Source organism: Mercenaria mercenaria, chromosome 17 (assembly GCF_021730395.1).
Source record: "Mercenaria mercenaria strain notata chromosome 17, MADL_Memer_1, whole genome shotgun sequence".
In the NCBI taxonomy this organism is placed as follows: Eukaryota; Metazoa; Mollusca; class Bivalvia; order Venerida; family Veneridae; genus Mercenaria; species Mercenaria mercenaria.
Window position 1 is genome coordinate 32,487,136 of NC_069377.1, and position 144,179 is coordinate 32,631,314.

The 144,179-nt window shown below is 35.3% G+C and overlaps 4 protein-coding genes and 1 pseudogene across 5 annotated transcripts; 1 reads left to right on the plus strand and 4 right to left on the minus strand.

Moving 5' to 3' along the window:
• Positions 1 to 4,992: 4,992 nt before the first annotated feature.
• On the minus strand, positions 4,993 to 52,765 carry LOC123536502 (DNA helicase MCM9-like; annotated as a pseudogene).
• Positions 52,766 to 56,069: 3,304 nt separating this feature from the next.
• Positions 56,070 to 61,309, minus strand: LOC123536477 (uncharacterized). The gene is made up of 6 exons (XM_053527755.1): positions 61,145 to 61,309; positions 60,429 to 60,582; positions 59,820 to 59,951; positions 59,063 to 59,194; positions 58,017 to 58,166; positions 56,070 to 57,128 (listed from the first exon to the last, which is right to left on the minus strand). The coding sequence occupies exons 1-6, from the start codon at positions 61,307 to 61,309 to the stop codon at positions 56,968 to 56,970; spliced, it is 894 nt and encodes a 297-aa protein (XP_053383730.1). The 3' UTR covers positions 56,070 to 56,967.
• A 282-nt stretch (positions 61,310 to 61,591) lies between these two features.
• Positions 61,592 to 63,768, minus strand: LOC128550172 (uncharacterized). The gene is made up of 3 exons (XM_053528629.1): positions 63,363 to 63,768; positions 62,779 to 62,855; positions 61,592 to 62,066 (listed from the first exon to the last, which is right to left on the minus strand). Exons 1-3 carry the CDS (start codon positions 63,484 to 63,486, stop codon positions 61,617 to 61,619), a joined length of 651 nt encoding a protein of 216 aa, XP_053384604.1. The 5' UTR covers positions 63,487 to 63,768; the 3' UTR covers positions 61,592 to 61,616.
• A 7,560-nt stretch (positions 63,769 to 71,328) lies between these two features.
• LOC128549888 (COMM domain-containing protein 4-like) lies at positions 71,329 to 93,704 on the plus strand. Of its 2 annotated transcripts, none has more exons than XM_053527600.1 (9): positions 71,329 to 71,347; positions 78,719 to 78,790; positions 80,397 to 80,462; positions 81,331 to 81,370; positions 82,533 to 82,652; positions 83,959 to 84,039; positions 85,537 to 85,598; positions 88,481 to 88,595; positions 90,552 to 93,704. In XM_053527600.1, exons 1-9 carry the CDS (start codon positions 71,345 to 71,347, stop codon positions 90,596 to 90,598), a joined length of 606 nt encoding a protein of 201 aa, XP_053383575.1. In that variant the 5' UTR covers positions 71,329 to 71,344; the 3' UTR covers positions 90,599 to 93,704. The 2 variants fall into 2 exon arrangements, with proteins under 2 accessions (XP_053383575.1, XP_053383576.1); XM_053527601.1 differs by lacking the exon at positions 71,329 to 71,347 and adding an exon at positions 77,072 to 77,115.
• An 8,850-nt stretch (positions 93,705 to 102,554) lies between these two features.
• Positions 102,555 to 103,070, minus strand: LOC128549960 (E3 ubiquitin-protein ligase TRIM33-like). Its single transcript, XM_053527756.1, has one exon. The coding sequence runs from the start codon at positions 103,068 to 103,070 to the stop codon at positions 102,555 to 102,557; it is 516 nt and encodes a 171-aa protein (XP_053383731.1).
• Positions 103,071 to 144,179: the final 41,109 nt, after the last annotated feature.

The following is a 144,179-nucleotide window of genomic DNA, read 5'->3' on the forward strand; positions in this document are numbered from 1 at the left end:
GTTACTTTTCTTGGTTTGAACTTTACCGCCTGAATAGCCTAGTGGTAGTATCCGCTTGGAGTGCAGGATGTCTGGTGTTCGATCCACGGCCGCGTCATACGAAAGACGTTAATATAATGGTACTGATGTTCCCTTGCTTGGTACTCAGCACCGAAAGGGTTGTAAAATAAGCACAAAGCAAGTATCTGTTACTGGATACCTAGTTTGTCGCACAAAGAGGTTTGTGGCTCGCGTTGTATGATGGATTATATGCGACTTAAAATAAAGCTTACCTTTACCTTTGCCTTCATCAAGACCTTGCTTCCTTTGCAACTTTTGCCTTGAATATGATTCAAGACTTTATTTTCCAGTTCATCTCTCGCTCTTCTCCAGGACCAGTTCTTTTATGTCTGTGAGATCAGATTTTTAAATACATTAATTTGTTGATAAATTGTTGTGAAAGACCATTTGTCCTCGTGTTTATATGACCTTGATCTTTACTTACCGACTACATATCAAAGACTAACATCGTCTTTAGAAAATGCAAGCCAAAGCATTATCTGTTTTAAGTAATGAGGTCAGTGTAACCTTGGCCTTTAATCTATTGATCCTCAAAGCAATCTGGTCATCTTTTCACAACATTCAATTATCCTATAGAGACTCATGGACACTGACCCTCTCGTTTCACTTATTGACCTTAAAATCAATAAACACGTGCAATCATCATGTGAACTTTGCATCTCCTAATCCAACGTGTTCTCTAAAAAGGATTAATCTACAAATCAAAACCATTTTCTGTAGTTTGTGACTGTGGTCTCCAAGCAAGTTTTCATCGACTTTCACCGAGCAACTGACCATAAACAAGAGGGCCATGAAGGCCCTGTATCGCTCACTTGACCTATTGACCTGAAGATCATCAAGATTAACATTCTGACCAAGTTTCATTAAGATATGGTCATAAATGTGGGCCTCTACAGTGTTAACTAGCTACTCCTTTGATTTGACCCCGTGACCTAGTTTTTGACTCGACATGACCCAGATTTGTACTTGACCTAAAGATCATCAAGTTTAACATTCTGACTAAGTTTCATGAAGTTACAGTTATAAACGTGGCCTCTAGAGTGTAAACAAGCTTTTCCTTTGATTTGACCTAGTGACCTAGTTTTTGACCCGACCCGACCCAGATTTAAACTTGACCTAAAGATCATCAAGATTAACATTCTGACCGAGTTTCATTAAGATATGGTCATAAATGTAGCCTCTAAAGTGTTAACTAGCTTTTCCTTTGATTTGACCCGGTGACCTAATTTTTGACCCGACATGACCCAGATTCGAACTTGTCCTAAAGATCATCAACTTTAACATTCTGACTAAGTTTCATGAAGATACAGTCATAAATGTGGCCTCTAGACTGTTAACAGGCTTTTCCTTTGATTTGACCTAGTGACCTAGTTTTTGACCCCACCTGACCCAGATTTGAACTTGACCTATAGATCATCAAGATTAATATTTTGACCAAGTTTCATTAAGGTATGATCATAAATGTGGCCTCTACAGTGTAAACTAGCTTTTCCTTTGATTTGACCGGGTGACCTAGTTTTTGACCCTACATGACCCAGATTCAAACTAAACCTTAAGATCATCATCAATATTAACATTCTGACTAAGCTTCATGAAGATACAGTCATAAATGTGGCCTCTATAGTGTTAACAAGCTTTTCCTTTGATTTGATCTGGTGACCTAGTTTTTGACCCCAGATGACCCAATATCTAACTCGTTCAAGATTTTATTGAGGGTAACATTCTGACCAAGTTTCATTAAGATTGGGCCAAAATTGTGACCTCTAGAGTGTTAACAAGCTTTTCCTTTGATTTGACCTGGTGACCTAGTTTTTGAACCCAGATGACCCAATATCGAACTCATCCAAGATTTTATTGAGGGTAACATTCTGACCAAGTTTCATCAAGATTGGGCCAAAAATGTGACCTCTAGAGTGCTAACAGTCAAATTGTTGACGACGGACGACGGACAGACAGACGACGGACACAGGGTGATCACAAAAGCTCACCTTTGAGCACTTTGTGCTCAGGTGAGCTAAAAATGGTCAGTGTCATACACTGACCATATGTAGTTTGACGACTTTTAGGACAGAACTTTACAGACCTAAATCCCTTAAAGTGTACAAATATTTCTTAGAAAATAAACAAACCAGCTCACACGAGACGGTAAGCTCTTCAGGTCTTGACACATAGCCTATTAACAACAGAGGTCATCCGTCATCCTGTGAAACTATCTTACTCTCATGGGCCAATGCGCTTTCCGTTCACTGATAAACAAGAGGGTCATGATAACCCTGGATCGCTCACCTGAGTAATTGGGCATACAGCCTCAAGAGTGTTAACAGGTTTTTTCCTTCAATTTGACAAGGTGACCTAGTTCTGAAATCCTTATAACCCAGATTCGCACATGGCGTGGTAATCATCAAGATAAACATTCTGACCAAGTTTCATGAAAATATGATCATAAATGTGGCCTCTAGAGTGTTAATGAGCTTTTCATGTGATTTGAGCACGTGACCTAGTTTCTAACCCCACATGACCCAGATAAACATTTTGATCAACTTTCATGCAAGAAGACTCATAAATGTGGCCTCTAGAATGTTTACAAGCGTAAGAGAAATTTGACTATCAAAAGCTTTCACCAACGGCAATTGCGACGCCGGGGCGAGTGCATTAGCTCTACTTTCTCTTCAAAAAATTGAGCTAAAATGCTAACAGGCGCTCTTTGGTCTTACTCCGTTATCAAAAACTGATAAGTTGACATATGATCTAACTTGTGTTGGTGTGTCATAAAACACAACATAACAAACAAACAATTATTTTATGAAGTTTGACTGCTGAAGTGTTTTCAAACAACTACCGAATAACCAACAAACAGATCAACCAACATAAACCCTCTTCTCAAAAGCGGCATCAATATTATCTTTATAACTAAAACTAGTCTGACCACATAAAATTTCATTTTATTAGACACCCAGCTTATAGCAATATTAATCGTTTAGATTCTAATAGAATGCAGTACATGTATATTTTATTATTTGCAACATCCTAGTATGCTATTTTAACTCATATACATGTGATTTTGTTTTGTTTTGTTGGGTTTAACGTCACACTAATACAATCATAGGTCATAAGGTGACTTTCCAGCTTTAATGGTGAATGAAGACCTTCAGTGCATTATTTCATCAAGGGTGGGTACCGACCTTCCGTAAGCCGGCTTCTTGGCTTCCTCGCATGAAGAATTCAACACCCCGAGTGAAGCTCAAACCCACATCAGTGAGAGGCAAATACATATGTAATGAGGAGGTAGAGTAATGTCAAAATAAACAAGAACGAACAAATATTTTGAGTTTCCAAAGAGGGTAAGACAGTTGCATTGCATTAATTCCATGCAGGGTGTTTTTATTGGCATTAATTTCTGTCAAAAGATGTTGTCTTTTGTGTAAATAACCTTAGGCATATTAGATCCAAATCTCATATCTAACAACATGAACATGTTAACATAAAATTAACAAGTTTGTGTGTATTAACACTGTGAATTATGCAGTATAAATGTGTACTACCACTAAAAACTGGCTGTTTTTAATGATCATTTGTTACTGCAGGATATTTAATTATGGATGAAGCTCCAGCTCCATACGCATACATAATGTATAGTAAAAGCTAAATATAACTGATGAGGATTTGATGCATTTGAAGTAAACACCTGAAGATAAAATGTTTTAGTGAAAGATAACCACTGAATATCTTCAAAGCATTTTCAAGATAAGTCTGATTGAAGTTAGCAAGTGAATAAAGACTTACTATAGAATGGTCACTGAGATCTATAAAATAGGTTTTAAACAGCAAATGTTTTCAGCTGAAAAATAAAGAGTCAAAATTTCATTCAAAATGTTTACTTGTACCGTTATATACTAGTAGGTTTTAGAAATTGCATATAACTTTTCAAACATGAAAAGAGAGAGTTTCAAATAAGCTTTCAGCTTCCTACTCAATCCTGTATGCTTTTTTGATATATATATATACATGTTGTAAATGAATTGTGATTAATAAAATATTGTTTAAACCAAACATGAAAAGTGTGTAATCTAGTTAAAATGTCTCTGTTGTGTACTGAATTAGTATTAATCACTATGCCATCCACTAAATAGCAAAGTTTTTAGAAAAGACCATCTTCACAAGAATGATAATCCTCTAAAAGCTTTAAGCTTAGTATTCAGATAAGGTTGTGCACCTGAGCAAATTTGAATCCATTCCATCAAAATGTGTATGAGGAGCTGAACACACCAAATTTCTTCACTACGGCATAATTTGTGAAATTAAGAAATGACTATAATTCTTGAAATAAAAAATAGCCACTGAAAAAAATCCATTATTTATGGTCAACTTCACGTGACAGTCCTTCATCTGTGAAACTTTTAAGCATATCCTTTTAGTAGTGTTTTAGGAGTCGGACACACAAGATCTTTCTCTGTATTCTTTTTAGCAAAGCTATCAAAGGGCCATAACTGTGGTACAAATAACTACAGGAAAAAATCCTCCCATCATGGTCATCTGCAAATAAAGCTTGTTCATCTATAAAAGTTTGAAGCAAATCTGGCTAAGAGTGTGGAAGGAGTTTGACACACAAGATTTTCTCCGTGTTTTATTATATCACAGCAATCAAAGTGCAAAAAACTGCAGTAAAAATAGTAAAAAAAGTCCTTTAACGTTATCTGCAAATCCAGCTTCTTTATCTGTGAACATCTGGAGCAAATCGGACTAATAGTGTGGGAGAAGTCCAAAACAAGAAAGATGTCAACACTGTATCACAAGCTCACCCTTGAATAATATCATAAATGCCAAAAAGTACGCAAGAAAGTGTGACTACAAACATTTCAAACATTATATGCCTCCAAGATGCAACGTGGGGGATACAAAAACATACACATCCACATGTAATGTTTATCCACATGTAATTAAACATTTTATCAAGTATTTCCTCTTTCAAAAGTCTGTGTTGTCTGAAGTTTGTGAAGAAAACTTGTTTCCTCAAAATCAACGTCATCCAAATCGTCTTTTTTATCATTTAAACTGAAAACAGGAGAAGCAAATGAACTTTGTACTAATGTACTTATTTTTGGAGAAGCGAACTTCTTATTTAGTGCTACTAACCAGGACGGCGATTCTGTTTTACTTTGACTACTTTTGGAATTCAAACAAGCAGATGAAACCACATTTGATGCTATTTCTGAATCCTTTTCATCGTTTTTGTTAATGTTAATGTGTAATTTTTCATTTACTTTGTCCTTTATATCAATTAAAGTATTACATAATCTGTCGTCCTGGGGCTGATTTGTTTTGTTTGCTGGTTTTTCATTATCATCCGCTTTTGCCACATCTGGTTCATGTTCCTTTTCATTTATACCATTTTCATTACCATTTGTCCATAAAGAGCCTGATAATAAACTAGAAGAAAGACTGGTGTTCAATGACCTGTTAAATGCACTACTTTTAGATTCATCAAACTGAAACTTTCTCAGTTTTGACAAAGTCGAATTTGAAACAGCTTTGCTTTTTAATTCATCCGAATCAGCTTTGTTTGATATTGTCAAACTGGCAGGTGATTCCCTTATATCACTGTCATGTTTTACCAATTTCTTTTCGCTATTCTTTGGTCTTTTCTCCGACAAAACACTACCTTTACCATCGTCACTTGAATCAGACAAAATTTCTTTTTTCTTTCTTTTTCTTTTTACTTTAGCCGTGTCCTTCAATTTATCAACATCTCCAATGTTATCACTGCTCTTTACATTATCCATCTGTACATCCACTTTTCTGATTTTATGAATGTCAGACAAAACTTTTTTCACTTTTCCTGATACCTTTTTACCTTCTCCCAGGTTTTTCAATTTCTTCTCCTTCACACAGACTAATCTGGAAACTACCTGTTTATCTCCTGTTTTGTCAGTAAAATCACTTGTATATTCTTCTTCGTCAACATGTGAGTTAATTTTCTTTGGTATTTGAGTTAATCTGTTTTCGATTGTTTGCCTTATAACAGTTTTGAAGCAAGGTTTAGAATTTGTAGTAACATGTGTATTGTCATCATCAATGTGGACATCTGATTTTGCGTTTGGAGTGTCTTCCTGCTGATGAATTGGTGTCCTTGATCTTAAAGGTGTAGATGTGTTCCCTGGTAACATTTGGAAATTATGTGAATCTTCAGCGTAAGAGTGATGACTACCTTGAGAAACGATTCCCAAACTTGTTCCTATGTTAGGAAACTCTCGACAAGAACTTACAGTATCATCACTGCTGGAGTTTAACATATCGGATAAAGAAATATTTGATATATCATGATTTTGGTTACCATTGACAAGATGTTGATGAGCTTTTGCCAAGTGCTCTAAAACAGTTTCAGACATAATCTTTGAATTTACAATGGAAACTCCACTTTGTGATGTTTGGCTTCTTCCCAGAACTTTGTCAGTTCTTTTATCCTCATCACTTTTTCCACTAGCAGAATAACTGCACGTTTTCTCTTCTTTATCATTGACTGCCTGAGTTTTAGTACTTTGGTCAGCTGAAATGTTGGAATCGACTGAATGACAATTACTCTGATATCCAGGTACTTCTGTATTACAGTTTTGTCCGTCAGGAATCACTGGTGGTTTTGTAGCAACTGATGATTTACTTTTGTGATCCAGTTCCTGAATATCTTTCATCTCATCTTCAAGCAGATCTGGTAGGTTCAGTCGTTCAAGTATCATTTGAGCTGCAGAAACAATTGAAATTGCATCAAATAAATTTAATACCAACTATTTAATCATTTTAATTGTATCATCTATTAAATGTAAAGGTTAGATTATTTGGAATTCCATAAAATAATTTTATTAAATGGTTTTGACTTCCTCAGGATATTTTGAATATTTTAACCAATGTCAAATGAAAAATTTGGGGAAAAGTAAATCTTATATACCCATGTCATTCACCTTTTGGTACTGATTATAACCAGGTATGATAAAGGTTTGATTATACTTTCTGCTCCTATTAGATCACTGGGTCCATTCTGATTCCAAATCTTTAAAATAGAATTTTGCTTAAACAGGTGCTAGGGCATTAGATGTTATGCATGTTTCATTACCTCTCATTATAGGCTCAATCAAATCAAGTCTACAATTAGTTTGCCTGGCTGCTTTCTATACTTTCTAAAAGATCTCTTTATAGAGTTTATTCTTTCTTACAGAATATACTTGTGTTAAACAGAGATATAAAGTTCAGTGGTCATGAACTTACCTTGAACTTGGTACTCTTCCTCTGCATTGTCAGGGAATGCTGTATGTAAAGCATTGACACCTCCTAGTAGTGCTGCTCCCTGTTATATAAATAAATTAAAAGTGCTATTTCTTGTTATATAAATACAGATTTTTTAAGCGCTGCACCCTGTGATAGAAATATAGATTTTAAGCAGCATTGAGGAGTGAGGTGAGAGAATGGTACAATTTTACATGTTGATAAATATTCATGGAAGGTTTGAAAAAAAGAAATAAGAAAGGAATAAAAAAAAAATTGTGGGGGGGAAGTGGGTGTGACCAGGGCAAGGTTGCGACCAGGTGTGGGTACAAAACTTCACGTTTATAATAAATGTTCATGGAAAAGAATGAAAGAAGTTTAATGAAATTCTTCCAATTGGTTGGTTTGTTATGTACAAATCTGTGGATTTTTAAACAATTAAAGGGCAACAACTGTATGGAAAATTGACCAATAAAAAAAGAAAATGACGGGCATCATCAAAGTATGTTGGTTCATATTTAATTCAAGTTTCATGAAATTCTACAAACTTGTTAGTGAGAAATGGCTGCAGACGTGTATTTTTCATTAAATCAAGGGCAATAAATCTAAGGGAAATTGACCAATCCAAAAAAAAACTTGATGGGCATCACTGCAGTATGTTGGCTCATGTTTATTTCAAATTTGATGAAATTCTACCTGCTAGTTACTGAGAAATGGCTGCGGATGGACATTTTTGTGCATTTTTCATTAAACCAAGGGCAACAACTCCAAGGGAAATTGACAAATAAAAAAACCCAAAAACTTGAAGGGCATCATCGCAGTATCTTGGTTCATGTCTGTTTCAAGTTTGATGAAATTCTACCTGCTAGTTACTGAGAAATGGCTGCAGACGGACATTTTTCATTAAATCAAGGGCAATAACTCTAATGGAAATTGACTAATCAAAAAAAAAAACTTGATGGACATCATCGTAGTATGTTGGTTCATGTTTATTTCAAGTTTCATGAAATTCTACTAGGTAGTTACTGAGAAATGGCTGCGGACGGACGGACTGACAATGCCATTTCAATACCTGCTCCCGATTTCATCGGTGGGGGATAACAATCGATATAGTCAGTGTGTAAAAGTTTCAGTGACAAGTCAGTAAAACACAATATAAAGCTTTTTTCTGATTTCTTGAAAGTACTGCTTTTTACTGGTACCTCTAATTATATAGGACATTATTCATCAAAATATAAGTTACGATGCGTACTGACTTGATTTCAACGACTTCTCCATTTGAGTCAACTGGAAATATTTTGTTTGTCTGCTCTGGCTTTAGCGCCATTTTCCAACAATGTTTTATATAATGGCTAACAGTTTACCAAACCAGGGTTCCTGGATTCTGTACCAGTACTAACATGATCTCTGTAAGTAATAGCCAAGTTCTCCACATGAACTGGAGGCAGAGGTTGAACGATTCAGACACAATCTCTATTGTCAAATAGTCATGGAAAACATACTCAATACCCACGGACCAAACTCATGACCCCACGATCCATATATATCTGCACTCTCCCTATAGAGTTTAGTCAACAGGCTACAGGAAAAATGACATAAGACACACTACTTTTTGTCAAATGGTCAAGGACAACATAAGCCTTTCACAGCAATCAAACTTGCATCTCAATACATAGCTTCTTTTTTACCTAATGAACTGACTCAAGTTGATCAGTTTGGTTAAAATGTTCCCAATGAAGATGGCTGGTCAGCACATTAATACGCGCTAAACAAACTTACTTGCATAGAAGACTCCATTAGAGTAACAGCCACTACAGCATCCTGGACCAGCACCTTGTCTCGGAACATCAGACGTGCATGAGCTGACAAATGCAAAAGAATGTTTTTTTAAAGGGGCATGCATTGAGATTTATTTTAAATACATGTATTTAGAAATTTCCCGCATTGTTAATGATGAGTACATTTGTATAATGTAAATACAAGAGCACCGCCTTGCGGGTGCTGACGCTCATCTGATTTTTTTTGTGTAATAGAAATATTGTCCTACCCATGATTTTCTAAGTCTAAAAAGGGCCATCATTCTTGCAAAAAGCAGGATAGAGTTATGTTTCTTGATGTACAGTGTCCACTTATGATGGTGAAAAACTGTTGCAAGTTTTAAAGCAATAGCTTTGATAGTTTATGAGAAAAGTTGACTTAAACATAATACTCAACCAAGAAAATGATTTTCTAAGTCCAAAAGGGGCAATAATTATTGCAAAAAGCAGGATGGAGTTATGTTGCTTGCTGTACAGGGTCAGCTTATGATGGTGAACAAGTGTTGCAAGTTTCAAAGCAATAGCTTTGATAGTTTAAGAGAAAAAGTTGACCTAAACATAAAACTTAACCAAGAAATCTGATATTTTCTAAGTCCAAAAGGGGCCATAAATCTTGCAAAAAGCAGGACGGAGTTATGTTTCTTGCTATACAGGGTCAACTTATGATGGTGAACAAGTGTTGCAAGTTTTAAAGCAATAGCTTTGATAGTTTAGGATAAAAGCTGACCTAAACATAAAACTTAACCAAGAAAACTGATTTTCTAAGTCCAAAAGGAGCAATAAATCTTGCAAAAAGCAAGATGGAGTTATGTTTCTTGATGTACAGGGTCTGCTTATGATGGTGAACAAGTATTCCAAGTTTCAAAGCAATAGCTTTGATAGTTTAGGAGAAAAGTTGACCTAAACATAAAACTTAATCAAGAAATCTGATATTTTCTAAGTACAAAAGGGGCCATAAATCTTGCAAAAAGCAAGATGGAGTTATGTTTCTTGCTATAAAGGGTCAGCTTATGATGGTGAACAAGTATTCCAAGTTTCAAAGCAATAGCTTTGATAGTTTAGGAGAAAAGCTGACCTAAACATAAAACTTAACCAGGCAACGCCGACGCAGACGCCAACGCCGACGCCGACACCGACGCCGACGCCGACGCCGACAACCGCTCAAGTGATGACAATAACTCATCATTTTTTTTCAAAAAATCAGATGAGCTAATAAAATGATTTAGCGAGTTGTAGGCAGTTTGTTTATGAACATGACTACTTCATTAGTGAAACAAGAGCTCCGCCAAGCGGGGCAATATACGCCCTAAGGGTTACATCATAGGATGGGAGCAAAATTTGAAGAACTGGACTGTTGTAGCCCAAAGGACTGGAACAACAAAAGGAAAACTTCAAAAAACAAATCTAAGTCCACAAAAAAAAAATATTCAAAGTCCACAAAAAAGTCCTTATCAAGTACAGGTATGTTAAAATACACCTAAAAATTGGAGGTACCATCCATGTTGTACCCCAGAAAAATGGTCTCGGTTTTTCCCTACGGCAAATAATAAAAAAGTTTCAAAATAAGCTATTTATAGTAACATAAAAGGGAAGTAATTAAAAAAAAATTATTGTAAGTGAACAAAAAAGAGATCTGCCAAATGAAAACAAGAGCACTGCAATGCAGAGCAATATACACAAAGCAAAGTCATATAATTATGACCTTTGACCCTTAAGTGTGACCTTGACCTTGAAGCGAGTCATCCGGAACATGCGCTCTGCACGTCATCTCAGTGTGGTGAACATTTCTGCCAAGTTTCTTTGAAATCCTTCAAGCAGTTCAAGAGTTACAGAGCAGACACGAAACAAACTGATGTGACTTTTGACCCCTGAGTGTGACCTTGACCTTGAAGCGAGTCATCCAGAACATGTGCTCTGCATGTCGCCTTGGTATGGTGAACATTTGTGTCAAGTTTCTTTGAAATCCTTCAAGGGGTTCAAGAGTTACAGAGCGGACTCGAAACAAACTGATATGACCTTTGACTCCTAAGTGTGACCTTGAGGCGAGACATCCAAAACATGCACTCTGCATGTTGTCTCGGTGAGGTGAACATTTGTGTCAAGTTTCCTTGAAATCCTTCAAGGGGTTCAAGAGTTACAGAGCGGACACGAAATTGCTAACGGACAGATGGACGGACGTACAGACGGACACCAGCGTCATAACATAATACGTCCCTCCTGGCGTATAATAATAACTAAGAAAGCTCTAAAATGTTAACTATTCGATCAAAGTGTGATGAAAACTAGAATTGTGTCAACTGGATATGGATGCCACACTTTCCTTAAAATAGCAAAGCTTTTAGTACAGACAATCCACACATGTAGGATGTTCGACTAAAAGTTTAAAGCAAATTGTATTCAAGTAAGTTTGTGTATCTGAGCAACTTTGAATCCATTTCTTCAAAAAGTGTATGAGAAGTTGAACACATAAGATTTCTTCATTATTTTGTGAAATTAAGAAAGGGCCATAATTCTATAGAAATACAGCCACAGAAAAAATTCCATTATTTATGGTCATCTCCAAATGAAGGTCTTTAATCTGTGAAACTTTCAAGCACATCCTTTCAATAGTGTTTTATGAGTTGGACACCCATGATTTTTCTCTATATTCTATATAGCAAAACTACCAAAGGGCCACAATTGTTGTAAAACTAGTAACAGCAAAGGTTCCTTCCTTTATTGTCATCTGCACATCAAGCTTGTTCATATGTGAAAGTTTGAAGCAAATGAGGTTAATAGTCTGGGAGGAGTTGGACACAGACGATTTTTTTTCTATATTCTATATACCAAAACTGTCAAAGGGCCATAACTGCAGTAAAATAGTCACAGAAGAAATTCTTTTCTTTGTGGTCGTCTGCTTATCAAGCTTGTTTCCCTGTGAACGTTTGAAGCAAATGAGGCTAATGGTGTGGGAGGAGTTGAACACAAAAGATTTTGGGACGTACGGCCGGGCCGATGGATTTAAGGACAGCAGCAATGCTGTATGTCCCTCCACCCACATTTATTTTACATAAATGTGGGGGCATAAGGAGATAATTGACTGTAATCACAAAATATCAATTTCAATAACGACCTATAATTGTGTCAATGTGACGAAACAACTACCTTGTGACAATCTAATCATGCTTTGTAACAGCCTCATTGTGGTTCTTGCAGCATTCCTGTCATCTGAACCTCTCTGGGCATGGTAGTACTGCCGCAACACTCTGTAACAACAATTTTATATCATGATACAAGTGATAACCGTTTACAGTTGAACCTGAATTAGCATCCTCCTGTATTAAGCAGCTGATTTCTGAAACTGACCATGCTGACTCTTGTTCTAATTTTATCTAGTCTTAACCAGTTAGGCAGGTCCTTAACTAGCCAGACCGTCACTCCCTTGGATGGTTGCTTAATAAATGTTTGCCTGTACTCGAAACAGCTGCATTTTTTATAATTCTGTTACATGTAGCAAAATCTTATTTAATACTAGAAATTGCTTTTGTAAAAAAGCGAATGTCTCCCCCAATGCAAAGTCCAATAGGCAAGAAGTCAATAGGGGTCAGGAGCGAAAGTCAGAGACACTGATGGTTGGCTGCAATAGGGATCATCTACTTGGCATGTCCAGTCATCCCGCTAAGTTTCAACACTCTTGGCCTAGTGGTTCTCAAGTCACTGTTCAGGCTCCTGTGACCCTGACCTATGATCAAGTGACCCCAAAATAAATAGGGGTCATCTACTCTGCATGTCCAATCATCCTATTAAGTTTCAACACTCTAGGTCAAGTGGTTCTCAAGTTATTTTCCGGAAATGATTTTACATGACCAGGCCCCTGTGACCTTGACCTTTAATAGACTGACCCCAAAGTCGATAGGGGTCATCTACTCTGCATGTTCAATCATCCTATGAAGTTTCAACATTCTGGATCAAGAAGTTCTCAAGTTATTGATCGGAAATGGTTATCAATGTTCAGGCCCCTGTGACCTTGACCTTTCAGTGACCCCAAAAACAATATGGGTCATTTACTCTGCATGAACAATCATCCTATGAAGTTTCAACATTCTGGGTCGAGAGGTTATTGATCGAAAACGATTTTCGATGTTCAGGCCCATGTGACCTTGACCTTTAACAGAGTGACCCCAAAATCGATAGGGGTCATCTACTCTGCATGAACAATCATCCTGTTAAGTTTCAACATTCTGGGTCAAGTAGTTCTCAAGTTACCGACCCGGAAATGGTTTTCCATGTTCAGGCCCCTGTGACCTTGATCTTTATCAGAGTGACCCCAAAATCAATAGGGGTCATCTACTCTGCATGATCAATCATCCTATGAAGTTACAACATTCTGGGTCAAGTGGTACTCAAGTTATTGATCGGAAATGGTTTTCAATGTTCAGGCCCCTGTGACCTTGACCTTTGACGGAGTGACCCCAAAAACAATAGGGGTCGTCTACTCCAGCAGCCCTACAATCCTATGAAGTTTGAAGGTTCTAGATCAAATGGTTCTCCAGTTATTGATCAGAAATGAAGTGTGACGTACGGACGGACGGACAGGGCAAAAACAATACGTCTCCCCCAGAGGGGAGACATAATAAAGTATATAGGCTTTCCCTAAAACATTATTATGTTTTTCATTGATAGCCATTGCAGCTTTAATCAAATTTATGAGAATAAAACGATGCTGTAAACAAGAGTGGCAGACTGTCACAAAATACGCCCGTCATCGAACTTGGCCTAATTCAAGGGCCATAATCCAAGAGTGCCTTGGGCGATTTGGCTGGTTATCAAACTTGGCTGAGATATTATGCCCACAAACACTGTCACCAAGTTTGGTGAAGATCGGATTAAAACTGTTTGACTTAGAGGGCGGACAAGGCTAAATTTGAAGATTTTGAGTAATTCAAGGGCCATAACACAAGAGTGCCTGGGGCGATTTCGCTGGTTATCGAACTTGGCTGAGATATTATGCCCACAAACATTAGCACAAAGTTTGGTGAAGATCGGATAAAAACTGTTTGACTTAAAGGGTGGACGAGGCTAAATTTGAAGATTTTGAGTAATTCAAGGGCCATAACCCAAGAGTGCCTGGGGCGATTTTGCTGGTTATCGAACTTGGCAGATATATTATGCCCATAAACATTGTCACCAAGTTTTGGTGAAGATCAGATGAAAACTGTTCGACTTAGAGAGCGGACATGCTTTTGGATGCCGGCCGCCTGCCCGCCACGAGTGTTCACATAGTACGCCCCGCTCTTTCAGAGACGGGCGTAAAAAAAACTCAAGTATACGTAGGCAATAATTTTTTGTAGATTCTGAGGTTAAACTAATCCACAAATACCAATTTTATGTTCAGAATTTCGAAATCTGCAACAGCTGACAAAACCACAGAATTACAGGCCCATGAAATTAAATGATTTCACAGTAAAAATATGTAATATATTATTGCTACAAAATTTATCCAAAACAATTCTTGCTACAGATACAAAATTTAGAAAACTTCATACCAAGAAAATGTGTGAAAGTTATATATAGTCATTCTTGCATACCAAGTAAGAGTTCATATTTTTGAGAGTGCTAGCAAAACCTGGCAGATATGGAGGGAAGATTTGGCTCTCAGTCCACTGTTTTGACCTCAAAATCATTACAGTACATCTACTCTCAAGCTTGATGGAAATTCCCATCCACACAGTGAGTGAAAAATTCGTAAGTTCTGATAAAGGGCAAATGATTGTAGTGGTTCAGTGGTAACACTGACTATGAAACATGGGATGCGATTTCGAGCCCCTGCTCCTCCAACTAAAATAGCATGCAGAAAAAAGTACCATGTATGTATGCTCTGGACCTGACAACCTTGTGAACCAGGAATGCTTCTGGAATTGGAGTATCTTTTCTGACTAAAACTCCTAAGTCTTCTGGAGGGGTTGCCCATATGATTTCCTGATCATAACTATGAATAAGGTTAAATGTGAACAAACAAGACAAACCTTGTGGCTCCAGGAGTTAACTCTGGATTAATTGTCTTAATGAGTGAGATATATGCCTGCATCTTATCCATGCTCCAGATCACCAAGTGCTCGTCATCAGGATCAACTGGATGCTTGCCTTCCAAGATGTAAGAGGAGACCACTCTATCCCAGTGTTCATTCTGGGTATCCAGTAAAACCAAGACGAGGTCAAATCTACTTAACAGAGGACTGGCAAGAGCTATATTTACCGACAATGACTGAAAAATAATTACAATAAACATCAACAAGAGCACCGCCATGCAGGTGCAGACGCTCATCTGATTGTTTTTGTCTCTATATAACAGAGTCCTAACGGGGCCATAGTTCTTGCAAAAAGCAATGTAGATTTATGGACATGGTGTGTAGAGTCAGCTTTTAACGGCGTATAACTGCTCCAAGTTTTAAAGCAATAGCTTTGACTGTTAAGGAAAAAAGCTGACCTACATGTAAATGCAAAACTTAACCAAGAAATCTGATATTTTTTAAGTCCAAAAGGGGCCATAATTCTTGCAAAAAGCAGGATGGAGTTAAGTTTCTTGCTGTACAGAGTCAGCTTTTGATGGTGAACAAGTGTTGCAAGTTTTAAAGCAATATCTTTGATATAGTTTAGGAGAAAAGCTGACCTAAACATAAACTTAACAATGCAAATCAAGTGATGACAATAACTCATCTTTTTTTTTCAAAAAACCAGACGAGCTAATAAAATGTATCACCTTGTGTTTACCCCTAATTACAGAAGATTAGAGTTCTCCTTTTGTATATTTGAAACACTGATCAAGAAATGGCACAAGTTATATGACAAAATGCTTGTTTGTAGTACTGTTTTTCAAAAGTATTTCAGTTTAATATGTAACAGTGGGCAGTTAAGCAAACCAGTGTTCCTGGATTCTTTACCAGTACAAAACTGTCCCCCACAAGTAATGGCCAACTTCCCCACTTGAATCGGAAGTAGACGACAAAATTCAATTAATGGTTTCAGACACAGTGTCCTTTATCAATTGTCATTGAGAATATACAACTTGCCCAGGGATCAAATTCTTGAACCCACAATATGCGCACTCCCTACTGTTCTAAACGGGCAGACTCTGCGACAAATGTTCCCCATTAAAAGGTGACGCTGTGCCGTTGCCTGTGAAAATGGCCGAAAAGGTCAAACAGACTCTGAATGTGCAACACACCATCTCATCATGCCAAACATTCATGTTAAGTTTCATTTGCATCTATGTATTGCATAGAAAGAGCTTAACCTGCAGTATTAAGATGAAAGCACGTAAGATCCAACAAACTAACAAAATACAAATGATAGTACAATTACAATATTTCAGGGTCATAAAAACAAAGTTGACAGGAAGCGAAGACATAATATTACGTAGAGTATTTCGGTTAACTGATACAAAATGACTGAACATCGATTTTTTACTTTCATACTGATATGATATGTCAAGCAATATATACAAGAGCTCGTCGAACACGAAATGCCCCCCTTGATGCATTCAGTAATTGCACAAGGAACAGAAATTATTTGCTCACTGTAAACTAAAGTTCTACTATTCTGGTTCAATGTGACATTGACCTTTGACCTATTGACTTTAAAATCAACAAGGATCATTTGCTGGTCATGATCAACTTCCCTATTAAGTTTAATGATCCTACACCCAAACGTTCTCAAAGTATCGTCCGGAAAGAGTTTAACTGTTCCAGGTCAATGTGACCTTGACCTTTAGCCTACAGACCTCAAAATCTATAGGGGTCATCTACAGGTCATGACCAACCTCCCTATCAAGTTTCATGATCCTAGGCCCAAGCATTCTCAAGTTATTGTCTGGAAACAGTTTAAATGTTCCAGGTCATTGTACTGACCTTAAAATCAAAAGGGGTCATCTGCTGGTCATGATGAACCTCTCTATCATTTTTCATGACCCTTGGCCTAAGTGTTCTCAAGTTATCATCCAGAAACCGTTTAACTGTTCCTGGCCAATCTGACCTTGAACTTTGACCAAAGGACCTCAAAATCAACAAGGGTCATCTGCTGGTCATGATCAATCTCCCTATCAATTTTCCTGATCCTAGGCCCAAGCGTTCTTGAGTTATTGCCCGGAATCCATTTTACTGTTCCTGGTCACTGTGACCTTGACCTTTGACCTACTGACTTCAAAATCAATAGGGGTCATCTGCTGGTCATGATAAACTGCCCTATCAACTTTCACGATCCTAGGCCCAAGCAATCTTGAGTAATCATCCGGAAACTGTTTAACTGTTCCGGGTCACTGTGACCTTGAACTTTGACATACTGACCTCAAAATCGATAAGGTTCATCTGCTGGTCATGACCAACCTCCCTATCAACTTTCATGATTCTAGGCCCAAGCGTTCTTGAGTTACCATCTGGAAACCGTTTAGCTGTTCAGTGTCACTGTGACCTTGACCTTTGACATACAGATCTCAAAGTCAATAGGGGTCATATGCAGGTGATGACCAACCTTCCAATCAATTTTTATGATCCTAGGTCCAAGCATTCTTGAGTAATCATCCGGAAACGGATTGGTCTACATACAGACCGACCAACAGACATCTGCGAAACAATATACCCCTCCTTCTTCGAAGGGGGGCATAATAAACAGTATCACTACCGTATCAGTAAACATGTAACGTTTTGTTGGATTTAAAAGTAGCATATGAAAACCCCATGTACCCATTCTCATAACATTTCAGCCAGGGCAGGAACCTTTGTGAAACAACCAATATTCTGTAGCGGGTTCCTCACATTTAAGAATTAAAGATCTCTTGCTGGGTTTCAAATTTATTTCAAGATGTCAAACTCAATAACACTCATAGAGACCAAGATGGAAAGCAAGTGTTTAAAGATTCAAAGCCATATATCAAACAGTCTAGACAAATTATGGAATGGTACGCGAAACTTAACTAATTTCTATGTCGAAAAAATGACCAGTACTAAAAAAGGCTCATAACTAAGCCAAAATCCTTGTCCTAGTTATGTAGTATTGCCTGCATATGGAGACTATGAAGTGGTTGAAGTTTAAAAGCCATAAATTATGTCAAACAGTTTAGACAAAATATTTACTGGTACGAAAACAACTTAACTGATTTCAAAGTCCAAAAGGACCATAATTCAGCCAAAATACTTGACAGAGTTATGTACTCTTGCCTACAGATTGAGACTTTTATAGTTAACAAGTGATAAAAGTTTCAAAACCATATGTCAAACAGTTTACACAAAATATGAACTGGAAAAAAACTTAACAAGACTTGTAAAAGGGCAATAAATCAGTTGAAATTCTTGACAAAGTATTAATTTTGCCTAAAACTGGACATGGTGATGTACACAAGTCTTGAAAGTTCAAGCTAATGACAAAAGTTTGTCAAAATTGACTGGAACGAAACTTAACCAAGGTGACTGAGTCATGGTGAGTAGATAGCTCCCTATTCTTCGAATAGGCAGCTAAAAACATAGGTTAGTTACAATTTGCAACATACTTCATTGGTCATACTGCCTTCGGTTTGTGGCTGCTAAAATTGTTGCTTGTACTTAACTTCACACCATTGCCTGAATTAAATTTGCAAGTTGTTATTCTAATATTACAAGGTATATTCAATATTCATTGTCATATCTCCCTATATTCTTTGTCCTAATTGCATGTTTTGTATTTTTGTTCTCCTGATACTTTCTTCTTGTAATAATTGTCCAATTAAAATATAAAGCTGTCTTTTCTGAAGTAATTATGATGTAGATTATTTATCTTGTTTAAAATACTGAATTTCAGTTTCGTCTCACATTGTCAAATATACCTATTAAGATTGCAAGGAATTTGGAGTAATTTTCATTCTGCAGCTAAAGATGACTCAAAATTCAGCATATGATTTACTTACAGAAAATGAACTGATTATTCACGATTCTTAATTAAGCAACTCTTCACAAATTTAGGAGAATAAATTTTTTCTGAAAAATCCATAAAATGTGGGTACTGTGAATATGACCAATGGTACAAACTTACTGACACATGATGTTTGAAAAATATCCTAATAAATAACCAAATATATTGTGTACAAGGGAGTAAACCACTGCAATGCTTTTGAAATAATAGAGGAAATCAACATTTTTTTTCTGCTGCAGTTACAGCAGTAACTAAGTCAACACACCTTTGCAACACTGATAGTCTGTTGTTCCATAGCTTCATGTATGCTGGCCTTGTCATGTTCTCGTATACTGTTAAACTCATCTATGCAACACAGACCTCCGTCAGCAAGTACGAGGGCTCCCGCTTCCAGCTGCCACTCTCCACCATCCTAACATAGGATAGATAATTAAGCAGAAAGTCATGAAATTTCTAGAAACTTGTTTTCAGATACCTGTATAATTTTCATATATGAAATGGCAAGGAAATGTAAGTACAAGAGAGTCAAAAATCAATTTGAAGGCCCTATTTCTCACCTAACCTAGTTCTTACCAGAGATAACCCAATATTTAATCTGGCCTCGATTTCATAGAGACAAACATTGTAATCATGTTTTATGTAAATCTGGTAGATCATTATACAAGTTTTTTTCCCAAAGATTTGACCTAGAGACATAGTTTTTGACTTCTCAGGCTCTGGTACCCAACTTGAGAAATTGACCTAGATTCATATAAACAAACACTCCGACCAAGCTTTATGAGTTACCTGAGGTCTATACTTGACCTAGTGACCCAGTTTTTAACACCAGATGATCCAGTATCAAACTTATTCAATATGCTGGAAGCAAACATTCTAATCAGTTTCATTATTCATTAAGTCAACGTAAATTAAAATGCTTAAAATATGAACACAAGGTTGAAAGTATATCTGCAGCTTTCCGTCACTTGTCTAAGTACTGGATATGTGTTAGGTAAGTTGATCAATTTTTTTTTCTACAATGTTGAATTTGATTAAACCTAATTTTTCAAAACTTCAGAATATACTCTGAAAATTCAGCAACTGAAAAACATAGGGGTCATGTGAATGATTTTTTGTTAGACTTATTTGAACAATCTGAACATAACACAATTTATTATTTATAATCGAAGTCTATTGGAAAATCACAATTTTGATAATATTTTTATGAACATTTTTTTTTCTACAAAGTAGATTTTAATGAAACTTCTCCGCCGTAAATAAACATAATATTATGGTCTATATTATAGTAAAATAAATTGTATATGTCTGTGTGCTTGTTTTTCAGATTTTGCCCATGATTAAAGATATTCACACTTTTCCAGCTAACTTCAAGACATTACCTGGACTTATTTAACCTTTAGCCTGCTGGCGGCAAGTGATTCTGCCTTTGCGACCAGTGCAGACCAAGATCAGCCTGCACATCCGTGCAGTCTGATCATGATCTGCACTGTTTGCCATTAAGTCAGTACTTTTTTTGGTAATCACCCCTTTTAACAATTAATGGTACTTTCTAAATTGAAAGATGCACAAGTTCATTACAGAAATTTAGCAGGGTAAGGTTAATGTATCAAACATTTTAATGTGATATTTTATGTTTTAAGAGATAATTACATTAATAAACTTGCTCATCTATTGCCATCTATTTCATAAAATGATTTATATTTCTGTATGCTGAGCCTACTACAAAGTTCAATTTCGGTTAAAATCTCTCATAAAGATTGGATCATAATTGTGACATTTAGGGTGTTAACAGGAAGTAAGTAATACTTATTATAAATTAGGGCAACTGACCACCAGATCAGCATAAAAGTAACTATCAGCTTAAAAGTAATACTTCTTAAGAACTAGAAATACAATGTACATTCTGCTTGCCCACTGGCAGAATGTTGAGCCAGCCAGCACCTGTGACCTTGACCTTAGACCTGGTTATTGCACATGACACTCTATCTCATAATGGTGAACATTCATGCCAAGTTACATCAAAATCCCACCAAGCATGAAAAAGAAATGCTCTGGACAATCTTCAATTTGACCTCCAACTGTGACCTTGACTTTTGAGATAGGAACATGGGGTTTGCACATGACACTCCTCATTGAGGTAAACATTCATACCAAATATAAACAAGATTGGTGCATGCATGTCAAAGTTATGGTCTGGACAAAATCAGACGGGCGCACGCACATACACCGACCCGCCAAAAGTGACAACTATATCCAGCTCCCCACAAGCAGGCTTGACAATAAAATTAAACTTTTGAAGCTACATTCTATGTTAAATATTATTGCCTGTTTTGTAACCTTATCCAGGCCAACTGAAGTTGCAATGTTTGTGTTTCTGCACAGTTTTCTGAACAAATTTAAAAAGATTTAAATGTGATATATAATACTAAAGTTTACCAATAATCGCTCACCTGGGTAATATGAGCAACATGTTTCAAATGTCAAACTGATGATAAAATATTAGGAAGTCAGAAGGTCACATTCATGGTCAATGAAATTCAGTTTTATGATTGGTGTACAAAACTGTGTATGTCATCAAAATTTCAAGGCTGTATCTTAAAAAACAAGAAAGTAGATCAGTAGGTCAAGGTCACAGTCAAGTGACATCATATTACTTGGGGTCATCAGGTAATTATAATTAAACAGTCTTGGAAATAGGATAAAATGGTTTTCAAAGTATTTTTTTCCTATATAACTCACATAATAACTAAGTGACCCCAGGGTGGGGCCTCTTTTAACCCCAGGGGCATAATTTGAATAATTTTGGTAGAGGACTACTAGACAATGCATCATACCCAATATCAAAAGCCTAGGTCGTATGGTTTCAGGCAAGAAGATGTTTAAAGTTTTTTCCTATACAAGTCTATATAAAACTCAGACCGCCAGGGCAGGGCCTCTTTTCACCCCAGGGGTACAATTTGAACAAGTTTGGTTGAGAACCATAAGACAATGCTACAAACCAAATATCAAAGGTCTAAGTGTTGTGGTTTCAGACAAGAAGATTTTTAAACTTTTTTTCCTATATAAGTCTATGTAAAACTTTGGACCTCTGGGGAGAGGCCATATTTGACCCTAGGGGGATAATTTGAACAATCTTGGTAGAGGACCACTAGATAATGCTACATACCAAATATCAAAGCCCTAGGCCATGTGGTTTTTGTACAAGAAGATTTTCCAAGTTTTCTCTATATAAGTGTATATAAACCAGGCAACTCCTGGGGCAGGGCCATATTTGACCCTAGGGGGATAATTTGAACAATTTTGGTAGAGGACCACTAGATGATGCTACTCACCAGATATCAAAGCCCAAGGATCATTCCTGTGAAGTTTGGTGTATTTCTGCCCAGTGGTTTTCAAGAAGATTTTTTTAGAAATTGTTGACGGACGACGGACATCAAGCGGTCAAAATAGCTCACCTTGTCACTTCGTGACAGGTGAGCTAAAAAGAGGAAATATGATAAGTTTATCAGCATGTAGATATCTGGACTGTGTTTTTAGACAGAAAAAGAGGAAGTTTTAAAAAAAGTGTAAATATCTTGATTGTGATTTTAGTCAGACAAAGAGGAAGTTTAAAATAATTTAGCGACTTATGAGACATTCTGAATTAAATTTTTGTATTTTATGTTTCAGACTTAGGCCTCTGTTTTTGAAAAGGACATTAACATTGTGTTATCATATAACAAATCTATTTTTTGACAACAAGAAGTTTTGTTTAAAGGTGAAAACTAGGACATTATTTAACTAAAATGAAGCAAAAGACTATTTTAATTATAAAGAATATAAGAAGCTGATCACAAGATATAATATAATTGAGTATCAAAATCATGGCAGTGTCAGGTCGGAAGGTTTCTGATTTTCTAGGATCAGTATCTAAAGGTTCAGCAGAGGATTTTGACCACAGCTGTGAACCATGCCTGGCTATTGGTCAACATATAGAAGCTCATGGATTTTGTGTGGACTGTCAGGAATACATGTGCAAGAACTGCTTTGCTTATCATCAACGAATAAAAGCTACAAAACATCATAATCTTCTTTATATAGATAGCATGGACAAACACACCATTCGTAGTACAGATTTGGTAGTGTGTACCGAAAAGTGTCATATTCACAAAAATCAGATCATCAAGTTTTTCTGCACTAACCATGAATATCTTGGATGTACTGATTGTATAACTCTAAATCACAGGACATGTAAAATTGATTACATACCTGACAGTGATGAGTACAGGGAAATGCTGAGAGAACTGGATCAGAAGATGAAAGATATTGATGCTGTGATCAAAATGGCAACACTACAAGACAAGCAGATAGACTCCTCCTATGATCATGTCATCAAAGAAATTATTGAGTTCCGCAAAGAGATAAATGATCGCTTAGATCAACTGCAAAAGCAAGTTCAGACAGAGGCTGAAAAAAAGAAGTTCACAGATAAACAAACAGTCAAAAATGTGATTGAAACATGTACTGCAGCTTCTTCAGATATCATGAAATTCAAGTCAAGTCTTCAAGACAGCAAAACCTCACAACAGAATGGCCAATTTTACATCCTGATCAAACAAGCTAAATCCAAACTAAAGTTGGATGATTTGAATAATGCTCAAGACTCTTTGGATAAGACCAGCATTCAATACACATTTGAAAGAAACAAAGAATTAGAGACCCTCCTTACAAAGCAAGATATATTTGGGAAGTTGAACCTATCCACTACCCTGGTGAAGAAAGAGCAGTTGAGCCTATCCACTACTCCGGTGACTCCAAGAAAGAAGAAAGTATTTGATAAGTTAACTCATATAGGAAATATAAATGTGAAGACAAAGTCAGATAAAAATGAATGCTATATCACAGGGTGTGCAGTATTGTCCTCTCACAAAGTTATGCTGGCTGATTACATCAACGACAAACTGAAAGTTGTGGACACACAAAGTAAAACTGTAATAGAAGAGAAGAAACTTGACTTTGGACCATTGGACATTGCTGTACTGCCTCAGGACCAGATTGCTGTGACAATGCCTGAAAGGAAAGAAATCCTTATAATGACAACAGCAGGTAAACTGTCAATCAGCCGAAGTATTCCAGTGGAACAAGAATGCAGAGGTATAACTTACCATCAAGGTAAACTCTATGTGGTTTGCTGGTATCCTTGTAGTGTGCATATAGTAGATATACAAGGTAATGTCAATAACATAATCAACCTAAACAGTAAAACATTTGTCAGCCCAAACTACATACTGCTCAGTGAAGATGCCAGACATATCTACATCAGTAACTGTTACAGCAACAGTGTAGTCAGTGTCACATTATAGGGTGATATATCAGCTGTATACAAGCACCAGGATCTTAGAGAACCACGGGGAATGCTGATGTTAGATGATGGATCATTGCTGGTGTGCTGCTCCTATTACAACACCATACATCATATTTCAGGAGACTTGAAGCATGGCCAGACAATCTTAGAAGGATTACAGTGCCCAAAGTCTATATGCTACAGCCATCACAGCCAAGATGTTTATATTGGTGGAAACTGCAATCAGCTGAAGATTAAGAAATAGCATGCTATGTGTAACTAAAATCTAATCACCTAATTTCTGTAGCAGTAAAGGGCTTAAAAGGCCTGACTTATAGAATGTCCTTGTAAATAAAGCTTCATTCATTTCTGATCTCTCTGTCGTGGGGGCTTTGTCTCACTCTGTCCCTCTGGTCAGATCGCTGTGTCTGTACTAGTAGAGGATGAATTATGTGCCCTGTGTGGCTGCATTAAATTTTGAACTATGTAAAGCGCCTCTGAACGTGGAACTGATCATGAAAAGGGCGCTATATAAATCTGGTATAATAACAATAATAATAATAATACTTCACAGAATGAAATGGAAACAAATTTCTGTTTCAACATTTTTTACAACAAATGAAAACAATTAATCATCAATATTTTCTGTTCGAATTCTGTTTGAAAGTTATAATACTATGTATGTCATACTTATTACACTAAAACAATACACTAAAGAAAAGTAAAAATGCAACATCTATTGAACTTTTGTTTATTTGTTTTGGGTTTACCACCATTTTTCAACAGTATTTATAGCATATATTTTACCCTTGCAACTTATACACATACATTATATATATTTTGGTAAATATTTATCATTATTAAATCTGATCAAACATGTTGGTTTCTTTTGTGATACTTAAAGGGAATTCCTATAGTTTTTTATGCGCATCTTTCTGCGCAGCCGACACTTTCTATGAACAACTGAACTGAAGTCAACATTTGTTGAAACATGTTACAGACAATCTTAAATATGAGGAATCTTGAATGAAATAACATTTTTGATAAGTTTTATAAGTAATCAAATGTTGATGCTGGTTTATGTTGTATTGAAAAGTATCCTGCCTGACAGGTATCTTGCTATTTTTGTGGTTGTGTTTTCATATCGCATTTTAGTACAAAGACAGTGTTGTTCATATAATGTAAGATAATTGACTTAGTACTGATAAGACAATATCACCTTTCAGATTATTTAGTATGCAATTATAGAAAGAATTAAGAATTTTAAAACTTTTTTTAAACTTTTAGCAGACATACATGTAATCAATTTGGGCAGGTTCGCGCCATTTCCGTCCGAACAGGTGTTGTTTTCTAGCGGTCTTAACATAAAATTTAGCCTGGTGACCCATACATTTTTAGCTATTTTTATTCTCACAATACAATTATCTATACACAAGAAAAAAAGGAAAAAATTCTATGAAAGAGTTTTTTCATAATTTAAAAAAAATAGTCTTTAATATGGGTATTTTTCACTGAAAAAAGTTCACAAAAGTAATTATGAAACAGTTTTTTTTTTCATTTGTACCCATCATTGTAAGGATAGAGTATTGCAAATATGACTATGATATCAAATAAGTTTATAATAAAATCTGTAATAAGAAAAAAAACGTATTGTGCTGCCTGGATGTATATTTTAGTTGGTATTTATAAAAAAGCAGAAAATTATGAAAATGTTGAAAAATCGCTGGCAGTTTAAGCAACATTGGGTGTGTTCAAAAAATTTTTTCACAAAAACAAGCCTGGTGACCTATTGTTTTTATTTGTTCATTGTTTTCAGTACAAATTTTCCTATTATATATGTGAATTTAAAAAAATTCTATGAAAGGAAAAAAACTATAGGAATTCCCTTTAAAACATGATCTTTGTCACCATCTGGGTTGCCACTTAGTTGACAAAATGAAATTCCCTGACTTTTCCCTGACTAAGCCATACTTTTCACTTACCAATACCACCATATTTTGTTCTGCCTCCTGCTCCCCTACAGCTGTCTATTTTATTTCAGATATAACAAACTTTCATTAACAAATAACAAAAGTATATGGTAGTAATTATGATATTAGTCAGTGACAATAACTGACTTGACTTGACTTTACTTGTCGACACCCTTCACAATTCTTTTATAAATACTGCTTGAAGGCTGCCATAGCCACTGCAAATTTTAAACATCAACCCAGAATTTCTTTTTTCCCTGACCACTATCAAGATTTCCCTAACAATTCACTGACCTTGAAAAAGAATAATTTTTCCTGACTTTTCAAGGAAAGTGGCAACCCTGTCAACTGTGTACATGTGGAGCTTGTGTTAAAATTCAAGTAAATACAAAATCCAAAGCATGCATTTACAACAAGATAGGTGGAACTGTAGTTACAATGCCCTTGCTCTAACAGTGACCTTTACCATAGTGGCAAAAAAACAAACTCTAACCTTTCAGCTCTATCAAGCTACCTACAGACAAAGTTCCATCATGATATCTCATTCATTAATTTATACAGTATTTATTTTAGGTTGATTTTGAAAGAAGTTCTACAACTTATATTAATCACTCTTGACACTTCATTCCTGATGGAATCCATTGCCACGAGGGTACGAGAGAAGAGGCCAGTTTCCCTTTTATTTAATGTTGAGCGCCAAGCAAGGGAGCTACTGGTACCATTTTTCACGTCTTTCACGTCTTTGGTATGACGTGGCCAGGGATCTAACCCATGACCTCCCACACCCGAAGCGGATGCTCTACCACTAGGCTATCGAGGCAGTCATTGTTACTTACTGAGTGGAAATCCATTTGCTATTTTTAGTAACAGTGAACCAGTGCTTCCTATAAGCTTGCTTTACACCAAGCCCTGTAACAGTATGTCAATCCTAACAATTTATAAACTTGAAACCAGTAACTGTGAAGTCCACTCTGTGTCATCTAAATGCTCTTTCCTTTACCAAACAAAAACTAGAGCTATCACTGAAGGTGATGAATGTACCCCCCGCATGCACTGACACAGTACATTGCAATCTGACGCACAAACGATTGCATAATTATGTGGACTGTATGTATATAGACTTTATGTAGATATACAGACTTTATGTATATATTATAGTAACAAAAACAAATTCCCATAACCCTGCAGAATATTATTCTGAAAGAACCTAACATGCACTATGCACAAGCAAGGTTGGTACTGATCACTTGTGTGAAGTTTCATTAAATTGTGTGCAATGGTTCCAGAGATTAGCCGCACACAAGATTGCATTTGCAGACTCTCTCTCTCTCTTCTCTCTAAATTAGATAGCTAGCTATAGATATTATATATTATATATATATATATATATATTATAATATATATATATATATATTATATTTATATATATATATATATTAATATATTATATATATAGTAACAAAACACAAAGTCCAATAACTCTGCAGAATATTAATCTAAAACAAGGTAATATGCCCCATGCACAACTAGGGTTGGTACTGATCACTTGTGTGAAGTTTCATTAAATTGTGTCAAGGGGAAGAGGAGAGTTGGTGCGCACAAGATTGCATTATACAGACTCTATGTATATAGTATAGTAACAAAAAAGCTTCTTATGAAGTATGACTAAATTCCAACCAGTGGTTGCTGAGAAATACTCCAGATAAAAATTGTACTGAAATATACTACTGTTGAATAATCAAAGGGAATAACTCAATGAAAGATCATCCAAATGGAAAACAAAGATAATATGTGCATCTACTCTTAATAGCAAAGCTTCCTATGAAGTTGGCTAAATTCCAACCAGAGGTTGCTGAGAAATACTTAAGGGCAAAAACTGGTGAAAAGTCAAATGACCGGAACACGAGATAACATGTGCATCTTTTCATCATAGAAAACCTTCCATGATGTATGGCTAAATTCCAACCAGTGCTTGCTGAGAAATACTCTGGACAAGAATTGTACTATAGTATACCACTGTTGAATAATCAAAGGGCAAGAAGTCTGTGAAAAATCATCTGATCAGAACATGAAGACAATATGAGCATCTCTTTTTGATAGTAAAGCTTCCTATGAAGTTTCGCTAAATTCCAACCAATGGTTGCTGAGAAGTACTTCGGACAAGAGATGTGTGACTGATGGACGAAGCGGTGAATACAACAAGAGCTGTCAGTGGACAGCGCGCTCGACTATTCTCAGTGCTTGATAGTATAATATAAGTAATGAGTAAAACTTTAACATTACAATAAGCATATTCTAAGTCGAAAAGGGGCCATAATTCAGTCAAAATGCTTGATAGAGTTGCCTCCTCCTTTTTACAGACTGGGGTCATGATGGTTAACAAGTATGCAAAATATGAAAGCAATATCTCAATGGACTTTGAAATACTTGGGGTGGTACGCAAACTTTTAACATTTATTCTAAGTCGAAAAGGGGCCATAATTCAGTCAAAATACTTGATAGAGTTGCTTCCTCCTTTTTACAGACTGTGGTCATGATGGTAAACAAGTATGCAAAATATGAAAGCAATATCTCAATGGACTTTGAAAATATTTGGGGTGGTACGCAAACTTTAACATTTATTCTAAGTCAAAAAGGGGCCATAATTCAGTCAAAATGCTTGATAGAGTTGCCTCCTCCTTTTTACAGACTGGGGTCATGATGGTAAACAAGTATGCAAAATATGAAAGCAATATCTCAATGGACTTTGAAAATATTTGGGGTGGTGCACAAACTTTAACATTTGTGTGATGCTCACGCCGGTGCTGGGGCGAGCAGGATAGCTCCCCTATTCTTCGAATAGTCGAGCTAAAAAATTGTAACTGTGCAATGGTGGAATTTTCAAAATATACCCATTAATTAATAAACAATGCTGACTATTATGACCCCCTCCCCCCACCCGACACCTAATCTTGATTTTTCTATAAGCTACCTATTGGCTAAGCGCCAAGTTTAATTTCAATATATCAATCTAAACTATAGTTACTGAGCTGAAACTGTTATTTTAATATTTCTCAGAAACAGTGGCTTTCCATAATAATCTCTTATTTTTTTCAAAATGGTCAGATAAAAAACTCTTAGTGATAAAAAAAAACTTGGTCATATAAATGATGGTGTCTACTTGTAGCAGTGAGTATAATGCCCAACTTTATAATGCTGCCTCACTGCGAATATCATGCCCTAGACAGGTGAAAAATAATACCCCACCCTGTCACATTACACTGACACTGAGCTGAACAGTCCTACAACTATCTCTCAATACTGAGTGACAAGCAGAGTAACATTTTTTCACGGCTTTGGTACGACGCAGCCAGGATGTGAACCAATGACCTCTTACACTCGATGTGGCCACTCTACCACTAGGCTACCAAGGCGGTCAGCAAAGTTGTACCTTTAAGATAAACTGAAACAACCAAGACTGGAGAACATAGATGGTGTTTAGCTCAAGTTTGACTGTACATGCGAAACAGTGACTAACCTTCACAGCTGTAACTGTAAGTCCGGCGCTGGTGCTCCTATACCTGTTGTCAGTACTGAGGGGAGTTATTTAGAAGCGTATTTAAGAAACTGTGATTTTCCGTTCCTGCAACAACAGAAATCGTTCTTGAATAATTATCATTCAGTTTCTGTTTATATACAGCAGAAAAATACAATTTCATATTTTTAAGCAATTGTTAATTTGAATGAACTGGTGAATAAGATAATAAGGATTTCAGTAATTGATTTGACCAAAAAAAGTTTGACTGAAACTATCCTGCTGTTCCATTCAATTCATTTCAACATCATTTATTTGTTCTAGTTACCATTTTCACTGTTTTCACCAGTATCTTAGTTCAGAGATATTTTCTTTTAACATGTATATTACAGTTTGTTTATAGGCTTCGTTCCATCAAAAAATGACTCTCAAATCATGAACATGTAGTTTGCCCCTAGATTTCACTTTACATCAGGATTTTATTCCGATTTTCCCAGTTCTAATTATTTTTTCTCCAAAATAGCACACACTGGCCACTCACTGTTAGTAAAACAATCCCTGCAGATATGTAACTGTTTTCTGTTAGTATTCCCCAGTATGGTACAGGTGGCAAACTTCGCAACATGAATCAGAGGAGAATAATGACAGCAGACACACTGCCTTGTGTCAAATGGTCAAAGAGGAAATTAAACTTGGCAAGCCTTCCTAAAAGTACAAACTGCTATGATTTCCTTGTTTAGCAATTTTAATCTGGCCATGTGTGGCTAACTCAAAGCACTCAGTACCTGGATCGCCTACGAGCAACATGTGTATCTCTCCTCTAACACAGGTACCACTTTCATCCTGTCTCTGTATAGAAAAAAAAAGCAGTCTAAGATAAACGCAGCCTAAGGTAAACACAGTCCAAGATAATTAATCCGAGTTAGGAGACCAGTCTCAAAATGTAGCCTTGCCATTGGGTCAATTTCAACCTTGAGCTTAGGAATAACAAATCAGATGCTGAAGTTTTGAGACTGGTCTCCAATCTCAGGTTTTAAAATTTTGGACAGTTACGGCATAATTACAAATATTTAACATCAAAATTTCTACTAGACAACATGAATAAATGACCTTTTTTTTTCAGCAAACATTTTCAAGTCTCCTGAGGCTTTCTTTTCTACATTTAACTTTGTTTCAGCAACCCCTTGTTTACCAAACCAAGGCCATTGAATGTATAACTAAAACTGACTGATCTTTTTATTAATAACACTAAAATCACATTTCATACTTGACATCATTGTGTGTGTGTTGTTAATTTCTTAATCTTTACCCTGCTTAATTTCTAAAATGGACTGGTCCATCTTTGAATTTGGGCAGTACCACTTGTTTATCAAAGGGGTGTTCACTGAAAATTTACTGACTGAACAGCGAACAGTGCAGTCCACGATCAGCCTGCACGGACGTGCAGGCTGATCTTGGTCTGCACTGGTCGCATAGGCAGAATCACTTGCCGCCAGCAGGCTAAAGGTTAACATATATATATAATCTACAAAAGGCTGTAATTTTGTATCATTCTTATCCACATCAATACAATAAGCTTTATGAACAAACCTGTACACCTCCAGCCAGTACCATGGCAACAGCAAGTTTCACCACATACAGTCCATATACTTGCGGACACAAACAGGACAGTATATGGTTGCGAGCTGTTAGGGGCTTACACTCATGCTCTTCCCAAAACTTCTCAATTTCTTCTTTCTGAAATTGAAGCATTTATACTTAATTTAGTATAATTCCATGACAAGAAACAGATTTTTTCGCCATGTCTTCAAACACATTTTGTTTAACCCTTTTCCAATCATATCACCCCAATCCGCCCTTATCGCTTATCCAATGAAACGCCTCAATCCGCCCTTCCTGTCTACAAATGAATCGCCTGAAACCGTCTGGATAATGCACTGTTTAATATTCATCTTTTTCCGATTGAAAAGGACGAAAACTTATTGGTTTAAAAGTTTAATTCGGTTGGGAAAAGTTCATTTTACGATCATGCCCGAGTCTCGCTTTCAAAACGTTACTATTTTTACAGTAAATTTTGGAAATCCCAAACTCATTTTCAGAAAATAAAATTGTACATGTACCGAAATGGCAGATAGCGATAGTGAATTCTAAACATTTTCTCCAAAGGATATTTATGAAATTCCACGTCGGGATCCAGATTCAGATGTGGATATTAGTGATATTTCGTCAGATAATTTATCAAGTGACTCCGATTCGTCGGAAATAGAGGAATTATACGCGTGACAAGTAGAAAATGACTCGGAAAGTGACACCCCTTTGGAAGACCTACGACTGTTGATGAATTATAGAAATTTGACTCCAATATTTCATCGAGGTATGTTAGGGACTTTATTCGTGATGGCGGACCAAATTTGACTGACATTTCAAATAGATTTGACACGTTGTTCGATCCAAATTTTATTTTGAATGATTGCTGAAGAAACCAAATTTTTTATAGATATACTGGTACAGGATCTTTCAAAAATGAAGTACCAGGCAAGAAATTCAACATAAACAACAACAGTTGGATGGAAGGGGTGATGATATTTGGGAGGCTCAGGGAGAAACAACGGCAAATGAAATGCAGACTTTCTTCCTCGGTAATGATAATCATCGGAATACATAACCTCATGTGGAAGATTTCTGGAGCTCCGATGACCGATTTCGAGTAGAGGCTTTTACCAAAATCATGCCTATTCAACGTTGGCCTAAGTTGAAAAATCATCTCAAATAACTGTGATCAGCCTGATCCGACTGACAATATCGCGACAGGTTATTCAAAGTCTGGCCACTTATACACTTGTGTAACAGAAATTTCAAGAGTGATATTACCTATCCAATTCGTAATCTGTCTGTTGATGAAGCAATGATTGGTTTCAAAGGCTGGTTTTTGCTGAAACAGTAAATATCTAACAAGCCGACAAAATAGGGACTCAAATAGTGAATGTCAGCAGACTCTGTATTTATTTATTTATCTATTTATTTATTATAGTTTTCATTCAGGCAATCTCATAGCTTTTCAAAGAAACATTTGGTCAGGTGTCAAACTGAACTACTTGCATATGAATACAATTTGTATTAATTTTGTGATTTGTAAATAGTAGCTGTTGATTTTTCTTTAAATTTAATAAAAAGTACAAGAAAAACACAAGAGGGCCATGATGGCCCTATATCGCTCACCTGTTATCATTGCACTTGAGGACAAGAAGGTCCTCAGTAAAATATCAGAGTCAAAAGGACAGGAACAACAAAGGGAAGAAATTTAACCAAAAAGAAAAAAAAATCTTACAAGGTATAGATCTGTCAAAATACACCTAAAAATTGGATGTACCATCCATGTTGTACCACAGAAAAGCGGTCTCGGTTTTTCCCTACGGCCAATAATAAAAAAGTTACTAAAAATAAGCTATTTATAGTAACGTAAAAGGGAAGTAATTAAAAAATAAATATTGTAAGTGAACAAAAGAGGGATCTGCCAAATAAATCTGTTGACATAAATGAAATTTCAGATCAGTATCTTCATTAGTTATGGAGATATACCCATTTTAATTTGAAATAAAGGGAGGTAATTTGACATAAAACCAGTCCATAGTTATCCACCCTGATTGTCTCTGTCCAACTAATAACAATAATGAAATTTCAAATAAGTCCTATAAGTACTTAATGATATAAATCCATTTTGATTACAATCAGGGGAGGTAATCAGATATAAATTAACTCTGGAACCTACGATTGGATCTGATTTGCTATGGAATCCAAGATTTATTGTTGTTGAAGATATTTTGGAAGTTTGTATCAAATAAAACCATAAATAAAGTCTCTATATGGCTGCAAAAGCCAATTTTGGACCTTTAAGGGGCCATAACTCTGGAACCCATGATGGAATCTGGCCAGTTCAAGTAAGGAAGCAAGATCTCGTGGTGATACAAGTTGTGTGCAAGTTTGGTTAAAATCAAATCATAAATAAAGCTGCTATTATGCAGACAAGGTCAAAATAGCTAATTTTGGCCCTTTCAGGGGCCATAACTCTGGAATCCATTATGGGATCTGGCCGGTTCAAGAAAGGAACCGAATTCTTATGGTGACACAAGTTTTGTGCAAGTTTGATTAAATTCAAATCATAAATGAAGCTGCTATTGTGCAGACAAGGTCAGAATAGCTAATTCTGGCCCTTTCAGGGGCCATAACCCTGGAACCCATAAGGGGATCTGGCCAGTTTAAAAAAGGAACCAAGATCTTATGGTGATACAAGTTGTGTGCAAGATTGGTTAAAATAAAATCATAAATGAAGCTGCTATTGTGCAGACAAGGTCAAAATAGCTAATTTTGGCCCTTTCAGGGGCCATAACTCTGGAATCCATAATGGGATATGGCTGGTTCAAGAAAGGAACCAAGATCTTATGGTGACACAAGTTGTGTGCCAGTTTGGTAAAAATCAAATCATAAATAAAGCTGCTATTGTGCAGACAAGGTCAAAATAGCTAATTTTGGCCCTTTCAGGGACCATAACTCTGTAACCCATAATGGGATCTGGCCGGTTCAAGAAAGGAACAGAGGATCTACAGAGAACGATCACCTTCATCGATGCTGCTGGATTGGAAGTGTAGGGAACGAGAAGAAGAAGAAGAAGAAAGGAACCGTGATCTTATGGTGATACAAGTTGTGTGCAAGTTTGGTTAAAATAAAATCATAAATGAAACCACTATCGTGCAGACAAGAAATTGTTGACGCACGGACTGACGACGGACAACGGACGAAGGGTGATCACAAAAGCTCACCTTGTCACTATGTGACAGGTGAGCTAATAAAACAGTAAACAAATCAAGCAAGTGTCTGTCTGTCTGTCTGTTTATGTAAATATTAATGGGAGATCTTGTTTAGTCATGTATATGGACAAACTTTTCAACTATATTAAATGTATATAATACAATTTCATTTTCAGTACATAGTATATATTTTATGTGTTTAATATATAAATTATGAATGTATTGCAAGTGTTGTACATAATCAGAATTTAATTGTGCATAAATAATGTCAGTGTAAGATGTGATAAAATGAAAAATAAAGCAATAACAAGAAGCTGCGTTCAATAAACGCTTGATGCCCCCAGTGGCATCCTTGTCAATACAAAGCAACCTAAGTCCAAAACGAAGTCAAGGTCAAACTGAGGTCAGGTGATGTTTGAAGATGAGGAATGGTCACAGGTTACATCTGTATTAGTATCAACTCATTCTTGTAAGCGGTATTAATGCTAGACGAAACGGTCCCATTTGGTTAACCAAGAGATGGCCCATATAAAGCAACCTAAGTCCAAAATGAGGTCAAGGTCAATGTCAAACTGAGGTCAGGTGATGTCTGAAGATGGGGAATGGTCACAGGCTACATCTGCATTAGTATCAAGTCATTCTAGTATGGGGTATTGATGCTAGACGAAACGGTCCCATTTGGTTAACCAAGAGATGGCCCATATAAAGCAACCTAAGTCCAAAATGAGGTCAAGGTCAAGGTCAAACTGAGGTCAGGTGATGTCTGAAGATGGAGAATGGTCACAGGTTACATCTGCATTAGTATCAAGTCATTCTAGTAAGGGGTATTGATGCTAGACGAATCGGTCCCATTTGGTTAACCTCCTACGGACGGACAGACGGACAGACAGGACGATCACTATATGCCTCCCACATCAGTAGATGCCGGGGGCATAAAAAAGGAATTCAGATCTGATGAAATCAGCAAATATCAACTAAGTGTCAATGACTGGAAATTATTAGTGTTAATTGAGTGGGGATTAAATAGACATACTCCCCACTAAGATCTTAGCAAGTGTCATCTTCTGTAAGTTTATTTAATTATCTCCCATCCTGTGCATGTGTTAATATGTTTTTTGCATGGCCTTTGTTACTTTGAATAGTTTTAAGTGATACACCCCATCATTTTTATGTGAATAACTGGCAAAATATTATCATAGGCAAATACCTCTGTTCAGACAGGCTTATCAGATCAAACAGATCTATGTTCCCAGTAGGTATAGCTTTCCAGTGGAGTACTGATTGGAAAAGGGTTGAAATAGCAAGTTGTGAGACAACAACATCAGGGTGGCCAACCCATGTAATGGTTTGGTACAATGTACATGGGGAAAATCACTCAGGTAACATGTTTGCTTACAATTTTCTTATTAACTTGAAATATTTTAATAAAACAAAAGTGTGACTGTCAGACAAGAAAAAAGTGCTTTCCCCTGCACAAAGTGTCTGATCTTTACATTTACCAAAACAACTTTGCCCAAGTCCCTGTGTGCACATAACCTAAACATCTTGTGTGTGGAAAAATATTTTGACAAATGTATTGAGATGGTATGGCAGAAGCTTTGTATAGTAGAAAACACTCGTTCTCATGTCTTTGACACTTTTTATATAATTAAAATCTCTCACGTTACAAGGAAATTATTGGGCAGAACTGTTAAAAGAATCAAGCGATTTTCACTGTGCATATGGTACCATAAAGTCACATGGGCTGGCCACCCCAAACATTATATAATTCCTTCATAAAACTGACATTGTACACCCTTTATGAAGTTTAGATTTTTGGATATAAAGTTTGAAGCTATATGCCTTTACTTTTAAAGCTTTGGTCAATCAGTGTGGCATCATGTGCTCTTATAAGCTTCTTACCAGCCCAAGAAAGAAGTAGTAGCATAATAACAGAGGTATTGCCCATTATTATCACATTTCAACTACCTTAAAGATATACTATGCCAAACCTTTCATATTTTATCTTTAGTTATTTTACTTCTAGTGTTGAAAAACCTCCCCAAATGTACTTTTTTTCCTTGAGTAATTAATTGTGTATGTTGAGCTATATTCATAATGAAATGTCAGCGACATTTGTTTGTTACAAAAAAAACTTCCAATTTTTTTAATGGTCGTAATTATTTTAATTAACTGTGCTCTATTTGAAACCAAACGCAGAGTACTGTAAATACATGTTAGCTCATTAAAAATACATTTTAACAGGGTTCATACAGATCTTGGATACAAGAATTCCATGACTTTTCCATGACATTGCCTGGTTTTCCATGACGCAATCCAAACATACGAAACTCGAAATAAATGCAATGATACACTCATTTTATTGGCATACAAAGACTTTTATTTCAAACTATTTGCAAAATAAGACATCAGTTTTTTTTTCTTTTTCAAGAGTAAAGTTCAAGTTCCAACAGCTGTTTACTCTTTTTGTTTTAGCGAGTCACGTTTACGGTCAAGTTTAAGGTCCAACTGCTCTAATTCCTGTTGCTTTTCTTTAGCAGTCCTTCTCAAAGAGTCAGCTTGGGTCACAAATGCTATCTTTCCTGTGGTTTCTGCTTTGTCACAATTTTTGACAGATCGGTAAGTTTGTCACAGACGGTGCATAAGGCTTTCCTGTTATCCGACTTGAAAGGCTTCAACCATGCTTTGTACTGTTCATTCCTTTCCCAGTTAGTGTTGTATTGGCAACTTCTTTTCTGACTCATATTTTACTATTTTTAGCTATTTCACGCTTAGTTTCGTTTTTAAAGTACAACGAAAATAAACCCGAAACGGTGCAATAGTAAACTTAACAGTCATTTCGTACCCAACCAGATTCGACCCCAATATTGACGTAAATTACTGATTGTTCGATTAGGCGTTTAAATCTGGATTTTTCTGATATTAAATTAAAACAGATGTAATCGTTTTACGCATATACAGACTTATTCCAGATCACTTTCCTACTTTCCACGACGATTTTTAAATTTTCCATGACATTGCCATGACAAAATGCAAAAATTCAATTTTCCCTGACTTTTCCAGACAAATCTCGTTTTCCATGACTTTTCCAGACCTGTGCGAACCCTGATTTACACAAACTATATACATTGTAGTATTACAGAGTAATTCAAATGCAAAATTTTGGTCTTTAGTATACATTTCAGTCAAATTCCTTGCAGAACTACCATGTTGTGCATTCTGAAACTAACATGTTTTACAATCAAGAATATTTTTGAAGTATGGCCATCATTTGTCTGGCGTGCAAGGTCAATTTACTTACCAAATCTTGTGTAACAGCTATAGAGTTCCTCTGTTCATTTGTTACAATGATGCTGTTTGCTTTCAGTACCAGTTCTATATCACATTTATTATCAGCTGATAAACTGTGCCATCTTCTTAGAACAGTACCACTGAATTACAACAATAACACAACATTGCATACTGTAAAATCATTAATATTTGTGAAGGACTAAATTTCGTAAATCTCATGCTTGCATCAGACAGTCCATATAAAAAATCCCAACAAACAAAATGAAATTCCCATCCATTCATGCTTCACAAGCTGATATAAATGAATTGATATCCCCACCAAACACCAATTTTGACCCAAACCATGAAAATGTTCATATAAATCAAATTATTTCACATTCCAGTAAATCTGCTTTTAGCTGACTTAACAATGTCATGAATTAAGGCAGTGGACCCATAATGACTCTCGGCAGTTTGTGATAACATATTTTCGTTATTCAATTAAGTATTCTTCGGATGTAAATTTAGCTTAACATGCACATGGCTCTCAGTAAAAAAAACAAAGCACCAAAATACAAGTGCCATCACTCCTCTGCAGGTGCTGGAGAACATGTAAGAAAAGAGTTGTGGTTAGGATTTTCTTAATATAAAAAGGGCCATAATTCTGACAATGATGCTTGGCCTATATAGTTGCCTAATAATGATAAACAAGTGTGCAAAGTTTCAAAGCTGTAGCTCTTATTTTTGGGGAAAAGGTGGACCTAAACAACACTTTTACCCAACACCAATGCTGACTATCAAGTGATGACAATACCTCCTAGATTTTTTTTTCTATCAGACGAGCTAAAAACAAGATGAGACTGCCGAACTCACAGATAGTCATTACAGGTCTACTACCTTAAAAACAATTACAACATATTTGAATCTGTATGATGAAACTTGCATAAAATTTATATATTGTTGGTAAGGTTATTAATAGTTTAGCATTACACCGAAACAGTTTTGTCATATTGTGTCTTTTCAGCTTTTGATTGTGGAGGAAGATCACAGTCGCCACTCTAGGCATTGATTAGGCACCAGCTGGCACCTTGTAGAACCACAATGCAGGCAAGTCGCCTTATCAAAATAATTCTACACTACTGAGATTTTTACTGACCACACAATGATATCATCTCCAGCTTTGCAGCTGTCTACCAAGTCATCCTCGAGGACCACCCACAGAGACCTGGGGATCGTACCCATAGCCAGTCTCTGTACCTGTTCCTGGATCTTGATCTCCTGGTAGTTTCGACATTTTACTGGTTGTCCACCTGTCAATGTTTAAATTTCTAATTGTCTCAATTACATGTTATCAGATTTGGGTTGTACAACACACATAATGATAAATGACGGTAAGGAATATGAGCCCCAAAATTATGTGTGATGTAGTCTTTAACCATTGATTTACAAGACATGGAAGATAACTTTTGTTTGAATCCAATTTAGCACATTAAGACGCCCTACATATCTAGCATTTTCATCTATAATATACTTTTTCTAAAATAAATGACTGAAAAAATTAGTTATTTTGTATAGACACAAAATACAGAAAAGAGCTATAAATCTACCTTTGTCAAAGACTAAAGTGAAGTTTGTCGAGTTACATACATCATTTGTACACTTTACCGGCTTTCCAACGCTGTTAAACTGTACCAAATCTGCCTGTGATAGAACATATTTTGTTAATCAGCATGTGAAAATTTATTTACAGAAAAAAGTTCTGAATATATTTTATCAAAATTACTTTAGGACCAGTGAAAAAGATAAACTGTATGCGGCTAACTTGCCTAAATGGTCAACTGTATTTAGTAGCCACTTGTTTTAAGCTGCAGGTCAGCACAATTCCCAAATTGATTTTTTTTCTTATTTCAACCTAATGTAAGCACTCCCCTGATAAGTTCTTTGTAATGATATGGTGTGACTTGGGTTTCAACTTACTTAACCCTTACCCTGCTAAATCTCAATAATGAACTAGTCCATCTGTCAATTTGGACAGTGCCATTAAGTTGATTAACTGTTAAATGGGGTGCTTACCAAAGAGATACTGATTGAATGGCCAACAGTGTAGATCATGATCAGACTGCACGGATGTGCAGGCTGATCAAAATCTACACTGGTCACAAAGGCAGAATCAATGGTGTCCAGGATGATAAGGATTCTGCTAAAATAAAGGACTGGTACTGACAACAAAAATATTTAACATCAACATATTGCTTTTATTACATTGTTTTTCAGCCAATTTGAGGAATATCACTGTGTGAAAAATGCCGAATATAATTTTTAACTAGGTCTATGCTGGTGCTCAGTGGGTAAAATACATTTCTATCTTACTGTGACAGAAATATCCTCTATCTATACAAAATGTTTAAGGCTTAAACTTAAATTATTGCCTAATTCAGAACTAAAAAGAGCTCCTAACAAATATAACATCAAATCGAAGCATATCTCAACTACTACCACTAAACTGAGAAAATTTTTGACCACTATGAATTTATAAACGCATAAATTCTTACTTTTTGTGTGACGACGGCTTTACATTTATTACAGATATAGTCTTTCTCATACTCTAACACTTTCACAATGGTTGTTCGGATAACTGTACCTGTAATATAAATAATAAATATCCTGTAACATTAAATATACACTCTTACATTCGAACTATGGTTGTCCTGATAACAGTAACTGTAACATAAACAACAGTTATCCTGTAACATAAATATACCTTACAGCTGAACAATGGTCCTCTGAAGAACTGTTCTTGTAACATAGTTACATATACATTTTCACCACCTGTCACCATAGATGATCACATTATATGTCCTGTTTCACTGACATACAAAGAGGGTTACAGATTTGTGAGAAAGGTAAACAGATTTTTCAAGAAGAGATTTAATTACCTGTCAGAGCTAGGAAATTTCCAACATCGGAAGTTTTTGGCACAGAAACTCGGGTAAACTCTGGTTGTACTGGAAGTGATGTGATCCTTGCATGCACATTGGGCTTTACACTCTGTAACAATAACAGATTGTGCAAATGTTTGTGTTAATTAACATGTGAAAACAAGAGGGCCATGACGGAACTCCATTGATCATCTGAGTAAACATTTGAAATATGAAGAGATAATGTCATGGCAATGGCCTTGTGTTGTACTGTCTGTCATCTTGCATGCCAGTATTGTGAAAGATATAGATTGTTTTGTAATTTCAAGAAACATTCTTTTTAATTTTTTGTACCAAAATGGTGTGTTTTCGCCTGTAACAAGAGGAAATTTAACAAATATTTCTTGTCTCAAACCACCATTAACTGTTGAGATTGCTATGCCAATATCTGCATTTTCAGGTAAAATTTAGCTAGAATTAAAAAAAATAAATCTATATTTAGCAAACTTGCAACTGGAAAAAAAAAAGACAAATATCATCCACCTTATAAATGGGTCTTGACAGAAACCAATGATTTTAGGAATGAGGTCAAGACCTTAAAAGAAAGTAAAAATGAAAGTTGTTTCAAAATCAGTTGTTGGAAGAAAGGCCAAGTTTAAAGCAGGAATTAGGAATAATGCAAGTACCTGATTGTTTTTATTTCCAAGTTGTTCATAGATCACTGTCTGGGCCTCGACCAAGGCAGCATCAAACACAGGCAGCAACAGCAGCGGAGAGGTACACAGTGTGTAACATATCGTCATACATGTCTCAAACAATGAAAGAGCACTGAAATGATAGAATCACACTCATGACCTGAATTTTGCAGGGCTTTTCATTTTCATATAACAAAGGCCAATATTCAGCCACTTCCCAATTCAAAAATATTGTATTTTTTCCCAACTGTGGCAAAGAAACTTCCCTAAATGTGAGGTAACATTTCCCAAAATCTCACTCACAAATGGTTTGATCTTGTTTACATTTTACTATTACCGGAGGAAGCGATTGTCAGGTATCGATTTTTTGTCTTACCATAGCACACAGTACTGCGTGTTACGCATGATTACCAGTCTGATCCATTATGTTCCATGTCCCGTATTTCAGATTTTAGTCCATGCTTCAGGGGAGATAAATTTAATTCATCTTTCGGTGTTTACTTCCGGCTGATTATTTTTCCGACAAAATGTCACATATTGGTGAATATTACAACAAATCCATCATACATGTGGCGGTATCAAAAGAAAATCAGAGGTCATTGTTCGACTGTTGGGTAAAAAAGCGTAAATTAGAGAGTACCTGAATATTACCACCGAAGAAAAGGCCTGTGATTAGATTTGTGAAACTTGAAGTCTGAAAAATAAAGTGCTGTAGTCTAGTCTATTAAAGTAAAAATTAAATTTGTGTTGAAAATATTTATTACTGTTAAAATTTATACACTAACACCATCTTTCCATGAATAGCTTTTCTTCCCAAAATGGACAGTTATTGTGCATAAATTTCCCAATTTGAAAGGCCAGGGCCTCTTTCCAATTTCCTGATGAAAAGCCTTGTTTTATAGGTGCAATTCAATAGCAAAAACACACATGCATGCAAGTACAATTTTCTATTTCGTATAAGCTTGTCCTAAGAATGACAATTAAGTAAATATCAAACACTGAACTTACTTAACTGCGATAGAATAGTGTTCATTCTCGTCTTCTTCTTGTAGTATTTCTCTCAAGTCCGGCTCATGTCTCTCTACTGCATAGCATCGTAATGTCTCTATATGGAATAAAATCATACAATATTTTTATAGTTAAGATTTTAGGCTCGAATCAGGAGTATGCATTAGTTTAGTTTGCATTACTGAAGGGTATTTACGACTCTGACAAGTGTGACACAACAAGACTAGGACTGGGACGATTACTCGGTTAATTGGATCCGATTCGATTACTAGGTGAAACCGGTTAAAATTTTGCAAAATTGCTAATCGCTCTCAAACAATAAACATCACGAATTGTACTTTATCTTTATACATTTCTTTGACTAGCAAATAGGCCCGCAGTATATTCATAAGTATATACATTGAACATAGTCAATAGTCTAGGATTTGCCTGTCGTGATATGTGTAAAATTAGGTACACCAAAATGTGACTTGTTAATTATCACATTCAATGATTGTTTGCAAAGGATAAAGTTTGTATGTTCCCAGTGATTTTTTTTACTTTTTGGGGAAGGGGGTCGGTGCCCTTTGGAGGGGGAAAAATACAACGTAAAACTAAGAAAAGGGGAATTTTCATTTGTGTTGAAATAAACTGTTTCAAGTTTATTGATAAATTCAGGGCCCATAAGAACATGTGACATGACATATAACACAATGTAGCATATCAATACCAGATAACCAAATAAATTTTTCAAATGTGGAGGATAAGATATCCATTAGACAACCAAAATTTTCAACAGACATTAGGTCCTTTCCTAAACAAGCTGTCGGTGAGTGGCTATTTTTTTTTTTATTTCTGTCAAATTCTGACATTTGCAGTCACTGTTACATTTGACCTGTCACAATGTAAAACAAACGGTAAACAAGAGCTGTCGGATGACAGCGCGCTCTACTATTCAAAGAATTGATTGAAGAATGGGGTCAAAATATTTCCATAGATTTCAAGGGGGGTATTCGATCTACTCCTTACCATGGAAAAAAAATGGCGGCCAAAACTGAAAATGTGAGTTTTTCTTACATTTTTTCTTTTTCAAGGATATCTAGACAATAACACATGTCTATCAACCTGCTCCACTGTTTTCTCTATCTACCGGGACCTTTCACTTTGGAAACAGTACTGTAATTTGTCTGGAATGCTGGTCATGAGATTCGAATCGATGGAAAATCCTCCGGTAAACACGGGATAAGGAATAGTGCAACTTGCAAAAATGGTCTTTTTTACCTAATATACCGCAGGTTGTAAGCTGTTTTTCCGATTTGAAGGAATATTTCCACATACTTATCTAATACTGTTGGTTTTGAGCAGATCACAGTTCGTACTTTCACAAAAACACAATTTTTGTCTGATGGTAAGGAACAGTGTGCGAAAATTAGAGGATAAGGTGCAGTGCAATTTTTTTCAAACGGATTTTACAGTTTTCTCTGATTGTTTCTGAGATAACCAGTTGACATTTCTCTACCATGTAATAATTAAAGAAGTCTGAATCGTGACCCTTGCTGTTAAACTACATTAATACTGCAGATGAACCATAGTGTAAACCTTTCCCTCGTTAAAAGTCATGACAAACAATCGAGTGTTCATTATTGTGGTTGTTTAAAAATAGGCTCCAGAAGCAAATTAAACATACTGTAATTTCAATGAATACATGTTTATACTTGTTACCTAATGTCAAATGGATTTATCTGATCCATAATCCAAAAAATGTACTAGAGACAATTTAAAATAATACATACGTTACTGATGCCATGTGCAAGTTTTATACAAAAATTCACAACGCTCGATCGCTTTTATAGTTAATGATGGATTTTTTATTAAATGCAAAGAATACATATTCCCTAATTACTAATAACTGCATCATAATATGTATGTTTGTGTTATTACGATTCCTAAACAATAAAACAGATATGACGCCGATGAAGGGATACTTACGTTATGGATCTAATTCCTACTATGAATATATGAGCTTGACATACAAAGAATAGCGTTTTTATGTCTTTAAAGGTTATTTCTAACATGTTATAACATTTGATACAAGATACACTTAGTAGTGATATATTTTTCACTTAAATCTTCCATATGTAAAGATTCCACTTTCTATGATACAAACGTTATCTTTATTCTAAGACATTGAAAATCACAGCAATTCATGTTGAGCTAAGAGTAGTGTTTTTTTTTCACGCCAAAACTGTGCACGCATTTTCAATAAATCTATTGTGAAGCAGAGGTCCTTCTTAATTTAAATGGCATAAGAAATGGCAAAATGATACGTGATCGATACAAGCGTTACCAGTCTTATTTAAAATAACATAAACAAGAAAGTGTCACTCAGTTTTAATTGACAGTGTCATCAGTTTGTATCGTCTACGTCATAAGATGCAGATTTCACACATGTAAAGTCGCACATTTGTCCTTGAAGACGTGTTGTCTTTTTCTGAAAATGTTCAACGGGCTCCGCTGGTAATGTTCGGTTTATATAGGAAGCTAATTTGATATTCCTTAAAGTAAAACCTATTTGTGATTATATGACAATTATATTTTTTGTTTCAATTAAATTTATGTTGTTATACATATTGAGTACGCCATAAACACAGTACAAACTATTGATACATACGTTACGTATGGTAACGTATGTATCCTTTCGTACTTGATATCTTACTGACTGACCATTTTATACAACATGAGGCTTCTTTTATTTTTTGAAGTCAAGGTTCCAAGATAAAATGCTCGAGCGTTTTAATTTCCTGAAAAGTTTTGTTTTTATTACTATTTTTGTTCAAAACATCATGCAAATTCTATTTTTAAAATCTGATAATATATGCTTTAATATTAATTTCTTGTTAAAAAAGTTTTGTTTACAGAATTGGTCGTATGTCATAGCATTTTCATCATTATCATAAAGATAGATGTTTGACATTTTTTTTGAATACAAAATGAATGGAAACAGCATACCATTGGTACCCATAGCACAGTGATCGGTAACGCATGTATCAATACATAGGTTATTGGTGTATGTGTGTGTATATCAGTAATAATAACTCACTGTTGACTTGGGGTTACTGTTAAGGTAAAAATCTTACAGTAAAAGGGCATAAAATTTTGTTCCAACCGTGATATATCTTGAAATATTTTTTACGAGACTGTAGGCCTAACTAAACTAAAGGAACCAGCGTGGGAGCCATCTGGTCTAGTCGCGTAATGGCTGCCAGGTATTTGAACACTAATTTTTCACTTGGCATGGCAACAGAGGTCTAAACTGAGGCTAGTTTCTGTTTAAATTTCATTGTGGATGTGTTGTTGACATTTTGGTAGGACAAATGGGAGAGCAGGTTGTATTTGGTGAAGTCAAGCTCAATTTTAGTATGAGTAGTACTTCCAGGTCACAGCAGTGTGATTTTGATGTCAGTTTACAGTAAGTAAATGTGACCAGAGAAATCTCTCTTAGAAGATACATGACCCCTACTTTTCTCTTCATTTTATATCAGTTTTATCATAACTCTTTAAAATGAGGTAAGGATTTGTTCTCTGAAATGGGTCTAGCTATGTTTGGTAGCTCTTTGAAAAAGGTCAGTTTTATATAGAATATATAGGGAAAACTATTTAGGCTATTGTGACCTATAAGAAAATGTGAGCAAAAATTGAGATTTGTCCAGATATTGATATAAATGAACTAGTTTGGTCAGATTTTGGTAAAAAATGAGCATTTCATTGAAATTTTGCTGCAAAAATTGATAAAAACCCAAAAAATCACATTTTCACTGTTTTGGGGGTATTTTTGAAAAAAAATGCAAATTTCCACTCTAAATTATGCCCATCTATACCTTTCAGAGGGGACATTTGGTATATTTCAAAGTGTTAATGTGTAATTTGCTTGCAAATTATGGTAAAAATTTATGAAATAGGGCAAAAACCAGCTCTGGCTAGAAGAACTGGTTAAAAATTATGTCGCGACATCAGTTTAGAAGGAAAATTGGCGCAGGGACCCGCGTTACTGGAAATGCCATAAAACCTGGAAAACTGATTTAATCAAAGTGAAACTTGGTATTTTTCATGCAAATGTGTTACTGGTACTATACAAATGAAATTGAGACTATTATAGAAAAACAGTTTTTCTTATAGGCCTAACTAAACTAAAGGAACCAGCGTGGGAGCCATCTGGTCTAGTCGCGTAATGGCTGCCAGGTATTTGAACACTAATTTTTCACTTGGCATGGCAACAGAGGTCTAAACTGAGGCTAGTTTCTGTTTAAATTTCATTGTGGATGTGTTGTTGACATTTTGGTAGGACAAATGGGAGAGCAGGTTGTATTTGGTGAAGTCAAGCTCAATTTTAGTATGAGTAGTACTTCCAGGTCACAGCAGTGTGACTTTGATGTCAGTTTACAGTAAGTAAATGTGACCAGAGAAATCTCTCTTAGAAGATACATGACCCCTACTTTTCTCTTCATTTTATATCAGTTTTATCATAACTCTTTAAAATGAGGTAAGGATTTGTTCTCTGAAATGGGTCTAGCTATGTTTGGTAGCTCTTTGAAAAAGGTCAGTTTTATATAGAATATATAGGGAAAACTATTTAGGCTATTGTGACCTGTAAATATATTTGAAAAAGTCTTTACAGTAAAGACAGACTTAATAGAACTGTTAATTCTGAATGAAATTTAATATGTAGAAGTGTCGGTTTCTGTTGATGCTTGGTTCATGAATGTTGTTGTACTCAAATAAAATGATCTTTTCTTCATTTTTTTTGGAAAAGTTCCGACACGGTGACTTGTGGTTACATTTAAATTTTAATATTTGAATAAGCACTTTTTCTTCTTATATACAACTTAATGTTGTGTGATTCATGGATTCAATGACAAAAGCACTTGTTATAAGGGCTGCCACCTTACAAATATACAAGAGAACGAGATTATCAATGCCGCCTTTGAAATTATGAATAATTAATTTGACAATCGTAAGAAATAATTAATTTGAATAATTAAGTATTTGTGCTTTTGATTTACAATGGTCGGCTTCAATTTGATGGCAATCTTGAACACGGATTTTGGTGCCCGAAAATGAATTGATTCGTTATTCTTAATTTGCGATACATACGTTACCATCAGCATATTTCTGATCAGATGGTTACCAAGATTGTACAGTCATATTGTGCATAAGATTATGCTGATAATATGTCAACGGTTTTACTACAAAGGAATAACCACAATATTTGTTGTTTAAAAGTATTATAGTAAAGTTGCATATTTTATGTTTTGACAAGTTTAATACATGTTATAGTTGATTGACATAAATGTTTCCAAGAAAAGCTTGATAATTAAATGAACTTAAATTCGTGGTTTAAGATGCATAATGTTGGTAAATAACAATCATATTGCCGCATATTAAGCCTTACTTGAATGTATTTTTTCTCATACCCATGTAATTCAGTGTAATGATACGTTACTTTGGCAGTGCAGCTTAAGATACAAGCAGGACACATAAAATATTCAGATTGCTCTTCCAAATGTATATGTTAATGGCATCATAAGAGTATATATATGATTTTATGAGCTAATTATGTTTGCGATTTGCCTTTTGTCAATGTTAAATATGTATTGTAACGGTTAAATGTTCGTTCAATAATCTACTAGCGAAACTTGCAAGGTAATATCCCGTAATAACTCTAAGCCAACGTTAACTTATAATGTAAGATTTAACCATAATTATGAAAAGTCGTATGCATAGTTAAAGCTTCAACCACGAATAATTTCTTGTCCGTATGTATCCATAAAATCGTGAATTAGTGCGCCTAAATGTCGCATAACGTATGTATATTAACGCAAAATTACAAAGAAGAGCGGTATATTTCAACAATGCATAACGCCAAAACAAGTTAAGTGGTGTTGCTGATTTTTCACTATCTTTATAAGTAGAACACATTGTATTTTAAGTAGGTTTAACTTTTTAAGACAAAAATATTTCAACATTTTTGTAAGGCAATTGCTTGTTATTAACGACTTTGGGCGCTATACCAAATAGAAATTTATAGCTACTTAAATGTTGGCGAGGGATATTATATTAAGTACTTGCTAAACTTTTGGCTTTCAGTACATCACGTGTCTGATAGGCAGGCGTATACCTTTTAAATCTTCCTACATTGAACAAGAGATAGTTATAAATGATCACCAAAATATCATTGTAACAGAATTTTACTTGATTGTCTCTGAAAAGAGTGAAGAAAAAAGTCGCTTGAAGAAGTGAACTGCACCTTATCCTCTTATTTTCGTACACTGTTCCTTACCATCAGACAAAAAACTGTGTAATTTAAAGTTACGACTTTTAATCGGCTCCAGACTAACCATGATGGAAATATATATTGAAATTTTACTTCTTATCAGAAAAATAGCTCACAACTATTTGAATAATTAGGGAAAAAGACCATTTTTGCTAACCGCACTATTCCTTATCCCGTGTTTTCAGGAGGATTTTCTATCGATTCAAATCCCATGACCAGCATTCCAGACAAATTTCAGCACTGTTTCCAAAGTGAAAGGTACCGATAGATAGAAAAAACAGTGGAGCAGGTTGATAGCCATGTGTCATGGTCTAGAAATCTTTGAAAAAGATAAAAAGTAAGACAAACTCACATTTTCAGTTTTGGCCGCCATTTTGTTTCGGTGGTAAGGAGTAGATCGAATACCCCCCTTGGATTTTCAGACTAAACAAAAAAATGGATTAAACAAAAAATGTTCCTGTATTTGTGGATTTCGATTAGTCTTGCACTAAATGGCAATGTGTGACCATGATGGCAAATATGTTAAGTTATATGTTAGGCAAAACATGGACTTATATGAAAAATTTAACTAATTTCCAAGTCCAAAAAGGGCCATAATTCAGTCAAAATAGTTGACAGAGTTATGTACTCCTGCCTACAGATGGAAATCATGTTGATAAACTAGTGTTAAAAGTTTCAAAGCCACAGTTCAAATAGTTTTGACAAAACGCTGACTTGTAAGAAAAACTGAACAAATTTGAAAGTCCAAAAAGGGCCATAATTCAGTCAAAATAGTTGTCAGAGTTATGTACTCTTGCCTAGAGATGGAAATCATAATGATAAACAGGTGTTTAAAGTTTAAAAGCTGTATGTCAAATAGTCTTGACAAAACATGGACATTTACAAAACAGAACCAGTTTCCAAGTTCAAAAAGGGCCATAATTCAGCCAAAAAAAACGAGAGAGTTACGTACTCTTGCCTATTGATAGAGACTATTATACTGAACAAGATATAAAAGTTTCAAAGCCATATGTCAAACACTTTACACAAAATATAAACTGGTACGAAAAACTTAACCAAGATTTCTAAGTCAAAAGGGGCCATAATTCAGTCAAAATGCTTGATGGAGTTATGTACTCTTGCCTACAACTGGATATTGTGATGGTTAACAAGTGTTGAAAGTTTCAAAGCTTTATCTCAAAAGACTTTGTCAAAATGTGGACTGGTACGAAAAACTTAACCAAGATTTCTAAGTCAAAAAGAGGCCATAATTCAACCAAAATGCTTGATGGAGTTATGTACTCTTGCCTACAACTGGACATGGTGATGGGAAACAAGTGTTGAAAGTTTCAAAGCTTTATCTCAAAAGACTTTGTCAAAATATGAACTGGTACGAAAAACTTAACCAAGATTTCTAAGTCAAAAGGGGCCATAATTCAGTCAAAATGCTTGACAGAGTTATGTACTCTTGCCTATAACTGGACATGGTGATGGTAAACAAGTGTTGAAAGTTTCAAAGCTTTATCTCAAAAGACTTTGTCAAAATATGAACTGGTACAAAAAACTTAACCAAGATTTCTAAGTCAAAAGGGGCCATAATTCAGTCAAAATTCTCGACAGAGTTATGTACTATTGCCTATAACTGGACATGGTGATGGTAAACAAGTGTTGAAAGTTTCAAAGCTTTATCTCAAAAGACTTTGTCAAAATGTAGACTGGTACGAAAAACTTAACCAGGGTGTGACGCCGACGCCATGGTGAATAGGATAGCTCTACTTATTCTTCGAATAGTCGAGCTAAAAATGTGTATGTGTTGGACTAGTCCCTTCCCAAAGCATAAATCAATCCCTGACTGACTAGAAGATGGTAAACTCAACACTACCCGGCCAAACAAATAGAATGCAAATCATTTTCAGACTAACATTCAACATGTTCTACAGCGTTGTTGTGCAGAATAATAAAGCGCTTCGATGATACCAATTTATCAAGGGAAGTTACTCCAACCGGCATCGATGTAAACAGAACGAGAGATACCGCGGTGAACTGTTTTCTATATGAAAATAAATTAAATAAACTAGTGAATTATGATTTAATTGATTGGCTTTTTTTGTATTTTCGGAGGGGAATTTTACGCACCGGAAAGGGGGAAAAAACATACTATTTTGAGGGGGGAATGGCCAATGGGGCCAAATATTTTGGTGAAAAAAAAAACGCTGTCCCAAAACGTTCTTTTATTTGGATTGTGCCGTGACATGCAAAGGACGTGAAACGTCTGCAGCCTGCAGCAGGTCTAGTATATTGCCCGATTGGTGCATCATGCACCGATTGGTGTATCATGCACCAATTGGTATATTCAGCAATTCACCAATCGGTGTATCAACACGTAGGATGCCGCTTTAAAACAAAATATTTCGAGAACCGGAAATAAGCGCATTCCGATACCTTCACATGTTGTTGATGACATCGGCCATTTTCAGTCGCCATTACATTTTTTCCGACAGACTGCTGCGTTTTTTGCGTTTTTCACATTTTATGCTCTGAGTCTGTCACATAATTATAATTCATTGACAGGTAAGCGAACACCAGTTAAATACCCCAACAAAAGTGATTTTCTCAAATTTTCTTGCCTATACAATCGCAGCCATGTTGGATTCGGATCTATACACTTGTAAAGCTACAAAATTTTCTCAGCATCCCAAAATTTGATTGACATGTGTATTACCTTGAATATGCATGGTGTACCTGTAGCGACATAATAAAATAAGAAATAAGTTTACACATTGTCAGTTTTGAAACCCCGTAACGTTCAAAGTTATTTAACATTTGTATTATCAATGAGAAGTGATATCAAAGTTAGTAACATGATGGTTTTATGAATGATATAAATCATTATGTTATATAAATCAAGAGTGGATCAAGGAGTTTGGTTAATAATTATCTATACTATTAGCTTGAATTCCTTTTAAATCGATCTTCAATTTAGTTGTCTATAAATCTATCTTCCCTCTGTGAAGATTAGCATGGGCTTTAGTGACATGTGTCCTTTTCTGACTTTCTTTCCGTGGTATTCAGTCTATTAAAATATGCATTATCAAAATATCACGAGTGCATTTATTAATTTATTTTGTAGGTTATACAGCACTTGCTTAGATAACTTTTTTTAATAAATAATTTGCGGTAATTTTAAATTTTGGTTCATGTCATTTTTTGGACACCATACTTTAGCGTAATTTTCAGACAGATGCTGATTTTTCGTGCGTTCTGTCACAGAATCAAAGGGAAGTCACTCAGAATACCCGGGTATCAATATGGCGGAACTTATGCTGCAATAGTAATACTACTACTAGTATTGAGAAATTATAAATAAAAGTCTTTTTTAACCCTAGAAATTGTTGTGTTCGAAAATAAATAATATGTAAGTAGTACATGTAAATACATGTAAATGTGTTTTATCATTATGTTACCTTATACATTTCAAAAAGAATGAAATAAGTTGAAAACTTTACCTTGGAGGGTTATTCTTTTGTTTTTCCCATGATGAGGAAATATCAAATACACATAGAATAACTGTCAGTTTATTTTCTAAGCCGATACACCGATTGGTGTATTGTTGCATACACCAATTGGTGCATGATACACCAATCGGTGTATGATGCACCAATCGGGCAATATACTAGCAGTGCAGGAGGCATGCGGTGGAGAAAGGGACACGTAAAGCTTACACTCACTTGTATACTTATACAGGTAGGTTCTATGCGGTTTTAAAAATACCTTTTAGTGTGACTACATCTGTTTCTGTTAACGGTTTAACCGTTTGACTCATTTAGGCTCAAAATAAAGAAGAACCACAGTTTATTTGGAACGGTTTATTTTTACCGGCCCCGCCTTATTTTCAAGGTGCAGAATTATTTCTATCTATTGGTAGAAATCACTTTACAGGTATCAGCACACTAAATAAGATTTACAGTCAACTCGTCCCCGAGCCGGGACGAATATTTCTCATTGCAGAGTTGGTGCAGCCGTTCTGCGCATGCGCGGAATTATTATCATACTCATTTTTTTGCATGTCCGCACGCATTTAGTGTATAATGTGCATAATATACTGACTAAAGGTTAGGGTTAGAATCACCATGGTTACAAAATATATATATTTAAGGTGCTTTTGTTCAAATTCAGTTAATCCGGTATATACCGGAGTCTGTAATATATCACGGGCGCACCAACTCTGTATTTAGTCGCACCCCGATTTGGTCATTTCGTCCCCCTCGGCGATTTCAAATTGGTCATTTCGTCCCCTCTTTTTCGGCCCCCCTTTTTAAAACGTATTTCTGAGAGAAAAAATCAATGTATGATAAATTAATTCGTTTTTTTTTTCTTTCAAATAAGTATATTTTGTGCTAAAAATATACATAAGTTTTCGTTTGTTTTAAGAACTTTTAGCTTTAAAAATGATCGGTTTAACAAGGAGGATTTTCTGGGGTTTTTTTTCTGTTTTTTTTTTTTTTTCTCTTTGTTTTAGTAAGTCTGCTGGATGAGTGTTGTTTAAATGTCCGTATTTGATGCTGCTTATTTTCAAACATTTGAATAAGATTAAACTTTTTATTAAACTTTTTATAACAAATAATTTCCTCACCCCAATCAACTATGAACACATTTAATTCTACCAGGGGAAAATTTTGACACATTTCATCCGGTCAATCAACAACTTCTCATGCAATTAAATACCATTAACACCTCCCAATCAGCCCAATCAACGACTTTTAATAATGTGATTAATAACCTTTAACATCTTTCGTATGCAGGGATATGCCCATTCTACTTTTTTAGTAACCACTGTCTCCCTACTTTTGAAGTATCTTTTTTTTTTATTTTAATGACAAAAATGAATATAAAGCATGTTGGTTATTTTTAGTAATACATATGTGACAGATATTAGTTGTTTATTTATTCTTTATTGTATTTCTAATTAAAACTTTCTTTTATTATGACCAGGGGCAAGGATTTATTGCTCCTCTTACTATGATTTTTAAAAAGTTAATTGGATTTTCTATTATATTATATTTTTAATACTAAGGGCATTGTATTTATTTTTTATTTTATTTAAGTTAATTGTGTTTTATTTTCAGTATATTTCTTTTATTATTTTATCCAAAGAAGTATAAAATGCATTTTATAACTCTTTGTTTTATCAAACCTAATTATTTAAAGTTAACTATTTCCAATATAACTCTTTCAAAACTCATGATGATTTTAAATACAAGTCTTCAAAGTCAAAAATATCATAAAAAAGCAAAAATGCCTAAAATATTAAGGGGGACAAAATTACCAAAAGGGGGACGAATTGACCAAAAAGGGGACGAGTTGACCAAAATGGCTGCGAAATAGCCTGGTTCCAGTCGTTTACAGTAGCAGTTAAGGGGCAGGTAATCAAGACTAGCTGCGAAACAGTGTTTAGGAGGCTGAACACCACTAAATCCGGCTGTTCTTTATGTCATATAAAATCCACTTACCTTATAACGGTTTTTCGACATTTTCTAGCATATCAGATTTTCCGAGACTTATATTCCCATAAAGAACTATATAGCTAGTTAAGAAAAAAGAAAAGTGAGTGATAACTTTGATAAAAGAAAACTACAGTTCGTTAAATACAACCCGCTGAATTTACTTCTTTTCGCTTCTTTCAATTTTTCTTTTCGAGACATTAGATTCTTACGCCGCCATTTTTACCTAGCATGCCAATTTCAACAGAATTCTAAGTGATACATACTGAAACGCGGTAGAGTAAAAGAAAACATGATGCTATTGAGAAAGGGCATGAGGAAAGGGAGAAAGGTTAGCACTATTTATATTTGGACTGCCATTGACTAGGCCAGACGAGGCTTACATTTGATTTGAGAGTGATCAGCCTAGACAAAGAAGTACTTTTATTTTTATAGCTCTTTGGCTTAGTTCACACTGAATGTACCACAAAACACAGTATAATTCGAAGAGAAATGGGAGTTATGTTTGATTTTAGAAGATGTTGTGTCCCTGTGAACTTCATTATATCCCGCCAAAATTAATTAAAGATGGCTGACAGTACGCATGTTTCCCACCAAAAAAGTAACAGCTGAAATTTTGAGACTTGTCCATTTTACAGCTGTAACTTTCAGCTTTATTTTTATCGCTGTATTTTTGAGAACTGCACGTTAAATATATCTGTAATTTTCAACTGTATTTCTGGTCATTTTCCATTTACTGTACAGATCCTTTACAGATGAAATTGCAAAATACAGTTCATTTACAGTCGTTTTACAGCTGTTAAACAGTTCCTATTTTTGCACGGGTAGGTTAAAATTTCAGCTCAGAGATGTTTATATGCTGTCATGAATTGACGGGACCATTAGAAAATAAAAATAGCGTCAGTTAAGTTATGATAGCCAGCAGCGAAAATGTACCATAAAAAATGTGTCAAAAGCCAATTACTATATATTCTTTAGGCAAATGTGTAGATCCAGGGAGAACGGAAATAAGGTTTTTAAAGGGTATTTTCCAGAATTTTTTGTATTATCTGGACAGATCCTTTTGTTCAATTTTACATAATTATATTTATATTAATATATACTCTACCAATTTCAACGATTATTACGGATATCACCTTGCCTTTTTTGAGATATTGACAGAAGACATTGGTGTCCAGACAACTGTTCCTGTAAGATAAATATATACTCTAACGTTTTCATAATGGTTGCCCAAATAATTGTACCTGCAACATAAATATACACTTCACACTTCAGATTCCAGTTCCTGTAGCATAGATATACTCTTACACTCTCGCAGAGGTCGTATGGAGAACTCTTTTAGTAATGTAGATATACACTCACACTCTATACGATGGTTGTCTGAATAACTGTTTCTACAAGTCAACGGACAAGATTTTGTACTTTGTAAGTAGCTTATTACTTATATATAAAAACATAAAAACCACGGATATCCGAGCTCTTTTCAATGATGTTTGAATATTCCTTGAATGTTGGTTCATGAGAAATAGGGCATAGTAATACATTTATACATTCTCGCATAACAGAGGTCTACCAGGGTTCCCCGGATGAACTCGTTCGCCTCGGGATTTGGCGAACTTCTTATGGATGATAATGACATTTAAACTGTAGTCGGAAAAAAACATAAAATGCTGCTTAGGAATACATTAGAATGATAACACAGGTTTAAGAATAAACAAGACCATTATTTTTAAATTCATGTTTTACTTAGTGTGATAATAAGAAGTTTATAACTAGATAAAGATGCAGTTGCACCAATATGTAAGGGAGTGTATTTATCTTACATGAAGATGATTTTAGCCAAACTTCACTATCAGCAGTTTACTTCCCCTAGCATTAACATCAATTTTAAGGGGAACCACTGCGATTGATATATTGGAATTTACAGCATACAGCATTTATTTACCCTTTGTTCAGATTGAAATACGTGAAACAAAACATTCGACAATTTCCGTACGATTTCGTATTCTCATTCGTTAATTCGGTATTCATCGGCTGTAAATGTAACTTACAGGAACAATTTTTGTAGCAGGTAAACGCTATTGCACGGAAATTGCCGATTTTCATGGCGGCTCCACTACCACAAGAATGATTCATCATGTGTCTTCATTAACAAAAAGTTTGTGCATTTGAATAAGCTGATAATGTGTACATAGACGGATCATTTCGTTCTTAATATGACTAAAAAACAGATATATATTTTCTTACAAAAGATTTGATCATTTTACACTTGCACAGTCTGTAGGACAGCTATTATTCAAATGTATATCGCTAAAATATTCCTCGAACACTCGTCATCAAATACATCGGACGAGCTATGACAATTATTCCCTGGCAGTCAATAAAACATTTGTGTGGATAGTTCGCTTTCTGCACCGCGCCACTACACAAATGATACATTAGGTGCAATAATAAAATGTGTTCTCATGGGAAAATATAACTGTGTCAATCAAACTGTTGGTGTACAGTTGCTGATGCTGTTAATCGATATAAATTTAAACGCGAATTTAACATCCAGAATGATTATCGTCCTTTTAGACGACTGCTTTCATAATTATTATCACAACTGGCAAATATCTTATATTTTTAACCACGTGCTCTTCGGTATCTGTAGCAGGTATAACAACATTTCCTGGAAACCTCTGAATCGTCGCAGTTCTCTAGACCATACCGACTAATGTATCCAGGACAATCTAACGACTCCCGACCACTGTAAAATAATACAGGGGAATCCCCATACTCGCAACCTGAAACAAACAAACAAATCGAAGGCTATGTAATCGCACGGAAATGGTATATTTTCATTGCGGTTCATTACTTTAACATGCTATTTAGTTCGTATACATTTTTAACTTTTAATTTTTAATCGTCAATCATTTTTATAAATAATAAAAAATAAAATAGAATCCCCGGAATCGACCAGCAAACGGGAAGAAAAATCTTACTTTACACAACTATTGAATTTTGGTTTCAAAAATTTTTACATCAGCAGATCCCGAACATTTCAGAATTTTGACTCAAACATCTTTGGGTGTTTGTACAATTTCTTACAGACTATTTCAGATTATTGCTACAATATCTAAAGACAGAAATAACTCGGGCAAAACTAGGACAATATTCCAATATGAATCGCCCTACCTCTAGGACGCAACCTCTCAAAAATCACATAATCCCAAAATGAAACCCCAGACCAGCGCATGCATGTATCTGTGAATGACTGACGTTTTGTACGGTAAGGACCCGAAAGGACAATCGGCATTTTTTGTGCGCAAACTTTGACGTATACGATTACGTCATCATCTGGCCATAATACAAAAACAATAGACATGCCAGACAGGATTTTCTCGTGATTTTACTAGTGCTGGAAAAACTCCTCTTACACCCCGCTACTACAATAAAATACTGCTTAAAAAGACATTCGTTTTACTTTATTTCCTCCATTAATTTAAAGATACGACATGCAAGAAAAAGAATCTATCACTAGTTGAAGGTGCGGATGGCATTATCTGGCTACTCGGCGGAGCCTCGTTACCACATAAATCCTCGAGCCAGACATTTTCATCCGTACCTTCAACAATTGAAATATTCTTATATTCTATCCACACATGTAACACATTATTCTTAAATGTTCTTACCAGGAACATTATCGCGCATCCTGTCTCTAAGACTTCTGCAGGTGGCACAGCAGACTTCTTGAACAGCTTGCAAGTAACAATTCAGTTGCAATCTACCATCAGCACTGAAAGGTCTACACAAGTCTGGACTTTGGTTACCCCATTGACAATCTAAAAACAAATGATAAAATAAAAGTGCGTTTAATGTAAAAATATATGAGCCATGCCATGGGAAAACCAACATAGTGGGTTTGCGACCAGCATGGATCCAGACCAGCCTGCGCATCCGCGCAGTCTTGTCAGGCTCCATGCTGTTCGCTTTTAAAGCCTATAGGAGTTGGAGAAACTTTTAGCGAACAGCATGGATCCTGACCAGACTGCGCGGATGCGCAGGCTGGTCTGGATCCATGCTGGTCGCACACCCACTATGTTGGTTTTCCCATGGCACGGCTCAATTATGTGTCATACATTCTCACAGTATATGTACCATTAAGGTAAGGCAATGAGACACAGGAAACAACACCATATAACTTTGCTTATACCTGCTAGATATTATAAGTAATTAGTACAAATGTCAATCAACTATTAAATTTAGCTACAAGTCAGTTAAGTCAATCAGAAGTGATTTTAATTCTTAAAAGCACAGAACTTTCATTTATTGAAAGTTGTATGTAGAATCAAAACGCAGTATGTACATATTTCTGAAGATAAGAATTAAAGACCTGGGTCATTGTCGATCAGAATTCTATACACATAATCTTTAGTTCAGACTCGAGTTTTGTGAAATTTGTGCTGCAGAAGTTTAACAGGTATAAAATTGACTGTAAATGATTAGTATGTCTATTTCTTTTACTCGAGTTTCCCTTGTGTGGTGTGTTTTTTTTTGTTTTTTATTTGCTTTCTACATTGTAGCCTGGAATCACTGTAGCACATTTACCAACTGATGTTAACTCTTATCAACTCTTATATTGCAAAACCAGTATACTGCGTCATATTAACACTGGCTCATAAACCTCTTCAGAACTTATCAGAGACTTTGTACAGCCACCATGGCCAATTTTTCTAACCTGGTTCTTGCCTGTTTGCCAGTCTAGGACAAGAATGACAACAAATCCTCTGATTCTCGGGTTGGTAACATAAATGAGATCTTTGAACAATGGTCTCACATCGTGGCGTCAAATCACCGTACTCACAGCCAGCTATAGAAAATACAAACACAAACTGTATCCCCAATCCTCACATCCTCGGCATAATCATAATGTCAAATTTGGTTATAATATATTGTCAGCATTGGATAAAAGAATTTTCAGGAGAACAGGACAACTGTCTGAGTATCAATCTGTGGGCGTGCTTATCATATACATGTAGTTACTTGCATTACATTGTTTAATGCTGTGAAATAGGCATTCCCACTTACGCATATTTATTATGGTTTTATTGACTTATCTTATAATAAACAGATATATAAATACTTAGTTCACTATAGACGTAACCATTTAAGGTAGTGGACCGTAACGACACTCGGCAATATTCGTGCTATTACGTTATCTCCGTATCCTTCTCCAGAACGCTTTACCGTTTGTGAAGCTTAGACAAACTTATGGTATTCCGTAACAGCCGAGAAATGCCGAAATCGCATACAGAGTTGCAAAAGGAAATTACCGATTGCAATTACCATCCAGTACCTCAAAATCCGAATGCAAATATACAAAGGTTAAACAAAACTTGTAACCATAAAAAATGTTAACTATATAGCATGTCAAGGCTGCCAGGTGTTTTACAACGACTATAAAATGTCAATTTGTTAGAAACGTATCATCGAACCTGTACTGGTCCCTGATCTTTGTTCTCTGAACTGTCGACATCTATCACAGCAGATTTGTCTGTTATGTTCATTATAACAGTCATAAGGCTGTATATCTCGGCACTGTTGGGATCGATCACCATACTCACACCCTACAATGTGCCAAAATGTAACACATATTTTAACTTTAACACCTTAAATCTAGGCTCAAAGAGTGACTATAACTTTTACGTTGTTTATTGATATAAAAGAAAGTACTTTCAAATAAAATTCTTCTGAAAGGGCAACATATTGCTTCGATACATGTTTGCAAATAAATTCTAATAAAAAAGGCAACACATTGGTTAGATACAATGTATTTGATTGTTTTCTTTTTAATACAACTCAAAGTAATGTAAACATTGATCTTTTTTCAAATCGCATAAAGACTCGTCTAAAATTATTGCAAGATATGTAAGTACATGTACACATATAATTAATGCCATTACCGGTACATCTGTACATTCCACTTTTAAAAAATTACAATGCAGTGTTGATTACCAGGATGGTGTGACTGTCATGTGAAATCGTGTATTTCATGGAAACTAGTGGTTATTTATCTATTAAAAGAACATACAAGAAAAACATACCAACATACTCGGATCTCTTCACTTGCAAGCACCTTTCACAACACTCTGTTGATACTCTTTCATAATTATAACAAACATATGGTCCTAGCTGTGCTACAGCATTGTTACAGGTCAATCCATTAATAGTTACACGGACATTTGTCACTGGACAGTTCTAAAAATATCAAAATGTAAGCATCAAATATATCCTACACTTATTTTCACTAAATAATTGTATCGCTATATATTATACTTTATTGGCAAAGTTGGTTATACTATCCATGTTAGCAGAGCAACGTACACAATTTAATGGAATATAGCAACCGTCATTTCTTTATGTTTACAAAATTTTGCGAAAAGATGATGCTTTGGACGCACAGAACGTAACCAAGCAACATAATAGCATAATAGCAGACTCGGTTCGAGTCTCTGTTCATGAGGTTAATTAATGAAATGTGCAACGAACGCACTTCACGGCCCCTAGCACAGGCTTAAGCAGAATTCTGTTAGAGTAACAAGTGTTCAAATTAAAGGGAAAGTGTTGATTAGGGAGTTATGATACGGAAAGTAACAAATTAATAGGTCAAAACCTACGATTGACGATATTTGTGATGTTAGGATTGTAATTTTTTAAAGCTTGTTCACCCCTGTAAATTGTGTTCCACATAACTGTCACTGGTCTGCTCCATTAGACTCGGTTACCGTGTTCCACCACCCTGATTTTGTATAAGAACCACCCTTGTTGAGGCATTTCCTGAATGACTGCCGTTACAGTTCGTATATCCCCTCCAGATCTGTACACTTATAAATTCACTGCTGTCATAATAACCAGATTGTACGGAGTCACTATTCTGAACTTTCCAAGCCTCACTGTCCTGACCAATGTGCTGGTAGTGTTGCATCCATTGTCATCGTTGCGTCAGATACCGTCCACTTATATCAAATAACGAACGTTGAATCAGAGTCGCCCTGGCATCAACATAGTGTCCATGACTGTCTGTATTAGACCTCGATATAAGGTCCTCTATCTGTCTTGACCCGGTAATGTTTTTCCACGGCCGTGCTATATCTAGGTATTGATTTGATCTGACCAGTATCACCCTTTTCAGTGGAATTGCCTAGAAGCACGATAACGGGCCTTCAATGACTGTGTATGTGATCCTCATTTGTTTATAGTAATCGTGATGTTTGCGAAGGCTGATACTCCGTTTACTCTGTTCTTGTGTGTGTACCAGAGTGACTATTTTCAGATGTGTCCGATCCCCTTCCCGTCAATACTATTCTTCGTGACGTCACGGTTTGCTGCACACCATCGTTTGTCTGATACCCCTGTGAGCGAGTTCCTGTGTGTGAAACAGATCTCGGATATTGACTCCTTTCTGTTGTTTCCGTGTACGGATACTGTGCACCATATGCAGTTCGTGTACTGTCAACAGTATCGTTCCCCTCATTATTTCCGGTATGCTGACCAACGTCACTTCCTGTTGTAGTGTCACCTTCATCGGAAGTTCCAGCATCAAGTTCCGGTTGGAATACCTCATTCTCTGTTTCAAATCCTTGAAACAAACTCTGAGGTGCAGCATCATTCAATGTACCGGCACCATTCGGATCTAATGGTTCAGATGCAGGGAATGTTCGGCCATCGACATGTGGGTAGTCCTGTAAAATATTAATTAAATTTAATCAAAAGTATTTACATTTTCCGAAACTATATTCGACATGTAGCCATTATGTATAGGTTATAGATCATTTATTGACATTCTAATGCAACTAAGTTTGCCGAAACGGAGCGCACTAGTGATGGCAAAACTTAATGCATTGGAATGTCAATAAATGATCTATAACCGACTTATACTTGTAATAAAAACGCCCCGTTTTATTTTATTGAAAGTTTAGAACAAAACAAAAAGTATCCGTCTAAATTAAAATTAACTGCGCCTTCTTCAGTCTCTTGGATTTTATTGGCTAGTCTATAATCTTCACTAATGATTGATGAGGTACATATTTATTAAAATGTCATTTTGATTTTATTAGCTATCCATGCATTTGGCTGTTGTTCCGCCTCCTCGAATGTTGTTAACTTGAAGTAGGCGTATATATAAATTCCCATTAATTTTGAACCACTTCGTGATTAAGTGTCTCACTGTTCCGTTATGAAAAAATATGAAAAAAAAAGTTGGTTATTAATTTTTTTAAAATTCTTCGCTTGTCACTGGTTTAAAAAAGATGTTTGAACTATAATATACTTCACAGATAATGAAAAGCTATAAAATCCCCTACTTCCTTGCAACTTGAATTAGATTTTATCAGCTAAAGAAATAGGATTTTATTTTTATATCCCAATTAAGTACTAAAGAGAAACTCTTCATACCTGTTGTATATCACTACCAGCTTCTCGTTTGGTTATGACATGCAGCTGTATTAATTCTTCGTTTTCTAGTTCTGTGTCTGAAGAGAGAGGACGTGTATTTCATAATTATTATATTTTTACAAACTGTAAGTAAAATAGGCATAATCGTTGTACGTTACCGGCCGAAACAAACTAGATTTATATGTAACATATGATCTTTTATTAGCGAAACTGTTTCAAGAAATCTACGCTTGGAAAAGAAACATCACCTGCAAGCATTTATGGTGTATGGCTGTGGATTATTTTCTATCACAATAACCAATCGTATCGTAGGGCAGCGGCGGTTTAGCGGTGTCGTTCGCTCAAACCGGAGGTCGTGGGCTCGAGCCGGACTGGCGTCACAACCATATCTTCTCAAATGACACCGATACTGATTTTGCAGAAAGCGGACTCTATCTAGAGTGGTTCAAATAAGCTTGAAGCTTTCGTCAGAATCGAGCTAAAATAAACTGGTATAAACGTAGTCCATTGTAATCTCAGATGTTTTTATAAAAAGAGCAAGAGTTTTAAGTAAAGGTCTTTTAATAGTAACTATCTTAACTTACCGGCTGGTTTAACTTGGTCCGATGTTGCACGTGATGAAATTTCCCACACGTTAAGCACAATTAAAGTTAAAATCAGATTTCGCTTTGTAAATTCCATTTTCGGTAAGAACAGTAAAAGCTTCATTTATCAACACTTGAATTATTTGGTCAAGTTAACATTTCTCAAACGTTTGAAAAATATGTCTTTAGAAATCACACGAGTCTCGTGTAATAAAGTGATGCTACTTCAGTCTCCGTACTAAATGAACTTCTCGTGTAAATTTATCAAAATCCACCTGTCGTGTAAAGTATATTTTTGTACCCGTCTTATGTACTTAGTTCAAAGAACTGAAGCAATATTTCATTTAAAAATTGTGTGGCAGAAAAGATCCGTAAGATCGATTTGCGTCTCAGTCTTTGATATATACATACAGTCTGCAACAAAAGTTTTCAGATACTTTAAATTGTATATTGTTAATATACATACTGTTTACAGAAATTACTTCTTGTTTAGAAATGTTTACATGGAAAGTTTAATGTAATACTTGCTACAGAAATATCTTGACCATTCAATTTGTATAAAAATTATTTTGAAACAAAATATTTATGTAAGTAAGAAACAACTTTTCAGTGTATTAAATGAATTACAGTTTTGCAATTACAAAAGGATTTAACATTTTCATTGCATGTAGTCCTAATTCATTTCTTGCAGATGAAAACGAGCAAACAAAACAATAAATTAGTGATGACTAATTATTTAGAGAACTCTGAACATTTAACGAAAATTGGTTCTTTTCTTAATTTGAAGAAGAAAACATGTTTTGTATCTGGAGACGTATTTTTCTTTTTATAAAATAAACAAAGTAGTGTTGATAGCATGTAAAAGATGCTTCATAAAGCAAAGAAGAATAACGAAGCAAATACGTTATTTATTTTGACTAGGGATAAGATGTTCCTGTACTTTTGAGAAGTGCCTGTACCATATAACCCTGTACGCTAAATCAAGCAGACGGATATACTTAACTAATGATTTTGATTCAGTGCCAAGCCAGCAGGTATCTAAAGCAATTACTGAGTAATTTATGTAATACGGATGCACCACCATTCCACAAATTACTCGATAATCGTTTTGAGTCACAAAAGTTCATATCTTACGAGATAGATAAAAATAGTTGTTTCATGGTGGGTGTTGTGTCTAACTTTAAGCAATATTTTAGTGTATATATATTCTGAATTGAATTTTTGTGCGTGTAACTATTATGAAAAAGATCGCGTGGAAAATATTCGAAACAAAATATCACATGCTGTTAAATGTATTGAGATTATGAAAAATATGAATAAATAATCGATGAAATAACAATTTCTTAATGGTAGCCCAAACAGAATCTAAAAAATAGTGTTGGTTTTGTTCTACATTCCTTTAGTCAGTTAATCAGTATAGAAATACAATGTAGACTGAAACTAGATTGACCGTCTATTAATCAAGATTAAATATAGATTCATCGTTAATTGCCAAAATCATTTAAACTATATACTTAAACAGTCGTCTTTTTGCTTACTTGAGCAATGAAATCGCTCAACATTATTAATACTAGTGATATGGCGTATCTTCAATTTAGAAAGAAATGTTTATGTGTGAGTTTTACTGTTGTTGTGTTTCGCTTAAACAGGTCTGAATGTCATTCTTAACACATTTTCTTTTTCGTAATATGTTTTTTAACATAATATGGTGTAGCATTATCTAAATCAGAGCTCGATCTTTTTCCGCTGTAAAACGCTAGATCGCCCAAGATTCTATGGTTTCGACTCCTGACCACGGGTAAATAAATTTAGGTTTTCAACATAACTTGATTTAAAAGCCCCAAACATTAAAGTCAGTTTCGTGCGTGCTTTATAATTTGAGACGACTCTCAGGTATTAATCAGTTTTGAATGTTGACATAAAATATCACAGAAGATCCCTTGAAAGCGTACATATATAATGCAACCGAGCATTATAACAGTCGTGTTGTAATGGAATCTGTGGATTTACAGTTTAAATTTTGATTTCGAACAAATTCGTACATGATGTAACTATACAGGATAACCATACAAGTTGATAGAACAGTAGAACTGACAGTCATATTCGTGCAAGATCTGATGTCCGCCGTTCACGCACCTTGACTGCGTGAGGTCTGTAATTCATATCACTAAATGTCTGTCGGCTAAGACTTTAACCAGAATGGCTAACAACTGACATGCGAAAAAAGGTTTTATTGATGTGGGCGTTTGTTTTTGTACTTTGCATGGAACTAACAGCTCTCGGAGAATTCGGCAATATCGGAAGTTAGCGGCGACTGTATACAAATATATAGTTGCAAATAATACCGTGGCTATGACTTTCCTAAAAACCTGACAGCTGGAGGCGCAACATAATGTAGAATATATATGTGAAAAGACATATGTGTTGCACAGACTTCTGTTTTGTGTATTGTGAAACTCAGATGTGATGCACATTTACAAAGCTTAAACACAGAAATCCAGTAGGAATGCATAAATGATCTATCAGTGAATGACAAAGCCTGACATTCCTACAAAGCATATGATCGCAACAATAATACTTTACTAACAGGCCTGGGTTGTCCAAGAGAATAAGACAGACTTGTAACATTGCATATGGCCTCACATATGCACCACTGCACAAATGAAGGATGTTAACCATTTTATTCTAGGTAGCATAGACAATTTGGTACTAAAAGTCTCTGCAAAAGTCTGGGTGAAAGAATATGCTGAAAAGAAGTCTAAAATATGAGTTGCACAAAATCGCCCGTTTCCCGTTCTCGGAACAAAGTTACTAAAATCACCAAACTTTAAATTACACCATATTAAACTAGAACTGTCACAGAAGTGACGAATAGCCCCAAAACAGGGTCTTAATTTGTTACAGAAGAATGGCAACCATTAGAAAGACTTGGCCACAAGAAGGTGTAATTTAAATCGAACTTGACCTGTATTTTATGATGTTACACTTGTGTATCAAAAACATTTAAATCTGTCAAGAACTGTCACTGGAGTGTTTAATGACTCCAATGATGACTCCAATGGTGGATGAATATTGCACAATAGCTTGAGTCTGTGTTAAAGAATATCAAATAATAAGAGAGGTACAGATAAAGTGTATTAAAACACTATATAAGAAAAATTCTAAGCAAAAAAGGGGGCATAATTGAGGAAATATTGGTGCAAGAGTTATGCATCTTGTGTCACATGATGTGGGTGATGACGTGGAACCACTACTTCAAGTTTGAAACAAATGCATTTCGTAATAACTGAGATATAGTGAAAATGCATTAAAATTAACCTTAAATTCTAAGTAAAAGGGGGCATAATTCATGAAAAATTGGTGTCAGCCTTATGCACCTTGTGTCACATGATGTGGGTGATAAGGTTGAACATCTATTTTAAGTCTGAATCAAATCCATTAAGTAATAACTAAGATATAGTGAAAATGCATCAAAATTAACTTTAAATTCTAAGTAAACATGTAAAAGGAGGCATACTTCATGAAATATTGGTGTCAGAGTTATGCACCTTGTGTCACATGATGTGGGTGATAAGGTGAAACATCTTGTTTAAGTTTGAATCAAATCCATTTAGCAATGACTGAGATATAGATTTCGGGACGCAACGCGACGGGACGGGACGTGACGCGACAAAACTGACTCCTATATAAACCCCCACCACCCAACATGTTTGGTGGGTGTATAAACAGTAATCATATATACATGTATTTTTCAACAAGATTTGAAATAACGCGACATAAATAAGAATGACGTCACAATAGAGAACATACACAACACGAATTTTCAACCTACAAGGTTTTGATCAGATTTTGCCAATCTTTCACGTTTAAGCTTTCTAAATCAAAACCGAGATTCCTGTAAATGATGGTTGTTGCTAATTTTATTTGACCCAGGAGTTTATTTACTTGGTGGCTGGCTATACGATACTTTCTATTTTACTTATTTTATGTATGGCTATATATAACATACAATTTCCTTGACCTGTAAGAGAAAATTTTGATACTGCTCAAAATTAGGTCTTAGCAATTTAAGAGCCATTTCAGTCTCGGCTATGTTTAACAATAGCACTATGTACAACGCAAATGACCGCTGATACGCTTTTGCAAAATTCTAATCTTGTTAAAATTCGCCTATGCAATATGGATGACACTGAGAAAGAATTCAGCCCGCACTATATTTACTGTATAATAAACTAATTCAAAGTCGCGATATTACCTAAAAAGTACCCCTCCCACATCAATCCCTATCCACAAAATGCTTTACTTAAGGAAAGGAATTATCCAGTCAGACTGAAAGCAGACATCGATAAATACTGTTTCCATCAGTGTACCAGTGATGAGTAATCTTAATTGTTTTACAATGAAACCTCAAGTGAACTTCAAATTATGTAGCCACCTGTGTAACGAACGGAGTAAAGTATCATTTGTATATCTGTTAAATATTTTCTTATATCCGTTATGAAAATAACCATTTTAACCGTAACTGAATGAAAAACATCAGTGTATTTGTATCATGATTTACCTGCAGTGTCATTATAACTGTTAACTTCTATCTCTAATATTCTTCAACTGAGGAAGAGGCATGGCTATAAGCCGTACTCTAACTAAGTTAGAAAACATGTCTTAGGTCCCGCCTACATATACAATCAAAATGTAGAATACAGTAGGGAAATGTTGAACTTTCTGAAACCGTTCTCTATTTCAGTTAGAGTAGGCTTGTCACGTGATAGTACCAACGCTTAAAATGGAATGTTAACTTGTCAGTAATAGAAAGAGCAGAGGTTCACAAGAATAACCTCATTATTCGAGTGGTCCCTAAGCTTTCTATTTTGTATCATGGTCCGCCAATAAGAACAACGCATTCGGCTACTAATTTTGACTGACAAGTTAACATTCCATTTTAAGCGTTGGTACTATTACGTGATAAGCGTACTCTAACTGAAATAGAGAACGGTTTCAGAAAGTTCAACATTTCCAGTTATAATGACACTGCAGGTAAATCATTATACAAATCAAAATTAGTAGCCGAATGCATTGTTCATATTTGCGGACCATGATACAAAACAGAAAGCGTAGGGCCACTCGAATAATAAGGTTATTTCTCGAAGGCTACGCCTTCTCGAAATAACCTAATAATTCTCGTGAACCCCTAGCCCCTTAATATTAATATAGGTACTCTTTCTATTACATATCCAACCTTTTCGTGTATTCTTATTATCAACAAACGAAGAAACTTTATATAGGGAGCCCGTTGATCTTGTTTCTAAATGATTCTGTTAGAGCAACTTTTTATTTTATGCTCTTCAGTGAAATACTGAAATTTATCAGTCAAATAAAATTGATATTTTTGCTGTTTCTATCCTAACAAAGTGTAACAGAAATCATGAAAAGTAATAGAACTATTACAGTTTTTCTACAAAGATATCCTGACGTCACGACATTATGACGTCATGATGCGATGCACGTGACGTTGCGCGGACAAACTGGATACAATTTGGATAAAACCATTAAAAATACATAAAATAAATAGAAAATTTGTTTGTTTCAGTGTAAGATCGGAATATATTTCACTAGTGAACACCATAATTTACCATTTCACTCGTGGCTGCGCCATTCGTGAAAATATTGCGTTATAGTGTCCATTCGGTGAAATATATTTCGATCTTACACTAAAACAAACAAATATCCTTTATGTAATTGTAATGTTATGTCTAACACATCTTTTGGTCTTTCAAAAGAAGAAAAAGATTTTTAATCCATATGGCTATACTTGACAAGTATACAAGTTATGCAATCGAAAACGAATATCTATATATACAGTGTCCCCCAAAAGAATCAGTTGCGTTTAATAACGAGTACGCATTCATTTCGCTTATACTGATTGTATGTGTATCTACAATATGATTAAATTGTTAATTTAAGTTGTTTACACCATCATTAAGGTCAAAATAAAGTGTGTTGATGAAGTGCTTATGGGTGGGGTACGTTTATCCTTTACATAGTATGGACAATGCCGTTTTGAGTAATATATCTATACAGATATCCGTTTGGCCATTTGCAACCGTCCATTTTATGTATAAAATATAATTTCATATGTGTATTTTATTGTATTGAAATTATGGCAGCTATTTTAAATAAAAGACTTGTAATAAATGAAAAAGTTATATCTCCTTAGTAATGTCCGTTTTTACAAGGTTGTGCACGGAGTTGAACATGATACCTTTAGTTTGAGTAAATACATTAAACACTTGAAATACACTAGATTAATTATTTTTAATATGCGAAAGTCCAGGTAAGGCCGTTTCAAAGGCTAGCCTAATTTAAGTATTTATATACTTTTGGTTTTCGTGGGTACTACTTATATATTGCGTAAAAAATTGTGCATTCTCTAAGTTTTTTCTGTAAAATGAAGTGGTTTTTTTTTTCGAGATTCCTTGTCTTTGCTAGCAGATAAATTATTCAAGTTTAATAATACCTCTGTACTTCCGTACATTGAAAGGGTCTCTGAACGTTTTTTTTTCTGCTAAATGAAGTCAATTTTAATGGTAATAAAGCAATACTTAACGCTTATAACCGACGAGTTACCCATTGATACTAATACCTCTGCTCTGAGAAATGGCCTGGATTGTAATATATAGAACAAATTGTCTGGAGTTTTATTAGAAGTTGGAGTGTATATCAGTCTGTGGAAGGTAATATGCATTTCCACTACCGTCCATGAGCAGGCTCAATCAAACCGAGCCTGCAACATTTTCGTTTTTGTTGTGTTGAGCGACCTGTGAAGTTTCCACTTTTTCTACTTTATTATCACAGCAGCGTTGTTTGTGCCGTGTGGCGGCCGTAAAAGGTCTCCCCGTACATTCAATCAGGGCTGTTATATTTCGATCTTCTCAGATCGTTCATCACGACTTTTATGTCGTGTTATTGGTACTATTTAGTTTCACAGCATGACCATTTCGGCCTGGGTGGTTCCAATACTCCCGCTTTCATAGCCTTGGGTATTGTTTAATCACCTCTTGGATATGGTGCCTGCTTTTTAATTTTGTCTTTTGACAGTGCCTGTGATATGCAGGCTCCATAACCTCAGATCCCCTTTCTAAATTCCAGTTTGTTTAGTTCTGCCCATTGTTTTCTCGTTTGGGGCAAACCCATTACTTTATCTGGGGACCAAACGCCGCTTTTCATGGAATTACACGCCACAACCCGTGTATCATTGAAGGTTTCATGTTCACCGCCGTTTGAATACATCTGCGGATGTCTCTAAATTGCTTTTTGTACTTTTAGCATGTGTAAATGTTGAGTTCTGCTCAACCCGGGGCTAGAGGGCGTGGACGGTAGCATGCATTTCCACTACCGTCCATGAACAGGCTCAATCAAACCGAGCCTGCAACAGTTTCGTTTTTGTCGTGTTGAGCGACCTGTGAAGTTTCCACTTTTACTACTTCCTTAATAGTGCGTTGGTTAAAAATTGTGCTTGAAGATTAATAAAATGTCTTACATACTCATAGCTATTAATGGGGTGGTACCTTCTGTCATGTAATGTGTCAATTTCAACATATTTTTTGTTTGAAGTCAATATGGCCCATTAAGAATGTGTATTTAGTTTTCCTGCTAAAAATTTATTGAAACTGTCACTGTTTAAGATTAGACATCTGAAAATCTAGGTATTGTACGTGCGGCTGCCTCTTGAACATTTGACGTAAAATCATATTTTCATAAATATTGCAGTTTTGTTACAAAAATCACATTTCCAGTTGCATTATTACAAGAGATTTTTCTGTCAGTTTCTACAGCGTAACATATTCAAATCTAAGCTAATAACAAAAGGTGTAGTCTGTTACACTGATCTGTCTTATCGAATACAGATATGTAGTATAGTCTACAAAAGGTGGTAAGTGGGGGTTATTTTCTTCCCTTTGTGTTCATTCTAAATACTCTTCAAAATGGTAGGTGTTTTCATTCGTTATTTTGGACTTTTGTTTAGTTTTTTGGATGTGTTAATGTAATAGTGATCACTTTTTTAGTGTATCGCTTAATCCTACATATAATGTTATGTTTTCCACCACTTGATCGCTGTGTAAACGCTTTTGAACAAAAATGTAATGTATATATGACATTCGTACCAAGGGATGTTAGTCAAAACGTCCCCTAGTCAAAACGTCCCCTAGTCAAAACACCCCCCATTTTGGTCAAAACGTCTCCCTTTTCTGGTCAAAACACCCCCCTTCCAAAAAATACCAGGTCAAAACACCCCCCTTAAAAATTATATATGTAAATACTTACCATTTAAGTTAATTTGGTAAACATTATTAAATTATAATGTTCATTTATATTGTTTAACATGCATAGATTTTAATTAGAATATTGTAAACCATTAATTTTAGAATGTTATATGTTGTAAAATTATCTGATGTTTATATTGTGTAAAAGTGATGTTTCTGTTATTTATTAATAAAATTAAATGAAATTATAATATTGTTATGTTATAAATGAAATTGTTACAACTGCATGAAGACAAAGCGTTAATGGATCAAACAAGCTGTTTGTAAACAGGTATCTAAAAGTATAATTGCACAACAAATAAATAATGTGAAAAAAGTTACAACTATTAAAAATGAAGTGTCCTTACATTAAGTGTAGGAACAAAGTCAGCCCGCGTCAACATGCCATTGCCGGTGACTCGTGTGGCAGCAGGCAACACAGAACCTGTGACACAGGTAAGTTATATTCATGTTATTATTGATTTCTTGAATTACTAGACTTCAGTAAATGTCTTTTGTGAAATACTTATCATATTCCAAATTGTCTAACGACTTTTTCGGCAAATACGCAATTTTCTGCCAAAATCTGATTAACTACCTTTTACCATTTAATAATATCTTTATTTTATTTTATAAAATATTGAAAATCTGGTCAGAAAGAAAAAAAAGCAATATACAGATCATAATCGCATTATGAAAAGCAAACAAATTCAATATACAAGTAATCAATGCACTGTCAAGTTAATCCAATCAGAGTAGATGTGTTATAACAGGAACAGATTACAATAGGTGTTAATTCAATCAACAGATTCTGTTGAATTGATTAGTAAAAACAGATGAGAAATGAATGATAAATATTTATTTACAAGTACCAGAATTAAAAAGAAATCATGATATAATGAAGAAATATGGGCTAGCTGTTCCATGAGGAAACCTGTATTAGTGACAAAAATCAAAATTAAGATAGCAAAATATTCATTAAAACTTTCTTTTATCTTTAAAATCTTAAAAATGGAAGTAATTATCTTCACTATTTCAAGAATTACAATGCTAGTAAGTCACCGAAGGCATTTTGTGTAAAAAGGTATTATTATTTATACTTTGTGTAAAAAGGTATTAACATTCTAATTTCAGTCATTTCATTTTCTTACTATATTTTTTTTCAGTTACTTATGCACAATTTGAGATTTTTATCTGCTATAAATGTTTCTTATGTCTTTTACAGCTACGGCACAGGGGGTATGTCTGCAAGTTCCTTGCTAAAAAAGATGGTCACCATTTACAAACCAAGGCTCACCAAAACAGTTCAGGATGAGGAATAATTGTGATAAAAACTCACTAGCATAAACGTGAATTGGACTTCTTGATATTGTGTAGCTTGAACACTTTGAATTAATATTGTGATATTCTTGACACGAGATTAGACATGGAACAGCACATGAACTCGGTATCCAGATCGTGCTGGAACAGGAAATTATTCAGTTTCAGTTTTATGATTGCATATGCCATGTTTTGTGATTTTCCTACATGTCTGTGATATGTCACATGTTTAATTGTAAAGCGCCCTTGACCGTATATTTCATATGAAAAGGGCTCTCAACAAATCTGGTATAATAATAATAATAATAATAATAATTATAACATTGTGAATTTGACTTCTTGGTGAAGAACAGTGAATGAATAGTGTGAATAATGTTATTTTTACTTAGTAAATTATAACTAGAGCTATCACTAAAGGTGATGAATGTACCCCCCGCATGCACTGACACAGTACATTGCAATTTGACACACACAAGACTGCATAATTATGTGGACTGTATGTATATAGACTGTATGTATACAGTATAGTAACAAAAAACAAAGTCCCATAACTATGCAGAATATTTATCTAAAAGAATGTAACATGCACCATGCATAACTAGGGTTGGTACTGATCATTTGTGTGAAGTTTCATTAAATTGTGTGCAAGGGTTTGGTAGATTAGGCATGCACAAGATTGCATATGCAGACTGTATGTACATAGTATGTTAACAAGAAACAAAGTCCCATAACTCTGCAATTTTTGTCGCTGAAAGAACCTAACATGCCCCATGCACAACTACTGTTGTTACTGATCAGTTGTGTGAAGTTTCATTAAATTGTGTCAAGGGGATGAGGAGAGATGGTGCGCACAAGATTGTGTCTATGTATATAGTATAGTAACAAAAAAACAAAGTCCCATAACTCTGCAAAAAATTTTTCTGAAAGAACCTAACATGCCCCATGCACAACTACTGTTGTTACTGATCAGTTGTGTGAAGTTTCATTAAATTGTGTCAAGGGGATGAGGAGAGATGGTGCGCACAAGATTGTGTCTATGTATATAGAATAGTAACAAAAAAACAAAGTCCCATAACTCTGCAAAATTTTTTTCTAAAAGAACCTAACATGCCCCATGCACAACTACTGTTGGTACTGATCACTTGTGTGAAGTTTCATTAAATTGTGTCAAGGGGATGAGGAGAGATGGTGCGCACAAGATTGTGTGTCTATGTATATATAGTATAGTAACAAAAAAACAAAGTCCCATAACTCTGCAAATTTTTGTTCTTAAAGAACCTAACATGCCCCATGCACAACTACTGTTGGTACTGATCACTTGTGTGAAGTTTCATTAAATTCTGTCACGGGGATAAGGAGAGATGGTGCGCACAAGATTGCGTCTACGGACAGACGGACAGACAGACAGACAGACAACCTGAAACCAGTATACCCCCCCTTACAACTTTGTTGTCGGGGGGTACAAATATGCAGTAGTGACTGTTCTGGTGTTTTATTTATGTTTTAAAAATAAAGTTATAACTCTGATCAGCATTTTGTTCATTCTAGATTTTCCCTTCACAAATGTTCACACCTTATTACTGGTGATTAATGGGTTTATGACACCTACTAATATTAAGCCCACAGCTCAATTAAAGCACAACCATATATAGTTGATAGGTGTTGATTGCATTATTTTAGGTGCTAATAAATCAATTTTGTGTATTATCAGTACATAATCCATAAGTTTCAAATTGAAAAGATGATAAAATACATGAATTAATTTAAAAAGAATTGAGAATAATACAAATAATATTAGGGGGGTGTTTTGACCATATTCTAAACTGAATGGGGGACGTTTTGACCAAAATGGGGGGTGTTTTGACTAGGGGACGTTTTGACTAGGGGACGTTTTGACTTGATACCGTACCAAGTATTTTCGACCCGTGTCAGATTTTGAGTTTGATTTGATGTTAACATAAAATGATCAGTAGTATTTTTAAAACATGCTTGTTGCTCTGCATTAACAGGATAGTACAGATAACTCGCCAATAGCGGGTCACTATCTAAACTTTTAGCATATAGTGAAGAATGTTTAGACTTTCATGATATCTAAACTTACTAACATTTAAAACTATTGCTCACATTCATATCAATGTTTGATTTATTTGAATCATTCTTTTATGTCTGAAGTTATGATGAAATATTTATACCTGTCTGATTTACCAATAGGGGGTCACTTTTGCCAATAGGGGGTCACCTAGTTTATCTTTTTTTTATCCATTTGAAATTTGTCTTTTTCTGACAAAACATGACTGTGGTATTAGAAATAAACGTTTCAAGACAGAATATAATGAGAGATAGTATGTTTACATTTCAAAGAGGAGATATTAAGTCAAAGAATATAGCACTAGTTTTCGCAGTTGTATTTCTATGCATAATTAGCACCACCTATATCTAAAACTAAAATCAAAATATTGATTCATGGAACCTTATTTATTTATCTAGATTTGCCAGTTCAAACCAGTACAACATCAAGTCAACCTTTGATTTGTATTTTTAAGCAAAATAAACAACCTTTTGATTATCCCTGAAATGGGTGATTCTCTATTGGCTGTATGACCGCCTCTGTTTGATGGTACTTTTTTTCATCGAAGTCAATCAAAAATTCATAATCATATTATTCCTACGAAAGTGTGCGTTTCACTCTTCAAAATGGTACCAAATTTGTGTGGTTTTATCTAAGAAATTGTGAGGTATGCTCAAAAATATTCTACTTTGAAGAATTCAAGAGTGCTAAAATCCAAGTCATGAAACATGGTTGCAAGAGTTATCTCTTCATGGAACTCAAACTCATTAGATTAGATCCGTCTTCTTTTGTCTAATAATTGCTAAATGATAAGTTTATATAACTGGATACTTAAATATTGAATACACTGATATGTTTAAGAGAGATTCACATTTTACTTTCAAGTGACCCGCTATTGGCAGTGATTCTCTATTGGCGAGTTGACTGTACATACATGTCAAGTTTCGTGGACAATTTTCCAGGAGATTTCAGTTGAAAATCCAGGATATTTGATGAAAATCCAGGAGATTTTTTCGAGGAGCATTTTTTAGGAAATTTTTGGTCTAATATAAAACTGTGTAACAGATAAGATCTGATTTGGGTAATGTTTTTAGGTACTTAAGGTGCATTTTAAATTGTTAACCTTAATCCTGTTGAATACGATTGATTCTACCTTTGCGACGAGTGTAAATTGTCCATGCAGTCTGATCATGATCTGCACTTTCTGCCATATATCAGTATCTTTTTGTAAGCACCCTTAGCTTTTAACAGTTACTGGTACTGTCCAAAATGAAAGATTGGAAAAGTTTATTTTAGAAATTCTGCAATGTAAACAAAAAAAAATATATACATATATAGTAACTTTATTCAGTTATTACAGTATGGTTTGAGCAGAGGAATTGGAATTTGGATGAAATTTTATACTGGCGAGTTTCTTAATGTGAATAATCTGCAGTTTTTTTTTTTTACAGTCTTAGATTTTTTGCAAATGAACAGAATCTAACATTGATTGGAAATAAATATATTTCACCATTTTGAATCTATACTGAAAAATGCTTTTTACTCATCAAAATGAAAATTAATTGAAAATCATAGCTGTTGAAAGAATGTTATAACCTATCTCTAGTTGTTTTCTCCATCAGTGGTAATGACTGCCATCACTCCAATAAAGGTTGGCTCTTTAAGTATCCTTAAATATATATCTTTTCACACTTAAATCTTCAATAAACAAGTTCCTGTCTTATCATCATATTATGTCAGTATCACCACTCGCCAATTAACACAATCTAAAAATAGCACGGTACACACCTGTCTGCAGAATGTCATCAGTGCGTGACCTTGTTAAACTCTCATCAATATTGCAGTAGAGTGATAAATTACGTCAGGCACAGTGTGTAATTAGGGATTAAGCTTGATGTAGGAAACCATTATCTTGGAATTTTGGATTTCTGGGAGAAATAATTGATTTCCGTATGTCCGGGAAATGGACAAAAAATCCGTGAGACTCCCGGACGATCCGGGAAACTTGACATGTATGACTGTACTAGGACTTTTCAGCTGGTTCCAATATCTATATTGTGACTGGGTAGGGTATTATGTTAGTCCAAATAAAATTATTGTACTCAAGAGTTGAATATCGTTAATATTTTTATGATTTGTCCATATCCGCCTCCGAGCACAAACCAGAACAGGAAAAGAATGTGATAGCACTGTCCCCTTCTTTGCATAAATAACACCCAACGGAATCCGTTGGGCGGGAATTATGTTATAATAAAGCGACGGATAAAAAAAAGAAATACATACATAGAAAGCCTGTAATTTTTCCTTTCAAATGATGTATATACATGTATTATCTAGATTCCTTAAAAAAATTTCAAACTATGGCAGTTAAAAACATTCAGAGGTTTAAATCACGTGTACTACATACCGTATTTTCCCGAATTAAGGCCCCCCCTCTAATTAACGCCCCCCACCCGTTTTGGAGGGGAAAAAAAGTCAACAAGAACGGAAAAAATCACCTACCTCATATTTATAAGTGCACATAATAAGTAATTTACAGTAAGTATCCAATGTATAAAGAATTAAACACACTTTTAAACAGTACATGTACCGTAAATCCAAAACGTTTATACTAAGAACGGTACGTATCCAATCATCAAATAGATAATTAAACGGTAAATCCATTTTTGATTTGTTTTTGCACCACCCGCGCACAAGCTTCCTGTCGACTTTAAACAAATTTGCGGCAAAGTGTTAACCTTTTCTTCGGCAGTTTTAACTTTTAATTTAAAAGCCGGCACATAAGCAGCGTGTCAAACCACTGACAATGTGTATTGCTACCCGCATGTACTAAGGAAAATATTATCGGAGTACACAGCTGTTTGGGTATGATGACGTAATGTGTAATGTCGCGAGCGTGTCACGGAATACATGAGGTACCGTATTTAAATGCATAATTTTAAGACACACTGCATTAAATTGGATGCCAAATAATTACGTTTTGGGGGAATTAAACAACACAGAAACACTTTACAGTTGGTTTGAACGATGTTTTTTAAGTTTTGTAAAAAATTTAATTTTTCATTTTTTTTACCTCAAATGAACTCTTTGGAAAATGTAACGCCCCCGGGGGCGTTTATTCGGGAAAATACGGTATTGGAAAATGGCTGATACAGGTAAACACATTACCACACGAAGCATTTTCATTGTCATGCCTCCGACTGCCATTACATGAAGACGATTGAAACGTTAGAGGTTTAAATTTTTTACAACAAAAATTCTTGATAAATATGTCTTGTTCTTATGTTTTTTATTTACTGTTTATTATTTAAAACAACAGGTAAGCTGTTAGGGCTAAAAAAAAAATTGTGACTACTGATAAATCGTAATTTCAATCGACCACAGTTTCCACCACAGTTTTGATTGTTTCTGGTTGAGACCTCTAGGTAGACAAAGTAAAATATCAAAATGTAAAATCTGTCTACCCGAGGTCGCATTATTTAGACTAGGTATTATGTCACACATTTGCAGCATGATAGAATTTCCAGTGAGGTAGCTCTTTAAAGTTTAAATAGCATTACACTCACTGCTAGCTACTGACAGTACTTCTTGCATCACAATGAATTAAGGTAAAATCTTATGAAGTAAATTTGAAAGCAGTAATATGAAATTGTTTTTATTAATTGCAGAGGTTTCGTTTTTGTGGAGATTTGGACTGCCCAGACTGGGTCTTGGCTGAGATCAGCACTCTTTCAAAAATTGTAAGTTAAGTCTAAGGCTGAGTGTTACTTCTGCTTGACTGCTCATTAATTTTGTTCAGGATTTTAATTTCTTTTTCCTGTTATCAATATAAAAAGAATATATATCAATTAAAGATATTTTAGACCCAAAGTCATATTCGAAAAAATATCAACAGTGTCTTCATAATTATATCTGTTTAAATTCAATAAAAAGGTTTGTGTTTATAATATTTACAGTACTGAGTGTTATGTTTAGAATAGTACACACCTTATACACATAAACACAGTAAAAGAGTACTACTGGGTACTTTTTATACCCCCCACAAAACGAAGTTTGGTGGGTATATAGGAGTGTCAGTCGGTCTGTTGGTTTTGCATGGTTTCCGGATGATAACTCATGAAAGGCTTGACCAATTTAAATAATTTTTGGTGCACAGGGGTAACATCAGAAAATACAGGTCAAGTTCGAATTTGGGGTCAGTAGGTCAAAGGTCAAGGTCACGGTGACCCTGAACAGTTAAACGGTTTCCGGATGATAACTTGAGATCGCTTGGGCCTAGGATCATAAATTTTGATACACAGGTGTAACATCATGAAATGCAGGTCTAGCTCGACTTCGAGGTCTGTGCGTCAAAGGTCAAGGTCACAGGGACTCGGAACAGTTAAATGGTTTCCAGATGATAACTTGAGAACACTTGGGCCCAGGATTATAAATTTTGGTACACAGGTGTAACATCATGAAATACAGGTCAAGTTCTACTTTGAGGTCAGTAGGTCAAAGGTCAAGGTCACAGTGACTTGGAACAGTTTAACGGTTTCCGGATGATAACTTGAGAATGCTTGGACCTAGGATCATGAAATTGATAGGGAGGTTGGTTATGACTAGCAGATGACCCCTAATGATTTTGAGGTCAGGAGGTCACAGGTCAAGGTCACAGTCACCCGGAACATTTAAAAAAATTTTGGACAATAACTTGAGAATGCTTGGGACTAGGATCAAGAGACTTAATCTGGAGGTTGGTCATGTCAAGCCAATGACCCATATTGATTTAGAATTCCAAAGGTCATTTAAACCTTTTACGGACAATAATTTGAGAACGCTTGGGCGGAGGATCATGAAACTGTTATACATGACATTTAAGTACAGACACAGTTAGTTTAAAAATTTAGTGAAGTTAAATTCAGTTGGTGAAAATTTTCTACATGTACAATGGCATGCAAAGTTAGCATGTTAAAACAGAATAAAATATTTAAATGAAAAATGAGGATTATTTATCTTTAAAGATGAAATTTACCTAGTATGATCTTTTTATCAGACTGTAGGGTAACTTTCCATTGATTGATGATACAAAATCATAATCCCAAAACATGTATCAAATTTTACTTAATGTCTTAATATAGTTTATTTAAGAAATAATATATAGCACAATGAACAAGTTAGAAGTCCCCCAGAATAATTTCACTGATTTTAAGTGTTTAAATCATTAGTTAAAAAAAACTTATGCTATATCATACATCTCATATATCATAAAGATGACTTGTCATATATGGGAATCTAAAGCCCTTCTTTAAACAAACTAAAATACATTGTCACATGGTACAACAAAAGTATAATTTTATGTTTTAGACCTCGGTGAAAATGAAGCTTCTATGTGTTCAGATCATCAAGGACATGCTGGGTCAGGGCATTGATGTAAGTATCTGTAATGTTAACATGACATCATGAGTTCTAACTGACTGATCAGAGAGCTACGTTTTCAAGTACCTGCTAGTTTCCACTAGGGTATGAAAATGAAAGCATTTTTACAATGAACATACAGTGATTTTAGAAATAAAATCGTACTATTTCAAAAATTCATTTTTGTTTACACATTAACAACCTACAGACTGCTACAAAGTTCAAAGTTTCATTTAAATTTTGTATGGATTTTATACTTTTGTTTAAATTTAAAGTTTGAGATCTTACACAGGGAGTCTTTGATATGTACAAGTGAAACTTGTATCATTCTGCAATGTTTCGGATATGATAAAATTATCATAATAACCTGGGTATTGCTTAGCTTTTTTTTTTCTCTTTTTTTTTCCAAGTATCACATTTTTTTTATCAAATGAGGTTCTGCTTTACAGGTACACACCCAGGTTAATCACATAGTGTAATTTACCAGAGGGAGGAACTTTCTTTAGATCCAAAGTTCCAAATCATTTTTTATCACAATTTTATTCTGTCATATAAGAAACAGGCCATGCCAAGAGTCCAAGCAAATAAACAAAATAAGTTATATACTGTCAGTTCAGGCATCACCAGTTTGATCGTTTAGAAGAGAAATATGCTCATTAACGAAGGACAAAGAACTTATAATTTCCGTATATTGAAATTAGTTCTGAATTGTGTGTAGTTGAAAGTAAGTCCGCATAGTAAAATTATTTACATTCTTTTCCATAAACGGATTTTCCTTTACAAATACAAATGTATTTATATGTATAAATCTAAAAGTACTGAACCATGCACGATTTAGATTGCTGTCCAGATGTAATTTGAATACATTGTGTTTTACTTTCAGTATGATCGAGTGTATAAAATAACCTCAGATGCTAAATTTGGTGAGTTAATGAACATTTAGGAAAAAATATTCAGTATGATAATTTTTATAAATAAGCTAGAGTTTTGTGATGTAGTGACAAATATTATATGAGCCGCGCCATGAGAAAACCAACATAGTGCATTTGTGACCAGCATGAATCTAGACCAGACCAGCTTGTGCATCCGTGCAGTCTGTTTAGGATCCATGCTGTTCCCTTTCAAAGCCTATTGCAATTAGAGAAGCCGTTAGCGAACAGCATGGATCCTGACCAGGATCGCGCAGGCTGGTCTGGATCCATGCTGGTCGCAAATGCACTATGTTGGTTTTCTCATGGCACGGCTCATATCTTCTTACTTTTATGATGGAAATTAAACCAGCCCAAGTAAGTTAAACAGAGTGAACTGTTTTCTTTCTGTGAGGAAATCATACAGTTGCCTGGAAGTCGGCTCTACACAGGTGAAGGGTGTAACGATATATCGCAATTCACTGTATTGCGATACCTTAGTCTGGCGATAAGCATATCGTATCATAGACTTGTTTCACGATACAGAAATGATACATTGAAAAGTAGAAACATTGAATGAAAACTTTTATAAAATCAGTTTTAAAGATAGTAACTAAACAAATGTAGGGGCCTCCATGGCCGAGTGGTTAAGGTCGCTCAAATCACTTGCCCCTCATCGATGTGGGTTCGAGCCTCACTCGGGGTGTTGAATTCTTCATGTGAAGAAACCATTCAGCTGGCTTACGGAAGGTTGGTGGTTCTACCCAGGTGTCTGCTCGTGATGAAATAATGCACGGAGGGGCACCTGGGGTCTTCCTCCACCATTAAAGCTTGAAAGTCGCCATATGACCTACCATGTGTCGGTGCGACGTTAAATCATAAAAAAAAAACAACTAAACAAATGTATCATTTATAACAGTTTCTTTAACTTTAAAACAAAATTTCAAGTACTTTCCAAGTGTAGGAACTTTGTTTTTTCTTTTTCATTTTGTCACATGAATGCTCAATGTGTATTGTGATATGTACCATATTGTTGCATCTGTATCACGATATGTATTGTATCGTGAGACTAGCGTATCGTAAGTTTTGCCAGTAAGACAGGTGGTCACATGATCATAAATCTGGTCACATGATCATTCTTGTAGTCACATGATCATACATGATATATATGTTACAGAGGAGGGAGATGTGAAAGCCAGTATAGCAGCTCTACATTTTATCATTGCCAGCGCTGCCAAATATAATGTGGATGGAGATTCACTGTCCAATGAACTGCAACAACTTGGCTTGCCTAAAGGTATCACTGCTTTAAGTTTTGTTATTGAGCTTACTAGTAAATTTATACTGCTAAACAGTATAGTATTGATAGGTTAAGTTAGTTTTTGTGCTTACCAGTAAGTCTATACCGGTAACCAGTATAGTATGAATAGACAGTATAGTATAAATAGGCCCATGTAAGTTGACAAAAACTGAATATATCTACTGATAATTTTACACCCCTATTTAACCTTTAGCATGCTAGATAAATTGTCGTCTGCTGGAAATGTCGTCTGCTAAAATTGTAAAGTTCATTCAATTTGCTCCAAAATTGGAAGAAATATTGTCAGAGTAGCAAACAGCTTGGAACCTGATCAGACGCCTATTTAATCGGCGTCTGATCTGGTTCCAAGCTGTTTGCAAAGGCTGTTAAATTCGCCTGCAGCAGGCTAAGGGTTAAAGAAAAATGGGTATATTATTTTGCGCTGAATAACTGCAAGATATACTGTAGATCTGATAAGATTGGCAATGGTTTTGTTTTTTACTGATATTTGCGAATAATGCCATTTGTTAATTCAAAATGTTTGTGAATATTAATCTCAGTCATGTCATGAAACACCAACACTCACATTTTGCAAATTCTTAACACTGCAAATGAGGCTGCTAACCATAAAATCTTTACATAAATTTTATGTAAAAAATTGCTCAATCTACAGTACTGTAAAATGAGAAGAATTGGAGAGGCATATATTTTTGCTGTTTTTGTTAACTATCTTCACAAAAATAAATATCAACAAAAGTGCCATCAAAGTTGTTTATAGATCTGCATGTTTAACATGATGGCTAAATGTTGCTAATATTCTAACTTGCGAACCAGTTCCAGTTTCAGATAAAGCTTACTTTTAGCCTCACAAAAACATCGAATTTTACCATAGTTTGGCAATTTGGCAGTCATACCTTTGTAATGGTTATTATTCAGTTTATATTTGTTGTTTGTATTCACTCAATGCTGCTTTACTGCAAATGCTTTGAAAATCAGCCTTTCTCCACCTCTGATTCATGTGGGAAAGTTGGCAGTTACTTGCAGAGAAGTTAGTACTGGTACAGAATCCAAGAGCACTGGTTATATAGGTTAACTGCCCACTGTTACAGAACTGAAATACTGTTGGAAAATTGTGTTCAACCCAAAACAGACAAATAAATATATTACAAAAGGAGTATGATTAATTTATCTATTGAGTAAGAATTGTAGATTTGGGATCAAAACTACAGCACATACAGTACTTCCTTTTGCAACAGAGTATAGAATTAATTTTATGTTTTTGTTTTATTGTTTTAATTTTCAGAACACACAACATCTTTGGGAAAGTCTTATGGAGACAATCTTACAAAACTGCAGGAACAGTTTAGAAAAGATAGTTTAAAATGTAAGTAAGAATTTTAAGAAAATTATGTGAATGTTGCAAATAGTTTTATATTCAGATTGAAAGTGAAACAGGAATCCAAGGTCATTAAACATAGACACAGTCTCAGAAGATCAGCATATGATTGGTTGATTTTGAGTTAAGTCTTGAAATTGACCAATGGCAAGGCTGTATGTTTAGACTGGTCTATTAACTCTGACAGTTTTATAGCCTTAGACCTAAATGTTAAAGAGAGTGGATGCAGTGGTCCACTGATAACAGTGTCTAACTACGGAACCAGGGGTAGTGAGTTTGAGCCCCCGCTCCTCCTAACGAAAAATTACTAATATTTTAATTGAGAGTCTCGTGTATGGGTGATTTATACCTGGCACATTAAAGAACCAGGGAAGCTTCTGGAATTGGAACGTCTTCTGTATCTTGCACTATCCTCCTACTGACATTACGAAACCTTCTGGAGGAGTTGCCCATATGGGTTACCCATGGCGACTATAGTTAAGCTTGCAATGTAAAAGAGCAGTCTCACAACAAACACAAGGTCTCTCCAATATTTTGTGTGTGTGACAGTATTTTATTTATTTTTAATAATATGTCACAGTAAATTATTTATTTTTAATAATTCGTTAATTACTGCTTTTGCAGTGAGGTTTCTATTACATAGCTTTTATACTGTGAATAGTTAATTTTTGTGACAGACTAATATTTGCGGATTTTACTGTTGCATCAGCACAGAATGCATCCCAGTGAATATTAATAAACCAATTTTCCATTCATTTTGTCTTTAAAATTTGAAATCAGCTATTCCTGCTCTGACGAAATGATCATTTGTTTTCAAAATCATGAAGTTTATGCCCACTAAATTAAATGATTTTACAGTATTTAGTTAGAGTTTGTAGGTAGGTAAAATGCTACTCTTTTCTGCAGAGGTATGACTGCAGGATTTTATTTAACATGCTATTTTATGCATTACATGGAGATTTTAGAGTGCTTTGATATACCTCATCTACACGAAGGATGGAAACTTTCAACCAGATTTAAATGCTGTGGTTACGAATATGCTACTATATTTTATTGACTGTTCAGTTAGTTCAGTAGGGAGGTTGCAGATCTGTGGAGTTTTAGCTCCTGAAGTTTTAAACAGTCAAGAAGGAAGCAAATCTTTGGTGACTAAGCAGGTTTTTACCAGAGTGTTCTTACATCATTAGTGATGTAATCTTTATTTTAATGTTTCTAGGGGCCTTTGTGACCAAGTGGTTAAGGTCCCTGACTTCAAACCACTTGCCCCTCAACGATGTTGGTTCTAGCCTCACTTGGCATGTTGCAATCTTCATGTGAGGAAGACATCCAGCTGGCTTACCGAAGGTCGATTGTTCTACTCCGGTGTCCACTCGTGATGAAATAATGTGCTTTTATCTAAAGCCGTAAAGTCACCATATAACCTGTAATTGTGTTGGTGTGATGTGAAGCCCAACAAAATGAAATGAAATTTTGTTTCTTTTTTAGTATCGCAGTTGGAAGGGGTTGAATGGAGAGTAGACTATATCATTAGCTCAAGTCTTTTAAAGGTATTTGTGATGATGATTTTAATTTATTATGAACTGGTGATGTTGATCGTTTATTAGCTCATCTGATTTTTTGAAAAAAAAATGATGAGTTATTGTCATCACTTGAGCGGTTGTCGGCGTCTGCGTCGGCGTTGCCTGGTTAAGTTTTATGTTTAGGTCAGCTTTTCTCCTAAACTAGCAAAGCTATTGCTTTGAAACTTGGAATACTTGTTCACCATCATAAGCTGACCGTGTATAGCAAGGAACATAACTCCATCTTGCTTTTTGCAAGATTTATGGCCCCTTTTGTACTTAGAAAATATCAGATTTCTTGGTTAAGTTTTATGTTTAGGTCAATTTTTCTACTAAACTAACAAAGCTATTGCTTTGAAACTTGGAATACTTGTTCACCATCATAAGCAGACCCTGTACATCAAGAAACATAACTCCATTTTGCTTTTTGCAAGAATTATTGCCCCTTTTGGACTTAGAAAATCAGTTTTCTTGGTTAAGTTTTATGTTTAGGTCAGCTTTTATCCTAAACTATCAAAGCTATTGCTTTAAAACTTGCAACACTTATTCACCGTCATAAGTTGACCCTGTACACCAATAAACGTAACTCCATCCTGCTTTTTGCAAGATTTATGGCCCCTTTTGGACTTAGAAAATATCAGATTTCTTGGTTAAGTTTTAAGTTTAGGTAAACTTTTTCTCTTAAACTATCAAAGCTATTGCTTTGAAACTTGCAACACTTGTTCACCATCATAAACTGACCCTGTACAGCAAGCAACATAACTCCATCCTGCTTTTTGCAATAATTATTGCCCCTTTGGACTTAGAAAATAACTGATTTCTTGGTTAAATTTTATGTTTAGGTCAACTTTTTCTCTTAAATTATCAAAGCTATTGCTTTGAAACTTGCAACACTTGTTCACCATCATAAGCTGACCCTGTACAGCAAGATACATAACTCCATCCTGCTTTTTGCAAGATTTATGGCCCCTCCTGGACTAAGAAAATATCAGATTTCTTGGTTAAGTTTTATGTTTAGGTCAACTTTTTCTCTTAAACTATCAAAGCTATTACTTTGAAACTTGCAACACTTGTTCACCATCATAAGCTGACCCTGTACAGCAAGCAACATAACTCCATCCTGCTTTTTGCAATAATTATTGCCCCTTTTGGTTTTCTTGGTTGAGTATTATGTTTAAATCAACTTTTCCCATAAACTATCAAAGCTATTGCTTTAAAACTTGCAACAGTTTTTCACCATCATAAGTGGACACTGTACATCAAGAAACATAACTCTATCCTGCTTTTTGCAAGAATGATGGCCCTTTTTAGACATAGGAAATCATGGGTAGGACAATATTTCTTTTATACAAAAAAAAAATCAGATGAGCATCAGCACCCACAAGGCGGTGCTCTTGTATACAGTTGCATTCACCTATTCTGTAGTGAGTGCTTTAGTGCACTTCCTTTACAATATACTTACCTAGTTGTAACTAAGATTTGAACTGTTGGTACGTTTTTAGCTCACCTTAACAGTAGGATGGTCAGGCATCCATCGTCTTTGACCATCGACCACAATTTGCATAAATATCTCTGAAACTACTGGTCAGAATTACGCTAAACTTGGTCTGTAGCATCCTGGCAAGGTTCGGTTTCTTGATTTATTCAAATGGTTCCGCTTGACCCTTTTAAGGGGCTACAAAACTAGAAAAAACTTTAATCAAATTCTTCTCATGAACAGCTACATGGATCTTCATCAAACTTAGTCTGTTGCATGATTGTAAGGCCCTCTCTCAATTTTGTTCAAATGGAGACAATTGGCTAAAAATTGAAATATCTTTCTACAATTTCATCTCATGAACTGCTTAATGGATCTTCATCAAACTTGTTCTGTAGCATTGTTTTAAAATCCTCCCTAATGTTTTTTTTTAATCGGGGAATCCTCCCCTTGTAAGGGTTGCTAGAGCTAAGTATAGAAATACCTTTACATAACTTCTCATGAACAGCTTGATAGCTCTTAAGCAGACATGGTCAGTAGTGTTTTTGTAAGGACCACTCTGAATTTTGTTCAAATGGTAGTACTTGGTCCCTTTCAGGGGCAGCTAAAGCTGAATATAGAAATACATTTAAACAACTTCTCATGAATCTTCAACAAATTTGATCTGTAGCATCATTATAAGGTCCTCTCCAAAACTTGTTCAAATAGGTAATACTCTGCTTTTTCCTTTTTCCTCTTTAACAGACTGCTGTAGCTAAAACAGAAATACCTTTAAACAATTACTTCTCATGAACCACGAATCTTCATCAGACTTGGTCTGTTGAATCATTATAAGTCCTGTTTCAGTCTTGTTCAAATACATGCGCTTAGCCCATTAAAGGGACTGCTGGAGTTAAAAACAGTAATACAAAAATGTACTTTAAAACAGCTTCTTCTCTAGAACCACTTGATGATCAAACTTGGTCTGTAGCATCATTATAAGGTCCTTTCTCACATCTGTTGTGTAGCAGGCCATGTTGTTACAGTTGCAGTGGGAATGCTCATTCCCATTTAGGGGCATGCTAGTGCAAAAAAAAGAGAAAAAGCTTCAAAATCAAATGACTTCTTCTCATGGACAATTTTGTTGATCTTTTTGAAACTTGATTTGTAGCAGCATTGTGAAATCTTCTCCCAAATGTGTTCAAATGGTGGCACTTGACCCCTTTTAGGGGCCTCTAGTTTATTCTCAAGGCAGTTGTTACCATTCAAGATTCAATGTTTCATGCATATAATCCAAGGTCAGACAAGGTCAGATGAGTGACTTAGTTAGGCCCACTATAGTCTTATTAAAGTGTAATTCTAAATTCAATGTACTTTAACATCAGTAATTCAGTTTTATGCATTGTCTGTCTAGGATATCAATGAGCCATGTGTTCAGCTGAAGATGAATGTAAAACCTGCAGAGGGAGGAGAAGTTGAGCCTGTTTCTTTCACAGCATCATCAGATAAATTTAGAGTCTTCTTAAATGGTAAATGTTTTGTAGTTGAAGACATTTTCTATTGTTTGTCTGTATTCTTTCCCGCTGTTATGTCAGTAGAAGATAACTCCTCAAAAATTTCTTTGTCCGCTTCCTCCTCAAAGCATAGGTAGCCAGACCTAAGATAAAATTTTGCTCAGACAGCTAAACTAAAGAAATATAGAAATTAAGGTTAATATTTGAAAAATCCAGAAAGATTAGCTTGTGAACAGCCAGGCTACCAAGATAGGAATTCTTGCAGCATTACAGTTGTCACAGTATTGACTTCATAAAACATACCGTTGGCTCTATATGGATCATGAGGTCATGAGTTTGATCCATGGCCAGGTGTATGTTCTTCATGACGATTGATAAAAGATTTGTTAAAAAACATTCATCCTCCACCTAGTGATTCATGATTAGAAGTTGGCAGCTACCTCCAGAGAACAGATTAATACTGGTAAAGAATCCAGGAACTCTAGTTAGGTTAACTGCCTGTCCTTAGATAACTTAAATACTGTTGAAAAATGGTGCTAAACCCAGTAAAAACAAAACAAACAAACAGAAATTATGACACCATATCCACGTTTCATGCATGAGCATGTTCATCGTTTCAAACAAGTTTTCAATCTTATTTGTCTAAAATTATAGTCAATTTTGGCTGATAAACACTGGAAATAGGTACAGGTATATAATAAAAGGTCATTAAAAGTACATTGATCTGCAAGTATGCATTCGGCTCATGAATTTTGCCAGGCCAGATCACATTCTGTGCAAACCCCTCGTGGAATGATCCAAAATCAACATGGAATGATCCAAATCCCTCATGGGCATAATTTACTACAGCCAAAAACAACATTGCAGATAGTACTGTTGCAATAACAAAATTAAATATTGAACTGTTAAATACAGTAGAACCTCCCCGGAGCAAACAGCAGATGTTCTCATTTAGATGAAATGAACCACTGCAAAGCAACAACCTCTGTACAGCAGACACATTTCAGTCTTGTTTGCTTTAGAGAGGTTGTGCTGTATTATGAGTACTGTGAAATCATTAATATTCGTGGGGGATTAATTTTCGTGGATTTTATGGTTGAGTCAATCCACGAAATTAAATCCCAACGAACAAGTAAAATTCCCATTCATTTTATTTATGTTCAAAAGTTGAAATCAACAAATTCATATCTCCACGAAATTGTCATTTTGACCAAAACCACGAAATTTCGTGCCCACGAATTTAAATGATTTCACAGTATTTTACCTAAAGATTGTGACTAGTAGAGAGATAAAATTGTTAAAGCAGATTTGACCAATAATCACCATTAATAGGTTTAATCATTATGCTCATGCAAGTGGACCAATTATCTGACCATTTATCAAAATAAGGTTTTTGATTTTTAAGTAAAAATTAACTTACATTTTGACATTGAAATTATTGCAAGAGGGATTCAAAGTCATGTGCATATATACAGTCAAAACCTTTATTAAGCAGCAGGTGGTATTTTGCAGTCTTAAAGGGAGTAACACAGTGTGGCCTCTAAATGCAGGTGGCTACTTAAATCAATCTGAAGTCAAAACAAAAAATCAGTTTAGGAGTTAGCTGAGACTAGCTGGTTAAGGTATTGGACCCGTAATTAAAATTGGCAGTTCCCATTTGATTTCATATCATTTTGGGCTATTTATATAAAATACTTACCCTCACCGATTCAGGTTCAAGCCTCGCTCGGGGCGTTGAAGTCTTCATGTGAAAAAAGCTATCTAGCTGGCTTACGGAGGGTTGGTGGTTCTAACCGGGTACCCGCCGTGTTGAAATAATGCACATAGGGGCACCTGCTGTCTTCCTCCACCATCAAAAGCTAGAGAGTTGCCATATTGCTTTACTAAGTTAGTATTATTGTCAGTGTGACGTTAAACCATCAAAAACAAAAAAGATTTAAGAACTAATCTGTTGTTGCTATTTCTTTTCAGAACTTAAACAAGCTAGTTCTGTGATGGAAAACCTCGCTACTTCTTGAAAGACAGTGCAGACATTCCTTATATTGTTACAGAAAGTGCCAAAACATTGTAAATTGTTATGTGTTAGAAGTATACAACTTAACTTTAGATTCTTTTATAGTGAAGTTTAATGGCTAAAAGATTTCAAAGTTTGGGGAAAATAATTGTGCAGATATTTTGTAAATGCTAATTGAGCAAGTGGAGATGCAGCTGTTGGCCTGGTATGACTGTCGTTTGTTATAGTATACACATACTGACTGATGAGTCATTCAGTTACTGTTTTATTACATGACAGTAGGAGAAATTTTTCAAATAAATGAGTGTTTTTTTGCAAGGCGTTTTCACTTTACCCACTAATGATTTAAGTGTCTTCTAAATGTAAATGAGATAGATGACAAATAAGTAGTTTGAATCTGGCAATAAGTTAAATGTGTGTTGCCAGTCGAAGAATGTGTTTTACAAGTAGAGAAAATGACTGTCATGCAGGACCTCAATGTTGAAGGTTGTATTACCATGTATAAATCAGTATATTGCACTAGTATCAAGAGAAAAACTTTTTTAATTACAGATTAGAAGGGGTGCAATTTGAATTGGCTGAATAGATATCTTTAAGTACTTGCTGCACATGGCAAGTACCAAAATGCACTCATTCTGTAATATTTTAATCATTTGATTTTTGGAAAAAATCGACGAAGTATTGTTGTCACTGGATCCTCGGTGTTGGTGTTGGTTAAAATATTTGTTTAGGTCTATCTTTTCTCAAGAACTATAAGAGCTACAGCTTTGAAACTTAGCACATTTATTTATCATCATTAGCTGACTATGTAGGCCAAGAACCACAACTCTGTTAATCTGCATTTTGTTAGAATAATGGACCTTTTTGTACTTAGAAAATTTGAGATTCTTGGTTAATTTTTTAGCTCACCTGTCACGGAGTGACAAGGTGAGCTTTTGTGATCGCTTTTCATCCGGCGTCCGTAAACTTTTACTTTAAACGACATCTCCTTATAAACCGCTAGGCCAATTTCATCCAAACTTCACAGGAATGATCCTTGGGTGTCCCCCTTTGAAAATTGTTCAAAGAATTGAATTCCATACAGGACTCTGGTTTCCATGGCAACCGAAAGGAAAAACTTTAATAATCTTCTTGTCCAAAACCAAAGGCCATAGGGCTTTGATATCTGGTGTGTATTGTCATCTAGTGGTCCTCTACCAAAATTGTTCAAATTATCCCCCTAGGGTCAAATATGGCCCCGCCCCGGGGGTCACATGGTTTATATAGACTTATATAGGGAAAACTTTGAAAATTTTCTTGTACAAAACCACATGGCCTAGGGCTTTGAAATTTGGTATGTAGCATCATCTAGTGGTCCTCTACCAAGATTGTTCAAATTATCCCCCTAGGGTCAAATGTGGCCCCGCTCCGGGGGTCACATGGTTTATATAGACTTATATAGGGAAAACTTTGAAAATCTTCTTGTAAAAAACCACATGGCCTAGGGCTTTGATATTTGGTATGTAGCATCATTTATTGGTCCTCTACCAAGATTGTTCAAATTATCCCCCTAGGGTCAAATTTGGCCATGCCCCAGGGGTCCCAAGTTTTACGTAGACTTATATAGGAAAAAAAGTTTAAAAATCTTCTTGTCTGTGAAACCACAACACTTAGACCTTTGATGTTTGGTTTGTAGCATTGTCTTATGGTCCTCAACCAAAATTGTTCAAATTGTACCCCTTGGGTGAAAAGAAGCCCTGCCCTGGGGGTCCCAAGTTTTATATAGACTTATATAGGAAAAAGCTTTAAAAATCTTCTTGTCTGAAACCATACGATCTAGGCTTTTGGTATTTGGTGTGATGCATTGTCTAGTAGTCCTCTACCAAAATTATTCAAATTATGCCCCTGGGGTTAAAAGGGGCCCCGCCCTGGGGTCACTTTAATAGTTATTATGTGAGTTATATAGGAAAAATACTTAAAAAATCATCTGATCCTATTTCCAAGACTGTTTAATTAAAATTACCTGATGACCCCAAGTAATATGATGTCACTTGACTGTGACCTTGACCTACTGACCTACTTTCTTGTTTTTTAAGATACAGTCTTGAAATTTTGATGACATACACAGTTTTGCACACAAATCGTAAAACTGAATTTCATTGACCATGAATGTGACCTACTGACTTTCTTAATATTTTATCATCAGTTTGACATTTGAAACATGTAACTCATATTACTTAGGTGAGCGATCCAGGGTCATCATGACCCTCTTGTTGTTTATGTCCACCTTTTCTCAAAAACAATAAGAGCTACAGCTTTTAAACTTTACACACTTGTTTATCAGCATTAGATGACTATGTAGGCTAAGAACCATAACTCTAACCTGCATTATGTCAGAATTATGGCCCTTTTTGTACTTAGAAAGTCCGAACTATTAACTCTTTTCTTACATTTTGTCCAACACTTGCAGACAAGCGCTGAGTGCAAAGGTGGTGCTCTTGTTTTAGGTTCTGTGACTGTTCAGTGAATTTTTTTCCAATTGTTATCTTTGTTACATTTTATTAAAAATAAATGATCTTTTAGTTGTGTGTCCAATATTCGCTGAAATATTTTTACATATTTGACAGAAATATAGATGCTGTATCAGAAAGCAGTACTAGTGTGTAGTTAGAAAAGTGTTAAGTATATTTATAAATGTAATGAATTTATCTGTAAGAAATGGCCTTGTTGAAGAATAATGTTATGCTTTTTATCAATAAGTCGACGAAATACATTCCATTTATTAGAGCATAGTTACACAGAATCATTTGTAATTAAACTTAAAATTAATAAACCTTTACTTTGCTAAATTTCTAAAATGAACTGGTCCACCATTCAATTTTGGCAGTATCACTTCTTATTCAAAGGGGTGTTCACCGAAAATTTACTGACTGAATAGCAAACAGTGCAGACCATGATCAGCCTGCATGGCAGAATCACTTGCCACCATCAGGCTAAAGGTTTATAATAAGTAAATTATTGTCATTTCTAAGCTGTGTAGCTATGACTGAGAGAATGTGGTTTTAATTAAATAATGTATTATGTGCAATAACATATATTGTATATTTAGATAATAAAAATGTTAGAATTCAGTGTTTTCAAGTGTTATTGTTGACATGCAATTCTAGAATTTTGTATTTATAGGGCCTATTTTGATTAAAAAACAGGGGGCGGGTATGGAGCTTCAGGTTTGCTGTTTGCCCATCTTATATGTTTTGTATGTGAAATCGGGACCACCGTGAGCGTAGCTTGGGAAAAGTCGATATGAAGGCACAGTATTCTTGTGGGGGGTGGGGAAGCTGAGGGGGTACCAGATGCACCCTAAAAAATTATATTCTATCTCACTGCAGCGGAAAACAATATAAAAAAGATTAGAACAATTAAAAACGAAGATCAGTTTTTGCAGTTTAGTGTGTAATATGATTCTTCAGATGTGATGATTTAATCTTATATGAAAAATATGCATCAACGCCAATAGCATCATTTTACTGCCTCTAGAAAAATGTTCAGCTTCATGCACTTCGATTTAAAACATTGATTTCGACGTACAAAAGGCTTTTGTGTACATGCAGTATTACCAACGACGACACTAGAGGGCCGGGTCTGTGTTAATGTTTGACAAATCAAATATTTCTTGATTTGCTGCATTGCATTAAATATTTGCTCACATGATTATCATAAGTACTCGGCGAATGCTATTTCTCCTAGCTCATTTATTGGAGTGTTATGCTTGAGTCGAAACAGTCCCTCCTCCCCCATTGATAACCAAAGATTATTAGTCCCCTACTGGTTGAGAACTAGTTTTACGGACTATATGATTGCCCTATTCAATCTCTCCACATTTTTTCGGATGACAGTTCCTCTGAAACGGTTTGTCATAATTACACAAATCTTGGTCAGAAGAATCCTGGTATGGTCGTCTATTAAGTTTATTTCTAATGATTCAGCTGTTTTAAAAAATGACAAACATTTAAACGACTCTTCATGAACCATTTGGCGGATCTTCATTAAACTGTATGTAAGGTCCTCTCCCAAACTTGTTCAATTAAGAAGCTTTCAGCTGCAACTAAAGCCAAAAAGTAGAAATACATTTAAACGACTTATGGCGCAATGGATTTTTACCAACCTTGTACCGAAGCTTCGTTGTAAGGTCCTCCAAAATTTGTTAAAAAAGGGACGCTTGGCCCCTGCTAGAACTGAAAATAGAAATATAGTTTAATGACTTCTTATGAACCACTGAATGGATCTTCATTAGATTTGATCTGTAGCATCGTTATAAAAATTCTTTCCCACATTTTTTTTTCAAATGGGGAAGCATGGCCCCATTTAGGAGCTACTATTTCTAAAAAAGCAAGAACCTTAAATGACATATTCTCTTGAAGAGCTTGCTGGATCTTCATTAAACGTGGTCAGTAGCACAATTAAAAGGTCCTCTCCCAGGTTTGTTCAAACGGGACGCGCGATCCCTTTCAGGGTCGGCTTGAGTTAAAAATAGGTTAACCTTTAAACGACTTCTCATGAATCATTGATGAATGACTCGATGGATTTTATCAAATTTGGTCTGTAGCATTATTGTAAAGTCCTCGCACAGATTTGTTTAATATGGTCTCTTGGCTCATTTTAGGGGCAGCTAGAACGAAAAATAGAAATACATTTAAATGATTTCTAGTGAACCACTGAATGGATCTTCATTAAACTTGATCTGTAGCATCGTTGGAAAGTCGTCTTCCACATGTTTAAATGAGGGCACTTGGTCCTTATTAGGGACTGCAAGAGCTAAAAATAGAAATGCATATGAATGACTTTCTCTCGTTAACCACTGGATGGATCTTCAAACTTGGTCTGTAGCAGCATTATCGGGTTCTTTCTTGTTTTCAAATGGGCATGCTCGCTCCTTTTAGGAGCTAGAGCAAAACATAGAAACACCTTTAACCGACTTTTCATGAACTGTTTGATGGATCTTGATCAAACTTGGTATGTAGCACCATTTTAAGGTCATCCCGCAAACTTGTTCAATCCATTCTAGAAAACAAACTAAATATAACTTTTCTTCATAAACCGCTCCATGGATCTTCTCCAAACTTGGCCCGCGCATCATTATAAAGTCCTCACCCAATTACGTTCAGATGGGGGCACTCGGCCCCATTTAGGGAACATTAAAGCTAAACATTGATTTTTTTAAACAACTTTTTCTCAGAAGCGTGTGATTGATCTTCATCAAACCTGGTCTGGAGCATTTTTAGGAAGCTTCACTCCAAAGATGAGATGCGCATATTTTCTTCATGTTGCGGTCCGTTAATTTTTCAGATGTTGCCCTTTTATTATTCAACATTAGTAAACTATAGCGCCATCCTTGTCTAGAGTATTTCGCAGCAACCACCGCTAGAATTCAGCGAAACTTGATAGGAAGCTTCACTCTCAAGAGGAGATGCGCATATTACCTTCATGTTGCGGTCCGATGATTTTTCACTGAGTTATTTCCCTTTGCTTATTTATCTTCAATATACTATAGTACCATTTCTTATCCTGAGTATTCCTCATCAACCTTACGAGCTTCACAGGAAGCTTCTCACTTAAGAGGAGATGCACATATTATCTTTATGTTCTAATCTGATGATTTTTACTGAGTTATTGCCCTTTGATTATTCAACATAGTAAACTACAGCTCCATCTTTGAGTATTCCTCAACAACTCCTAGCTGATACTCAGCGAAATTTCATAGGAAGCTTCACTCACAAGAGGAGATGCGTATATCTTAGGCGTGCCTTTTCTCAACAACTATTTGCTGGTGTTCTAAAAATCTTTTGAAGCTTCGCTACTAAGACGAGTAATGTAAATGTAGAAGTGCTGGTATTATATTATAATAACCCTATTATATTTCATAATTTTCATCAGAACTTGAAGTTAAGTTGTCTTGAATATGGGCTACGCCCTCGTGGTGCCAGACGTCACGCTTACCTTTAGTCATTTTCTCCTTAAAAATAATCATTATTTCTACATTGTGCCCAGACAAAGAATTTCGCTTTTGTGCTTTTAGTATGCAATAATTATACTTCGAGGAGCATCCGTCGGTTAAAAAATACCGATATTTTCTTTACTTATACGGGGCATTTTCTTGATTTGGGCTCTCATAGGGGAGACTGAAAAATGTACTTTGAAATTAAATACAATTTAATCACATAATTTACAAGGATGAGAAATAGTTTCCCTCGCATTTTTAATGAATTTGTTATTTACTTTAAACTTATTTTCCGTCTTAATTGACTAAATAAAAAAGGAAATTATGTAAAAACTGGTACAAGTATTTGGCTTCTTTCACGCCGCAGCACATGTCATGATAGGTTGCTCTACTTCTCCTCAAAATCTTCCCTGGGCCACTTCTTTTACTTTTCCTTAATCTTCCTAAAGTCTAAGCCTAGCTGAATTGAGCACTGACAGTATTACTGCTGTTACTCCTATTAAACAATGCTTGTATCGAACAGTTTCATTTTTAGCTCGACTATTCAAAGACTATGGAGGGCTATGCTACTTACCCCGGCGTCTGCTTCGGCGTTTGGTTAAAGTTTTTATGAAATGCTATCATCTAGTATACCATCAAAGATATTTACTTCAAACATGGAACACTTGTTTATTATAACAGTCCCTACTTGTAAACAATAGTAAAACTCTTTCAACTGTTTTGGCTGAATTATGGCCCTATTGAGACTTGGAAATCGGTTACGTTGGTAATACCAGTCCATATTTTGCCAAACCCGTTAGTCACATGGCTTTGAAACTTTGACCATGCACTTATATACCATCATAGTTTACATATGTAGACAAAACTGCATATTAACTTGGACAAGGACTGTAGGTCAGTTATGGCCCTTTTTGACATAGATCTATATTAGTTAAGTTTCGCATACCATTCAATATTTTGTCTAAACTGTTTAATTTATGGCTTTGAAACTTTGAACACTTGCTTAACCTCATGGTCAAACATTGTCATATAGTGCAAGACTTACCCAAATCCACAAATACAGGTACATTATTTGTCCTATCTATTTTTCTTCTTTTGCCGCGATGTCAACAGATATGTTGTGTATAAACATGTGGACCTTAAGCCATTTTAGCCACAAAGCTGGTTTTCACGCACCAAATTTGGCAGATTAAGAAACTACCTTATTCCACACACTCTTTACCTAAAAATAGCTCTGTCTGACAAAATCTCCCATACTCGACCTTCAAAAATATGGCATGTATGTCTTTATTGTCTATACAGACACACAGCAAAAACGTCGTGTTTAATACTCTCATAAAGTGTATCAGATTCGAAGACCGTCGAGTGTGGTTGTATATTGGTGTTCTTTCCCGAGCACGCTCGCTAGATTGTATGTGTTATATTTTTATGGGGTACTTTTTAAAGATAGACATCTGGAGTCTTATTGAAAGAATTTCTGACTCATGTGATACAAATTAGTTTTAATTTTCATTATCTTATACTGTGAATAAATCTGTTGTAGATCAAATTGATAAAAACCTGCAGAGAACCTTGACGTACATTAATTTGGATCAAAATAAGGATTATCTTCCTTATTTAGTAAAGTAACAACGAAAATATACGTTACTTAATTTGTCCTGTGCAAGTACTCTTTTCAGTCATTTATCATTTGCTAAGCATTGATTATCTTCGCAAAATTTATGTGTTTTGCAACCAAAAGTTTTAACATGTAATTGCAAATATCAGAAATTTAAACATTGACAGATGGACAGCCTTTGAAATATCGCAACTACTAGGAAATCAAGGTTCTGGAATATGTACAGAGACTGGCTATGGGTACGATCCAGAGGTCTATGTGGTTGGTACTCGAGGATTATCTGGTAGAGGACTACAAATCTAAGATTGATATTTTGTGGTTAGTAAAGCTTCCGTTGCTAAGGTCGCGGACTTCGAATCATTTTCCCCTAAATGATGTCGGTTTGAAACCTCGCTTCGAGTGTAGGCTTCTGTCATGTAAGGACACCACTCTACAGGGCTATACAAAGTCGGTGGTTCTAGGCAGAAGCTTGACTGTGCCAAAGAGGTCTTCCACCTTCATCAAAAGCTTAAAAGTCACCATTTGACTTAAAAAGGTGTCGGTTTGACGTTAAACCACACAAGAAAGCATAAAACAATTCTTACATTCATATATTATATAAATGCATTGTAGTTACCACCAAAGTGGTTTCAACCATTACGTCATTTTAAAGGATAGGGTATTCTGTAGAAACATTTAATTGAGCGGAGATGAAAGTTTTATGGTTTTGGACAAAACATCTATTTCATGGGTATAAGAGTTTGTGGATTTCAAATCATGACTAAAAATATAGGATTTTTTTTCTTGTTTGGGATTTTATTCCGTAGATTGATTCAACAATAAAATCAATGAATATTGATTCAACAATAAAATCCATGAAGATTAATTCAACAATAAAATCCACGAATATTCAATAATAAAATCCACGAATATTGATTCAACAATAAAATCCATGAAGATTAATTCAACAATAAAATCCACGAATATTCAATAATAAAATCCACGAATATTGATTCAACAATAAAATCCATGAAGATTAATTCAACAATAAAATCCATGATTTTTATTCAACAATAAAATCCATGAATATTCTGCAATAAAATCCACGAATATTTATTCAACAATAAAATCCATGAATACTAATTCAACAATAAAATCCATGAAGAATAATTCAACAATAAAAACCACGAATATTGATACAAATATCTATGAATATTGATACAAATATCCATGAATATTGATTCAACAATAAAATCCACGAATATTCAACAATAAAACCCACGAATATTGATCCAACAATAAAATCCATGAATATTGATCCAACAATAAAATCCATGAATATTGATTCAACAATAAAATCCATGAATATTGATTCAACAACAAAATCCATGAATATTGAATCAACAAAAACATCCTAGAATATTGATTCAACAATAAAATCCAAGAATATTGTTTCAACAATAAAATCCATGAATACTGATTCAACAATAAAATCTATCAACAATAAAACCAAGGAATATTGATTCAACAATAAAATCCATGAATATTCAACAATAAAATCCATGAATATTGATTCAACAATAAAATCCAAGAATATTCAACAATAAAACCCACGAATATTTATTCAACAATAAAATCCATGAAATATTGATTCAACAATAAAATGCATGAATATTAATTCAACAATAAAATCCATGAATGTTAGTCTCCAATGAATATCAATGATTTAAGAGTTGACTACAAGTAACAAGCCATTTATAAATTGATGTTGCGTTTTCACCTTCCATGAATGTTTAATAAATACTGTTTACATAGTAATAGTTTTCAAATAAAATTGAAGATAAGAAGATGATAAATTATTGCCATTGCTGTTAAAAGAAATTGAAACAGAAATGTGTTTCCATTTATGTGATGGATGATTTCTATCAAACACTTTAAGTCAGGCCATTTCAGCACTTTAGATTTGATTTACATAGTGCGTGTTATTTCATTATGTCATTTTACCTCTTGCATTGTGGGATAGTTACGGCCGAGTAAATCGCTTAGTCATCGATATTTCGAGAATATAACCTCTCTATTTTACCTATACAGTAGTTTGATAAAGGTTGTTACCGTAGTTACTACAATATTCAATGTTAAACTTAGTCAGTTGCATTTTTCATTAGATTTTAGCGGCCATTTTCTTGTCAGAATTAATACAGTTTTCTCTACCAATATTGGGTCACTACCCGTTTTGGGTAGCGGACATTCTACCAATCTTCGGTCAGAATACCAAGTCCGGGTAGCAGCTACCCACTTTGGGTCAGTCTACCACTGCTTAGTATATAAGCTGCCCAATGTTCGGTCACCAGTCAGTCTAGCTTTCGAACCTCTTGAGCATACATCCTACGCCGTTATTTCCTGTTTTATCACGAATAATTTAGATGTAAGCCAAATAAATTTGCGAAGTAAAGAGCCGTTGAAGTAAATTGCTTAGACCAAGGATCATTGTTATTTTAACTTATTTCTACAGAATTTTACAACATTTTGATATATTTTTAAAGAAACAGTGCTTCAAATTGTTATTTGTGTACAGTAAACTCTGGTATTACTGTCACAACGGTTATTATACTGTTATAGAAACTACGCGTTTTGTGAAATGCTGTTATGCAACTACACGGAGTATTCTTCTTCCAATAGTATTCTTATCAACGCTATACAATTCATAGAAAGTCGTATTTTATGAATTAATAGACTAATCTGAAGTTAACAGAATCCAGTTATTGTTCTCTATAGATTTACCTAATCTATAAAATAAAAGTTAATTGAACTGTTACATTAGTGTTGTTGAATATTTATGCAGATATTAACCAAGGTTATGGAAAGCCAACATTGTCCTCTGTTGTTTCCTGTGCCTAGAAGAAATAACTTAACAGGTCGGCAAAATTAATAAACCTTAGTACTACTGTGTTTACCAGTACCAACTACCGTACTTACTCTTACTTAGATCAAGCCAGCTACCGTATTTAACTGAATTGGATTCAGCCAACTACCGTATATGCCCAAGCTAGATTCAGTCTACTAACGTACTTACTCTTACCTAGATCAAGCCAGCTACCGTATTTAACTAAATTGGATTCAGCCAGCTACCGTATATGCCCAAGTCAGATTCAGTCTACTACCGTACTTGCTCTTACTTAGATCAAGCCAGCTACCATATTTAACTAAATTGGATTCAACTGACTACCGTATTTACTCTAAGCTATATTCAGCCCACTACCGTGCGAACTGTAACTCGGATTTAGTCCAGCTACCGTACTACCCCTATGAAAAGTACACCTGCATAATTTACAAAGATCGTTTGACAGATAGCCTGTTTGTTCATAGCGAGTATTAGGAGACCTCTACCCCCTGGATCGTAACAATATCACCCTGTAATGTAACACTGACTACACTGTTGCTGTAACAGTTACTGATGTAGATATGTCTGGCATCTTCACTTAGCTGTATGTAGTTTGGGGTGTCAAATATCTCTTTAAGGGAAATTTTGTTACTGACATTACCTTTCGTATCTACAATAATCACACAATTAGGATCCCTGCAAACCACATAGAGTTGACCTTGATGGTAAATTATACCTCTACATTTTTGTTTCATTGGAATACTTCGGGTGATTGATAGTTTACCAGTTGTTGTCATTATAAGGATCTCTCTCTTCTCTGGCATTGTCACAGCAATATTGTCCCGAGGCAGTACAGCAATGTCATATGGTTGTGAGTCAAGTGTCTTCTCTTCTGTCACAAGTTTACTTTGTGTGTCCACAACTTTCAGTTTACTGTTGCTGTAGTCAACCAACATACTTATGTGAGAGGTTAAGACAGCACATCCTGTTGTACAGCATATAGCCCGATCTGACTTTGTTTTTACATTGATGGGTCCTCTGTGAGTTAACTTATCAAATACTTTCTTCTTTCTTGGGGTCACCGGGGTAGTGGACAGGTTCATCAGCCCTTTATTTATCAAAGTAGTAAATATGCTCAGCTTCCCAAATATTTCTGGCTTAGTAAGAAGGTTTTCCAATTCTTTGTTTCTTTCAAATGCGTTTGAAGGCTGGTCTGATCCAAAGATTCTTGAGCATTTTTCAAAGTATCCAACTTTAGTTTGTATTTGGCTTATTTAATCAGGATGTAGAGTTGCCCATTCTGTTGTGAAGTTTTGTTGTCTTGTAGATTGGACTTGAATTTCTTGATATCTGAAGAAGTTGCAGTACATGTTTCAATCACCTTTTTGACTGTTTGTTTATCTGTAAACTTCTTCTTGTCAGCATCTGTCTGAATTTGTTTTTGTAATTGATTAAAGTGATCATTTATCTCCTTGCGGACCATAAAAATTTCTTTCATGACATGATCATAGAAGGAATCCACCTCCTTGTAGTGCTGCCTTCTTGATCAAAGTATCCATATCTTTCATTTTTCGATCCAGTTCTCTCATTGTTTCCCTGTATTCATTACTGTCTCCAATACCTACACATTTATCAGGTATGAAGTCAATTTTACATGTCCTGTGATTCAGAGTTATACAGTCAGTGCATCCAAGAAATTCATGGTTTGTGCAGAAAAACTTGATGAGCTCATTTTTGTGAATAGGACACTTTTCAGTGCACACTGTTGAACTCTTGCTATGAATGGTGTGTTTGTCAATGTTCCCTTTGTCAAGAAGTTGGTGATGTTTTGAGGCCTTTGTTCTTTGATGATAAGCAAAGCAGGTATTGCAAAGATATTCCTGATAGTCCACACAAAATCCATGTGCTTCTACATACTGACCAATAGCTAAGCATGGTTCACAACTGTGATCAAAATCCTCTGCTGAACTTTTAGATACTGATCCACGAAAATCAGAAACCTTCCGACCCGACACTGCCATGATTTTGATACTCGATTACATTATCTTTTGTAAATGACCCCTTATATTCCTTGCAGTCACAGTAGTGTTTTGGTTAAATAATGTCCAAGCTTTCACCTCTTAACAAAATTTGTGGTTTTCAAAAATATAGATCTGTTATATGATAGCACTACGTGTATGTCCGTTTAAAAAACAGGGCCCTAAGTTCAAAACATAAAATTCATTTCAGAATGTTAAATATTCTAAACTTCCCCCTTTTCTCAATAAAGTCACAGTTCAGGTATTTACACACTGATGAATGTATAGGTACATATTTAAACGTCTGTTTTATATATTGTATATATATTAACATCTGTTTGAAATTTATAAACTTTATGTATATGTTATAAGTTGAATACAGCAGTTTTAAGATACTTTCGAGCAAGCGTAAGCGAAGCGAGAAACTGATATCTTAAAACAGCTGTGTTCAACTTATAACCGTCTTACAGTTAGCCCCATGTACAGGTACAGTGTTTTGGGGCGGAGTGTATTGTTCCTTCTCAACAGAACACTTATGGTGAACATGTCACACTTGAATGAGCAGGTAATGGATACAAGGGTATCATCAAAGGCATCCGAATTCCAGTAGGGCGCCGCCATCTTGGACTCATGCATATTCATTATAAATAGTCCTTTTGCCAGTGTGTGTTTACGCATCTTTAAGTCAATCTTTAGACTGAAGTTTAGTGAAATACAACTACTTAATAACAGACCTTCAAGAAACAATAACATAGTTTAAATCATATAACTCCTAAATCTAACTTGTCATAATGAAGAATCGAGATTATTTAAATGAATATGCATCATCTTAAAATAGACTCTCGCCCAAAATTATCGTCTGCTATTATTCTGCTTGGTTTCATTCTCTTGTAGCTTAACTTTTACGGACCCAGGCGGTCATATTTCGTTTTGGAGCTGGAAGTATCAATCATGCGATGCAGTTTAGGGCGTTTGACAGCACTTTTCTGTCCATGTATTGCTATGTGAAACTTTCAATTTACAAAGAGGTCAACATATGGCCGAATTCCGATCTGTGCCACTAGGGAAGGTTTCGACAGAAGATTCCCGAAATTTTGATAGAATGATGGTCTTTATTATTTATTATCCGCTGACAACGCTATAATATTTAGGTAGAAGGTGTTTGATTATTATTATAAGTTAAATAAATGTTTGTGTGAAATAACTTAAATGTTTTAAATAGATAAGATCCTTTAAAAAGAATATCTAATATGCGCTAGAAGAAACCTTTTGGTAACATTTAACAATTAAATTTAATACATACAGTGGATGTATGTGAAATAGAATGACCAGATTTGAACGAAATGGAGCAATTCCATTGATTGATTTATTTCACTATATCAAATACATGGTATGGTATGGTATGGTACAACACAAATTAAGAATTTCAAGCATCACATATATAATGACTAGGAATTAAAACATATTGAAAGACAATTAAGAATTATTACTAACATAAAATACCAATAATTGCAAAATGTACTAGGACATGTATACCCAGGATGACATAACAAAAGGGAGTGTGAATCCCCTTATTTCCATTGTGGTCCTGGATGAATGATGCAATGTCCTAGCAAGGCACAACAACTTTGTAGCAATGGTTGTAACATGAGCAAATTTATCAGCAGTTTAAAATAAGTATCACAGTAAAGGAATCACTGTATAAATAACAAAATGACAAATGTAACTACAAGCTATGAAAAGATGGTTTTCAACCGAAACCTTGAACTGCTGCATGTTTTCACAATTCTTAACATCATGTGGTAATTTATTCCACAAATAACAACCATAGTAGGAGAATGACTTTTTACCAAATCCTTTGACTTTAGGAATACTAAACCCTTTACTAAACCTGGTATTATGAGTATGCACAGAACTGGCTCGAGTAAAATACTTGTTCATGTAAGAATGTATTTTAAAAACATGATTTAGAGTGATTTGTTCCACTCTTCTTGTAACGGTTGAGGTAACAGGTAACCAGCCCAACTGTAAGAAGTGCTCTGTATCAATATGACTTCTTTGATCAAGTCTAAGGACACACCTAATGATCTTGTTTTGAGTAACATGGAACCTGTTTTTCAGACTGATAAATACCATAGTACCATACAGAGCAGGCATAGTCAAAGTGACATTGGATCAAGGACATTATTAGCATTTTCTTAGTGTACAATGATAAAAACTTTTGCTTTCTGTACAGAAACTTAAGTCTTGCATTTGCTTTTTTAATGATTGATGTAACCATAGTCTCATAATTCAAACATTTATCAAATGTAGCACTCAAATATTTAACAGAGCCGGTGTGCTTAATCACCGTACCATTGCATACTATATGAAGGTTAGAATCCTTCTTTAAGCTTGACTTTGAGCCAAATAAAATTGATTCTGTTTTCCCTAGGTGTAATGACAATTTGTTGTCGACTAACCAGTTACTAACACGTTCAAGGCAGAGCAACTTTGGCGAACTGTAACTTTAAATGTCAAATTTCAAGCACGAACAGTATGTATCAGTAATGCGCAGTATTTAGGGATTTTGAAATGTAGCTTGCTCCGTACCGTTCGATTCCCAGGCCGGTATTTTAATTTTTTTTTTTTGGAACTGTATTTATTTGTTTTCCAACTGCTGGGAAAATAAATTTGTCTGACCACAGAATGCCATATATCAGCATTATCGTCCCTATACAAAATGTTTTAACATTTTATGTAGAAATGGTATGGTAGTCAATGGATCGGGCTGATGTGGAAGTGGAAGCATTTAGCTAGAAACAAGATGGCGGCCAATATGGCGGACAAAAGAAAAAGAAAGACATATTATTAAAGTTTTTATTTATAGCACCTTTGTATTTCTAACATATGACTTGAACACAATTAAATCAATATTGAGATGTATGAGTATTGATGTATTGTAGCTTATTTCTATGCAATTTGAAATATTGTAGTGTTACGTTACCAAAATAAATAAAATTAGCATAACATCAAAGTAACATATTGTTTGAGAAATTATATTACGGTTTTATAATTATAACAATATTATTGATATTCATTCACGACGGTAAAGTTATTTAACTCAAGACAACCTTAGTGTCTGTATAGTACGTTATCTACAGTGCATGTTACCAAAAATGACGTGTTTTATTTTTAATGTGAAACCGTTTTGTAATGATGGTTTACCTATTTTTAAAACAACAACATAGTCATACAGTCCTTATGCAATACAAACGCAAATAAAACATAAATTGACTAGAATTAATATATCACTCACTGTTTTGTTTTAAACGGTATATAACATACGTGGTAGTGTGACTCGGTTTGGTTTGACATCCGATATTAGAACGTATGTATAATAAAACCTCTAAAGTATACCATGAAAATAACAATGAATTCGTATTTGTATTGAAATGTTCAACTTTAACTAGTCAGTCACATGGTTAACGATTTTTTTATACGTAACAGCACATAGCCTTGCTCTAAAAAGCCATAACACCGTGCACGGCAATAGAGAACTGTTACTTCGACATTGTATTATATGAGGATTTCTTGTATGTCTTGCATTTGCAGGCACCATGACCGGGGATAACGACTTGAGCTCTTCAATTTTCGTCCACACATAGTCGACTGGGTCATGTTCTGGCAGATGCGTATCCACAGCGTGTTTCCACACACAAGCTTAACGTGCACATGGTTACGATTCTAACATCGGTGGGAGTGAGGGTATCTTTAGAACAGATGTGTGCAATTTATCAACCGTTTTGGCTCAGACTGCAAAACTAGTTTCTGATATTGTGTTCTTCCCAATGATTCCGTAACAAAAGGCAACACGTCTATTCTCTAGCAATATCTGTCTGATTTGCTGAATCGTCTCCAACAGATTTTATGGAAAATTTACCATACTTAAACACTTTGATGACTGTGCCCTTTACTATCGAATGGCAATATGCCACAGCCAGATAACGCGTGAGGTGCTGGTAGATCGTGTACTATGTTCATGTTGGCATCAGCCGCCCGCATTAATGTCAACAACGGCTCTGTCTCAAATAGGCAAAATCCGCTAGGAACTGTATAAACATCTTATGGCGGATGCTTCCGTCTGTAGGTTTTTTTTTTCTCATTGTGACTTAGACTTGGCAATTATAACTTCCACAGACTCTACAAACATAAGAATAACTTCTCTTACAACGCAAAACGCTTCCATAAAGTTGTTGAAGATAGATGCTGCAGGATTATTTGACACAGAATTAATCTAAACTAGGGTAAGTGGTTTGCAAGCTTGTTCCAGAGACGTTGACTTAAAAGAGGTTTTGTCTCATTTATTGTCATCCGCTCCAAATGTTATGTTTACTGAATCGTGGAAACTTAAATTTGCCAAGTCTAAGCCACAGTTGACCACAGTTTTACAGAGGAACATCTGCAAGACAGTCCTTCAAACTGATAGAGTATGTTGTTATTGATGGTCCGGCAATCTGTTACATAATTCATCTGCCAGCGAATGGAACTTTATAGATCACATCACGAAATTCAGAAAATGTATCTTATGAAAACTGGTCCATTATAATGTATAACTTGCACTCGACATACCTAGCTGTATCGGCCTTTCAGCACAAAAAGGGATATGTGAGTAGTACGGAGTGCCATATCGTGTCTAATACACCAGTTGTCGACAGTGATGCAACTGCCACTGTGACAACAGAAAGCTATCCTCACAGTACCAGAGAATAAGAAGCAGCTGATTGCTCTCATTTGTGATGTTTTGTCCATGAAACACACCATATCCGAACGGGGCAACAGGTAAACAACAACAGCTGGTCAACACAGATGAAGATAACTTTCCCTTGAAGTTACGGTAGGTATCAGACGTGGAGAGATAAGGACAACACACGAAGAGGCGGACACTATCCTAGCTTCACAAATGGTTCTTATTGCAAATGAGACTAACAAGGCCGGATCCATTATAGCCGACGATAAGGATGTTTTTATCCTTGCTCCGTACCATGTCTTGGTACACCTGTTTGTTCAGGTTATAATGGAATCGCCTTTGCAAGATAGAGTCGTTATTGATATAAATGCGGCGGTTGATGCCAGTAAGGACAAAATACACGAACTGCCATTAGCTCACACTGCTATCTGAATGTGGCACTATGGTATGCATCTTGAAGCGACTTTCGTACTTGTTAGCTATGTATCGGGAAATATGCACGAGTTCTGCAACGGAAATATTGTGCGACTTTAGGATCTGCGCGTATATATGTTATGCTAATGTTATGAACTTGTTCAATAGCCTGAATAAGATTGACAATACTGAACTAAATAAAGAATTAATACAACGACACACATTGAATTACGTCACGCACCCGATATGAAATTCAGGTGTCAGTGTACTGGGAAAATATTGACGTTTCCGGCACCATTGTAACTAACGAGTATGTAATAAATTACAATATCTAGGTAGGCAAGTTTGAAACTGGGTCCGCAAATGAGCAATATAAGACTAACATGGCCTCCCAGTTAGGCATATAATGTACAAAATGTCCATAAATATTTTTATTGAGTTTAGAGGCACGCTAACACAATTTAGGTCATTTTGCAACTTATCCAGCTTTAGATGGCTGAGGAAGACCCTAGTTGCATTGTTCCAGCCATAGGCGGGCTTCTAGGTAGAACTACCGTCCTTCCATAAGGCAGCTAGATGGCTTCCTCGCATGAAGAATCTTACACTTACAGTGAGGAAAAATGATGCGCAATGACACTAATTATGAATGCGATATTGGGATGGAACTTGGTATGTAGATAGTTTTATAGCTTAGAAACCGTCAGGGGATTGCTTTCTGGCCTCTAGTATCAAGGTCAATGTTAAGGGGCAAGGTCATTGCTACTAAAAATAGAAAACATGGGTGCCATTTAGCCTGACGAAAGGACGACAGTTCTTATTGTATTTTATGTACATTTAGTAATAAATGCATGCATTTTCTGATTCTATAAAACTTTGAAATTAATCATGAGGTACGACCCATTTAAATAACATCCTCTTGCACGTCAGATTTACCGAGTCTTTGATGCAAGTTAGTTTGTTTAGCGCTTATTTATATGCAGACCAGTCGTTTTGATAGTGAGCATTATTTTTGCCCCCTCCCCCCCCCCTCACCCATCCCATCCCCGCAACACACACAAACAGGTTGACAGTACTGGTGTCATGTGAGAAGATGTGGTTGTGACCCCAGGAGGCTCGAACACACGATCTTCAGGTTGAGCTGCCAACACCTAAACTACTACTCTATCGCTCTTTTTTTATTCATTGAGTATGTTTGGACTATCAAGTTTTAGATTGATAAAATCTTTAGAATAATATTCCATAACTGAACAATTATTTTATAAATGTTCTTGTATTATTTATTAGAATTACTGCTATATTGCAATGTTATTGTGTTCTGGATGTGTTCTGGCTGAGGAGTTTCTACTCTCTTGACAACAATGACATGTTTTAATAGCCAAATGTCATGCAGTTTAAATTCTTAGTAAGTCTTCAATCTCTACACTGTCGGAAGTTTCAAAACACATAGTTGTAACAGAAAATGTAAATGCTTAAGTTAATAAAGCATGTTAAGTTCTGCAATGAAATGATTTGACAGTAGAAATCGGCTGTGTTAAGTGTAACTATAGTTACCATGGAGTCTGTCTTTTTCTCTTGATGAAATTGTCAAAGGAATTATGATAGGAAATGTATTAATGATAGAAAATTGGAGAGAGCAGTTAATTGAATGATTTAATAGTGTAATGCGTATCAACCGTCATTATAAATCTTATCTCGTAATTAATTATTGAATTAGAGATCATCATGAAATATTGCTAACGGGTTTTATTCTGAACAAAGGACACATTTTCCTGCCATAGTTATACCTGATGAAAATCATAATTAATCCAATGTAAACCTTTGTTTTGGGAACAATATAAAACAATAGAAATGTGATATTTCCTTGAAACTCGGATTTTGGCTAATTGAATGTAAAACGTTCCACTACTTAGTGGGATTAATCCAGACGACACTGCAACAAGTTTCAAAATGTTATTGTAATATTAGTTTTGGAAGAGGCTGTATGATTCACCGTATGGACTAACGCATGGTTTATTAATAGCTAGAAAATTAGACTTTTTTTTTGCAATGATGCAGTTGTGTTGAGACTATTTAATGAAACATAGGGTATCAGTCCAGGAGGTCTAGTGTTAGCAAGCCTGACTGACAATCCAGAGATCCAGGGTTTGAATCCCGTTCCAGTTACTGTAAATTTCTCAGAAGCTCTCCATGCAGTCCATCTGAAAAGAGACAATCTAAGTTAGCCGGACAAGCTTGAATCTGTAAGATTTTTCTCTTTTCCTTGAGGGTGTTGTCCTTTTCTCCAAATTTCTAAAATCTTGTGAAGAGTGGGCAAAAACATAACTTATATATGTATATGACAGGGAGCAGTACTTATAATCTATATTTTGTAAAAACTGGGAGCAGCACTACAATTTCTATTTATATAACATTGAGCAGCGCTTAAAATCTCCTTTCACATAACAAGAAGCAGCACTTATAATCAGTATTTATATAACAGGGAACAGTACTATATAACCTGGAGTAGCTCTTAAATCTATATTTGTATAACAGTGAACAGCACTATATTAATATATTAGGAAGCAACTCGTATATTCTATATTTATATAAAAGTTATCAGCAGTAACAGTCTATGTTGATATATCAGTGAGCAATAGTTATTGTCTATAACTATATAACAAGAAGAAGCAGTTATAATCAATATTTATATAACAGGGAGCAGTACTGATTGTCAATATCTATATTACAGGGAGTAACACTTATTTTCTATATTTATATAGCAGGGAGTAGCTCGTATATCCTATACTTATTTAATTAAATTTTATATCCTATATAACGGATCAGCAATTTGTATTTTTATAGCAGGGAGCAGTAGTTATTATCTATATTTATATAACATGAAGCAGCAATTAACAATATTTATATAAAAGGGAGCAGCGCTCTCAATATCTTTTTATGTTACAGGAAACAGCACAATCTTTATTTATATAACAGGAAGCAGCACAATCTTTATTTATATAACAGGAAACAGCACAATCTTTATTTATAACAGGAAACAGCACAATCTTTATTTATATAACAGGAAGCAGCACAATCTTTATTTATATAACAGGGAGTAGCTCTAACAATCTCCACCTATATAACAGGAAGCAGCACAATCTTTATTTATATAACAGGAAGCAGAACTTACAATCTTTATTTACATAACAGGGAGTAGCTCTTACAATCTCCACCTATATAACAAGAAGCAGCACAATCTTTATTTATATAACAGGAAGCAGCACTTACAAGCTTTATTTACTTGACAGGGAGTAGCTCTTACAATCTCCACCTATATAACAGGAAGCAGCACAATCTTTATTTATATAACAGGAAGCAGCACTTACAATCTGTATTTACATAACAGGGAGTAGCTCTTACAATCTCCACCTATATAACATGAAGCAGCACTTACACTCTCTATTTATATAACAGGGAGTAGCACTTACAATCTCTATTTATATAACAAGGAGTAGCACTTACAATCTCTATTTATATAACAGGGAGTAGCACTTACAATCTCTATTTATATAACAGGGAGTAGCTCTTACAATCTCTATTTATATAACAGGGAGTGGCACTTACAATCTCTATTTATATAACAGGGAGTAGCTCTTACAATCTCTATTTATATAACAGAGAATAGCTCTTACAATCTCCATCTATTTAACAGGGAGCAGCTCTTACAATCTCTATTTATATAACAGGGAGTAGCTCTAACAATCTCCATCTATATAATAGGGAGAAGCACTTCCAAGTTCTACCGGTATTTACAGAGAGCAGCACTACTTAAAGGTGTCAATGCTGTACTCATAGCATTCCTTGACACTGCAGAGGAAGAGTGCCAAGTCTAAAGTAAGTTCATGACCACTTAACTTGATATCTGTACCTAACAGTAGTATGTTCTGTAACAAAGAATAAAATCCATAAGAAGGTTCATTGAAAACATAGAACACAATCACACAAAACAATGACAGACTCGGTTTGATTGTGTCTATTTCTAGAGAAAACGAAACTTAAAAAACACCTACCGGTAATGTGTAGCACCTGTTTGAGCAGAATTCTTTTATACATATATTGAAACAGAATGTACTCCCCTCAACTCTAAGGACCAGAAAATATAATCTAAAAGCTATTATGATCACACTCCGTTGTGATACAAAACAAAACGTGAATAAAATTCACTTTTTCTCTATTTTTCATGCGATATCGATTAAAATGCTATAACAAAGTTTTTGCTACATTCATTGTGTTATAACACTCAACGGTTTTTGTTTCAAATGTTATATCCTATTTGTGTATAAGACATTGGTTTTCACCACAAAATTACATCCCATAGAACAAGCAAATTTCCCATTCTTTAATCTTGATTAGTGGAAACCCATGAAGTCATATCTCAACGAAATATCAGTTTGGGGCAAAACCACGAAATTTTATATCCACGAAATTAAATGAATTTTCAGTAATCAAACATCGTTCTGAACAATAATTTTCCAGGTTGTGATTTTGATTGATTACGTCGTAAAGTAAACATCAATTGATGCGATGTAAGCTGGCTATTAGAAAAGTATACTGTTAATGGCCTTGATAAAATCACTTAAGTAACACGCTTACTCCAGATTAAAGACAAAAAGATCATAAGGAGAGCCGCGCCCTGGGAAAACCAACATAGTGGGTTTGCGACCAGCATGGATCCAGACCAGCCTGCGCATCCGCACAGTCTGGTCAGGATCCATGCTGTTCGCTAACAGTTTCTCTAATTTCAATAGGCTTTGAAAGCGAACAGCATGGATCCTGACCAGACTGCGCGGATGCGCTGGCTGGTCTGGATCCATGCTGGTCGCAAACCCACTATGTTGGTTTTCTCATGACGCGGCTCAGGTAATGATTTGTAATTATACCCTAATCAGTAGTCTTAAATAACACTGGAATTGCGCTTATATAAAACACTGAATATAAGTAATCCGTAAATAATTATCAAGGTCAAAATGTAAATTAGGTGTAATCTTATTAAATTTCTGATCTGATGCAAAGCACTACGTACACCACCATATGAATAGGAGTAGAGTGGGCAAACTGTGAGAGTGTTTGAGGAAGGGGCTGATAACATATGCTTTGGCCCCTCAACTTGGTGCGGTGCGTGTCGTCTATCATCATGCATATAAATATCTTTGAAACTACTGGTCAGAATTGCGTCAAACTTGGCCTGTAGCATCCTGGCAAAGATTCCTCTCAAATTCCTGTTAGGGACTACCAAAGCTAAAAATAGAAACATCCTTTAGAAGTTTTTTTCTCATTTCTTAAAATCAATCATATTTTATTTGAAGATCCTTTGGAACTTAAAATTGAAAGTATAGTACGCAAACAAGCAAAACAACAGCAGACTGAATCAGTTTAATAAGAGGTAATGAAATGTGCAACACATCCGAGAAACCATAGCACCGACTTCTGATTTTCAGCAAAATCCCGGAGAATACCGAAATCGCATCCGGAGAATACCGAAATCGTATTCCGAAATCGCATACGGAGAATACCAAAATCGTATTCCGAAATCGCATACGAATACCGAAATCGCATACGGAGAATACGTAGTCTTCCGATTGTCATTACGGGCCCACTACCTAACGCAGGCTTGTTTGCTTACATCGTGTTTCTTGATTATATGCATACAGGAAATTTCCGAACAGGAATCTTTAATCATTCTTATATTTCGAAATTAACACCGAAACTCGCATTTAAAATCATTATTACCACGCTAGTCTATGCACATCAGAAAATAATAATAAATACATGTATATTGTACAAAAAAATAAATGGTTATTAGCCCTCTACCAGAGTGTTCCCGGAAATGACTTGTACATGGACAGATGACAGTAAGGAAAATATGCTGTATACCCTTAAGTGTACTGTTATGAAAATGCTTGACACGAGAAACGCTTACTTCAAACCTTAAAAAAACACAAGACTATTGTTTTATTTGATTATATTTACTGACAAGCAATATAAGTCCCTTACAGACAGGAGTATCTTTCTATCTGCAGCCATAGAAACCATATTTTTATAATGAGAACCTGCATATCCTGCAGATAACCTACCATCTGTATGTCGGGTTCCATGAAACAATTTCTTATTTTTTCAAAGTTAAGAAAGAATCTATCTTTTCTGACCGACTGATGGACAAACATGCGAACGGACGTTCTGCAAATGACAGAAGAACGACAGATGAAAATAGAATAATGTGCATGCCCTCTACATCGTATTTTTCGTTTATTTGTTGCCATAGAAACCGTATTTGTTGCCGTAGCAGCTTAATATAATTGAACCTACTGCGACACTGTCAATAGCCGAAGCAGACAAAAAACTACATCAAAAGGAAAAATCACTTCACTAGCAATACTATGAAAGTAATTGATTCCTAATTGACTGATTTATCAAATCTCTCCGGTATAGCGCGCGTGAGGCAAAGTCACGTCAGCTAATGAATTCATTGTATTTTCTGCTAGACTGTAAAGACATTTAGACTATAATGACATAATATGGCTTTAATGACTTAGTGCAAGTAATTCGGTGTTTGGACAAAGTGACGGGCGAAAACGCAAGTGGTCGTGTAATATTGACGTTAGTTATAATCAGAAAATTACAACGTACCGTATAGATACAATCCTCAATGGACAATAGGAAAGCTACGCTTACTTTTAAGACTGTTTTCGCCTGCCGATAATGAATGTACTATCACATAAAACACGCAAGGACACGGCTGATTCTCGTTAAAAGGTATTCAAGTACAAACCATAAAATTACACAAATACCCGCGTAAAGTGAAACAAGACAAGGACACAAAAATAGTCACATAAGGTACCTAAAAGGACATACTTAATAACCGCATAAGTCATCTACAAAGATACAAACAATACCCGCATACGGTATCTACAAGGACACAAACAATACCCGCATAAGGTATCTACAAGGACACAAACAATACCCGTATAAGGTATCTACAATGACACAAACAATACCCGCATTAGGTATCTACAAGGACACAAACAATACCCGTATAAGTTATCTACAAGGACACAAACAATATCCAGTTAGGGTATGTACAAGGACACAAACAATATCCGCTAAATGTATCTGCAAGGACACGAACAATATCCGCTTAATGTATCTACAAGGAACAAACAATATCCGCTAAGTGTATCTACATGGACACAAAGAATACCCGCATAAGGTATCTACAAAGACACAAACAATGTCCGCTAAGTGTATCTACATGGACACAAACAATACTCGCATAAGGTATCTACAAGGACAGTGTTTCTACGAGGACACAAACAATACCCGCTTAGTGTATCTACAAGGACACAAACAATATCCGCTTAGTGTTTCTACAAGGACACAAACAGTATCCGCATAAGGTATTTACAAGGACAAAAACAGTATCCATTTAGTGTATCTACATGAACACAAACAATACCCGCATAAGATATCTGCAAGGACACAAACATTACCCGCATAAGGTATCTACAAGGGCACAAGCAATACCCGCATAAGATATCTACAAGGGCACAAACATTACCCGCATAAGTTATCTACAAGGGCACAAACATTACCCGCATAAGGTATCTACAAGGACACAAGCAATACCCGCATAAGATATCTAAAAGGGCACAAACATTACCCGCATAAGTTATCTACAAGGGCACAAACATTACCCGCATAAGGTATCTACAAGGACACAAGCAATACCCGCATAAGTTATCTACAAGGGCACAAACATAACCCGCATAAGGTATCTACAACGGCACAAGCAATACCCGCATAAGATATCTACAAGGGCACAAACATTACCCTCATAAGGTATCTACAAGGACACAAGCAATACCCGCATAAGATATCTACAAGGGCACAAACATTACCCGCATAAGTTATCTACAGGGGCACAAACATTACCTGCATAAGGTATCTACAAGGACACAAGCAATACCCGCATAGAGTGTCTGCAAGAACACAAACAATTTCCGCTTAGTGTATCTACAAGGAGACAAACAATACCCGCATAGAGTGTCTGCAAGAACACAAACAATATCCGCTTAATGTATCTACTAGGACACAAACAATACCTGCAAAAGGTATCTACAAGGACACAAACAATACCTGCAAAAGGTATCTACAAGAACACAAACAATATCCGCTTAATGTATCTACAAGGACACAAATTATATCCGCTTAGTGTATCTACAAGGACACAGACAATATCCGCTAAGTGTATCTACAAGGACACAAACAATATCCGCTAAGTGTATCTACAAGGACACAAACAATATCCGCTTAGTGTATCTACAAGGATACAAACAGTATCCGCTTAATGTATCTACAAGGACACAATAAGGTATTTACAAGGACAAAAACAGTATCCGCTTAATGTATCTACAAGAACACAAACTATACCCGAATAAGGTATCTACAAGGATACAAGCAATACCCGCATAAGGTATCTACAAGGACACAAACAATATCCGCTTAATGTATCTACAAGGACACAAACAGTATCCGCTTAGTGTATCTACAAGGACACAAACAATATCCGTTTAATGTATCTACAAGGAACAAACAATTATCGCTTAGTGTATCTACCTGGACACAAACAATATCAGCTTAATGCATCTACAATGACACGCTGCGTCCCTAATTGTATCCAATGTTCTTTCCGAACAATTACATTCCTGGAAATATTTGAGAGCATCTTCAAAGACAATAGACAGATTCTGAAAGTAACAGTAAACTTTTTTGTTCAAGAAAACAAACAGGTCTTGCTTAAAGTATCCGAATTATTTTAATACAAATACACAGACAATTTATTTCTGAAGTATTTGAGTACAGTATAATGATACAAGTACACACAAGTACATTTCTCTCCAGATAATTGGTTTTCTTCTATAACAAGCAAATGTCTCCTTTCCTCGATTGTCTGTGCTATTTTTACGAAACATTGAGACAGTTGTCCTTTAAATGAAACGAATCTCCTGAAGGAAACCAACCTTCTGAAAAATTCGTAAAAGACAACAATTAACCATGACATCGTTCTTCCAAGACTTGGTTTACTTTATTTTTAATTAGTATTCAGAATAAAATGACACAAATGTGCAAGGTTCGTCGAAAATACATTAATTCCTAACTTTTTTTAAGGCCTGCCGTACAAGTACAGGGTACTCTAGAATTCATCGGGACGACTGAGCCCAGGGTTCACCGAGAAACGAAATACACGGTTCGTCGAGAAGACAAAGAAGCCTAGATGGTATTAAGGTAGGTTGTACTGGACATGCTTCGTACAGGATGAGAAGACCATTAAAGCTAGCTGGCTTAAAGGTCAGCTCTACTAGTACAGGGTTATATTTTTATTGCACTCTTCAACTGGCATACAGTGTTGGTTGGACCATTATTGATATGAAAACTACTAGAGGTATTTCCCTTTATGAAGTTTCCGATTTATCAGGGTGATTATAAAACAGCTTAAGTTACACTTAATTTTGTTCACAATTAAATGTAATACAAGAGCATGCGTTCAATATAAACTTGACAAATGCCTTTAAACCTGTCTTCTCAACGAACACATATTTCGTCTTCTAGTCGGACCCTTTTACTTCATCTTCTCGTCGAATTCTTAACACTGTTTGAGAACTCGGATATTTGTCGTCTTTTAGCTTAACTATTGTCATTTCACAGCATGATTGCTTACAATAATACATAATAGACGTTTTGTTTGGTAAAAAGATGTGTCACTGGCATAAAAGGAAGAGCTGGCAAGTAATATCCTTTTTCTTGTAACAACCTTCGAGGGCAGGATTATTGTTTATAACAGCATTAATAACGTTATTGAATAATTTCTCTTATCAGAAAATGGAATGGTCTACATGATTCGCTATGGTACTGAATATATAATATCAATACCATGTATTTATTCTGGAATGCGATATTTCACTAAAAACCAGTTTGCGTACAGTAAGTTGCTTCGTCAGCTGTAATTATTTTCATGGCACAGATTAACAAACATTTAGTTCTGTTTTAAAAGATCTAATTAAGTTCTTGTTCGATATGTACAATAATTACATAAAATATTATTTTTTATCATATAACTACATTGTACGGTGGTATGTTTAGGACATGCAATTATTTTTTTAGGATTAAATTATCTTGAGCGATCAACATCTTATCTCGTGCGCACGACATCTTATCTTGAGCGATCAACATCTTATCTCGAGCGATCAACATATTATCTTGAGCGATCAACATCTTATCTTGAGCGATCAACATCTTATCTCGTGCGCACGACATCTTATCTTGAGCGATCAACATATTATCTTGAGCGATAAACATCTTATTTCGTGCGCACGACATCTTATCTTGAGCGATCAACATCTTATCTCGAGCAATCAACATCTAATCTCGAGCGATCAACATCTTATCTTGAGCGATCAACATCTTATCTCGTGCGCACGACATCTTATCTTGAGCGATCAACATATTATTTTGAGCGATCAACATCTTATTTCGTGCGCACGACATCTTATCTTGAGCGATCAACATCTTTTCTCGAGCGATCAACATATTATCTTGAGCGATCAACATCTTATCTCGAGCGATCAACATATTATCTTGAGCGATCAACATCTTATCTCGTGCGCACGACATCTTATCTTGAGCGATCAACATCTTATCTTGAGCGATCAACATATTATCTTGAGCGATCAACATCTTATTTCGAGCGATCAACATATTATCTTGAGCGATCAACATATTATCTTGAGCGATCAACATCTTTTCTCGGTCATCTTATCAATATCTATTAAGGACCTGTGTGTGAATTCAGATCATTAGTAAAACGATACGGCTGCCACCGTTTTTGTTTTTATTTAGATTATACTTATAACCGTTTCACATGTTTGCAGGGTTAGACATTTGAATACGGAAACTGATAAAAAAAGGCTGCAAAAATCAGTGATGATGCAAAGAAAAAAATTTAAGTCCTTGACAAAAAAAATAGTATGTAGGCTTCGCTATGGAAGCCCTGGAGGGACAATTGATTTCCGTACTTCCCACTTCTGACTTCTAACTTTTGAACTTCTCACTTCCAACTTCTTGACTTCCTACTTCCTACTTCTAACTTCCACACTTCTGACTTCTAACTTCCGCACTTCTGACTTCCAACTTCCCGACTTTCGACTTCTGATTTCCAACTTCCACACTTCTTACTTCTTACTTCCGACTTTTGACTTCTTACTTCCTTCTTCTAACTTTCGCACTTTTGACTTCTAACTTCCGCACTTCTGACTTCCAGCTTCCTGACTTCATACTTCCGACTTCCAAGTTCCACACTTCTTACTTCCGACTTCCAAAAAAGGAAAGTTGGCAGTCAGAAGTGCGGAAGTTGGAAGTCGGAAGTCAGGAAGTTAGAAGTTCGAAGTCAGAAGTGCGATAGTTAGAAGAGGGAAGTAAGAAGTCGGAAGTAAGAAGTGTGGAAGTTGGAAATCAGAAGTCGAAAGGCAGGAAGTTAGAAGTCAGAAGTGCGGAAGTTAGAAGAGGGAAGTAAGATGTCAAAAAGTCGGAAGTAAGAAGTGTGGAAGTTGGAAATCAGAAGTCGAAAGTGTGAAAGTTAGAAGTGTGGAAGTTAGAAGTCAGAAGTGCGAAAGTTAGAAGAAGGAAGTAAGAAGTCAAGAAGTCGGAAGTAAGAAGTGTGGAAGTTTGAAATCAGAAGTCGAAAGTCAGGAAGTTGGAAGTCAGAAGTGTGGAAGTTAGAAGTCAGAAGTGCGGAAGTTAGAAGTAGGAAGTAGGAAATCAAGAATTTTGAAGTGAGAAGTGCGAAAGTTAGAAGTCATAAGTGGGAAGTACGGAAATCAATTGTCCCTCTAGGGCTTCCATACTTCGCCCATATATTAAACGATTTTCCTTGTTTTCCCTTAATTTATACATGTAACTTTTCTGCGCGAATTTATCAGTCGAACTGAAATTTGTTGCTGTTCTAACATTTAGTATGCATCATTGGTTATGTTCATTTGATTTTGAAGATAGGCTGACCAATTATATGCATTGCTTTCCCAACTGATGTGATAAACTTGTACATGTACTTGTGGGAAGTTTAAATAACAGCGGAATAGGCGGGACCCTAATTAACAACTTGTCCGTATGTTTTACTGATGACCTAAATGCACACACAAAGGGCCTTAATATATATAAATAAGATGTCGTGCGCTCGAGATAAGATGTTGATCGCTCGAGATAAGATGTAGATCACTCAATATAATATGTTGATCGCTCGAGATAAGATGTTGATCGCTCAAGATAATATGTTGATCGCTCGAGATAAGATGTTGATCGCTCTAGATAATATGTTGATCGCTCAAGATAAGATGTTGATCGCTCAAGATAAACTGTCGTGCGCACAAAATAAGATGTTGATCGCTCGAGATAAGATGTTGATCGCTCAAGATAATATGTTGATCGGTCGATATAAGATGTTGATCGCTCAAGATAATATGTTGATCACTCAAGATAAAATGTTGATCGCTCAAGATAATATGTTGATCGCTCGATATAAGATGTTGATCGCTCAAGATAATATGTTGATCGCTCAAGATAATATGTTGATCGCTCAAGATAAGATGTTGATCGCTCAAGATAATATGTTGATCGCTCAAGATAAGATGTTGATCGCTCAAGATAATATGTTGATCGCTCAAGATGATATGTTGATCGCTCGAGATAAGATGTCGTGCGCACGAGATAAGATGTTGATCGCTCAAGATACTATGTTGATCGCTCGAGATAAGATGTTGATCGCTCAAGATAATATGTTGATCGCTCGAGATAAGATGTTGATCGCTCAAGATAAGATGTTGTGCGCACGAGATAAGATGTTGATCGCTCGAGATAAGATGTCGTGCGCACGAGAAAAGATGTTGATCGCTCAAGATAAGATGTCGTGCGCACGAGATAATTTAATCTTAAAAAAAAAATAACATATGTCCTAAACATACCACCGTAACATTGTATATAAAGTCTGTTAAAAATTCGGATTGTATTTCACAAATATACGGTGGTATGTTTAGGACATATGTTATTTTTTTAAGATTAAATTATCTCGTGCTCACGACATCTTATCTTGAGCGATCAACATCTTATCTCGTGCGCACGACATTTTATCTCGAGCGATCAACATATTATCTCGTGCGCACAACATCTTATCTTGAGCGATCAACATCTTATCTCGAGCGATCAACATCTTATCTTGAGCGATCAACATCTTATCTTGAGCGATCAACATCTTATCTTGAGCGATCAACATATTATCTTGAGCGATCAACATCTTATCTCGTGCGCACGACATCTTATCTTGAGCGATCAACATCTTACCTCGAGCGATCAACATATTATCTTGAGCTATCAACATACTATCTTGAGCGATCAACATCTTATCTTGAGCGATCAACATATTATCTTGAGAGATCAACATCTTATCTTGAGCGATCAACATATTATCTTAAGCGATCAACATCTTATCTCGAGCGATGAACATCTTATTTCGTGCGCACGACATCTTATCTCGAGCGATCAACATGTTATCTTGAGCGATCAACATCTTATCTCGAGCGATCAACATCTTATCTCGAGCGATCAACATATTATCTCGAGCGATCAACATATTATCTCGAGCGATCAACATGTTATCTTGAGCGATCAACATATTATGTTGAGCGATCAGCATGTTTTCTTGAGCGATCAACATATTATCTTGAGCGATCAACATATTATCTTGAGCGATCAACATATTATCTCGAGCGATCAACATATTATCTCGAGCGATCAACATATTATCTTGTGCGATCAACATATTATCTTGAGCGATCAACATCTTATCTCGAGCGATCAACATCTTATTTCGTGCGCACGGCATCTTATCTTGAGCGATCAACATCTTATCTCGAGCGATCAACATATTATCTTGAGCGATCAACATCTTATCTCGAGCGATCAACATATTATCTTGAGCGATCAACATCTTATCTCGAGCGATCAACATATTATCTTGAGCGATCAACATTTTATCTTGTGCGATCAACATCTTATCTCGAGCGCACGACATCTTATTTATATATATTAAGGCCCTTTGTATGTGCATTTAGGTCATCAGTAAAACATACGGACAAGTTGTTAATTAGGGTCCCGCCTATTCCGCTGTTATTTAAACTTCCCACAAGTACATGTACAAGTTTATCACATCAATTGGGAAAGCAATGCATATAATTGGTCATCCTATCTTCAAAATCAAATGAACACAACCAATGATGCATACTGCATGTTAGAACAGCAACAAATTTCAGTTCGACTGATAAATTCGCGCAGAAAAGTTGCATGTATGAATTAAGGGAAAACAAGGAAAATCGTTTAATATATGGGCGAAGTATGGAAGCCCTGGAGGGACTATTGATTTCCATACTTCCCACTTCTAACTTTTGCACTTCTCACTTCCAACTTCTTGACTTCCTACTTCCTACTTCTAACTTCCGCACTTCTGACTTCTAACTTCCACACTTCTGACTTCCAACTTCCTGACTTTCGACTTCTGATTTCCAACTTCCACACGTCTCTGAGATCTGATCTGGCAAAACTCCACTCAAGCCGAATACAGCATCCCAGATCTAGCTACTATTATAATAACCCTATTGTACAGGTACAAAATAACATGAACTTACAAATACACAATTATCATTATGTAATATTCACTTTTAATATTCCTTAGTCACATATTAATGTAAAATTGTTATATATAATAATAATGTACAATATTTACTTATTAATGTACAATTATTAAATATAATATTGTCACATATAATGTACAATTATAATATATGATTAACATTCACTTAATAATGCACAATTATTATATAAACCATTCACTGATGAATGTACAATAATTATATATGATAATAACTTATATATCTACAATTATTATATACAATATTCACTTGATATTAATGTACACTTATTATATATATTCTCTTGGTTTAAACAATGTTTTATTCATATATATTTACAACATGAAACGTTACATAATTACAGCATGAAGGATCGAGTAGAAAGCCAAGCTTATTTGAAACTCTCTTCTTATCAATGGACAATAATCATATATAATATCCACTTATATATTTACAATTATTATATATAATATACAATTATTATAACATTTTGTTTGAGCATTATCTGTCAAAGACTTCTGCAACCGTTCTTATTCCGCTACAAGGATGGTCAAATTGGCTAGTTATTCAGCTGCTGCATTCTCATTTATAGTTAAACTACAGCTAATTCGGGAATATGCATACTCCTACGTAAAATGTGCTAACAACAATATAAAGCCTGCATATTAATTTTTTGGCTATATTGTCCTTTCACGTTTTATGAAAGTGTTATTTTACTGAATATTCATAGCAATTATCAAGCTTACTCGATCAGTACACCCGAGAGATCTGCAGTTTAAATTGCGTTTTCTATAAATTTATATAGCAATTGCGTTTACATTACAAAATTCATATACATTTGTAACTCGTTTGGTAACAAACTAATGGATTTTGAGAAAAAAAGGGGCAAATTTAAGTGCCCACACCCTCCAAAAATTTGGCTAGGGCGTGGAAGGGGCACAAAATTCATTTGCTATGTTGATGAAACAGTACAGCAACCGCTCGGTCATGAACATCATTTTCTGGGCCATACATTTGTTACCAAAATAACTTTACCATTTAAATTTTCTCTACGACCTGGCGGTATCATCAAAAGTGTTCAATACACAGTATCTACCCGCTCCTCGAGATCAGACGGAGCCAGAAATCTGCAGCGTATGGTAACATCCTTTCCGGGACATATTTTGTGTGTTTAATGCCTTTCAAATGTGTCACACCACTGTTTAAAAAAATGGAATACTTAAACCTGCCTGTGTATCGAGTGAAGGGCTTAAATATCTTTCTTTTCAATACAAAAACATATCTACAGCAGGTGGTACATAATTAGTTTTGATTGTTTTGTTTTTGTTGGGTTTAACGTCACACCGAAACAATCATAGGTCATATAGCGACTTTCATCTTTGATGGTGGAGGAAGACCCAATGTGCCCCTCCATGCATTATATCATCATGAGCGGGCACCTGAGTAGAATCACCAAATTTCCGTAAGCCAGCAGGATGGCTTCCTCACCTGAAGAGAAGCCCGCCCGCTTAGCTCAGTAGGAAAGAGCGTTGGTCTACGGATCGCGGGGTCGTGAGTTCGATCCTCGGGCTGGGCGTATTTTCTCCGTGACTATTTGATAAACGAAATTGTGTCTGAAATCATTAGTCCTCCACCTCTGATTCAAGTGGGGGAGTTGGCAGTTACTTGCGGAGAACAGGTTTGTACTGGTACAGAATCCAGGAACACTGGTTAGGTTAACTGCCCGCCGTTACATGACTGAAATACTGTTGAAAAACGGCGTTAAACCCAAAACAAACAAGCAAATCACCTGAAGAATTCAACGCAATTGATTCGAATTCAGTGACCTTAATCACTCGGCCACAGAGGCCCCTGTACACAACTTGTTCCCAGGGCATTACCAATTATTTGCTGGAATATCAAGACATAAACATTGTTCAATTTAAAAGAGAGAGTGTTTAAAATATTTGTCACGTCCACATGGTATAACGTTTTATAACACTACCAGTGAAAACAATCTTAAACGGAAGTTCAGATAACATTCTAAAATTGTAGAATCTCCTCTTCTAAAAGTTTTTTTTAATTAGATGAGAGACTATAATGACGTCAACCACCGCATGACGTCGGGTTAATTGTTACCAGGGTAAATGAAGTCCAGTTTAACGTTTATTATAATAATTTAATAACATAATAGACTTAAAATATACAAAGCCGGCTTGTGGTTTATCGTCTGATTTACTACGGTAAAGTCGGTTCATCGAACTTTTTTGTTTTTTGTTTTGGGTTTAACGCCGTTTTTCAACAGTATTTCAGTTATGTAACGGCGGGCAGTTAACCTAACCAGTGTTTCTGCATTCTGTACCAGTACAAATCTGTTCTCCGCAAGTAACTGCCAACTTCTCCACACGAATTATCAGAGGACGAACGATTTCAGACACAGTGTCTTTTATCAAATCGTCACGGAGAACATACGCCCAGCCCGGGAATCGAACTCGCGACTCCGCGATCCGAAGACCAACGCTCTCCCTACTGAGCTTAGCGGGCGGGCTTGGTTCATCAATCTTAATCATCGGTCTTACTCCCTCGTATGTTCAGACTAGTATTCTTTCAGAGGTACAGTTATTCATACGCAATAGTACATTTATGTGAACGTCAGTGCGAATGCCTGACGGTACATTCATGTGAACGTCAAAGTGAATGCACGATAATAGCAGAGCTACCGGCGCCGCGAAGCGGCGTCGACAGCGTCGCATTACGGTTAGACGTATGAAAAAGAAAATGAATAGAGAGATCTATCTGTGTATGCTATCGAGTTGAAAATCCGTGGTACTTTTTGGAATCGGTGTTGTTCGGATTTTTTCGAGTACACTATGCACATAGTAATTAATCAGTAAAGACGTCAGTAGACGCTTACTGTTTACGGTTGACAAAAGCGTCTCGCTTACTGTTTTAAATATTGCATAAAAATGTAAAAAATGAGCGTCTGATAATAGGAAATTAGTGCTAAATACATTTTCTATGAAGAAAAAAGAAATAAAATACAATATTTTCATTTTGAAACGACTTTCGTCACACTGCCATTACTGAACTTTGACCAGATTTTTTTTTTAATTCCTTTTTTATTTCAGTTTTTTTTTTTTTGTTGTATTATTATGAGTTTTGAAAATATTGTATAACTAAAGTCATGCATGTGAAATTTAACAAGCGTTTATAGTTTTGATGTCAGGTTCCAATTTTGGCAAACATTGTTTTTTCTCTAGGTAAAATTCTGATCATTAACTTTTAAAAATTGCTAGTCTTTTAGGTTTAAAACAAGCTTGTATAGTCATGTAAATGATTGTAATTTTCCCATACCAGGCGTCTATTATAGCAGTATTTTTGACTGGAAGTTGGACACATTCTTCCTTCCAAAAAGAACCGAAATTTGACAATAATGACATTGAAAAGAATTACAATAGTCATTTCCAGGATTAGGTAAATTCTAATTTCTATTAACTTTGGAATTGGAACATTAACTTTTTACATTAAGTCCTCATTGCCAAACATTCACACGCAAAGAGACAGAATTCCTTTGACTATTGGCCTAATGAGATTATGTTAGGTTTGAAATTTTCAAGGTTCAAGCTTTTCAATTTGAAGGAGTTATCATTTGTGACTGGTTTCCAGTATGATAATAATTTATGTAAAACAATTTATGCAGTACGTTTTAATAAGAATAACAGAAATTATTCAAATACGCTTTTTTTTCTTTATCTTGGTGCCGATTTTAATCTATATCGAACTTTCTTTTGATTATATATAGAATATCTTTTGAGTTTTTACGTGTCAAGAATTAATCTTGATGGAGTCTCAAACATGCATTCAGAAATCATGAATTATCTTTAATACTTATATTTTTGATAGATCTAACAGAACATAAACTTCCTAAACGAATCCATAATTCCAGATAATTCCAACACCACTCCTTTAATTTTTAAGGGCACTGGTGATTTTTCAAGGGAGCTCTGCCTTTTAGGTAGCGCCTAATTTCACATTACATTTATGTGAACGTCAATGCGAATGCCCGACGGTGCATTTATGTGAACGTCAAAGTGAATGCACGATAATACATTTATGTGAACGTCAGTGCGAATGCCCGACGGTGCATTTATATGAACGTCAATGTGAATATCCGACGGTGCGAATGCCCGACAGTTCATTTATGTGAACGTGAAAGTAAATGTGAACGTTATGAAAAATGTAAGACAAGAAATCTCATTATATGAATGTTCTATTTTTGGCTCTGATAAGCTATATATATAATTGAGTTAATTGAACTCTCCTGTTTTCCCCGATATTTCAGATATAAGAAAATAGCGACAACTGCAGACACGAATGTATTACATAGAACATTTCAAATAAAAGGGTTGTAGAAATGTTTTAGACAGAAGAAAATTTATATAGCAATTGCTTTAACGAGACGTGTACAACTTATACCTGAACAGTATAAAAATAACGTCTTCGAGAAGAGTGCACGAACATCCTGATATTTGTATATTTTCGCCTTTACAATATATCATGAATACAATCAATTTTATTTGCAAATTTCGAGTCTGTTCCCGCAAAAATGTGATAATTTAGGACGCATTCGCTTTTGAAGACTAACAATTCATACAGAAGTATCAATCATGTTGAAATCAGTCTTGAACATTTCGCTGGTCTCAAAAACGTAATCTTCGTTAAAAATTGACTAAGGTGCAATACATTTAAGTTCGTTTTTTCATAGAAACGTTTTTCAAAATGGCGGATATCCTGAAACAAACGCTCCAGCATCCTTAATACTGTTTATATAAAATAAACGTTTTCTAACTTAATCGTTTCTGACCATATGATAAAACTATATAATTATATTCACTCATGTTTAATTAAATATATATATATCTGAAAACAAGTAAGAGGGTTATAAGATAACTACTTTTAAAACTATATGCTGTTTTACCTTCTGTGAAATTGTTTATTAATAGTTTCCTCCATTAATGCCTTATAATATACCATGACCTAAAACAAAATGTCATCAAACTGTATTTATCATGTGAGTTTTTAGATACAATGCATCAGAATGTTTGTGTCAAATTACATTCTACCTGTCTCTGCTCTTTATCTTTCTTATTACTATTTTTTATATAAAACTATACGCTGTTTCACCCTTCTGTGATAAAAAATGTTTGTCTTCATTATTGCGTCGTTATATCCTTGTATGGTCAATGTTCGTGGATACAAGGAACAACCATTTCATATTTGAATAAAATTAGCAAACAGCAACAAATGTATAGACTTACAATTAAATATTTAATACATATCCTTTTAAGAGACATGCAAAAAGCGTGAAAAATACCATAAACCTTCCAGAAATATGCAAAACAAAACATGCATATCTGTAAGTTAACCTACTTTCATTTTCATGTAAGCTCGTAGATGATGTTCTCAGTTTATGTGCTCACGAGAACTGTCAAAACCAAAACCGAGGCTGTCAAGTTAAAATGTAAACAAAATAGACGAGTTGATATTTGTGAAATAAAATTGTCATTCTGTTGTATTTAAGGGGATTATGAGTAAGGGGTCATACAAGATATTTCTGCATGCTTGGACTTTTATTGGTGTTCTTGCCTGTTTATATTTTGACTTTTTTTAGTGGTTGACAAAAGTTTGTGTAAATTTCCCGATTTTTTATTGACAAATGCGCGCGTACGCCAAAGCTGGAGTGTGACGTCATATGTGATGGGGAATTCACGAACAAATTACTATCCACGAACTTAGGCTAGAGAACGATATAGAATCTACTGTGACTTAAAAGAAAATTTCATCAAGTATAGTCATCACACATGTACATGAATTAGATATACAGAAAACAGAATATGGTCTTTTCACGACAAGTGAAGAAAAATGGAATAACGATATAGATCTACATTATTTTTGTTTTCTTTAAGGGCGATGACATCATTACTTCGCAAATAGTTTATTGTTATAGATAGATCTACTTATTATATTATTACATCAAAGGGTAACAATTGCTTCTTACAGTAAGTAAAAGTAACAGAAATACAAACCAGCAATAACTCTATTAACAATAACAAAATTCATAAAAGCAACAATTCAAATACCTTAAAAATGTCAAATAGTCGTCAATTCCAATTTTTTGTGTAAAATAGTCCAAATCAGGTCATGGTCAAATTTAAATCCAAGGAGTAATAATTCCATATTATTCACAAATCAAAATTGTATTTAAGTATTTCCAAAGATTATAAATCCTTCAAAGATAACTTTTTAAATCCACAATTTTAAAGTAAATCCTTCAAATGTTAAATATCCAAAACTGGTAATATTTTGTTATTAAGAAATACATGAAAGATTTCAATAATAGCTAACTGTACGTTCTATCCTGATTTCAGTCAGTTCCCAATTTGATTTATCATGGAAGGTTCCACAACTTTTATCTAACATTAATAATAAAAAGAACATTCTGAAAAAACCAAGAACAATGCAGACTTTTAAAAATAATTGTTACACTCTGTTTACCAGTATTGTATTCTGGAACACCATATAATATATTTACATTATGTCTCAAAACTAGGTCAATGATCCGTCAATAAAGTAAAGTCTTATGGATAATGGCATATATATATAACAATATAATTAGTGGAGAAAAATATAAAATGCAGTCAATTTTGTTTGAAAAGGGGAAAGGTTCTATTTGTTTTCTTAATAACAGTTGATGGAGTCAAATGAAATGTTATTTTTGTAAATTAAACATTATCCGTGATTACGTTTGTATAAAGCCATATACTAATTGTGTGTCTGGTATTTACATGTTCTCATGAAATGTGCTATTTTACAGGTTCTCGTGAAATGTGCTATATTACAGGTTCTCGTGAAATGTTCTATTTTACATGTGCTATTTTACAGGTTCTCGTGAAATTTGCTATTTTACAGGTTCTCGTGAAATGTGCTATTTTACAGGTTCTCACGGGTTCTCGTGAAATGTGCTATTTTACAGGTTCTCGTGAAATGTGCTATTTTACAGCTTCTCATGAAATGTGCTATTTTACAGGTTCTCGTGAAATGTGCTATTTTACAGGTTCTCGTGAAATTTGCTATTTTACAGGTTTTCGTGAAATGTGGTATTTTACAGGTTCTCGTGAAATGTGGTATTTTACAGGTTCTCGTGAAATTTGCTATTTTACAGGTTCTCATGAAATGTGGTATTTTATAGGTTCTCATGAAATTTGCTATTTTACAGATTCTCATGAAATGTGGTATTTTACAGGTTCTCATGAAATGTGGTATTTCACAGGTTCTCGTGAAATTTGCTATTTTACAGGTTCTCATGAAATGTGCTATTTTACAGGTTCTCGTGAAATTTGCTATTTTACAGGTTCTCATGAAATGTGGTATTTTACAGGTTCTCATGAAATTTGCTATTTTACAGGTTCTCGTGAATTTTTTTTACATGTTCTCAGGAAATTTGATATGTAATAGGAAGATTTAACACTGCTTTGAAACATATACATATAGGTCAACGTCAGATCTTAGTGTCCTCGTTTAATAACTTTGACGCACCATAGATAAAGGCGTTATTTTCTTGACACTCGTTAGTATGGAGCATAATGGCAGCTTTCCTTCCCTTTAATTATTATCTGTAACACAATCATGAAACTCCATTTTCAAACTAATTGGATCTCAGTTTGTTGTAACAATATATTGCATGCTGATGACACAGACTACAATTGTCCATAGTTGAGAATTCTCTAATCGATGTGGAATAAGAGTGTAATTGCAAATCTATTCTTGCTGTTCACAAATATAGAACCATGTGCTTAATCTCTCCATAAATAAAACTTTAATTAGCGCCAGTTACTTTTTCGTTCTTGTGTAATTTAAAGCGCGCGTTCTCTGGGGTGTATGAACAAGAATGATTAGGCACAATTTAACTTCATCAGGTATTTGGACCGTTGGCCAACAAAACATTTCAAAAACTGTAATTGTAAACTAACATGTCTACTAGTGAAAAGTTTAAATAATACTTAAAATGTATGCAAGAATGTATTCTGGCATTGTCGTTTCTTGCGATGTTTTAACTGGATAGTAAAGGTGTGTTAACAGAGAGATTCTCGCACTCACGCTCTGTTAACACGCATTTTACTTATGCGCATTTTTTTTCTGGACGCGTAAGTCCATAAACATATAATTAAAAAGAAAATGACGTCAACGTGTTCAACTACGCTGATATTCCTGAATTTCATGGACATCTAGTTACATTGATGGATATCATATGAGCCGTGCCATGAGAAAACCAACATAGTGGGCTTTGCGACCAGCATGGATCCAGACCAGCCTGCGCATCCGCGCAGTCTGGTCAGGATCCATGCTGTTCGCTTTCAAAGTCTATTGCAATTAGAGAATCCGTTAGCGAACAGCATGGATCCTGACCAGACTGCGCGGATGCGCAGGCTTGTCTGGATCCTTGCTGGTCGCAAAGCCCACTATGTTGGTTTTCTCATGGCACGGCTCATATTCATTTTTAGCTTTTTTCGCAATAAATCTATAACAGCTTTTACACATGTCTGTTTTATGTATCAACAGCACCAGATTATCTCAGGATACGTTTGTAACCACGCCCTACTGCGCTCGGGCACCAAACAATTCCTTGGGATTCTGCAAATGCTACAACACAAATAAACATGTGTTATCTCTACATAAAACACCTCATTTAGTTCGTCAATATCTGCAGAACCGTCAACTTTGTTTACGTCCTCGCTATCCAACACTACCGCTAGCTTTTTCGAAGATTTTCACTCACGAAACGATACATTAACGCCCTATATTCAATTGATCTTTTATAGCACAAGTTTCCGGTATGGTTTGTTCTTTCATCCACCAGAGCTGGTTATTTTCTGTTGTCAGTTGAATGATTAGACCTTCTAGGCAGAAATACCATGCCATGTAATTCAACTCAAAGTGATTAGTTACACTATACATGTATATGTTTCCACATTTACTGGAACAGTCTCCATTATTGAATATTATGGCCTCAGGGAGAGGTGTGTAGTATGTTTGACGTAATAAGAGATGACACCAATAACCAGGAGTTTAAACCTCTATGTGCAGTCCGTCTTGTATCCGGCAATTAGGGTGAGATAGCCTTTAGAGGTAAAGGAGCCGCTACGCCTGTTCGTTTCCATATTGCCTGTCTTGTGCATTCTATTTTTTCTGACCACCACAATCAAAAATATCATCCAGAGTATTTTTGCAGTTGTGTACACTGTTCATCCTTCCAAATTGTGAGTTCTCAGACATTGTAACTTGTTCCATAAAAGTTATTATCTTTATCTACATTTCAAAATGATTTATTCATTATTATCTACATAAAATTATTTTCTTTAAAATCAAATCCCTTTCACACTTTACATATGTTTATGCCACGAAGCGTTTTTAATTCATGATAATTTATGTTTTTTTATTTACATGACGTACATGTACTGAGGAAAGATTTTTTTTCAACATTGTGTTAGAGAACCATATATTAGATTGGCTTCAGCCATATATGTTATTCTAGTTAAATACAATAATAGTAATTACTGTCAATATTATCATCATCATTATTATTATTATAATTTCAGTTTATTAAACTGGTTGTTTTTGTTTGGAAGATAATAAAACTGCCTATCACTGTCAGAATGTGCGTGACCACACATTTCTTCCAATTTGTCCCAATATCGTGAAGAAAGACCAATGAATTCTGAAATCTTTAACATTATATAATACAACAAATTTCCAAAGCATTAACTTACGTTATTTTCAGTTTTCTTAATTCAGAGTTCTCCTTATTTTGGGAAATTATTTTAGAAATAACAACGTTCTCATATGGATCCATTTTGTTTTAGAGATTCTTGGTAGTTTTGCAGTGTAAATATCTATTTAGGACACCAATATAATATCAAAATTTAACCATTATAATGCTGGACACGACTGAGTCTGCCTTTGCGAGCAGTGTAGATCATGATCAGCCTGCCTGATCATGATCTACACTGTTCACCATTCAGTCAGTATCCTTTTGGTAAGCACCCCTTTTAACTATTTGCGCGTATTTAAAGTGGAATTATGCGCATTTTTTAAGTAGTAATCCAGAAGAAATAGATGTGTGCGTAAAAAGGGTGGAGGAAGATATAACTTTTAACCCAATATATCAAACCCTTCCTGTTACCAGTACGAAATAATAACTTTCCAAATATGACTTTTCTTACTTTGACTGGGACAGTCTTTTTAAGAAAAGTCAAACTGTACGCAGGAGTGGCTTCCATTCAACTTTAGAAATCTCCACCTATAGGCATGGGAGATCACTGCGTAAAAGATTGAAGAAAAGAACTATTATTTTATTAGTCCGATTTCTTTATTTCTAAAGCATCAACTTTAAACACTTATGCAGCATTATCGTTAATTTAACACATTTAAATGCACATCAGCCGAAAATTGCTTTTATAAAACATTTACCAAAACAAACACTATGTGCACTAAGATGCGCATAATGCCACTTTAATATATGACCATAATGATCTTTTAAAATATGTACACATGTGTCTTTGCAATAACTTAACCTTACCAAGCCAACTACAGATATTCATCATCATTAACACATTGTAATATCATTGAAATGCATGTTTAAAGATCAAAATAGAATATTAAGTTTGTAATTGTTACATTATTCAGTGCACTAAACTCCATTCAATGATACTTTAGTGGCTCTGAACTGGAAAATGAAAATAAAAGCTTTTGTGTTTAATGCAAATTATAAGGTCGATGCCGGTATATTTATACTTTTGAATTATAAAAGTTATGCTATGTTTTTTTTTTTATCTCATTGACTATTTATATATGGAAGGCAATCAAACAAAACGCATAAAGATAGTTAATACACCTTGGGATAATACATGTATCAATATTGCTGACATGGGCGTCCGTGGCTGAGTGGTTAAGGGATACTAGCACCTCATCGGAGTGGGCTCAAAACCTCAATTGGGCTGTTGAATTGTTTATGAAAGGAACTCATCAAACTAGCCTATGGATGGCCGATGGTTCTACCCAGCTGCCCAGAAATGCCTGAAAGAGCATCTGGAGTCTTCATCTACACTAAAGCTGGAAAAGTCGCCATTTGACCTACATTATGTCGATAAGACACTGAACCCAACGAAATTAGATAAATCATTTAAATAGAATTTTATATTCTTGGTGCAATTTATAATAGGTTTGTTTTGTACAAAGTCTCAATTTACATCTGCATTTCTGCTCTATTTGAATGAAAAACATTACTAAGTGATTTATTGTTTTGTTAGATAAACTTGATTTTGTTTATTTTGTATTACAGTCGCCTCACTATGTAGTTAAGAGCCCGTTTTCAGACTTGAAAGCCTAAATTTTGTTTTTGCTTTATCATCGTTGTATGCTCACAGATTTGAACAAATCTTAGAATGAAAACGTGTAAATGGCTGCTATAGGCATCTAACTTTAAATCTGATACAAACAAACTGATAGTAAATTAGATATTTGAGCTCTCAAGTTATAGAATTTAAACGTTGATGAATATAGACGAAGTCCTATGTTCATTTTCATCTCGCTTGCATCTCTGTGCTGGTCGGTTTTACGTTTCTATACATTAGCAGTTTTAGAACATTGAAAATATGTTCGTTCCTTCTTTAGCAGAGGTAGCTCTAATACGGCATCTGCAGACAAGTACTTACCTTGCTGCCAACGAGTAAAGCACCAAGCTGTGATTGCAAGAACGACACAGATGTCAGGGAAATATCAAGACACCTTCTTATTGTTGTTCACAAGTTGTACATTAGATTAAGTAGCTGCTGGCAAGAACTATTCTACATGTGAATTATTTTCATGTTTAACATTGAACGATTCTTGTAACTGTGGATACTTTCTACTGATGTAATTACGTTATTGTAGCTGAAAGCACATTGTAAATTTTGGCTGTATTACAGATGTTCACTGACAAATGCGTAATTCTTTTCAAATGAAAATTAAATGAATTATCAAAATACCTAATTTTAAAGTTAAAATAAAGATTCAAATGGCCACAGTTTTAGCATATTAATACTGTATATTATACATTTACTTTGAATAACTGTTTATACACTTTATTCTCTGTATTTTATGTTTAAACTATCACATCTGTTTCACCACTGGTGTCATGTTAAGACCGAATCGACAGCCTTCAGAAAATAAAAACACTTTAATTCAGCTTAGAAAATATTGGTCAAAGTGTTTTGTAAAGAAAAAAATAAAGAAGATATAAATTAAATGATCCTTTGGAAGCGTAGAATACAAACAAGTACAATAACAGCAAATTAGGTTTGTCTGTTTGTGAGGAATGGTAACCCTCTCATGCCATCCAGCACCCGCCGAGTCTGGTTTAAAGGAATGATAATCTCTCTAGGACACTAGCACACGCCGAGTCTGTTTGCAAGGAATGTCTGTCTCACTCACTCACATTCCAGCACCCGCCGAGTCTGTTTGTGAGAGGAACGATAACCATTCATTCACACTCTAGCACCCACCGAGTGTGTTTGTAAGGAATGATAACTTTCTTTCTCCCTCTCGCACTCTCTCCTTCTAGCACCCGCCGAGTCTGTTTGTGAGAGGAACGATAACCCCTCTCTCGCACTCTAGCACCCGCCGAGTCTGTTTATGAGAGGAACGATAACCCTCTCTCGCACTCTAGCACCCGCCGAGTCTGTTTGTGAGAGGAACGATAACCCTCTCTCGCACTCTAGCACCCGCCGAGTCTGTTTGTGAGAGGAATGATAACCCTCTCTCGCACTCTAGCGCCCGCGAGTGTGTGAGAGACGATAACCTCCGATCTGCACCGCCGATTTGTTTGTGCGAGAACGAAACCCCACTGCACTCTAAGCACCCGCGTCTGTTTGGGAATACCCTCTCGCACTCCGCACTCTCTTTCTAGCACCGGAGTCTGTTGTGAGAGGAACGATAACCCTCTCTCGCACTCTAGCATCCGCCGAGTCTGTGAGGAATGATAACCCTATCTCGCATTCTAGCAATAGCCGAGTCTGTTTATTAGGAATGATAACCCTCTCTAGCACTCTAGCACCCGCCGAGTCTGTTTGTGAGGAATGATAACCCTCTCTCGCACTCTCGCACTCTCGCACTCTCTCCTTCTAGCACCCGCCGAGTCTGTTTGTGAGAGGAACGATGACCCTTCCTCGCACGCTTGCACCCGCCAAATCTATTTTCCTTTTTAGAGGAACGATAACCCTCTAGAGCGCTTTAGCATCCGCCAAGTCTTTTGTGAGGAATGATAACAAGCAGCACGAGTCTGTATGTGAGGAATTATGACTCTCTCTCTCTTACTCTCTAGCACCAGTTTAGTCTGCTTACAAGGAATGATAACCCCTCTAACACAAGCATTATCGAGGAATAATGGCCCTCTCACGCCCTCAGGCACCAGCCGAGTCTGTTTGTGAGGAATAATGGCCCTTTCTCGCCCTCTAGCACCAGCTGAGTCTGTTCGCGAGGAATGATTAAAATCTCACATCCCCAGCTTAGGTGGAACTCTTTTATACACTAGCATTAAATGGACACCCTTGTAATACTTTTCATCACGTGTATGTCCTGGTATTACTGTGCTTCAAGTTATTGTTTGTTTGCTCGAAAGAGTTCAACACTATATTTTAACTTTAATTAAGTTTTGTAGCTTAGTGTCTCTGGTGTTTAGCTGCCGTTAATGCCAAAACTGTATGGCTATCCATAAAAAAAGCGATTTTCTATTATTTTTATAAACCTTCAGTCTCCAAATGTAAACTGTTATTTTTGTTTTTGTTTTTTTTTTTTATTTGATCTCGCTGGGAGAAATTACCGAATGCTCTGAAGCACTGTAGTCTACTCTACTGATTTTTTAATAATGTGAACTTTTGAAATTCAAATGAACCAAAAGGCGTTGAAAATAGTAGCAAAAAAAAACACAGCCAATTTTACATCTAGATCGGAAAATCCCACAAGAAGCATATGCGAAAGTTATTGATTCCAAACTCACGGCGAGATCAAAGCCTTCTTAAAATAAAAACAATATGAAAGTCAACTCATCGTATGATCGAAGTTACACAGAAAATATAATTCGGGAAGCTGTTCATTTCAATTAAGTTACAGAGGACCCGTTTTTTTTTTTTTTTTTCATTAACAACCGCAGAATGCCGACGTCGAATACGAACGGAAAATATCAATTTTCATAATGATTACGAGTCCACTACATAAAGATATATTTGAATTTCGCAGTAAAGTAATTTATCAACATATAACCCTAACATAAACCCTAAATCCTAAGGATCACTTCATCAAAATAATCTGTAAGCCAAAGTGATACCTTGAAGAACATGAATAAATTTTCTACTTATTTAAACATATCCTAGCATAACAGTAACGAAAATTATGTAGTTTAAAATGATAATAGGTTTCTTGTTATTACAAATACTTACGAAAATAAGAAGTCGCAGTACCTTGAAGTGTTCCAAATAATCAGAAGGGGATTGTAATAGTTATCTATGAAGTTTAAGAATACATCTATGTTGCCATAAGGCTATTTCCGATTTAGATTAAGCAATATCTGAGCCGTGCCATGGGAAAACCAGCATAGTGGGTTTGCGAACAGCATGGATCCAGACCAGCCTGCGCATCCGCGCAGTCTGGTCAGGAGCCATGCTGGTCGCTAACAGTTTCTCTAATTGCAATACGCTTTGAAAGCGAACAGCATGGAGCCTGACCAGACTGCGCGGATGCGCAGGCTGGTCTGGATCCATGCTGGTCGCAAACCCACTATGTTGGTTTTGTCATGGCACGGCTCAAATTTTTATATTTACAGCAAAGCCGGCTTCAGTATTATCCTTTTTATTCGTAAATTTACTTTGATCATGCGATTCCCCACAGTGAAATTACTTGTAAACGAAATTAGAGCAATAAATCATGTAAATCTGATACTAGTGTTAAATGAGACAGAGTTTCTATTGTTCGAAATGAAGTGAGATTATTTTCATGTATTATTCATTTATGAAAATATGCCTGAACAATACAGGCTTTTTATAATAGTCACGCGTCATGTCATAAAAAAAACATGTGATCCTGAGAAACTATGTGGTCATTATATAAAATTTCACCAAACGCGGTGTCGTAAAATATCGAACAATACAAGGCGTTAGTATATGTTATCTATTTGAAACAATTTATAATTCACGACATGACAAAGATACAACCTTCCGTGATTACCAAAGAAAAAAAAAAGGAACTCTTACGTGACTTCAGTGAGTTTCAAACATACAATGTAAGAATATTAATTTGAAATTTATTGTATTGTTATACAAATCAATGTCATACCAATATACTTACAATAGCATAACATTTGAAAAATGTATTGATAAAAATAATCTTAACAGATCGTGAAAACGGATGACAAAAACAATTTGAAGACGACTCATAACCTACTTGCGTCAAGTGCTTCTTTTGTGACAAGTGCAGACCAAGATCTGCCTGCACATCTGTTCGCTATTCAGTCTGTAAATCTTCAGTGAACATCCCTTCGAATGATAAATGGTACTGCCCAAACTGAGTGATGGACCAGTCCATTTTAGAAATTCAGCAGGGTAAAGGTTAAAATTGCTATAGTTTAAACCTTCCAAGTTTCAGTTTGACAATCTTGAAAAGGCTCAGTTTCAATTTATACTTATAACGGTAAAGTTAACTTACCGCTGTTTTCTCGATCGAAGTTAGGTTAAAATCCATATGTTTAAATCGCCTGACTTTAATAAGGGTCATTTAGACCATTACAGTTAGACAAAACAAAACCCTTAATTTCATGAAGGTATTGAGGATTTAAGTTATAAGCAATTAAGTAATTACAATTAAGATTTTATTTTGTATTACAATAAGGCTTAAATATCACAATCTTGTGATGAGTTTTTTTATGATCTGGTTGAGTGAGCTGAAAACTGACAAGACCGTTCTGTTCTTTTCTTTTACGCTATCCGGTGTTGGAACTTTATTAAGCATATGTCCCTATAAGTCTACCTGAGAAATCTTTCAAATTATAGAAATACAACTGTTTTGATGTCCTTAAGGTATTAGGCCCTTAATAGAGTACCTCCTTTTTGAAGAGTATTCAATTCCTACCATAAACCTACTTTGACTGCAATTTCCAGGGGGGCATAGGTTCAAGCTCCATTGGGACCAAATTTTATTTTCCTTTTTCTAGTAAGATTTTACTTCTTTCAAGACTTATTATTGATTTATTGTACAAAAGTGTAAAAATTTCATCTGACAAGCGATTTCTTGCTGGTCAAAGTGAATTTACCTCTGAAACAGAAGAGGTAGAGTTAGAAATCTTTAAAAAATACTGAGTTACATGCGGTAAAAGTTCTCTATATTGCCTTCATTCTTTAGATTACATATCGTGGAAGAAATGTAGGTAGGTTTTACTTCTGCCCCAAGATTATTTTTGAATGAAGTGAGCAAAGTTCAAAACAGATCCGCAGGATTCGACCTTAATTTTTCAATGTTGGAGTTAGAATTCTGTCTCATTAAATCCGTTTACTTGAGGCACCCTACAAAAATTGATATTGACAGTTTTATTTTAAGTTTTATATCTATTTACCAATAGTTACGTGTTTCTTTTATAAAAAATAATGGTTTAATAAATTTTCTGCAAACGTTTTGGATAAAGGCCATCACTTTGAAATCTGTCTCTACTTGAGCTTGAGGAAATACCATAAATTACACAAAATTCATAAAAAACGGCACAGTAAAAGTTGTTTAAAAATTGCAACACAGTGCAAAACACGGTCAACTGTAAGAATATACCAAGCAAATGACATTTTTAAAACATTACTATTAGGGGTCTAATATCTTAAGTTGTCGCATAGTCATATAAAGCTACGTTTCTAAAATGAATAATGTACCAATCATCCAGCTTCTGAAACAACTGTAACAGCATTAGAAGACTACAATCGTGTACCTAGTGACCTACTTTAGTAAAAATTGTAAATATTACAATAACTGAACAACATTTTTTTCTGTCGACCATTTGACCTAAGCGGTAATATTCTACTGGCCAGTCAGAAAAGTCTGCTTATGAGTGAAAAAGGGCAGTGTCCTGGAATATTTATAACAAGAACAGACTGCTTTAAAAAAAAATGAAACGTGGTACAGACAGAGCAGTCGTGGGATAAATATTTAAAACAAGTGGAGAGATAATCTTCAAATACGTTGCGAATTAAGACGAAGTGGAACATAAACAGATAGGCCGACCGATATTTCAAAATGGCCATCTCAACACAATTTAATTGTATTATGTGTGGTAGGATTCAGGCATCAAACAATCCCTTGGTATTGTGAAGGTGATATAACACGAAAAAAGAAAAAAAAATATGCATTAGAAAATTACTGAAATTTTAGGACACTGTATCAAATAGGCAAAGGAATATTGCATTTGACTTAAGACTTTATTAGATTGTTACTATGGCAAATGTTCGATGTAATTTGAGTCTGGGGTATTAAAGGAAAATCACGAAGTCAAGTGGGTTGCAAAATCATTTATAATTATCTTATATGATTAATTTATTTTCATGAAATTTACCAGCGAAAGACAAATTTGCATTAACGAAAAAACTTGCAAAGTCATAGAGAGCATGACCTTTTGGTTCTTTATGTATTCTTTTTCTAATTTTAGTAAATCACTGAGATATGAAAACTATATTAATTTTGATACATTCACAGCGAAAATTATCAAATATATTTTTTACTGAGCCCCAGTTGGGACTACTTTTAATAATTTCATTTTAGGGTGCTTCAAATATTAAGTTTTGTTTTCTTTTACACGTTTAAGGTGGAATGCGCCTAATTTGAAGTTATTTGGTTCCGTATCGAAATTTTGTTAAATATAAAATTCAGCATATTCCTCATAGAATGCTTATTTTACTTTTTTGTTATTTCTATAACTTTTTTTTATCTGCAAACCTTCAAACACGACCATGGACGTCCATTTTGTACGAATCATGATTTCATGTCCGTCAAACTGTTTTCGTAAATCGCTCTATTCATTCAACAAATATCGATTTGCTTGTTACTCATCATATTTTCATTTAAAAATGTCTTTAAAATGGTGTATAATTTGTTTAGATTATTTTAACGTAAAAGTCGATATTTACGTTAAAGTGACGTCAGAGCGAAAAATATGACGTTGAGTTTTGAATAAAAAAAATTGTTTTAATCTTGTCTCATGTAAAACCTAAACGATGGAATGTGACAAAAAAACTAACATAATGATGAAAACTCTATTTTCTATCTATTAAAGGAATAAAATTATGGGGTCACCGAATTCATTTTCGCGTAAAATTGCATAACGCTACCCCTACCCCCAAATCACAACATAGCTTAGTTTACATGTTTTTCTAACATATCTCTTTTCATATCTTAGTACTTTGCACCCTCATTCATCAGAGACTCACTACAGACGTGAAACGAATCATGGTACGGGAGAAAGAGGGTTTCCTTTTCAAAAGAGGTCTTTATAACGGTAAAATTGGCGACTTCAGTGCGAAATGGTTTAAATGAAGAATGTTTTACATATGTCTGATGAATGGGGGGTGGGGGATCCAGAGGCAATTTGTTTTCATAATGATGACGGGTTTATGAATAGAAAATAGGACATGTCGAGTTTATGAATAGAAAATAGGACATGTTCAGTTTATGAATAGAAATCAGGACATGTCCAGTTTATGAATAGGAAAATGAGCATGTTGCATTGATCAAAAGAAAAATGGTCAAAACAAACATTGTCAATTTTATGAATGGAAACCTAAACACTTTGTCCAGTCGATAATTCCTATATAAAACCAAAGTTGCTGTTTAACAGTATTGAATGATTTTAAGCGCGTGTTTTTGTTTGTTTAGTGGATTAACTGCATTTCCTTCATACAATTTTACATCCAGTCTTTTGAAAAAATAACCAATGTGGTCAAAACTAGTTTAAAGTAACTGAATCAGAGATTCCTCTTCCCTTGAAAATAAGTAAAAGTGAGTGAATGAGGGGTTCCTCCTCACTGGGAGGAAGTAAAATGAGGGAATGAGGGATTCCTCCTCCCTAGAAAATGAGTAAAAATGAGTGAATGAGGGACTCCTCCTCCTCCCTGGGAGGAGGTAAAATGAGTAAATAAGGGGTTCCTCCTCCCGAGAAAATGAGCAGAAATGAGTGAATGAAGGGTTCCTCCTCCCTGGGAGGAGGTAAATGAGTAAATAAGGGGTTCCCCCTCACTAGAAAATGAGCAGAAATGAGTGAATGAGGGGTTCCTCCTCATTGGGAGGAGGTAAAATGAGGGAATGAGGGATTCCTCCTCCCTAGAAAATGTGTAAAAATGAGTGAATTAGGGGATTCCTCCTCCTTGAAAATTGAGTTAGAAGTATTTATCCTCCATAGAAATGAGTTAAAACCGGTTCAAGAGTGGTTTCCCTTCTTATGAAACGAAATAGAATTGACAATGAACATTCTGTTATGACTACTTCATATTGAGTTTGGATTCTTTGCAACTCGTTGTTGTTGTAGTAGAGGAGGAGGAGGAGGAGGAGGAAGTGTATAGAATTGGCTAAAACCTACTTTCTTTGTCATTTTAAAACTTGACACCATGGTTTACACATGCATTTACTGCAACGGAAAGTTTGGGAGAAAAGATAATCTTAAAAGACACTTACAACACACTCATAACGACAATATGTCTGAAAATCTTTCAAAGAATGAAAACTCTTCAGATGAGGAAACAGACTATAGTAAGTCCGAAACTATTTTCGACAGATCAAGAAAAGCTTAAATGCTGCTGCTGCTGCTGATGGTGATGATAATGATAATGATGATGAAGATACTGATGATAATGATGATGATGACGATGATGATGATGATGATGGTGATGATGATGATGATGGTGACAATTCTGGCTATGATACAGATACTGATACGAAACATCAAAAAGACTTTTTTAGCAATTATAAACACAGGAAACATATTGATATATGGAAATACTTCCTAGATCTTGCCTACGATGCAGGTGATGAAATGCTAAATGAAAAGGCCAAGAAGAATCATAAGCAAGAGCTCGTCGAACACGAAATGCCCCCCTTGATGCATTTAGTAATTGCACAAGGAACAGAAATTATATGCACACTGTAAATAAGTATATGTAAACCATGTGACCCACAGGGCGGAGCCATATTTGACCCTTGGGGAATAATTTGAATAATCTTAGTAGAGGATCACTAGATGATGTCATATACAAAATATCAAAGCCCTAGGCCCTGTGGTTTTGGACAAGAGGTTTTTCAAATTTTTTCCTATATAAGGCTATATAAACCATGTGACCCTAGGGGTGGGGCCATATTTGACCCCAGGGAAATAATCTGAACAATCTTGGTAGAGGACCACTAGATTTTGCTACATACCAAATATCAAAGCCCTAGGCCCTATGATTTTGGACAAGAAGATCAGAAACCATTTAACTGTTCCTGGCAAATGTGACCTTGACCTTTGACCTAATGACCTCAAAATCAATAGGGGTCACCTGCTGGTCATGACCAACCTCCCTATCAACTTTCGTGATCCTAGGCCTAAGCGTTCTTGAGTTATCATCCGGAAACTGTTTTACTGTTCAGGGTCACTGTGACCTTGACTTTTAACATACTGACCTCAAAATCAATAGAGGTCATCTGCTGGTCATGACCAACCTAACTATCAATTTTCCTGACACTAGGCCCAAGCGTTCTTGAGTTATTGCCTGGAAACCATTTTACTGTTCCTGGTCACTGTGACCTTGACCTTTGACATACTGACCTCAAAATCAATAGGGGTCACCTACTGGTCATGACCAACCTCCCTATCAACTTTCGTGATCCTAGGCCTAAGCGTTCTTGAGTCATCATCCGGAAACTGTTTTACTGTTCAGGATCACTGTGACCTTGACCTTTAACATACTGACCTCAAAATCAATAGGGGTCATCTGCTGGTCATGACCAACCTCCCTATCAACTGTCATGATCCTAGGCCCAAGTGTTCTTGAGTTATCATCCGGAAACCGTTTTACTATTCAGGGTCACTGTGACCTTGACCTTTGACATACAGACCTCAAAATCAATAGG

What these genes read in the sequence shown, in the direction of transcription:
- LOC123536477 (XM_053527755.1), bottom strand. Translation starts at nt 61,309, where the DNA reads ATGCAACACTACCAGCACATTGGTCAGGACAGTGAGGCTTGGAAAGTT. An exon ending in GAAGAGATCCGAGTATGTTG is followed by an intron (nt 59,952 to 60,428) that starts GTATGTTTTTCT and finishes GGCACATTGTAG; the next exon opens with GGTGTGAGTATGGTGATCGA. An exon ending in GATGCGCGATAATGTTCCTG is followed by an intron (nt 57,129 to 58,016) that starts GTAAGAACATTT and finishes TGTTTGTTTCAG; the next exon opens with GTTGCGAGTATGGGGATTCC.
- LOC128550172 (XM_053528629.1), bottom strand. Translation starts at nt 63,486, where the DNA reads ATGAAGCTTTTACTGTTCTTACCGAAAATGGAATTTACAAAGCGAAAT. An exon ending in GGACCAAGTTAAACCAGCCG is followed by an intron (nt 62,856 to 63,362) that starts GTAAGTTAAGAT and finishes CTCTCTCTTCAG; the next exon opens with ACACAGAACTAGAAAACGAA. An exon ending in CTGGTAGTGATATACAACAG is followed by an intron (nt 62,067 to 62,778) that starts GTATGAAGAGTT and finishes AATATTTTACAG; the next exon opens with GACTACCCACATGTCGATGG.
- LOC128549888 (XM_053527600.1), top strand. An exon ending in ACAACTTGGCTTGCCTAAAG is followed by an intron (nt 82,653 to 83,958) that starts GTATCACTGCTT and finishes TTTAATTTTCAG; the next exon opens with AACACACAACATCTTTGGGA. An exon ending in TAGAAAAGATAGTTTAAAAT is followed by an intron (nt 84,040 to 85,536) that starts GTAAGTAAGAAT and finishes TTTCTTTTTTAG; the next exon opens with TATCGCAGTTGGAAGGGGTT.
- LOC128549960 (XM_053527756.1), bottom strand. Translation starts at nt 103,070, where the DNA reads ATGGCAGTGTCGGGTCGGAAGGTTTCTGATTTTCGTGGATCAGTATCT.